At 44.7% G+C, this 144,179-nt stretch overlaps 1 protein-coding gene and 1 pseudogene across 4 annotated transcripts; one reads left to right on the top strand and one right to left on the bottom strand.

The window, feature by feature from the left end:
• Window positions 1-24,535: 24,535 nt before the first annotated feature.
• On the bottom strand, window positions 24,536-134,244 carry LOC147462535 (PH, RCC1 and FYVE domains-containing protein 1-like). 4 transcript variants are annotated; one of them, XM_086484266.1, is made up of 9 exons: window positions 133,310-134,243; window positions 98,165-98,251; window positions 73,903-73,992; window positions 73,700-73,786; window positions 72,804-72,992; window positions 70,601-72,712; window positions 51,080-51,226; window positions 25,319-25,749; window positions 24,536-25,210 (listed from the first exon to the last, which is right to left on the bottom strand). In XM_086484266.1, exons 1-9 carry the CDS (start codon window positions 133,355-133,357, stop codon window positions 25,081-25,083), a joined length of 3,321 nt encoding a protein of 1,106 aa, XP_086340392.1. In that variant the 5' UTR covers window positions 133,358-134,243; the 3' UTR covers window positions 24,536-25,080. The 4 variants fall into 4 exon arrangements, with proteins under 4 accessions (XP_086340392.1, XP_086340396.1, XP_086340409.1 ...); XM_086484270.1 differs by lacking the exon at window positions 98,165-98,251; XM_086484283.1 differs by lacking the exons at window positions 73,700-73,786; window positions 73,903-73,992 and having other exon boundaries at window positions 133,310-134,244.
• On the top strand, window positions 26,006-29,808 carry LOC147462536 (uncharacterized; annotated as a pseudogene).
• Window positions 134,245-144,179: the final 9,935 nt, after the last annotated feature.

Raw genomic sequence — 144,179 nt, 5'->3', positions numbered from 1 at the left:
GGGGTTGCGTAGTGGCATAGGCATCCTAGCGGCCTCAACCTTGGCTTGCGTGGCTTGGAATTCTTCCTCAGCCACGTGCAACTACTCTGTTGCCAGGACCTCCGCACATACAACTGCAATAGTGTCAGCAACAGAGTCCCCAAGTGGCAAGAGCTTGCTTTCTAGGGCATCTGGCATATTGTCTAAGGGACAGTTGGTGCTGTTGCATAGCACGCTCAAGCATTCATCCATGTGCATGCCAAATTCTTTCTCCAAATCATGCATAAACACATACTCCTCCCCATCCACTACCACTGAGGAGAAGCGGATGATTTCTACCTTTGCGATAGCCACATCCATCAATGGTAGGGGCACTGGAGTGTCACTAGGGCCAGCCACAATGATGTATTTCTCAACCACATCCTCGAGCCCCCTGGGGTACTCAAGCCGAAGTGTCTTTCCTTCCGCTGTAAGGTTCATGGGGATACCCTCTTGCTCCTTGGTGTCCTTGATAAAGGACCCAACCTAAAGGTGTGGTAAGCAGAGCTCCTCCAAATCAGATTCCTCGCTCACCAAGAAGACAAATGTTGCTAGCCGAGAAAGGTACTCCACCCCCAACTTGCACTTCTTCAGCACTGACACCCTTGGGGCTTGCTCGTCCAAGAAATGGCCTGCATCGGCGGCAATTTCTTGGAATCGTCGCAACCGCTTGGAGAATGGGCGATTACCTTTGTGTATGTAGCACAAAAGATCGCAAGGCACCTAGATTCCTGCCTATGGGGAGATAGATACATAATATTTTATGATGTGCTCCATGAACACAAAAATCTCGGCAAATGCATCGATGGGAAGGGAAATTCTGGCGTCAAGGTTAGGGAGACGAGTAAAAAAGGTGTGGAGGTCCAACTTCCCTTTGTATTTGGTGTCCTTGAGGAAGAGGATGAAGCGTGACAAAGGGGTGGATGTGGGTGCATATGCAGAGGCTGTGGAAGCGTCCATGTCTACCCTAGGGTGTAGATAGAGAGTGGAGGAGCTCAAGAGTTGTGAAAGTGAAAAAAGTGAATGAGTTATGCCCCCCCCCCTTTATAATGGTCTCTTTTTTTAAAGACATTAAAAAAAAAGAGGCACTTTCACCAAAAAATGATCTCTCATCTCAATGCGAAAAATTATATTCAAAGACATGATTTGCAGAAGCAAATCATGTTGATTACATCGAGGGTCGTTTTCAAAATTGCAAGAGTTACAAAGTTATAAGAGCGGTAGCATAGTTCCATCCATCCCCCAGTCCTCCTCGACCTTCAATTTGTCTTCCATTCTCTTCCCAATCTGCGGACATTCATTACAATAAGCATCCAATGATCGACAAACTATGATGTATTGAAAATGTGGTGGAAGGATTCTCACCTTGTGACCTTGTAGACGAAATTGTGCTTGTTGAAGGTCCTCAAAACCCATAATAACCAAATGTTCTTGCACATTACTGAGAGTCCAATGCTTGTTCACTTGGACTGCCTCCAAAGCATCGTTGGCATCTTCACTGCAATGTCAAAGCTTGCAATAGTGTCGTCTACACTCTGTAAGGAAGTCCACACTCCAAGCTTGCACATCCAACGATCATAGTGGAATCGTATGTACAAGGAGATGCGGGATTTCAAATAGCGCATTCCAATACCTAAAGCTCCAACCTTACAACAGTACCGGTCCCCATTGTGCATGCCCTCCACAAAACCCCAGTCCTCTTCTAAAAGCCTTCCTAATTCCTCATAATGCACATCTTTACATACAAGCATTGTAATAGTCTCCACAAATCCAAACTCTTTAGAAATGTGCACAAAACAGTGAATAGGCAAACACCAACTCAAGCCCACATACCTAGAAGCTTTAGAGTATTTCAAAGAGTTTTGGACATCTATTATCATCTTTTTCTTGAAAGATGCTACCGACCACAAATCTGGCACCGGCCACTCTACACTTAATAAGGAAGTTACTTTGATCGGTTCAAGCGTTCCAAACTCTTGTGTAGAAGTAGGCACAATATAGGAGTGAGAATAGAAGATAATCCTTCTTTGAACCAGTTTGGTTGGGCAAAGATGTGCAAACATTATTGCTCCAATATCCGCATGTATAGCATTGAATGTGCCGGAGAGACTATGTGCTCCTTCACCAACGTGGACGAAAATATGACTATAAATGCATGACAAATCTTAAGTATGAATCCATAATAACATTACACTATGATTTCACACCTAGCTTTGTATTCTTAAAACATGTACTTACAATGTGTTGGAAATCGAGGTGGTTGTTGCAATTGCATGCTTGACATTGAGAAAACATGTTGCACAATGGCTATGGTCCCCTTGTCTTTGCGGTTCTGGAAGCCAAGGAGCTTTCCTTTCCAATGATGATCCAAGTTTGCGCGATTCCGCACATGATGAGGGCCAATAGCAGATGGTTGCATATATACCCAACACCTTTGGTGAACTCTTGTGGCACCCACTCATCATCTATACCTCTAGTGTTGTGGAATGCAAGTGCTATGACCTCATCCTTTGGCCGCCTTTGTGAAGTAGAGCTGGCCATGGTTGAACAAAGAAAATTAGGAGGAGGAGCAAGACCTTGCTTGTTGCTACAATGTAGGTGGGATAAAGTGAGATATGTCTTCTTAAGAACACTAATGTTTTCCTAAGTGGGACCTTCTTCAAGTCTATCTTTCCACTTAACCAATGCTTGTTGATGTACATGATAACGAGTATGTAAATCATGATAGTCAATAATGTGTGCGGCTAGGTGGGAAATTCAATGAAATCGACCAAAGCTTGTTGATCACCTAAATTGTCATCCCTATGCAAGCATTTACATAAATGATGACGAGCAAGTTAATCATGATAGCCAATAATGTGTTCAAGTTCATGCGGCTAGGTGGGAGGTTTAATGAAATTGACCAAAGCCTGTCGATCGCCTACATTGAAGCCTGTTGATCACCTACATTGTCATCCCTATGCAAGCATTTATGTAAATGATTGACATGAAAAACTTAATGAATTCAAAAGTCCACGGGTAGAGAAAGTTTGTAGGGCATATCTCCAACTTGCTTGAGTATTTTGAATGGGCCACAATATCTAAAAGATAAATTAGGCATTTGCTTGTTGTGAGATGAATGAGGAGTAGTAAGACAAGGGGAAGAGACAAGAGAAGCATTCAATGTTCAGACATAACAAAATCATTATCAATGTTTGATAGCAAATGACACAAAGAGTAAGACAAAAAGAGTTTTTCTATTTTATAATTGAAAGAGAGATTCATAACTCCATTGTACAAATAAGTGGTGACGCAAGGTATATTTTTTTCCCCAACAGCAACACATGCATATCACCATACCTTCTCTATCCATGTTCATCACCTAAAAATCTAAGGTTGTATGGTACTCTTGGATCCCAAGCAGTACACCTTTTACTAGAGTATCACACACTTCAACATCATGGCCATTGATCATAGATACTTTGTAGCGGTGGGAACTAAGTGTCCAAGGTAGATTGAGACATTTTACTAATAAATAATGAAATTATGAGAAGTTTTATCATCTTTAAGGATTTTCACTTTGTGCCTTTGAATGTAGCCATACATTCCTCACAAGTTCATGTGGGCCAAATGTCAATTACCCACTGCGTAGGTGAAGATTTTTGCTTGCAGGCACAATGTAGACTCAATATAAAGGGTAGCATAGCCATAGAATAGCCCACAAAGAGTGGTTTAAAATATCATAGCAGGAGCGAGTTCCACGAATCCAAGCTGTAGCTGCTACGGAAGGCGATCTTAGTCTCCCAACTTTAAATATCCTAAGATGGGCTTCCACTTTCCTGCTCCTATGTTGTCTCAATACTTCAAGGTCTATCAGCTAGAAGCATGTACAATGATTGATGGTCAAAATTTTCAATCCCAAATGAAGAAACATCCAAAGAGCCAGTGTGCAACCTTCAATTTTTTTAAAAACTTGGTACCTAGTGGAAAATAATGTCCAAATAATCCAAAAATTGGCAAGTTATCTATGGGACAAGTGCTCTATCCTTGGCAACCAATTTTTTTTCCAAAATTCCCTTCCCTGGTTGGCAAGAGATAATAAGTGTAATTATTATCTACTAACTTAGAAAATTACGTTTGTGCACTTTTGATGATATCCAATGATCAAGGATGTGGTCAAAGAGCTCTAAATCAATTTAAAAAAATTGGATAAGTTATGTACAAATTTTCACCAGTTTCAACAGTTTGTAGATTTTGATGCAAAATAAGTATCAATCTCACTTAAAACTATTCCAAATCACTTGAAATTTACACATGCACTCTATTCTATCATGGCAGGTGAGGGGAATTACCTTGGCTCGCTTGGTCAAGGCCCTAAACCGATGCCCTGGGTTGATAGGCATGCTTATAGTCGACCACTACTTGCATACCCGTAGGTTTTATACTTACAATTTTTGAAGATGGTTGGCACATTCCTTCCAAAAAGTTCAAAAATCTCTTGTTTTGGCTCAAAAGATAATAAACTCAATTATTGTCTTCTCGCCTCAAATAAATCTAATTTGCAAGTTTTTTGACATACACTAGTGGCACATACTATGAATATGTCAATTGACAAGTTTCATGAAGTTTAAATGAATTTTGAAGTTTCTAGCCCACTTTTTGTAGCTAATGTTGATGTCCAAACAAAATTTGAAACATAAGCTCAATATACACTGGTCTAACATGTGCCACTCTCAACATGTGCCATGAGAGTGGCACATACTTAATTGATGAAAATTGTGCAATTTTGAAGTTGGAGATAATAAGCTCCATTATTACCTATGTGCCCAAATTTGCAAAATTTTCAAATTTCAATGGTTCCCACATTTATACAAGGTCTATAAAGAAGTTTCAAAAAATTTGGATCAATTTTAATCTACTTATCTTCACTTACCAGTTGATCACATATAAAAGAATGAGATCAAAATTTCTTGAGCCTTCACAAAACTTCTTGTACTTCACCTTGGAAAGCCTAAGCCTTGATCAAAATCTCAATTTTAATCTTAGACAAAAAAAAGTGATTATTATCTTTTGGCTTGAAATTGCACTTTTTTGAACGTTTGATGCTGGACAAGTTAGTGTCTTTCAAGCACTTTTAGTAAAAAAACAGAGCATAGTTTTATGAAGATATAACACTAGAGATAATAATCTCAATTTTTACAAGCCTTTGAAATTTTTCTTCAATGCTAGTTTTGGCTTACCACAACGATCCTACAACTCCTTTACAATCAAATTTTGACTTGAAACATTGTTTAATGGTCTTTCAAACTTACCTTAGGAGTCCAAAAAGTTTACAAACCTTCAAAAATTTTCTCTGATGCTAATTTTAGCTTTGCCACAATGCTCTTACAGCTCCTTTAGGATCAATTTTTGGCCTGAAACACTATTTAGTGGCCTGTCAAACTTACCTTGGGAGTTCAAAACTTGAAACTATGAGAATTCACAAAGCAAGTCACTGATGATCTTTAAGAGAGTGAGATAGGTCGGAAATCCACCTTGATGATTACTTAACCTCCTCCTAATCAAAACATAACATGGGTAGTGGAAAGTGTCCAACACAAACACTAATTTTATCTTGTTTTTGATGAAATGACTATCAACTTTCGGACATATTCTAACTCATCAATCACTCAAAGACACCCTAATATATGCCTAAAATATCCTTGGTAAGTGAAGATGACACTCCTTAACTATGCATTTTCTAAAAGATGACTCTTTCTCCAAGTTAACCTAGAGGAAGTGATGAACAATGACATCCAAGCTTCCCTAGTTTAGGTCACTTTGTCCTTGGCTAGTTTAGGTCACTTTGTCCTTGGAAATGGCACCAAATGTCTAGTGGGCTATCAAGACTTAGTCTATCTTATTGCAGGTATAGCCACAACCACGTACATAATTGTCAATTGGTGGGACATAGTTGGCACAACTAGTGCATGGAGGCTACAAGAGGTCATCAATATCTTAAAAAACACACTCAATCCCATTCTACTCAAATGAAACACTCAGATGTATGTAAGAGAACAAAAGCTAATTATCACATTGGTAGTCAAATCATGACAGTTCACTAAGCTACCAAGCTCCAATTGGTACCAAAAACTATACGATAAGTAGACAAAGTCTAGACATACATGTTTAAGGCCTAGAATGGACCTAGAAGCTTAGCTTTGATGTCCTAATACCCCTTCTAGAGTTAAAATGTAATTTTTATGCTTAAATCTTGAGTTATGAGCTGATTTGCGACAGGATTAGTGACAAAAAAAATGTGAAAATCATTGCAAGAGACTTGCGTTGTTTTTGTGTAGAGATTCACTTGTGGACATGTAGAAGAAGAGGGCACTCCAAACACATAATCCATGGGAGAGATACAATCATCATAATGTTGAGGGAGAGTACACAATGCTCATAGATAGAAACGTACAATTCATCATCTAGAACTTGAAGAGATGTTAAAAAAAAGGGCTTTTACACCTTAGCTAAGGTTTAGAAATGATGGTTTTGACTCAATTTTTTGATGGTGGGATAGGAGATTACATCTAAGTAATACACACTTACAAGATGGGAAGCTCCTGGCCTTACATTCATAAATAAAAATGGTATTACAATTTTTGGCTCGATATCATTAGAAGTAGTAGCTTTGTTAGCTTGGGTGTTAAAAGTTTTTCACATGCTTCCTAGCTCCTCATGAATGGAAAGGTCCAAAGGGACCTTAAAAAACATGTATTTAGTAGTAGTAATGGGCATGGCTCTATAAACTTTGATGATGGCACAACATAGTGGAAAAAACATGACCTTTTTGTAGCTAATTCTAATGTCAAAAAAAAAAGTGACTCTAAATCAACTATATGTTTTGATCAATGGACCGTAAGAAATGGCTATTTTGAGAAAAATGCATTGGCTCATCAACTTTGGTGGCTTGTTGCTTACCAAAAAAGGTGAGAACATTTACAAGTTTCTCATTTTTCCTATATATAGCGATTCTTGAACTATAAGCTCAAGGAAGGATTCTTCAAAAAGAGTGGATCTCCTATGGCATTGGATTTTTTTTCAAAACCTTGAAAAGACTCTTTTATATCGTGTTACATTACCACCCTAGTGTTAAGTTCAAGTCTTTTGAGATAAAGCTTTGAGATCTCTTGATGTGTTCCTATGACATTAAAACCTTTCTGTGTCTCTCTCTCTCTCTCTCTCTCTCTCTCTCTCTCTCTCTCTCTCTCACACACACACACACACACACACTCTCTGTCTCCCTCAATCAATATTTCTCTCCTATAGGAAAATGTAGGCCCGTAAAGTGCTATAGCCTTTCATAAGAAGAGGATACTCGTATAGCCTTTCTAATTGGTTGTCGCAGTCCCCTCTTGAACATTAGGTCTTGAGTTCAAGACTTTGCTTGAAATTTTTTCTCTGGCAGTAAAACGTTTCTCTCTCTCTCTCTCTCTCTCTCTCTCTCTCTCTCTCTCTCTCTCTCTCTCACACACACACACACACACACACACACACACACACACACAAATGAAATCTCATATTTGATAACTCTTTTGGGTATATCTTTGATGCCACTTTGGATTGCTTCTAAAGATATAAAAAATTCTCTTAGTTGTCTCTCTCTTGATTACCTCTCTTTCCCCCCTCTTAGGTCTTGAAGGCTCGTTGTCTCTCTCTCTCTGTCTCTCTCTCTCTCTCTCTCTCTCTCTCTCTCTCTCTCTCTCTACAACGACATCACCTACAAGCTGGATCTCCCATCACACATCAACCTCCAGAACGCCTTCCATGTAAGTCTCCTCAAAAGGTTCGTGCCGGATAACACCTATGGTAGAAGCCTCCCCGAATATGTAAAGGATGGCCCGCCACATGAGCCGGAGGCCATCCTAAAGTCGCGTTTTGGACGCCGGGGACAACTTTTCTATGTCAAATGGCGCAATCGCCACATGACAGAATGCACTTGGGTACCTGAAGAAATCATGCTTCGACTTGGAAGACCCCTTGTGCTGCGCTTCTACGACATGCCAACGGAAGAGGAGGACAACACACTACATGACAACAACATAGAGTAGTCCTCCCCCCCACTTGTAACTAGCATCACCCTAGGTAGCTAGACATTTTTGGCAACACTTTACTCCCCCCCTTGTAAATATCCGCCCCAAAACCTCGGCATCAAATTTTGTATCGGCACCTCTCAAAACCTCGGCTTGACGTGGGCGTCAAGCTCTCTCAACCCGGGGGTGTATATAAGGGAAGTATGTGCCACTTTCCCCAACTTGCCAGCCCCGTTTTCAAGTGATTACTTGCGTCCCTTGTATTCGGCACTTTCTTATGATATTGATCATTCGTTCGCGTCCCTCACTCTCGTGTCCCTCTTGCGTCCAGTTTTCAAGTTGCGTTCTTGTACATGCGTTTGCTTGCCTGCAGGTCCCGTTTGCATCGCAGGTGAGCTGGCACGGCCCCTTTTCCGCGACGCCCTGAACGAGGACATCACAATTGAGGAAGTCAAGACCTCCGCGTGGAGTACTTGAACGTCCAAAATGGATCACCTGTCCGCATGATGCACCTTGCCGACGCTCGCCGAAGAGACTCGCCGGCTACGAGCCGACGGCCCCGAAACTGGGTCATGGAGTCCCCGTACGTGGCGGACTCCCTCGATTACCTCCACGTGATGAAGTGGAGGGGGACACTCCCGTTACCGGGCGCTCTCAAACCCCCATACGCGTCCGTAGTACCTAGACGGTGTGGTGAGGAGAAAATATAGGTCAGGACTATGTCCCATCGTCCGTCGTCCCCAACCGGGTCCATCGCGCGTCCCCGCGGCCCGTGCCACGGCTAGCCGAGATCGGGTGGTCACCGTCCCACCGTCACCCCGGGAGCTCCGAATCAACCGGAGCCCAACATACACCCCCCCCTTAGAGAACTCTCGTCCCGAGAGTAGCATTGTTAGGGCTGGAATTTCCCTGGTTAATGCTTTGGAGGGTGTAGAGCTACGTGACCTACGAAATCCAAAATGGGCTGCATGAGCGGTCTTACCGATGAGGCAGTGTCTATCTCAAACAGCTGTGCTTGCTGAATGCAGAAAAAGCTATGGGTACCAAGTCCGCTTGGCACTTTTGCTGGGGCTTGAATGATAGATGTATGTACATTGGGGGCATAGATCAAGTGGCTGCGTGATCCATGTCGAGGAACCTGTCTGTTCCGGATGTTTTACCTGTAGCTGCAGTGACGATGCAGCTCTCGTCTTTTTGTGTGAGAACCAAGTCGCATTGATCCCCCACTGCTTCTTGGAAGCTGATTTGTCTGACTTCGTGCTGATTCCTTCCTGGATGGCGATGAAGGTGAGCTTACCTGCTCGATGAAGTAAGGTACGTTGCAGAAGGTACCTTTTAGGCTTATTGAGCACCGGTCCGTCCCTTGACCAAAAAGATGAAGCCTAGCTGATAACTTCCTTGGCATACAAACCAAGGTTTTCCTGAGACTGCCGGAGGGACAATCCCATTGATACCTTGAAGCTTTGGCGTACTTCAGGACTCGTTTGAACCTGAAAGTTCGGATGTGACTCTTGCAAACTTGAGGGCAAGACTTGAAGTAGGTAACTCGTAGAGAAGAAGATTGGCCGATCCGCTTCTGTTCCTTGTTATCTGCTTGAAGCTTGTCGCTTGATTGAGCCTGAGTGCTCACATATATCTGTGTAGTTCTGGAAGAACTTGGACTTGTTCTTAACAAACCTGCCTTCGTTGGCCGACAAAAACAAACCTGAGAATCACTCATCTTGGGTCTTCGTGTTTTCCCTTGTTTAGATCCGCTGCGATTTGGATAAAGGGTTGAAGCTCGGTTGAAAGAAAGAGGGTTGATGGTGTGGCTCTTCCTCTTGAGCCCGATGTGGTCGCACCACGTTCCTTTCTGTGTGTGCCCTTTAAGGCTCCATCCTGAGCCGAATGTTGGGCTTGGTTGCTTGTTTACCTGTTGAGGCTCCTGTCTGAGCCGAATGTAGGTGTACCTCTTCATGTTACCTCTATGGCTCCTTGTGAGCCTGATGTAGGCGTATTCGCTGTCTTTACCTTGGATGGGCTCCTGTCTGGGCCCGGATGTAGGTGTCTTTGCTTAAGGGTCTATGCCACCGTCGGGGTGGACATAGCCTTGATTGCATTCTTCTGCTGAAGATGTGCCCACTCTGATTGGGCTGATGTTGGCTTGTGTGTATGAGCAGTGCTATCTCGTAGACCGTCACAGCGGGAGGCATCACTCAACCTCCGGCCTTCTTGAGAGGGGGCGTTCCTCATGTGGCTCTTGCGTTGAGCCGTCTTTGTGGGGGGCTATCCCCGAATCTGTGTGCTAAGGAAAAAGATGCGTGGCCCGCCTGAATGCAGGCCTCCAGCTTCGTTGTGGTGCTCGGTCCACCACTTCAAGGTCATCCGGCTTCAAAGGTTTGGTTGTGCTCGGTCCACCCAAGTTGAGTTGGGTCCCCGGCTTTGCTGTTTGGGTTGGTGCTCGGTCTGCCCACTGCGGGTACCCGGCTTTGCTGATGCTAATGGGCTCTTACATAGCCTGATGGTCTGCAGGCACATGTCCTGCTTGTGAAGATCTTGTCTTTGTGTGTTGTTTGGGGCTCTTATGGTAGCCTGATAGTCCGCAGGCACTTGTCCCGCTTTTGAAGTTCACTTTGCTGCTTTGAGGCTCTAGATGTAGCCTGATAGTCCACAGGCACTCGGTCCTGCTTTGATGGTCTGTTTGTTGGTTGCTGTTTGCGTCTGATTGAGTTTGGGGTTGTTGCCTTGCTTGGCTCACCTGCTGATGATTGGGGCTAGGATCCGGTCTTCTTGCCTTCACCTGCCGATTGAATTCTCCTCAAGAGGTACTCTCGACCTCACGCTGATTTAGCGCGGCCTTTCCTTGCCGGCTTGTCTTTGCCTTTGATGAGGAGGGCCTTCCTTGGCTCCTACCTCGCTGCTGCTGTTGCTGCCGGTTGGAGGGGGCTGTCTAGCCTGACCTCGAGAGAGTCCCACTCGACTACATGCTAGGGGTGACATCTCGTTGTCCCCTCACGGTGAAGAAGCCTTGGCCTACGACTGCAGGTGCTGAGAATATCGGCACTCCCAGAGTGTTGATTTGTGGCTGTCTACACATCGAAGGACGGCTCACAGTTCTTGGAGGCGTGTCACATACGACACGGGCGCATCTACACACAGACTGTAGGAGACATCCACTAGTTCATCAGGTTGATATTGGTTCAGAGGTCAGTTTACAGGGGAAACTCTGCCGAATTTTTCCCAGGAAAGTAAACTACTGTGAAGCGTAGCTATGGCTGGATCACAGGACACTGCTCTTTACAATATCAAGAAGCTGGATGGAACCAATTTCCCATTGTGGAAGAAGCAAATTTGGCACGTGTTGGTACAAAAGAAGCAGATAAAACCTATAAAGCTCAAGGGGATAAAACCAGAAGATATGGACGAAGATGAATGGAGCGAAATGGATGAATTGGCACTTTCTACCATTATGCTGACTTTGGCAGAAAGCGTTTACTTCAATGTAGCAGACGAGATGTCGGCTTATCAAGCATGGTTAAAGCTGAGTGATCTTTATGAGAAGCAGAGTGCAGCTTCACAGGTATACTGGCTTAAGAAGCTTGTTGATTTGAAGATGAAAGAAGGGACACCTATGTCCAATCATCTGAATGAATTCAACACAATCTACAGTCAGTTGTCAGCTCAAGGTGTCAAGTTTGATGAACCTGTTAGAGCTATGTTCGTGTTGATCACATTGCCGGAAAGTTGGGACACTTTTCGCACAGCTTTGAGTAATTCTGCACCTCCAGATGGTTTGAACATAGCAGGTGTAGAAGGAAGTCTGCTTACTGAAGAAACCAATAGAAAGACAATGGACAAAGGCAAAGGAACAACCTTAGTTGTCAGGGGAAGGACCAAAGAAAAGTACAAAGGTGGAAAGAGGAATCAGTCTCGTAGCAAGTCCCGCAGTGCTAAAGGCAAGAGTGACATAGAATGCTACCATTGTGGCAAGAAGGGTCACATGAAAAGAGACTGCAGAGAATGGAAAGCAGAAAAAGGCAAAGAGAAAGCTGAAGACCATGGTCAGAAGAACAAGTCCTCAGTGAAGATTCAAGAAATAAATGTGACAAACACTGTTGCAGAGGATGATAGTCTAGTGTCAGGAGACATCTACTTCTTGAAGAATACAATGGACTCAGCTCTTCTTACAGCATCTGATGGAAATGCACTGAGTGACTGGATTATAGACTCAGGGGCATCACTTCATGTGTCTCCAAACAAGGAGTGGTTTACCTCTTATGTGACCACTAAAGATCATGTTCGGCTAGGCAATGGGCAGACATGTGAGATCTTAGGTGTTGGAGATGTACAATTGAAGTTTCAGAATGGCTCTTCTTTCACGCTGAAGAATGTGAGACATGTTCCCGCAATTACAAAGAGCTTTATCAGCACAGGTTTACTTGATGATGCTGGCTACGTCACCACTTTTGGACAGAACATGTGGAAGATATCCAAGGGTTCTTTGATAGTAGCACATGGAGTAAAGTCTGGAGGACTTTACATGATTTATGTATCAAATGTCTCTAAAACTGTAATCAATGTAACCGAGCACCGAACGTTTCTTTGTGGCATAGCCGGTTAGGACATATGTCCAAGAAGGGAATGGAAATCTTGTCTCGTTTTGGTTATTTGCCTGGCTTTTCATTTAATGATTTTGAATTCTGTGAACATTGTCTGTATGGTAAGCAAACACAGCAGCCACATAAGCATAGAAGCAGTAGAAGAGATACACAGTTGGCACTTGTTCATAGTGATTTGTGTGGACCTATGCCTAACCTATCTCTAGGGGGAGCTTCTTACTTTATGACATTTATAGATGATTACTCGAGAAAAGTATGGGTTTACTTTCTCAAGCACAAGGATGAAGCGTTTAGTGTTTTCAAAACGTTTGTGACACTTGTGGAGAATCAGAGTGGCAAGAAGCTTAAATGCTTACGCACTGACAATGGTGGAGAGTATGTTTCAAAGGCCTTTCAGGACTTTTGTGAGTCAAAAGGTATAAAACGTGAACTTACTGCTCCTTACAATCCTCCTCAAAATGGTGTTGCTGAGAGGATGAATAGGACCATACAAGAGAAGGTCAGAAGTATGCTGTCTAATGCACAGCTGCCAAATGGGTTTTGGGTTGAAGCTGTATCAACAGCTGTTCATCTTGTAAATAGATCTCCTAGCAAGGTTTTGCAGAAGGATTCAGTGCCAGAGATGGTATGGTCAAGCAAAATGCCCTCATACAAGCATCTCAGAGTCTTTGGCTGTGAGGCATATACTCACGTTCCAAAGGAATTTAGGAACAAACTTGAGCCAAAGAGTAGAAAGTGCATCTTTCTAGGCTATGGTAATTCTGGTGAGATGGGGTACAGACTTTGGGATCCCGAATCCAGAAAGGTTGTTCGCAGCAATGATGTTCACTTTAATGAATCCAAATATCATTCAAAACCAGAGAGGGTTGAGGAGATTAGAAGAGTTGTCTTCCAAGAAGATGGACCTGCACGTGCAAGACAAAATGTCAGGGCTCAAGAGGAGCAAGGACAGGATAGAGTGGAACTACAGGTTGTGGCTGAGACTGAGCCACCTATTGTGCGTAGATCTGGACGTGTCACGCGACCTCCTGATAGGTTTGTTCCATCTATGAACTATGTCATGTTGACTGATTGCAATGAGCCTTCATGTCACAAGGAAGCAGTGCAAATGAAGGACTCCGGGAATTGGCAATTGGCCATGCAGTCAGAGATGACAGCTCTGCATAAAAACAAGACATGGAAGCTAGTTAAATTACCACAGGGCAAAAAGGCTCTACCTTGTAAATGGGTTTACAGGTATAAGATCACCGCTCATGATAGTCAGCCAAAGTACAAAGCAAGGCTTGTAGCCAAGGGCTTTAAGCAAGAACAAGGCATTGACTTTGATGAAGTCTTCTCTCCGGTGGTCAAGATGACTACATTGAGATGCTTTCTTGCATTGGTTGCCATATTAGATTTGGTGTTGCACCAAATGGATGTCAAGACAACGTTCTTGCATGGTGATTTAGATGTGGAAATTTACATGCAGCAGCCAGAAGGGTTTGTTGAGAAAGGCAAGGAAGATTGGGTATGCCAGTTGTTAAAGAGTCTTTATGGCTTAAAACAATCACCGAGGGCATGGTACCATAAATTCCACAAGTTTATGCTTTCTCAAGGCTACAAACGTAGTGAGTTCGATCACTGTCTATATACAAAGAAGGCTAAGGATGGTAGTTGGCTGATCCTTATTTTGTATGTGGATGACATGTTGATTGCTGGCAAGCACTTGGAAGAAATTTCAGCTTTGAAGTCAAAGATGGCAAAATCGTTTGACATGAAAGACACGGGTGAGGCAAGTCATATACTTGGTATGCGCATTGAGAGAGATAGATCAAAGAAGTTGATTTGGTTATCTCAAACAGAGTATATTGACAAGGTTTTGCAACGTTTCAATATGGAGAAGGGAAAGGCACTGAGTGTTCCATTGCCACCATATGTGAAACTTAGCAAACAAGATTGTCCTGTGTCTGAGGAAGAACAGGCTGAAATGGATAAGATTCCATATGCGTCTGCAGTGGGTAGTTTGATGTATGCAATGATTGCTACTCGCCCAGACATTGCATTTGCAGTGGGAGTAGTAAGTGGATACATGTCAAACCCAGGCAAGAAACATTGGGAGGCAGTGAAAGGAATATTGAAATACCTGAAAGCTACAAAGAGTATGCGTATATGCTATGGGAGTCAGGAGCTAAGTGTAAAGGGTTTTACAGACTCAGATTATGCAGGTGACTTAGACAACCGAAGGTCTACGTCAGGGTATGTCTTTACATTGGCTGGTGGAGCAGTATCATGGCGTTCTAGATTACAAGATTGTGTTACTCAGTCTACTACAGAGGCTGAATATGTTGCAGCATCAGAGGCATGCAAAGAATCAATTTGGCTTAATCGACTAGTAACAGATTTGGGAATCAAAGAAGAGATGCCTGTGTTATATTGTGATAGTCAAAGTGCTATACAATTGGCTCGCAATCCAGTTTATCACTCAAAGACAAAGCATGTGGATGTGAAGTATCATTTCATCAGGGAAATGCTTGAGGATAAGCAACTTCAGCTTGTCAAAGTTCACACCACAGAAAATCTTGCTGATCTACTTACAAAAGGACTTCCCTCAGAGAGCTTTGCGCATTTTCGCAAGCAGTTAGGTGTAGGGTAGTACATCACTTCTCTACATCTCTTGTATATTAGCTTGTATAGTAGCTTCTCTCACACTTAAAGTACCACATTGGACTTTAAGTGGGAGGTTGTTGGGGTATAAAGCCCAATGTGGTCGCCCAGGTAAGTGGGCGGGCCGCCAGGTATGTACACATATTCTTTTGTAAAAACCTAATAAGAACTCACTATGCTCGACACATTACAGTAGAGCGAGTTCACCATATCGTCGTGCTCTTCTTCTCGCACTCTCTCTCGCGTCGCACTTCCGCTCGTACTCCTTCAGGGTGGTCCCTGCTCTCTCCCTCAACCAAACAAAGGGTACATACCTCCTCGCTCTTGTGGTGGGTGTGGCTAATCAAGAGGATAGTGCCCCTTTTCCCTACAATTGTAACACCGACCAGGCAAAGGTCTAACCCTACCTCTTCCCCCTTTGGGTTTTCCTCTATCCATAACATTCAGCCCACAATTTTTACATTTGCTCAAAAAAATCATTCACAGTATGTACCCATTGTTGTGGAATAATGGCCATACCTCTATTAACTTGATTCTCAGTTTATGCTTCGTCGTGTAGATTATGTGTTTGTATAGAGGTCACTGCTTCCTAGCCTTATGCACCCTGCTCCATCTTCTTCTTTATCTTGGAACTCTTTGCTCGAGAAATCACCACATCACTATTGTAATTCTCTTTACTCTCAAAATCCACCCTCTCTCAAACTTTGAGATGCAAGCATGTCATGAGCTTGTCCAATTTGAAATATTCACCATTAGCCAATTTCATAGTTGCCAATTCTATCCAAAACTCTTTAAATCTATCAAGAGAGGTATTGAAATTTTCACTTACATCTTGCTTGAGGGCCTTCAACTTTGTATCCATGTCGACTTCAGAGACCTCTTTTCAAAAATCTTGCAAAAATAGCATTCGGGACTACTTAGGTTCTCTTTCTAGTGCATCAAATTATACTTCTTCTTCACCTCTCATTACTAGAGGCATCATCTGTAATTTTTTCTTATCATTTTGCATGCGTAGAGACAACATGTAGATCTCAAATCTGCTATCCACTCATCCGAATTCTCCGCACCTATGAAGATGGGCCCACAACTTTGTGTTTCCATCTTTGCAAGCCCTCAAAAATGGCTTTGGCTTCTATAAAGGCGCAATTAGATAATTCTTCCTTGTGGAGGCACCAGAATATGAAAAGGGTGAATGGGAAACACAAGCAAATACACATTGTGCTCTCTGTAGCCCAGCTTGGTTTGCGTCTTACTGATATACGCTTGTAGCACATCCTCTATCACTTGTTGATATATGTTTGCTATACATTCTCCAACACTTGGTTTACCCTTTCTATCTTGCCATCCGTCTCTAGATAGTTAGACGTGCTTAGATTGAATTGCTTGGCCAATAATTTAAAACTGACCCTCTAAATGTGAGTGTTAATTTTTGAATCATGATTACCTAATGTTACTAGGAAAACCATAAAGCTTGTAAACATCATCCACAAATAGTCATGCTAATTTAAGAATCTTTATTGTGAACTTAGCTGGAAATCTTAGTCAACCTGTCGAGACACTAACCCAAATTGAGTCCCCAGAGGTCACCTTTCAAAAATACCTATAACCCGTACATTCAAGAGGTATTTATGCCCCTCTACACCTAAGTTGCATGCTACGTTATTTGCAAAATGTTTTAAACATGAATAATTACCAAATAATACGTTCAATCATATTATTCTAACGTATAATACAATGACACATCATTGTTTTTAAATATTTTGTATATGTTCTTATATATCAATCAGCATATTTATCAATTGATATCGCATTGATTGATGAAGATATCTATCAAGCGATACAAGAAAGTATAAAAAGCCCTAGTGTTTTGTTGATTAAACTTCTCTTACCTTCTCTAAATTGCAAGGTTAACCCAAGAAGTGAAAGGTATAGAGATTAGCTTAAAAACCATTTTAACAAAATTAACCCTATTATAAGGCTACATAAATATTGCTTGAATATTAGAAACACTAGTTTTGGTCTTTGAGCTTAAACTATATTGAAAATACTCTATACCTATATCTCTTTTCAATACTAGAAATTACTTGTTACCATTGGATAACCAATAGCTCTTCTAAGATTAAGTTCTATGAGTGGCATAGGCAATCCCTTGCCTTTTTGTAATAATTAAAGCATTACGATCATGTGTTACGGTTAGAGGTTAATACTTCATATAGATTCAGGGTGTCATGGACTGAGATAGTAAATTTTAGGATTAAAGGTTAATACATCATATAGGTTTAGAGTGTCATGGACTAAGATAGTAAGTTTTAAGTGATGGTGGGTTATGGTGAGCACTAGATAGCGTAGTGTGGCATTCATTATGTAATCGTAATGAAGAGAGAGAGAGAGAGAGAGAGAGAGAGAGAGATAGATTTTATTATCATCCTCGGAGGTCAAATATGACCTATGGGACCAAAGTTACATGTGATGTAGTATGTGTATGGCTGATGAGTGACTCTCGATGCTCCAAAATTGTAGTGATGAGAGTCGCAATGGAGAGCCCACACTTTGGCTGGGAGAGGAAAGTGTGTAGGTCAAAGTTATGGCTGAAAATGTGAGAGAAGCAAGTTCGGATGTGACCAAAAGCTGAGCACTCTAGTAGTGTGTGGTACTCAGACTCTCGAACTTGCAGTGAGCATAATGTGCACAATCGATTTGACTCTTCTCCATTTCCCCAACGTCCTATCTCGCATCGAAGGAAATGGGAGCTAAGCCGAATCGCTGCAATAGTGCGTATCGCGGACAAGGGAATAGGCTCAAGCATGTAAGTGTGAGTACTGTTTCCTCTCTCAGCGAAGAACATGGTTTTGTAGTTGGGGGCAATATAGGTGGTGTAATGTATGAATCGTGACCCACCGGATTTCTCCCAAGCCGTAATACATTGGCGTTGTAGAAAAGCTTCATTCACTTGAGAGTCAATTGAAGCATCATGTAGCAAGTGTAATGCATTCCATCTCCCAAACCACTTCTTTATATCTTGCATCCATCCCGTGCTCAAGATCTTGCTTTTATGCGTCTTTTGAACTTTTTTGCTTGCTTCCCATGCAATTGTAGGAAGTCGATGTGAGGGGTTTTGACGCATCTTTATCATGTACTCCACAACCCTTTCCATGTCCATAACCTCAATTGGAAGATATCCCCACTCAAGAAGTAGGAGCATATATGGTGTTTGTGTCTTAACTTGGAGAAAGTTTGTAAGAAAACGCTTTTGGACATTCTCAAACTCTTTCCAAGTAGACTTTGAGATGCTCCCGCCCCACAGTTCAACTCCATAAAGAAGAACCGGTGTCACCAATGCATCAAAAAGATACTTCTTGAGAACCCAACACTTGATGTTTCCCGCATTACACATGTTCTCAAATGCATAATATGCTCTCTTTCCCGCTTCCAAACGACGCATAGCACATTCATGCCACTTGTGATTGGATGGAACCTCAAGGCCAAGGTACTTAAAGCTCTCAACAACTTCATGTGTCTCATTTTTGTACACAATGCATGGCTTCTCCTTATGGTTGGTTTTCACAAGCATAACCTTTGTTTTGGATTCATTTACAATCAGCCCACTATGCAAGCAAAAGTTCTCAAGGACAACCATAAGCTTTTGTGCATCTTCTAAAGTGTGTGCTAGAAGCACTACATCATCCGCATACAACAAAAGCATGATTATCGCATTGCAAATAGTGACCTCTTCAATGCCTTCTTCTTGTATAAAGTCCAGTACCATTTGTTCCAATTGATCGATGCATAGACCAAAGAGAGTTGGTGACAATGGACATCCTTGTTTAACCCCAATAGTGCTTACAAAAATTTCTGAAATTTCTCTTCCCATGCGCAATTGACAAATCACCTTTTCATAGATTCGAGAAACCACAAGCATAAACTCACTTGGCACTTGGAGTTCTTCCATCCTTCTCCACAAATTGTTACGTGGAATCATATCAAAGGCTTTCTTAAAGTCCACAAAACAACAATACAATCGCTTGCCTTTCAACTGACTTTCCTTCATGAGAACACGAAGAGTGACAAGATGATCAATGGTGCTATGGCATCGACGAAAACCCGCTTGTCCCTTTGCACGCTTGTCATTCTCTTCAGCCCAATCACTCAGTTTCATCTCCATTATGCACCCAAACAACTTTGCCATAAGGGACCTAATCATTATAATCTGGTAGTTGCTTACATTCTTTACATCCCCTCCTTTATGCAAAGGCTTAACCCAATTAGTACTCCAATCATAAGGCATACCATGTTGAAGTGCAAGGTTGAACATATCACACATCCACTCATGGGTAAAATCTCCCGTCCATTTGATCATCTCCGGCTTGATACCTTGAAGATCTCCCGCTTTGCGAGTGGCCAACTTTTCAAGCCCATCGCATACATCCTCAATAGTAAAAAAAGAGGACATACATGGGAGAACCATAAAATGACATTTTTTCAGCATTTGCTTGCTCATATAATTGCCTGCAATGTGTGTACATATCCACTAGACTCAAGTTACCAAAATTATCAACACGCTTGCCCCTCAAGTTTCTCCAAAATCTTCCACATGCATGTGCTTTTTCTTGGACTTGAAATTCTTGTTGCTTTACTTCTTATCTTCTTCTCTTCTTTTGAATCAATGCCTTGTATGTATGCAAATGACTTTGATAGTTGTCTTTGTCCATAGTTGCATCAAGCTTTATCAAGGACTTTCGAGCATCTTGACATTCTTTATCAAACCACCTTTTGTGTGATCTATCTTTGTTGATACCATGGAGATGCTTTATGGCAAAGCATTCTTCCACACAAGAACAAATAGCTTTCTTGAAAGCTTCCCATTTAGTTTCCAATGGTGCATCACATTGAAGCTTTGTCATCCATAGTTTTTGCTCAACCATTTCAATGTACATTGGTGCCCGTTTGAAATCCATACATAGTGATAACTTCTCTTTCCTTTGGCTGAGATTATCATGCTTAGTTGCTTCTCCACATGAAAGGTCAATACATAAGGTGCGATGGTCGGATTCCGGGGTCCATTGACCAAACATAAAACTCTTTATGCGATACATGATGGCTTCAGAGAGTAGCATATAGTCAATCACACTATCCCCATTATGTTTCCTACATGTAAATCCATTGGTTCCACTCCACAAAGATACACCATTGTCAATGAGCATACCCATGCTATTACACATGTGTAAAAGTAACTTTCCATAGTGATCCGGCTCTTTCTCATCCATTGAAGTACGATCATACAAGTGAACTTCCTCCAACTCCCTTGAAATGTATGGCATATCAAATTGTTGAGTATCATGTTGCAATGTTTTTGTGCGAGCATTCATATCCCCAAATACAATAACATCACCTTCACCTTTGAAATAAGCAATGTCCTCTTCCAAATCAGAAAATGGTTGATCTCTATCCATGCAAGCATAAAAGGGAGAATCATGATGAGGAATGTAGCAACCGGCTACAAAAATGGGTGCTCTTTTTGGTGTCATAATTTTCAGCCATACATAACGTTTGTACTTGTCATCTTTCACAATTGATACAAAATCTTCCAATCCTTTCTTAACCATACATGCTACCCCTCCTTGTCCTCTTCGTTGCTTGAGATTCTTTGACCACATCAATGAATGTACATTGTAATCCTCCAAGCCGTTAATCCTTTGTGTATCATGCTCTCAAGTTTCAACAAGAAGTACAACATCGGCTTTGCTTGTTAGTTCATCAATGCCAACCCCCGCATTCCATGGGTATCCATTACAATTCCAAAAGCATATTTTCAATTGTAACTCGGTCTCATAGGTCACGCATCCCTATTTGCTTGAGAGACTTGCCTCCTCCTTGGGCACATTTTCTTCATGAGAGATCTCCTTGTTTTTATTATTCTTTTCCTCATATGCCTTGTGACGCATATTTTGTTGCTTAATAGTGCGATTTTCACATACAAAATATTTTGTATCCCTCAAATAGATCCAACTATTATCAAGGATAATCTTTCGCTTGGTCTCATCCGGCATGGTGCATACAATTGGCAGTTCTCCCGAGCGAGGAGCTCCTTGCTTCCCCACTCTATGTGCTCCATAGACCATAACTCCGGACATGCCAAAGTGGGTTTTGAAGAAATCTTCAATAACAATGGGAAGAGAAGGAGGTGTCTCTAACTTCTCTTCGGGAATTCCACGAATAACAATGTTCTTGGAACGTCGCTCTCGTTCCTTCAACTCATCCACATCCACATTCTCAACATTCTTTGTTTGAACCATAGCTTGCATGAGTGGGGAATTAGAAACCACGTTGCTACCACATACATCAGCCCAAGACTTGTTTGTGCATACATTTTTCATGTCACATACATCCCGGCTCATAGTGTCAAATTTCTCCTCTTTCAATACATGGTCATGCTCTACTTTGCTCATCCGCTCCTTCAAAGCATTTAAGTCCACAAGAGAGCGTTTACATTCCTTGACTTCCTCTTCAAGTTGCATCAAACGTGTTGTTTGCATCTCAAGTGTCCTCTTGAGATTCTCATTCTCAACCACAAGTATCCTTAGTGTGCCATTCTCCATTGCAAGTACTCGTAAGTCTTCGCCTTGTTTGTTTACGGTCTCTTGCAATGATACCAAGTACGCCATGATCATGGTTTCCGATGTCGTTGGTTGGGTGGTTGTGTTGCTATCTCCACACTTAAGAGATTTTGGATCATTTTCCACAATGGTTGTGGACCTTGTTGAAGAAGAAGAACCCTTGCGAGTGCCGGAAGACATTGTATGTAAAATAGGAGATGAGAATCAATTTTGTTGAACCTGTTCACTTCGGAAATGCTGCTATAGAAACGCCTTCCATAACTCTGAAAATTTCTGTCTTTACATCAATGCGTAGAGGACTTCGTGCTCTTCGATTGAAGCTATAGATCACCCAAATCGGAGTTCGGATGAAGAAGTTATGATCAAAAGAGTCTAGGTCAAAAAACGGCTGAGAGAGAGAGAGAGAGAGAGAGAGAGAGAGAGAGAGAGAAATGAAATGAAATGAAATGTTATATTAACGTCTTCAAAAGGCCAAAATGACCTATGAGACCAATCAGTTACAAAATAGTGAATCTAATACCATGTCTGGGTACAAAAGAACTAGAAGTGGAACAAAATACTACTACTACTACAATCTAAAACTACGTGGGTGTAGCAGCTGATACAATAGGTACCCGGTAAACTGGATGTAACAGTGTGTGAAACAAAGATGGAAGAAATGGTGAGGATCCATCCTCATCTGCACTCTGGATGTCGAGAGAGTATGGCTCGAATCTTCTGTTGTAGTCTCCGTCGATGCTGTGTAGCTCCTCTCCTCAGTCGCGGTCGTCTGTATCTCTGTAGCTCCAGTGCTCGGTCGATGAGAGTGCCAGTAGTGGTCGAATGAGTGTGGGACGAGCTCTGCAGTGGTGGCTGCTCCTCTGGCTGTCCCATATCTAGTGAAAAGAAATCTGTAATGTGTCTCTGGGACTGCCTCTCTCTAGCTCTCCCCAGTAAAGTGTCTCTATACCTGTGTAACTCAAGTAGATATAGTCCAAGACATCTCTGATCCTCATAACTCATGACCCTAGATAGAGGACCAAAACCCTCTCTGAATAAGCAGTGGAAACGCCCCCGTATCTCATAGAACACTGTGCAATGACATATGTAGTGCAACTCTGTCTCTGGCTCTCTCTGGCATAATCGGCATATCCTGCTGTCTGCTGGTATCCCTCTGAATCTACCGGTCTCAATCTCGAGCTGATGTGAGGATGTGCGTATCTGACCAATGGCACAACGCAAACCATGAGACATATGTGTGTCCATGTAGCTGGGTCGAATCACAAACCCATCTCCTGTGAGGTGGAGAAGATGCTCTCTATAGAAAGCCATCTTCGTGCTTAAGAGAGAGAGAGAGAGAGAGAGAGAGATTAGTTTAAGGGTTAAACCAATGCACAAGAGATTAGAATGTATACACACACACACACACACACACACACTTGATTATTCAACTAGAGAAAATGATTACAAAGCTTATTTTATCGGTATAGCACCTAGTGCTTACACCTATCCAAAGGTCACTTGACTCTTTATGAAAGGGCAATATACCTCTTGATCCTTGACCCTTCTATTTGGATCTAGGCATGACTCTTGGGACTCTTGGGACATCACATGGACACACATGGTCTATCACATGATGTTACGCACATGGTATCTACATGGCATTCTACAAGGATAGGGTGAGCTCTTGCGGTACAACAAGAGCTGCACAACAAACCCTGCACCTCAACAAGTCTCCCCTTGTGAATTCTATTGCACTGATCACACACACTCCTCCCCGCGAAACACACTAGGATAGGTACACATTTTACCTCCCCTTGACACATAGGGTGTAGGCAGGCAACTGTTCGACTAAAACTAGACGATGCCGGTAGGCACACAAATGATGACCGGACAGGGCACGGTCATCGGGAGATGACCGGAGCGTGCAAGGGTGTAGCAAACATTTGATTCGATGGTCAACCAGTCCATCCAGACCCGAATCTTGATTTCAATTTAATTCACCGTCATGCTCAAGTCCGCCCATGGCCTTCTTCACTTTCTTGTTCTAGAATCACTCTCTGCAAATTATGATCTCGTTGCAACAGAGAAATCCACACTTGAATGCTCAATTGGACTTCAAGCAAGCTTGGGCTCATTGGGGAGCTATGAAGAAGGGCTATAAACGGCACATAAAATTTGGAGAGAATTTTGAGGTTATGTTGAGCTCAAGAAATTGAAGCAATCCAAGAGTGTATGTAACAAGGTATGCTAGGTCTATTGCTAATTAAGCGCAAATGCTAGTGTAACTACTCATGTAAGGGTAGTGGCTCTAGGCGTCGACACGAACATGCCATAGACGAGTAATTAGCCACTATATTAGTGTTAATACAACATACAAATGCAAAGAAATTGAATCAATCAAGATGAGCAAGGAGATAATCCACTCGGTCTAATATAGGAAATTATGCTTAGGATCTAATTAGAGTGATTAAAAAGTGCTAATCACAGTATTTGCTTGGATACCACTTGATGGGTTAAGATGGGTAGCGTAGTGTGGCATTCATTATGTAATCATAATGAGAGAGAGAGAGAGAGAGAGAGAGAGAGAGAGAAGAGAGAGAGTAGTTAAAGGTTAAACCAATGCACGAGATCAGAATGTAGATTATTCAACTAAAGAAAATGATTATACACATGCATGCCCGCACGCAGTGTACCAGCTCAATTAGCCTGTGGAAGTAGCACATAGAGATTTCCAAAATTGGGGCAGTCTGACTTGATGAGGTGTAGTCCCACCTTATCGTCCCATGGCATCAGAATAAATGCAGTACAAAAACAGGTACCCCGGAACAAATCTTCACATGGCATGGAGATGTTTTGAGCCATGCCTTCCAGTACCACCTCCAGGACTCAACTAGCACATAGAAGCTTTTACAATGGGGGTGGATTAACCACCTCTGACGCCAAAAAAGGTCCATAGCTACTAGGCACATTGCCTACTCACAACTCAACCTTCTTTGGCTGGTTTTTCCATCTTTGTTGAAACCACCGACACACAAATAGCGTTCGCTGCTATTCTGATGTGATGGCTGGTCTCAAAGTTCTTCAGAAACTCGACTGCGTATTTCAAGTGCCAGGTTGAAATCTTGCCAAATATGGTGATCCACAAAAACTGCTTACTCAGAAAAGCACAGCAACTCAAGGGCTTTTGAACTCGTGAGGGACTCGCAAAGACGAGCTATTCCACAGCATATTGTGCTGCTGATACACACGCAATTTGTTCTCTGTCCACCATAGCTCTGCTTGTGATTCAGTAAATTTCTTCCTACTGCACCCATTGAAACATCAATATGTAAATGATTTAGATAAAATCTACAGTGCAAATACATGAGATAATACACAGGTTAAAAGCCTTGAACACTACGGCTTCACACACCTGAACCGGACGCGCCGTAAATCTTTGCTTCCACCAGGTGAACTGACAAATGTTATGTACACTCCTGGTTCGTCTTGTTCTACCCATTCTCTTTCAGCATGTGTGTCGGCAGGTGTGGATACACTTGTTGTCACTCTAAAATGGCATCCAGACTGCTTGCGAGAAGGAAAATATGGACGGGCAGTATGCTGAGATCTGCTAGGCGTAGGCGGGATGCTTCTTTCACCTTCCATATCACAGTTATTGCTAAAGATGTCACGCCAGTCTTTGTATGGTTTGGAAACCTCCAGACCAATTTCTGACATGCTGCCACCACTAGAGGCAGGTAATGCCCTGCAAGCACCCTGGTCTTCAGGCTGGCATACAGTAAGTGTATTGCTTCCATTTTGAATGTGCAACTTGTCAGCAACCTTTGGTGCCAATGCTTTCAACTGCACAAGATAGTAAAACACACCCCAAACTATCAACTCTTTAAGATCCAGCGATTTTGACATCCAGAGCACAGACTATTGATTTACCTTGGTCGTGTCAAACCTTGTGGAAATTTTCGAAAATCCCTATTATATTATGATATAATACTACATAAATTCTCTCTGCCCACAGGTACCCTCATTCTCTATCTGCCCATAGGTACCCTCAGCTTGCATCCACCCTTTGTGCAGGTACCCTCAGCCCACGGGTACCCTCATGCAGGTTTATGAGGTATGATTGCATAGACCCTCAGGAGGGAGAGGGGACCTACAGCAAGCTTCCATTTCATCTCTCCTAGCAACAGATTGCAAGAGAAAAACATTTGCCTCGGTGCAAACCTCATCCTCATTACCGACGCCCCCACCGCCCACCAGCAATCGTTTAGCATGGGAATCATACCTCATGCAAGAGATGAAAAAAGTGCAAATAGAGGTGCAACCATGAAGCAGGACTTAGCCAAGAAAGACACACAAATTGCAGATTTCCAAACACAGTTGCAGGCCATGAAGATAGAGCAACAATAAGCACACCAGAGCCATGCCAGAGACATTCCAACAAGCAGTTAAAGAAGGAGTATTAAAGGTAATATACCTAGATGAATCCAGGATAAGCCCAGATTCACCCTTAAAGGAAAGTGCAAGGTATAGGGTATAGACCAATGGTAGTCACCCACAAGACAATATAACCATCAGCTCCATCATGCACAGTATTGACTAAATACCACAACGTCCCAACTAACGTCGTCAATGCCCAATAGTGAGTGTAGAACTCTGTACCAACACATGCTCCCAAACACAAAACACAAAACACAACACTTTTTTTTTTACAGTAAGTGCATTTGATTAATTTACAAGTGGGAAACCTCCAAAGAGGGAAAACCCACAACAAGAAGTCGATACATCAGGGTGAACACCAATGTGTTCAAGTATAAAAAGGCTCTAAAGCAAACATAAGAAAGCTGATAAAGGTCAAGCGATATATCCCCAACAGCGAGGGCAAAGCGCAAGAATTGCCGAAGAGACATCTTGAAGTAGGGGAAAGGGTCTAGATCAATGCAGTCAAACATACAGGAGTTGCGTTGGCGCCAAATACTCCAAAAGGTCCAAATATCTGACCCATGTGAAGAAAGTAGCAAAAGGCTTTAACGCCGGCACATGAATCCAAAAAGCCAGAATTTCTTCTGAAAGACCGCTGCGGGAAAACGGAGACGCATGAGTGAAGAAACCCGAGCAATAAAGACTCTAGTACAGCGACAATCCCACAGCAAGAGTTGAACAGATTCTTCGGAAGCAGAGCAACGAACGCAGCGAGGAGCTGATCTGACGCTTTTGCAAAAAAGAACCAACTGGCAACACACCCATCAAGCAAAGCCACAAAAATAGACGTTCCTTAAGAGGCAAGTGGCTCTTCCATAGGGCAGTAAGGGGTTTCTGCCACCACCGGGTGGAACGCTGTAGTGACCATGGGCATTGCACTGGTCCGCAAGCCACGGATCGGGCAACAAAATGTTATAAACCTGGCGAGCAGAAACTGTAGTGAAGTTGAATTGATGTAGTTGCCAATCCATGATACAGCCTCCATCAACCAAAGGTGGAATGGGGAGTAGGTCAGCCAGCATGAGGTGCAATTGCAGCCAGAGAGGTCGATAATGCATGCCCAAACCAAAATTGTGTGCCATCTCGTCAAAATGAAGCACATTCCCTTCCGAATTCACGACATCAGCATCCATACGCAGCCCACGACGAGAAAGAAAGTAAGCCTGGCGTGGGAAGCTGTCCACCAAAGTCAGCGGGAATGCCTTGCTCCAATGAATGATTTCCAACCTCAAAGAGTACCTTCATGCTCGGTGCGACCAGCCCATGTCAAATGTAAGGTGACCTTTTTCCAATCCGGTATCAAAGCAGAGATGAGAGGACAACCAGGAATATGTCCATCAAGTTTCCCAAACACAAACTCTCCAAAGAGATGAATGCCAGTGGCCAAATGTGGAGGTAACCACATGCTCACATAAGAAAGCAACCATCACTGTCCATGGTTGTCGCTGCTCAACAAGCGTGGGCAAAAGCGATGCTTTTCGAGCAAGAGCATGTTTGCGCAAATCCAAGATGTTAAGGCCACCACAGCGCTTTGGACTGCAAATCTTGCCCATGGACATCAAGCGCAGACCGCATTTGTTAGCCTTTGTATGCCATAAATGCGACAATATAGACGACTGAAGAGAGGTAAGACGGTGTTGCGGCCAAGGCAACAAGGGCAAATAGAACTAAACATATGCCATCATGATGCACTGTACAATGTGGAGCCTGACATGTAGTGGCCAAGTAGACAATTTCCAATATTGGAGTTTGATATTGAGACGATGCATAACCCAATCAATCTGCTGAGTGCCAGTAACATGCCAGCCAATAGGATATCCCAAATGTCAGGTAATTTCATGCGGAGGCACAATCTTTCCAGGCCACAAAAGCTGATGCCAAGCTTGTACGTGAAGAGGCAAGAGATTTGACTTGTAGAAGTGGACTTTAAGACCAGCAGCAAGACCAAACAAGTCCAACGCATGCATAATTTCGCGCATGTCCTCTAGAGTATCCTTGGGCATGAACAAGGAGTCATCCGCATAGGCCTACCCAATGAGGCCTGAAGGCAAATGTAATCCGTGAAGGCGGCCTTGGGAGATCAAGTGATCCAAGTGTAAAAGCAGGGGGTGGGTAGCCTTGTCGAACCGAGCATCTAAGAGACCAAGAATCTGTCACTTCGCCTCCAAGGATCCCTGAGGTTGTACTGCAAGCGTATAAAAAATACACAATATGCGCTAACTTTGGGCCAAATCCAAGACACTGCATGACATCCGTAATATAATCCCAGTGGACAGTGTCAAAAGCCTTATCTATGTCAACTTGCATCACAAGCACATCCTGTGTATACTAAGCAAATTCCATACCCACCAGGATATTGGCCAAATTGTCCATTATTTGGCAACGAGGGATAAATCCGTACTGTGCCTGATGAAGACCTGTAAAAAGATAATCTTTGATGCGAAGTATTATCATTTTGGCCAAAATCTTATAAATGACGGGCGTAAGGGTAATAGGCCACCAGTGGAAAAATGCTGGCAGAGTTTGCATTTAGGTAGCAATACAAGAAGACCCTCTTTCCAAGATTCTGGCAGATGCTGAGTGTCCCATGCACCATTCATCATGAGAAGCAGAGGCTCCTTGAGAGAATCCCAAAACGAGATGAAGAATTCAACTGTGAGACCATCCCAGCCAGGTAAACGCCATCTACCAAGAGCAAGCAAGGCCAAGTGTAACTCTAGCGTAAATGCTGCCTCAAGACAATTAGCACGGCACACACGCGCACACACATGAGCATACATCAACACGAAGTTCAGCGTATTAAAAGGGTAAATTCATCTAGCTCTGAACACTTTGTTAATGAAGTCCTATTTGTGATGTAATAAAGGAAAGGGTTGAGATTATCAAGAACGAAGTAAGGATTGGCAGGCTTCCACTTGGCTCGGATAACGACATCCCCACTAACATCGTCAGTGCCCAACTAACATATGCTCCCAAACATAACACACAACACACAACACACGCACACACATGAGCATATATCAAGACAAAGTTCAGCGTATCAAAGGTAAATTCATCTAGCTCTGAACACTTTGTTAATGGAGTCCTATTTGTGATGAAATAAAGGAAGGGGTTGAGATTATCAAGAACGAAGTAAGGATTGGTAGGCTTCCACTTGGCTTGGATAGGGAAGACATTGCTGAGTTGAAAGATGACTGCATTTTAGAGATAGATGTCCTCAAAGCACAATTAAGCAAACTAGTGGCCTTCGTGGACCTAGGAGAACCCGTTGGCATTCTAGCCAAGGGCATGCAAGCAAGAGTCATGTACATAGATGAATTTGACAAGATAGCTCTAATGAAGCGGACAGTAGGAAGAGAATGGGGTTTGGGTCTCTTAATTTGGCACTTTAAGGGAGTCAAACCTCTACTATTAAGAAACTAAGTGAAGGACAACTTTTGCATTCAAACAAGCAAAAACAGCTAGTAGTTTGAATCCAAATTCCAAAATGAAATTTAAAATCTAGCGATGTAATGTGCAGTGGAAGTGATTGATGGTGAAACGCTCAGGATGAGTGCTTAGTGCGTACTCAAGGTTCCTTTACTGTTTCTTCTACTTTATAAGAGAGATGTGCAATAGACTAGAGGGAGAAGAGAGAATGATACTATGAGTGACGGTTCAGAGAGAGAGAGGAGACAAACACCAGATTGGGTCCCAAACCCCCCTTCAAGGGCCCCCCTCTCTATCGCTAGAAAGGTATGTGCTTTAGATTGCACAAATGCTAATACAATGGTTCTAGATGTTGAGATGTTGATGGGGTCTTGCTATTGATGCTTGGATCTGTGAGGCTAAGGGCTTAAAACTGAAAACGCTAGTATTGCGGAGGTACTGGAGGCTGATCTAATGTTGTAAGTTGATCTGGCACAAAAACGCGAATGGGTTGGTTGATGTTGATGCGAAATGCTGATCTGCAGGTGTGATGTTGAGGGTCAAACCCAAGGTAAACCGTGAATGCTGAAAAATATTAGACTGAATGCTAAAAAACGGTACGGGATGGTATTGTTGTAATATCTGCAATTGGGTTAGCTTTACTAGGAACATAATCAATCAAACCACCAAATTGTTCACAAGACTTGAACCATCTAGCTGACGGTCACTCCAAGGTATACTCGGTACACACTAGAGCCACTTGAAGGCTTGATGATCCTTACGAACAATTATATCTCTATCATGCAAAAAATCCTTCTCATTCTTGAGAGAATGAATGACAGAGAGAGGTTCCTTATCATGCAATGACTCACTCTTTTCTGAACTATTTGACTGTGTACTGAGAGATGCTATTGCACTGTGTTTTATCCCCTTTCAAAACATGAGTGAGATATGAGATATTAATGACAAAGAAGGAATACTCTGCTCAAAGTAAATGACCTCGAGAAAGGCACCTAGGAGAGAGAGAGAGAGAGAGAGAGAGAGAGAGAGAGAGAGAGAGAGAGAGAGAGAGAGAGAAGAAGAAGAAGAAGAGGAAGATTGTTTTAACGTCGTAGAAAACTATCCCAAGAGACCTTAATCCGACGAGGAGAGTTGAACTCACCTGTTGAGAGAGAGAGAGAGAGAGAGAGAGAGAGAGAGAGAGAGAGAGAGAATTTTCTTTCTAGTTAACTTGCGGATCAAACTCACGAAACCACATCTTATTATCATACTTGCTAAAAGTCAACTTCTCAGTGACTAGGTGGTTAGAATCGTCGTCTCTATCCGACTACCCGATGACTCGCCAGCCTCTTTGGCAGGATCGACCTTGGAGGAGAGGAATTGATAGACCAATTCTTGCATGCATTGGTCTCTCTCACCCTCACATTCTTGCTCCATAGCTACCCTCTTTTCTTCAACAACTATACGTAGAGCTTCGCATTCCCTCTCTAGAGACATTCTTTTCCTTTCGACTACCGGTCCATTGAGCCTTCTGTTGTAACATCATCTCCACCATGGACTTCATCAAAACCTCCAATGAACTTGGCGCAATTGGTGGCGAGAATGGGGATAGAGGATGTCACGCGCGCATTGCACTTGGGCCACGTCGATAAGCTTCTGCTACAATCTAGCGTAGGACCTAGCCTAGCACTTTGTGAGCCTCTAGCAGGATTTGCATGTCTAGGAAGGTCATAGTTGCATACCTTCACTTGCACAGTTAAGTCACTTAAGCATATAGGCATATGAACAATCACTTAAGTCATTTAGTAATAAGTCACTTTGACATGATATTTATTAAAAGTAAGTAGGGCAAGTTGGGTCACCAGAGTTAAACAGAGGAGCAGTGAAGGTGCCTCTCGATACCAGTAGCACCAAGCACAACGTTTTTCTCAGCCTATGCATCAACGTTTTTCAGCTAGCAACCTCAACGTTTTTGCATAAAATTAGCCCTACCCTCGCCGTCGATCTTAGCCCCATCGTCATCACATTCCTAGCGTTTTTGCATTCAGCTTGATGGCGCCTTTGCATTCAGCCATAGCCTCGCCACACAAGCACCTCTTGTAGCGCGGATAATGTGTCGTGCTCTCTACAGTGTGTGTGCCCCTCAGTGCAATGTGCGTGACAATCTCACTCAAACAAATGGAAACTCTCTCAAACAGAATGAAACACAGAAACAATGGATAACAACAGAGACACAACAATGGACTAGAACATGTGGACTCGACTAGCTCAAAGAACCATGTACAGACTCTGGCGTGGCAACACACTCAGCTCTAGCCCGGGACTCACAGGTACAAATGGGGTGTCGAGGCTCAGATGTGCAGGGATGGTGGAGCAGTGCTCTGTGTAAGACCCACTACCTCAACGATGACCCGACTATCTATAAAAGATAATGATAATGACCCCACGGCTACTACTCATAGATACAATCATAAAGAGCCACCAAAGGCTCATAAATATCAGCCAGCTAAGTGTGACCTGGACACATGTCCACTAGGCCACCATCCGTATCCCTGCCACGTGTCACTGCCCAGAGTGTCCGTCCAGTGTGAACAGGCCAGACCAACTGTACTAACTGTAACTGTGTCCTGTGAAAGTGACACTGTAGCTTGCTATAGGTTGCCCGCCACAAGACTGGTCACCGTCTCGGTGAGCCAAAACTGAATGAAACTGCAAAAGTAACTATATGTACAATGAAAGGTGAGGTAAGAGCACAGTCCTGTCACCCAAGGGAAAGTGTCGTCGCCATTGCTGCTCCAGAAGTATCCGGATCGGGAGGAGCCATCAGATCGATTGTGTAACGATGCGGTTGCTGGACTGTGCTCTGCATAACCTAGCTTCCTGTGGTTGTAGCAGCCATCTGCAGCACCTGCCCTGAAGTGAACTCCGGACGCCTAGTAACATAACCATGGCGGTGTGCACCAGCAACACCGTTACAACAAGGAACACTGTGGCTCTGCATGTGTGGCATCTGGACCTGAGACCCCTGCTGAGTAAAGTACTGGAACTGGGGCTGTTGGTAGTGTCCCATGAACTACTGAGAGGGTTGAGAGGGACCTGCTGGGTAGTGTCCCATGAACTGCTGAGTGGGCTGAGAGGGACCTGCTGGGTAGTGTCCCATGAACTGCTGAGTGGGCTGAGAGGGACCTGCTGGTGCTGCAAAGCCTGCTGGATTCTGGACCTGTATCCCTAGCCCAGTCCATCCATATCCCACAGGAGCCTGGGTAGGCCTGTTACCATACATGAGCATTTCTTGAAATCCCTACACCTGTGCTTTTAGGTCATCAATAATCCTTGACTTTATCTTCAATGCTTGCTGTAGTGCAAAAATCGTTGCATCTCGATCTGCGATGGCACTCTCGGCAACTCGCAGAGATCCCTCCATAGCTGCGTATGTGGCGGAGTGATGCTGGTGCGTTGCAACTAGCTGCTCTGCACCTAGCTCGTAGGTGGCAATAGCAACTCTGGAGTCTTGTAGTAACTTCTCTGAAAGCTGAAACAAAGAAGTGGAGTCGGTCCTACCTGAAGATCCCTCAGATGCATGTGATGCTAGAGGGCGCACCTGTGGCACAGCCGACGAGCTAGAAGGAGGTATAGTTGGTGTAGTAGGTGCCTCTGAGATTGTTGTTGTAGGTGGAGAGATAGATATGTTGACCGGTGTATGAGTGAAAATGGGAGAAGAAGGAAGAGGATCCTGTATGGGTGAAGCAACCATCCTCTCCTGAGGAGCAACAGTATACACTGGCGCCGACACAGTAGAACCAGGGGTAGAAGTAGACGTGTGACGCTGAAGATGTACCCTAGTCTGCTGGCTCTCAAAAACTAGCAAGGAGAGTAGAGACTTCACTGTATCCTTCACCACTTTCGCCTTGATCTTCTTTTTCTTGGTGACTGTGGGGTCAACCTGCATGCTCACGGTTTTCCTTTTCTCTTTCGAGGTTCCCTGCTCCTCATCCACTTCATTTGGGTTAATAGGTATGTTTATGACCCATGCCAAGAGAGGTGCCGCAAAACATTTAAAACTTAACTGCACAGACTGCACTTGGGCCCGAAATCTTTTAGCCCTAGTTTGCAAAGAGCTGAAGAGAATCAGGTGGAATCCACAAGGGATAGTGTGGATTAAACAATATAGCCCGTCGCAGTGGGAGAAGGTAGTGAGAAGATCAGTTTTTTCCTTGTCTTCTTTGGCATCTCGAGCCAGAAAGTAATACCTGAAGATTGCGAGAAGCCGTCTGTTTCGCTCATAATCCGGGTGATCCGAACTCAATAGCTCTTGACATGCTTGAATTGTCGCATCCTTGGACAGCAAAGAGAAAGTGCGAGTAGTAGGCTTCACACCTGGAAAGTTGGTCATACCCATGGCATGGCCAAGCCTTGTAGCTGTTAGCTTGTAGCCCCGGACCTTTGGAAAGTCTTTCAACAGTTGATGTATCATCTCTGCTGGAACCGTATCAAGTAAATCTGCATCAGCCAATGTTGTGAGACCCAGAGTCCGTAGTTGAGCAGTCGAAAGCACCTCACTGAGAGATGGTCCAGGTTGCCGCATATAAAAATTTAATGAGAATGTTGTGCGATTTTTCGAAGAAGCAGGCCTCTTGATTTCATGAGTGATGATTTGCTGCTTTCCTTTCTTCTGAGCCACTTTTGAATGTTCCTCCTGATCACTGGAAGCACCTGACTCGGAATTTACATCTGAATCATCAGATGCTGCTGAGTCTGCTCTGTAGCTCTCATCACTTAGGTCACTTGAGGTAAAGTCATCTATGCCATGGCTGCTGCTTGCAGATGCTTCCTCTGCTTCGCTCTCTGATTCTGCAACCAGAGCTTTCCTTTTCTTCAACTCTACCTTTCTCTTGCTACTTCTTTCTGGCTGTTTCTCCTGTTGCTTGCTACCTCCTGTCATGGTGAGGTCGGGTAGATGCCAAAACAGTGAGCAGTTGAGTAGACCAAGTGATGGAAAAGCGTCAGATACAGGCCAAGGTGAGTATAGAAACGATTTGGGATTGGGCTAGGCAGAGGCTGGACAGAAGGGGAGCTGGGGCAATTTTGTGGGGCAGGGCGAGAGGATTCGACTGAGGATTGGGTATAGGACGATTGGGTAGGTAGGGGCGAATCAAGAGCTAATAGGCGAATGAGGTTAGGGCTGGGGCGAGTAAGTTAGGGTAGGGGCGAATGAAGTTAGGGTAGGGGCGAAATTAATAAGGCTTGGGCGAGTTTGGGCGAGAAAGTTATCTGAGTAAGTTAGGGTAGGGGCGAACGAAGTTAGGGCTCGGGCGAATAAGTTAGGGTAGGGGCGAATCTAATAGGCAGAGGAGGGTAACTGGGTAGGGGCGAATCCAAAGCTGGGCAAATTTTGAGAGGGAACTGGGTAGGGACGAATCCAAAATAGGAAGGGGCGAATCCAATTGGGCTGAGAGAAACTGGGTAGGGGTGAATCCAAAATAGGGCAGGGGCGAATTTGAGTAAGGATGGGGCGAATTTTACAAGGGTAGGCTGGGGCGAATTCTGTTGTGCTGGGGCGAATTTTACATGGGGCTGAGGCGGGGGTCGATAGGGGGTGGGGCGAGGGCGAGGGCGAGGACTGGAGAGGGGTCGACAGGGGAAGGTCGAGGGCGAGGGCTTTTAGTGGTGAATGGTGAGGGGCAGCCACATTCGACAAAAAGCAGTGCAGTTAAGAGATGAGGCTTATTGAAAATGAAGGAAATTGGTGGGCAGCAAACGGTATGAAGATGCCTTTTTGCTGTAAGAAGTGCCAATTCATCGAAAGAAGAGCTCCATGTGGATGTCTACGAGGCATTGTTAGGTGATATAAAACTTGAGACATGGCAAAAAGATGCATTCAAGCATGTTCAGGATGGGAACTCTGTAGGAGGAGAGAATGTGGGTCAGGTTAAGAGATGACAAGGGGCTCAGTAAGCAAGAACAGTGCGGGGGAAAAGAAAGAACAAGGCCTAGATAGAGAGCCAGAGATATAAATGTTGTCAGAGATAGAGAATAACGATTTAGGCCTTATCTTTTTGGCTATGGGGTTTATTAACCAGAAGGGCGTCAATTCACAGGAGGAAAACATCAGTACTGAATCAATTTGAGGAGTCTTTTACAAGAGATAGTCCCAGAAGGCAAAGAGAGAGATTTGATGGTGAGAGAGTGCTTGTAAAAATTAGAGACTGAAAAGAGAGATGCAGTTGAGCTGGTTTAATCGTCGAACAATATCCAATAATCAAACTATCTATTCGATGAGACTTGAACCTCGGAAATTACAGATGGGGAGCAGAGACAGAGACAGAACAACAGTAACTGATGTATGGATTGAAACAAGGGAAGTTTTGAAAGATAAGAGCTGTCATGAGGAAGATTTGAGAAGAGGGGAAAATGGTAAGCCAGGGAGAAATACCGAATTGAGGAGGGAATAATCATATGGTGTTGGGATAGCTATCATCAGTAGATGTGTATATAATTAAGGCGAGTGATAGCACTTAATCCTTGATCCGTTTACCAGTGGCAAGGGAACGCCTTCTAGAGTGACTAACTGGACTTCCCCCTGTGGTAAAATCTCTTCCACCACGAAGGGCCCTTGCCAAGCTAGAACCAGCTTCTTTGCTTTTTTCAAATATTTTGCCTGATAGAGTAGCACCAGTGTGCCTTGCTTTATTTTCGGTTTTCTGAGGTGGTGATCATGCCACGCTTTGCAACGAAGTTGCTCCGCTTGCAGAGCATGTGAAGCTAAACGGCGGCTTTCATCCAATAAGGTGAGACGGGATATAGAGGCAGATTCCATGCCCCAACTTGCACGCAGACTGCCTACCCTAGGGGATCCTGAGTTGAACTATGGCTTCCAAACCGAAAGCGAGTTGAAAAGGCGTGTGATTTGTTGTTGCTTTGAAAGATGTGCGGTATGCCCAAAGAGTGCCGTGCACAGCTTGAGCCCACGATGCTGGATGGAGATGACATGCTTTCCGCAGAAGGGCGATGAGAACCTTGTTGGTGCTCTCGGCCTATCCATTGGCTCTAGGGTAATAAGAGCACGACTTGCGGTGAAAAATCTTGTAATTGGCCAGCAAAGTTGAGATCATGTCATTGACAAAATGACTGCCCCTATCACTGGTGATCTCTAAGGGACATCCAAATCTGCATAAAATATTTTCATATAAAAATTTGGCTACTGTATTGCCAGTGCAATCTACTGTCGCTAGTACCTCCGTCCACTTTGTTGCATAGTCTGTAGCGACTAGCAAATATTTGCGATTACATGGTTGAGCCGGGGGATATATTGGACCCACGAAGTCCAAGCCCCATCTCTCAAAAGGTAACCACGCCATCGAGACCTGCAGAGGATGGTTGGATTGCTTACTTGGCTTCAGCCCACAGCGCTGGAACACATCACAAACCTTAGAATATGCCATTGCATCCTTAAAAACGTAGGGCCACCATAGACCACTCTGTAGAATCTTCTGGGCGGTGATGTGACCAGGATAATGGCCACCAGTGGGACCATTGTGGGCATCCTTCAGAATATGCTCCACCTCATGAGGCGAGACACAACGCTTCAGAACACCATCTGGTCCCGATTTGTAGAGCTGGCCCCCAATCAGAGTGAAAGGCCTGGACTTCAACAACAATCTTCTCTTCTGCAGTGGAGATGCCTTCTCTGGGTACAGCCCAGTAGATAGAAAATGTAAGACCTCGCCATACCATTCCGGTGTTGTATCTATCTTAAAAAGACTGCTATCTGGAAAGTCATCCGCAATCCCAGTAGCTTCTTCACCAGTGTGAATGCGAGAGAGGTGGTCAGCCATTACATGATGCTTACCAGGACAGAGTACCACTTCAAAATCAAACTCTTGGAATAGGAGGAGCCATCGCCATACTCGACCTGCGACCTGTGGCTTATTAAGCAGATAGCGCAAGGCATGGTGATCGGTAATAATTGTGAAGTGGACCCCTAGCAAATAGTGACGAAATTTTTGTAGAGCATACAATATAGCCAAACCTTCCCTCTTTGTGGTGCTATAGTTGCGCTCTGCTTTGGTGAGCAGGCGACTTGCATAATGTGCAGGGCGATCCAAGTTGAACTCTTTGCTAGGCTGAGTCAGCACAGCACCCACAGCCAGCAGACTGGCATCTGTATGCACATGAAAGGGTAGGGCCCAATCCGGGGCAACTAGAATAGGCGCTTCAGTGAGGCGTTTTTTGAGGTATGCAAATGCTTCGACCTCAGGTGTTGACCACTGGAAGGGAACAGCAGCACTGGTGAGCTGGGTCAATGGTTGAGCCACCTGTGCATACATACGTATAAACCTGCGATGATAGCCTATGTGGCCCACAAAGCTCTGAACACCTTTGGGATTTATGGGAGGAGGTAACTTCAAGATGGCCACTATCTTCTCTGGGTCAGGTGCTAAACCTTGAGCAGACACCACATGGCCCAACAGCGTGCCCTCCATGACCAAAAAATGACACTTGTTCGGATTGAGCTTCAAACGTGCCTCTCGGCACCTGAGGAAGACTGCAGAGAGCTGAGCAAGATGCTCCTTTAGATTTTCTACCGGGGTCGAACATTGAGCACCCGAGAAGGTGGAAAAGTCGTCCATGAATATGCGAAGGTGATCAGTAAGTAGAGGACAAAAGATGAGATATACTATGCGATTGAAAGAAGGCGGTGCATTTTTAAGCCCAAAAGACATTCTAGTGTAGATGAAAATACCCCAGGGAGTCACAAAAGCTGTTTTGATTTGGTCGTCAAGATGTATTCCTAACTGATTGTAGCTGCTGAACCCGTCCATAAAACTATACAATACATGGCCAGCGACATCTTCGAGGACTCTCTCAGTGAAAGGTGTCGGAAATCCATCCGGGATTGTGACCTTATTCAGAGCCCGGTAGTCGACGCAAACTCGAATTTTGTTGGACTGCTTCTTTGGGGCAATAACCATAGGGGACAACCATTCTGAGTGCTCTACTGGTACAATAATACCTGCTTCTTGCATTTTTTCCAACTCGATTTTGACTGCTTCTGCATACTTGGGATTCAGTTTGTAAGCCCGTCCTCTGACCGGCTTAGCCCCCTCAACCAGAGGAATTGTGTGGACTCCTAGCTCTGCTGGGATTCCTTCCAAATCGTGGTAAGACCAAGCAAACACGTCCTTGAAAGAGCGCACGAAAGAGATTACCAGGTCGAGTAGAGTGGGGTGATCCCATAACCAAGCGGCTAACAAGATGGGTTGATGGTTGTCAGGGCCGCCTAGGTTGACCTCTCTGACTGGGTCTGGCGGTGCAGTGGGTGAGGCTGCGTCAGGGAGAGAAGATCGTGCCGCCTCTGTGAGCTTCTGGACATTATGAGCTGGCATCTGATCAATGTTGAAATCAGCATACTCTTCCTGCAACCATCCTGATGGAAGCTCTGTGAATGGTAAATCCTCAGATACCTCAAAGTGCTCCGGCATGGGTGGAGAGTCAGATGGAGTAGAGGCTAAGGAAGGAGCTGGGGTGTAGGCCAACTCTTGCAAGGGAGACTTTTTTCCCCTTCTATGGTGGGTTATAGGCTCACCCAGGACGACGGTTTCCATCAAGGGACCCTCTGAAGGATGGTCACCAGAGACCGGTCCACTTGGTTCTGGCGCACTTGGCTGACTAGGATTACTGGCTTTAGGTGTAGGATCAGGGGAAGAGGGTGAATCTGTTGGCAAAGGTTGGAGAGAGACTACATAGCATGGCATCGAAGAGGTAGCTTCTAACCACTGCAGTAAGTCTTCATCGGACCCATCAGAAGGGACCGGCTGCTCCAAGTCAGGGTTGGACTCTACTGACAAAGAGCTATGCTGAATGACGGGATCCATACCTCCTCTTTCGTATGTCGCAACCATGGCCTACCAATCAGCAAGGGATAACCTCCCTCTACCTGGGGAAGATTAACTACCACAAAATCCAAGTTAAAAGTGAAATCTTGTACCTTCAGAGGCACCTTGTCGACTATGCCCACTGGGTAGACTGTTCTCTGATCGGCCAATGTAACAGTGAAAGGAGCAGATTGCGTAGGCTTTAGACCTAAGGCCATCATAGTGAATTCGGGCATCAAATTGATTCTAGATCCACCATCAACGATGACGCCGGATAGCTGGTGCCCAAGAATAGATACAGTGAGATGAGGACTTTTATAATCGGTGAGGGGAGCAGTTGGATAGGAAATCAAATAAGACTCTGAGGGCTGTACAGGGAGGTGCCCGCCACTAGGCCCAGCCCCCGGGTACAGAGACTGAATGACTGACAGGGTGTCACTTCTGAGCGTTGCATCGAGCCTTAGCATGTCGTATAGTGACACCTGCTGAAAAGTATTTTTCAAGATGGCTTCTGCTGTGGGCTTGTCGCCTTTGAACTGGGTTCCATTTGGGACCTTAATCTGTTCCAAGTCAGCCACTGCTTCCAAGAAGGCTCCATCAATGTAAGATAACAAGGAAGTTGGTTTGCTCTGAGCAACTTTGAAGGACTCGTCCTTTGGTTCAGGTAGACCAGATTGAGGAATTGGGAACTGGCGAGGTGGACCTGTGGGCAGAGACTGAGACCAAGAGCTGCTCTTTGTGCCCGAGTAAGGACACCAGCAGGCTCCTCCACTTGCAGTGGCTTAACCACATGAGTAGCAGGTGATGGTTGAGGCACGGTGTTCACAGTAATCAAGTTTATCTTCGGGAAGGTGAAATCTTGCTGGTTCTGAGTCGAGCCTGAAGACGTGGATGCCCTTTGCGTGGGACAATCCTTACCGTAGTGATCCTTTGAATCAAGGCAATGACGACAAGGAGGGGGCCCCTCATGTAGAGGACACTTGCTTTGATAATGCCCATATTCTCCGCATCTATAGCAGAGTATGCGCCGGTTGGAAGGACGAAACGGGGGACGAGGTGGTTGCTGCATGGAGTTGGATGCTGAAGTGTAGAAGCTCTGAGGGGTTGAGGTGGCATTAGCATTATAAAAACTTTGAGTCGGGAAAGTACTTGACATACCTTGGATAGCAGGGGTATTGAGCAAAGGTGGCATGTAGTTGGGATGGCCGTAGTGGGAAACCATGTTGGATGCTGGTGCTAACCCCTGTTGGAGTGTAGGACCAAGACTTTGCTGTATTTTGTGCAATCCCTTTATATAGTAGCAATCCTTATCTTCATGACCCGATTTTTCGCAGAAGTGGCAATAAGAGCGAAGGGGATAGTGCTGTGGAGGGTGTCCTGGAGAGCGGCATGAACTACACCATACCATAGCCTTAGTCTCCTGCTGAGACCTGAGCTCTTCTAACTCTCTTTTAAGTTGATCATAAGCCTCTTGATGTGGAGGCTTCTCCTGTCTGAGAGAGAAGGATCTCTCTTCTTGAAGGGCCCGCTGTAACTTTAGGGCTTCCAGTTCCCTTCGTAAAGAAGTCAAGGGGTCTGTTGGACTGTCCACGAGTACAGGGGCAGTATCTAACCTAGGAGAGTCAGTGAACTGCATTCTTGTTCCCTCTATTCTAGTAGCAGTAGCAACAAAGTCTTCCAGACTGGCTTCAAGACGGAGGCTTTCTCTGAGCTTTTGTTGAGAAGTCTTAGGCAGAGCCTTCTCTACCCACTTCTTCACCATGAATTCCCCTGGTTGCTGAGGTAGCTTGGCGACCAGGGCCTTTGTTCTGGTCATGAGCTCTGCACATGTCTCCTTGGGCTGGAGCAACAGGTTGGCCAACTCATCTAGAATCTTCTCTTGATAATCCCCTGGTCGGAAAGCTTCACAGAACTGCTGTCTTAACATGGTCCAAGTAGTAAAGTGGTTTTCAGCAAACGGACTGTACCATTTATCTGCAAGACCATCCAAGGTGGACGGAAAGAGCACCAGGTATGCATCTTCTCTGTTGAGGCCACGACCTCTGCAAAGAGAGACAAACCTCCGAGCATGGTCATCTGCATCTTCTGTGGAGAGACCTTTAAAGGTAGGGAACTTGATGTTCACCTTTGCCAGAACACTTGTGAGCTCCTCCATGGCCTCTTGCTCCTGAGTCTGTTGCTCACTAGCTTGCTGTAACAAAATGGGGGAGAGCCTTACCGGAGAAGGTGACCTGGAGGATGTAGAACCGGACGAAGGAATGGAGGTAGCCGTATGAGTAGGTATGGGTGATGGGGTTAATGTGCTTCTACTGGGCACCAATGGTTGACGCCGTCTGTGGTAGTACTTCAGAGGACTCAGTAGTGCACTTTGACGCTCCAATGACCTCCTTGTATGTGTCATGCAGTAACCACCAACCCCACCAAGCTTTGGGCAAGAAGACCTTCACTTGGGCAAGACAACCTTCACTTGGCTGAACATTGGTCTAGACTCTACTAGACCAGGGCGAGTGACTAGACCACCTGGCCTGGACCAGGACGAGGAAGGACTAGACCAGGGACGAGACAGACTAGACCAGGACGAGGACTGGGTGGACCAGGGCGAGAGAGGACCAGACCAACAAGGCGAGAGACTAGACCAGCTAGATTAAGCTGTCAAGGGTGAAACTGGACTAGACCAACAGGCTGCACAGGCGAAGCAAAGAAACCAGCTACTCAACAGAGTGAGACTTCAATTGAGGTCCCACCGTGATCGCCAAAATGAGAGCACCTGTAGCGCGGATAATGTGTCGTGCTCTCTACAGTGTGGGTGCCCCTCAGTGCAATGTGCGTGACAATCTCACTCAAACAAATGGAAACTCTCTCAAACAGAATGAAACACAAAAACAATGGATAACAACAAAGACACAACAGTGGACCAGAACATGTGGACTCGACTAGCTCAAAGAACCATGTACAGACTCTGGCGTGGCAGCACACTCAGCTCCAGCCCAGGACTCACAGGTACAAATGGGGTGTCAAGGCTCAGATGTGCAGGGATGGTGGAGCAGTGCTCTGTGTAAGACCCGCTACCTCGACGATGACCCGACTATCTATAAAAGATAATGATAATGACCCCACGGCTACTACTCATAGATACAATCATAAAGAGCCACCAACGGCTCATAAATGTCAGCCAGCTAAGTGTGACCTGGCCACATGTCCACTAGGCCACCATCCGTATCCCTGCCACGTGTCACTGCCCAAAGTGTCCGTCCAGTGTGAACAGACCAGACCAATTGTACTAACTGTAACTCTGTCTTGTGAAAGTGGCACTGTAGCCTGCTACACCTCTACCAAGCATCGTCGTCGTCGTCGTCACAGCAAGTTCAGATTTCAGCCCATTAGCCTCATCGTCATCATAGTACCAAGTACCCACAGTACCCATCAGTGTAGGAATCATTTGGATCTTCGTGTCCTTAGCACCCAAGTATCTTAGATACCCAAAGTACCCACAGTACCAAGCACCAAGTACCCGCAGTATCCAGCACTTAGCCTCACAGTATCAAGCATCTAAGCAGTATCCCTTAGCACCTCAACAGTACCCAACATCAGTAGCATCAAGTATCCATTAGCATTTCAACATCTCAACATTTAGTCATTGTATCAACATTTGTGCAAGTAATAAAGCAAGTACTTGCTCTGGTAACAGAGCAAGGGGACGCTTGAGGGTGGTTAGGACCCGACATGCCGTGTCCTCTCTTTCTTTCTCTCTCTGCATCTCTCTTTCATTCAATTCTGTCCAGTTCTTTCAAGTGAAGTAAAGTAACCTTGTGCTTGTGTGCAGATTAGATCCGAGCTAAATCTATAAACCCTTCCGCTGCACCTGAAAGAGGAGGATTCGGAAATGGTCCTCCTGGTGAATGGATTTTTTCTTTTCCAATTCCACTCCATCACCTTCATGTAAAGTATCCATCCCGCTTCTAGTGATGACCATGCACTGAGTATTGAGGTACTTGGTTACTGGGGTACTTGAGGTTCTTGGTACTTGGGTAACTTGGGGTACTTGTGCTTCTTGGGGTACTTGGGGTTCTTGGTACTTAGTATTGCTTGCAATCTACCTTTAAAAAGGCTTTTCTCTTCCCAAGCTCAACTCCTTGCAGGTGCGACCCTTGGCGGCCTTGTGCTTACACCAAGGTTGCTTTTTTCCACCTCACGTCGATGGGCCTCCCGCAATGTGCAAGGTCTAGCCTCAATGAGTAGAAAAGAGGAACGAGGGGGAGGCTAGACAAGCCCTCCTTTTTTGGGTTACCTACCACTCGTCAAAAACACACACTAGAGAGATCGACACGCCCAAGTGGTCTTGGCTTGAATATATTTTGCATTTTGTCCTTCACTTTACCAGACTACTTCGACTACTATGCTCACCGGTACTAGTATGAGCACCACAACTTAAACATGCTAAACTCTGCTAGGTCGAGATATACCTAGAATAGCTAAGACTCTTAGCCATAGAGAATATTACGTGCAATCTCAAACAAACAAAAAATTTCTACAGTTCTTTATGGCTTAATGGCCCTGAAGATAGAACGATGAAGACGGGAGAACCCGATGCGTGACGAACTAAGGGTGGGAGTGCCTACAAAATCGAGGGCAAGGACATGAAGATTCTTTGAGAAAATAAATATGAGAGAGGTTCTTTAAGTTCTTTTTCTCGAGTGATAATACCAAACACTGTCAAGGATCTCTGATAAGGTTACTTTAACTGTTGCTTTTACGGCTCCTTTTACTTTATGAGAGAGACATGCAATAGACTAGAGGGAGAAGAGAGTGAAACTATGATTGAAGGTTCTATGAGTGATAGAGAGAGAAAGGAGACTAGCACAAGATGGGTCCCAAACCCCCCTCCAAGGGCCCCTCTATCTATCACTAAAGAGGTATTTTCTTTAGATTGCACAAATGCTGATACAATGATTCTTGATGTTGAGATGCTGATGGGATCTTGCTACTAATGCTTAGGCCTGCGAGGGTAAGGGCTGAAAACTGAAAGCGCTAGTGCTGAGGAGGCACTGGAGGCTGATTTGATATTGTAGGATGATCTGATACAAAAACGCTAATGGGCTAGCTGATACTGATGAAAAACGTTGATCTGCAGGTGTGAGGCTGAGGGTCAAACGCCAAGCTGATTGCTGAAAAATGTCAGGCATGGGATGGTACTATTGGCAAAACGCAAGAGGTACTGAGATGCTGCTGCAAGCCATTCCCTGCATCAATCGGATTCCCGAGCTGAGATGCTGTTGGGAGCCATTCCCTGCATCAATCGGATTCCCGGGTGGGCATATGTGCGACCGTTTCACCCGAACTTACACCCCCTAGCCTAACTTATCAATAAATCCATTTATTGATTTATTTGTTGAGTCTGGTGGACAGTTTGCCCTACCCAAGCGTTACTAAATTTATAAGGCCTATTCCTCACCTACATAGGGAGCATGAGACCAGCGTTCGGAGCAGATTTGCAGAGCGCTAGATCAAGAAGCAGATCAGCCAGCCTTTTGCTCACATCAGCCCTGGCGTTTTGAGATCTAGCAACCTAGCATTTTCAGCCTGAAGCCCTGGTGCTACCCCTTAGTAGTGCAAATCAGCCAGCATTTTTATTTCCAACCCATTCCATCACCGGATTGTGTTGCATTTGCTAACGCTAGCCATCCTGTTGCCGTCCGGCACTTTGGTAGCCCATCAAGCCTTCCCTTGGCCATTCCCTCGCTAGCATCGAGTGCTCACATTGCTGTCCATCATCGGCATCGTCAAGATCTGCATTTTTAGCCTTGCTTTACGTGAGAGATCTACTCTGTTTTACGCTTCAGATCTTCGTTTTTGCAGCCAGCTTTCAGCCCTTCATTCCTCTCACATTGAGAGCACAAAGCAACCCTAGATCTACCCCTTGGTAGCCATCCGCAATCCCACATCGAGGAGGATCCAAGGTGTATCAAATCAGCCCTGGAGGTGCCTTGTCTTGAGGTGTTACCACGGCGACAGTCGTCATTCGAGTCAGTAGAGTCTACACTTGAGGTATTGCATGTGTACATTCCATTTATGCAATCTAAAGAAAATACCACATCGGCAAGGGTGTGGGAGGCCCTTGAGAGGGTTGGTTGGGATGCCATTGGGTGTCATTCTCCTCCTCTCTCTTTCTCTATCCCTCTACACATCTCTACCGCACTCTCTCATTCCCTCTCTTCAGGGAAAGGTAAAGGAACCATCATTCAAGATAAAAGGAATCACTAATGCAAGGAAAGAAAGAAAAGGATTTGTGGAAGTGTAAAACCTAGATCTTGACCATTTCAGTTCCGCTACACCTGACAGGGAGCACTCGATGTATAGCCGAGAAGAGGCTCAATGGGCTATCGAAGTACCGGGCGAGCACTCAATGTATAGCCGAGAAGAGGCTCAATGGGCTACCGAAGTACCGGGCTGCAGCTGAGGAGGTAGCGTTATTAGATCCACCACGATCTCAGCGAGAAGATGGGCTGAAAGCTGGAAACACTGGGCTGAATGGCTGCTCCGGGCTGATGACTCGCAAATGGAAGCAAAAACGCTAGGCTGATCTTATGGCGCTCACTCTTCTGTTCCAAAACACTGGCTCTAGTGCTCCCTTTATAGGGCAAGATACTAGTTATAAACTTTTTAAGGCTTAGGAAGGGCAAAAGTTGAAGACGAAGTTATAAAAATAAATCATTAAAACGATTTATTAATAAACTTGACTTCGGGTAAGTTTCAAGGTGAGATTGTCGCACATCTATCCACCCGGGAATCCAACTAACGCGTGGAATGGTTCATTGGATTTCTCTAACCTAAAACTACATGCACGTCATGTCAGATGCCCACCATGGTGTAATAAAATGTGTCAAAACGGGTTGTACAATCCATTTATGCAAGAGGGTTCAAAAATTGGAAAACCTAATTTAATGAACATGCAAGTCGTGGAACAGGCTCACAGAATTGTCAGTACTAATCCTCCTAGGATTCTAGACACTCCTATCTAGGGATAGGTGCAAAATTGGCTTTGAAAGTCAATGAAGCATGTCCATGTGGCACACAACCATGTGCATCTGTGTGTGTGTGTGTGCGCGCGCGTGCATATGCAGCATCATTTTACATAGTTCCAATGCAGCAGTTTCCTCCAGACCCTCCAAAGCCATGCCCACAAACATGCACTTTCTTTACCATTGAGATGGTAAAGAAAGCCATTGAAGGACCAAGAGAGCAAACGATCATGATGGATTGATGGTGGAGCACTTTATACATGCTTCAGATATACTTGCAGAGCTTCTTGCAGTAATGTTCAACCGAGCCATGTGTGAGGGTTTTCCGGATACTTGGAGCATGCCTACTATTGTGCCTAACTTCAAGGCACGAGACCCCATGATAACGGGGAATTACCGTACTATCATGATTGGCACACGCTAGCTATGTTGTAAGCAATAGCTAAGCAGATGGGCAGAGAGAGCAAGCATTCGAGCATCAAGCCAGGCAAGTTTTAAGAGAGGTTTTTCTACTCTTGATCATATATTGACACTCAGAGCTGTTATTGAGGAAAACAGATAACATGGTAGGAGGATTTGTTGTACCTTTGAGGATTTTCGCAAAGCATTTGATACGGTTACTTGAGCTCGATTGATGCAAAGACTACAGGAGATGGGATTACCTGCAGAGCTGATCTCGGAGTCATGGCTTTATACAAGACAGTCGTGGGGCAGGTTCGTACTCCCAAGGGGTTATCTTAGCATATTCACTCCACTATTGGAGTGAAACAGGGATGCCCACTCTCCCCTACATTGTTTGGTTTGTATGTAGATGAGGTTTCACATTGCATTGAGAGGGCAGGCGATGGAGGAGCATAGTAGCACGAACCTGGATCTCATTACTACTGTATGCAGATGATATTGTGTTGATCTCAAATTCGCTAGAGGGGATGCAGCGACACTTGGATGCATTGCACACTTTTGCTAGTGATAGCGGCTTGTCAGTCAACCTTGGCAAGACCAAAGTTATATTGTTCAACACCACAGCATAATGGGTCAAGCCATCTGCACCGACCTTCACATATGATCAGCAAACGCTTGAGTATACAAACGCATACATTTACCTGGAGTGGTCTTCAGCCGTTCAAAGTTCTCCTTGAGGAGAGCAGTAGAGACCAGACTCACAAGAACATATGGAGCATGGAGAGAATGTGTTTGCAGATTCAATTTTACGAACCTCGAACAAAGCTCTGGCTATTTGACACATTGTTTACTTAGCTATGCTTTATGGGGAGACCATCAGTAGACCATCATAGCCAAGTTTGCAGTATTGATGGATGGATATGTATTGAGAGGCAGATGATTAGGGCCAAGGCCTCTGTACCGTACAAGATTATTCGTACAGAGCTTGATGCTCCCCCGTTGGTCATAGAGGCACTTACCAGATCCGTCTCTTTTATAACAATATCCGAGATCTCCCCAAAGATGGATATGCTCTCCTACTTCTTGACAGCTTGCCTCACAGGGAGACACATCTTGTTGGTATGCACAAATAACATCATGGTTTTAGCTACATGGATTTAGTATGGAGAGACTACCCCCTTTCCAGTACTCGTTGTGGATGCACCCTCCTTGTCCCTCACACGACCCAGATTACCCGCTTCATCAGACAGGATTTGATTCCGTTAAACACCAGGAGGGCATGGATAGAGCCGACATGAAGATGGCTTTCTACAAAGAGCATCTTCTCCAGCTCACAAAGGATGGATATGTGATCAGACCTGCCTATATGGACACTCATTTATCCCATGGGATACGATGTGCTATTGGTCAGATGCACACATAATCGCATCAACTAGAGATTGAGACTGACAGATTTAGGAGAGTACAAACAGAGTCCAAGATTTGCTAGTTGTGTCATATGGAGCCAGAGACAAAGTTACATCGCATATGTCATTGTCTGGTATACTATTGAGATACGAGGTCGCTTTCATTATCTATTCAAAGAGGGCTTTGGACCACTGGCTAGAGTCAGGAGATATAAGGATCAGAGATGCCTCAGGTTGTTTTTGCTAAAGCTGCACAGAAACAGGGAGAGTCTCTTGAGGAGATTAGACAATGGGAGACATTCACAAAGGGAGATCACTGACTTCTTTAGAGTAGAGACTTGGCAGTCAGTTGAGCAAGCTTCACAGCAGACTTCAGAGTCCACCTATACCAAAGGTTTATTGACTGACAGAGCCATTGACCTTGGGAGAGCTAGACACCCACATCTATGTGGGCCACCACGACATCGACAGAGGCTCCATTAGAGGATCAAGACTATTCTAGCACGACATAGGAGACGTCCAATACGGCTATTTACAGAGGCGGACATTGACGATGCTCTTCAGTGATCAATGCAATACATGCTCGGACAGCACCCGATGTCGGGCATTCTCGGACACAATTGTTCATTTTAGCTTGTATTTTACTTCATTGTACCGACATTGTATTAGATCCACCAAGATAGTATTAGTTTGGTCTCATAGGTCATTTTGACCTTTTGAAGACATTCATTATAACATTTCATTTCTCCAATTATACCATCAATGAACGATAGTATAGAAATGTGGACCAATGGAAATTATAAACGGTAGGACATGGACTAGACTCTAGGCACATGTGCCAGATTCAAAAGAAGGTAAGTGGAAAGGGCTACTTTGTACTAGCTTAGAGTTAGTAGAGAGAGAAGAAGAAGAAGAAGAGAATTTTAATGTCGTAGGAAACTATCCCGAGAGACCTTAGAGATCTATCCGACGAGGAGAGTTGAACTCAAGACCTGTTATTTAAAAGGGAAATGGGATAACCAATCTACCAAAGGTTATACCATTTTCCTCTTCTTATCAGAGCGCACACACACACACCCGAGAAGAAGAGAATTTTTACGTCATAGGAAACTATCCCAAGAGACCTTAAAGATCTATCTGACGAGGAGAGTTAAGAGAGAGAGAGAGAAATGAAATGAAATGTTATATTAACGTCTTCAAAAGGCCAAAGTGACCTATGAGACCAGAAAGTTACAATGTGGTGGATCTGATACAAAGTCAGAGTCAGAGTAACAAGATGACAGAGTTGCACTACACATGCCACTGCCCCGTCTACTACGAGATACGAGGCCACTTCCATTGCTTGTTCAGAGAGGGCTTTGGACCATTCTCCAGAGTCATGCAGTACGAGGATCAGAGATGCTTGGGTTTGTTTTTGCTCGAGCTATGCAAACATAGAGAGAGCTTGATGAGAGGACAGGCTAGCCAGTCTCAGAGACAGATCATAGATTTCTTTAGAGCTGCCACTGGACACTCGGAGGAGTTACTACCACAGCACAGCTCGTCGTCTCACACCAGAGGCACACTGATCGACCGAGCAACTGAGGAGATCCAGACGCCCACGACTGCGGAGGACTACACAGCATCGGCGGAGGCTGCATCAGAGGATTCGGATTACTTTGGCTCGACATGCACGACGCCCGGTCAGACTACTGACCATGGAGGAGATTGATGAGATCTGCAAGCGATCAATGTTGGATCTCTTGTGATCTAGCTATCCCAGCTAGCTGCTTAGTTCACACCTAGTAGTTTAGGATTCCATAGTATTTTATTGTGACATTTGTCATTAGAGAGAGAGAGAGAGAGAGAGAGAGAGAGAGAGAGAGAGAGAGAGAGAGAGAGAAGAATAGAAAGCAATGATGACTTAAGGTATTGGACGGAAGTGGGCAGGTGAAGAGGCTCGAGGGTAGAGAGACTTCACGTAGAGAGGCCACTTTGGGAAGGGCATGGGACCTCTCAAAAACTCCAAGTCTAAAACAGGATCTAAAATAGCTATAGAACAATTAGAAGAAATTGGTGAGAGGCTGTCTAAACTGAACGGTACACTTTGCCATAGACCTTACTGTGCAGACCCTTTCACTAGTCATGTGTCATCATCGTCTAGTCTGCCATCCATACATCCATAAGTCAAGGTCACGAGTCCTGCTTGCCACCCAGAATTTGGCATCTCCCTATGTAATCTCAAAGACGAGTGCAACTACCTCCTTGAGTCAAGGTCATGGCATCTATAATTTAAGCACTCACCTCTATAAGGGAGCTATTGTACCTGGATTTCATATTAATCAAACAAAATGTTTTAGGGTTTCCGTTTCATTGTGTCTACTCTCTCATTGCTCCATAACACCACGACTGCAACCCTCATCACAGCTATATCTCCTCTATTGTCAAAAGTTCGAAACACTGCTTTCCAAAAAACAGGTTTCAATCATATTGTACCTCTCAATGTCCATTTTGATACTTTCAGACATAAGAACTATCCTTTCTTCATGTGATACAAAACATTCCTCAGATGCAAACTTTAAAATTCAACAGACAATTTCCAGACCTGTAATGTAAGTGATTTTATGACTTCCTTTGCAACTCTGGATTTTGCAGTTTCCTTTTCTGCTACCATCTTTCCCACTTCCATCTCTTTGGTTGCAAGCTGCAATTTTTCTTCTTGAAGAAGAAATTGTTGCTTAAGTTTTTCTAACTGTCCACGAGAAACGAGCACGTTAACAAAAAAGAATATATGCAGAACCAACAAACTTGCAAACAACTACTTATCTACTACCAATTGGGTAAGCTAATTGCAAGTATGAACAGCAAGGTGTAGAGTAGATACCAACTCCCAACAAAGCTTGAGATAAACTCCTACCTAAAACCCCAGGTCATTATATAACAAAAATGAGCAACTAAGTCGCAAAGAGACTCGCAATCAAGGCCCTCCCCATTTACCAACTAAAAGTAGGAAACATACCACCCTTTATGCATGCGAGGTTTGAATATAAGTTTAAAACACATCGTAGCAGGGCTACAGTGACACTGGCACAAGACAGATAGTTAGTTGTAGTAGGTCTGGAGTTCACACTGGACAGACTTTTGACTAGGCAATGAGACGTGGCAGTCATATGGGTGGAGGTCTAGTGGACACCGTGGCCAGATCACCACCACCAAGTTTGGAGATAGACTTAGCTGGACTGGGATATTTTGCTAGCCATTGGTGGCTCTTTATGATGTATATATGTGAGTGGTTCTAGTGGTCGATATGACATCATCGTCTACTTTCTATGGTCTAGCGTATGGAGTCTTGAGTCTGGAGTCCAGCACCACACACCTACACCCTCACTGCACATTGGAGCTCTGACATCCCCATTGTATCTGTGAGTCCTCGGCTTGGAGCTGAGTGTGCTTCCAGCTAGAGTCTGTATGGTTCTAAGAGTTGTCGAGTTCCAGTGGGTTCTGAGTCTACTATTGTGCGTTGAGTTGTTGTTCCATTGTTGTGTGATGTTTTCTTCCTGTTGCAGTGAGGTTTCATGCATACTGCACTGAGGAGCACCCACTATAGAGAGCAGACACACTTCCCCTGCTACAAGTGCTCTCATTTTCGGCATGCTCGGTGGGACCTCAACTGAAGTCTCACTCCACTCCACTCAGTTTACATGTTGAGGAGCTAGCTGGTTCAGCTCCTCGCCTGGTCTAGTCTGCTTGTGTGGTCCAGCTTGGTCTAGACCAGCTTCGCCCTAGTCCATCTTCGCCTTGTCCAGCTTGGTCTAGCTGGTCTACTCTCTCTCACCCCTATCTAGCAAGAGTAGTCTAGCCAAGTCTAGCCTGGTCTAGTCGAGTCTGGTCCAGTGGGTCTAGACCTGCAAGTTCAAGGATCTTGGCAACCAGAGCTTGGGTGGGTTTGTTGTTACTACATGACACATGTGAGGAAGTCCAAAGATCGACAAAGCCCACTACTCAGCCCATTAAAGTACTACCATCGAAAGCACCAATCTTTCGTGCCGAGTAAAAGTCCACCAGCCCTGCTACCCCTACCCTTCCACGCATCTACCTCCTGTGTCATATAGAGCCAGAGACACAGTTACATCACATATGCCATTGTCCGGTATACTATGAGATACGAGGCCGCTGTCTTATCAGAGAGGGCTTTGGACCACTGGGTAGAGTCATGAGATATCAAGATCACACATGCCGTAGGCTGTTTTTGCTAGAGCTACACAGACACAAGGAGAGTCTCTTAAGGAGATTAGACAGTGGGAGACATTCAGAGAGGGAGATCATTGGCTCCTTTAGAGCAAAGACTCGGTAATTAGATGAGCAAGCTTCACAACAGACTTCAGAGTCCACATATACTAGAGGTATATTGACTGAGACAGCCATTGAGCTTGAGAGAGCTAGACACCCACGCCTATGAGGGCCACCACGACATCGACGGAGGCTCCATCAGAGGATCATGACTATTCTAGCATTACATAGGAAACGTCCAATACATCTATTTATAGAGGTGGACATTGACGATGCTCTCCAGCAACCAATGCAGTATATCCTCAGGCAGCGCCCAATGCCGACATCCTCGAACACTGATGTTCGGCTCTCATCTCTCTGCACTCCTCATCATACCAACTATTCTGGGGCATGCTCCCAGAATGTCGCCTCCGATCCGGTTGAGTGTGTGGGTATGCCTCTGATGTTGCATCATGTAGTGTCTCAGTCAGTAAAGTAGTGCACTCCTCTACTGAGAGGCCTGGAGCAACTGTGCATAGACGATCCCAGATCGCCTCTGTATAAACCGAGTCAGTCTCTGGTGTAAATGTATAACGGGTGTGTGACCTGCCTCCTGATTTCTGGGCTGTACTAAACTGAAAAGATACGGACAGTGTCAAGAGAGCATGATCCACTGCTACGCCCACTGGTCTGGCTCCCACTGTGAAATCCTGAATACAAGGAATAAAGCTCGGCTGTGTCATAACATAGTCCACTGTACTGGCCCCATGTCTGTGTGGAAAGCATGTGAAGCTTGCTGCTCTAGGAAACCGCTGTAAGCCATTAAGTATGGCTAGCCCATGTGTAGTCGTCATCTCCGTGAGGTATCTCCCATACTCAGTCTGCTCTCTGTCATGTGAACATCTGTCAAACCCCAGCTCACCCACATCCAACTCTCTAAGCATCTCATCTGAAGTGTCGTAGAAGACTGTCTAACAGTTGCCCGTTCGAGCATTGAAGTCTCCTAGGAGGATGATATCACCATCCCTAGAAAACGTCTGTCATTGTAGACGTTAATATATCATTTCATTTCATTTCTATAAGGACATAAAAGGAACCACCTCTTGTGTTGAATAGCACCCGCACAATTGAGCCTCTATACCTCCTTGTAACTCGACGGTCCTTGTTTTGAGCTCAGTGTGCTGCCAGCCAGTCATTGTAGATGGTACATTGGGGGACAGGAGTTCAGCTGATGAACATTGGGTTTGTTGTGTTCATTCATTTTCAATCTTTCAATTGTTATCTCATTCATTGTTTTCATTCTGCAACTATCTATTGTCATTCTAGCTCTTTCCTAAGAGAGATTTCTTGTGCACATTGCATTAAGACACACCCACACTAGAGAGCACAAGCATGACATTTTTTTTTGTACATAGTGTCGTACTAGCCTTAAAGAAATGGGCACTCGCCTTGTATGTGTGTTAGAAAACAAAGCATGTTGTCATTTTGTTAACCCATGACGGACGGATGCAAACCTTATGAACTACATTTTGACTCATAAGCCGGGCTTGTCGGTTCCGCATTTAGATAGTACGTGATTGGCTGATCACCAATTGAATATGAAAGGTATAGTAGAACTCCAACAGATAAGGTTCAATGTTGGCCCATCCAAGTGTGGACACCTGTGTGTGAAATGGTTGGCCCATATATAAGCCATTGTAAACCTAAAACTCTCTCATTCTCTAAAGTGCTAATGCAAGTGCTCCTGCTCCCCTTCTGCTTCTCCATGTGCATGTATGCGTTCGAATGTGTGTGAGTGAGTACATGGTGCTATTGCGGGGTGTGTGTGTGTGTGTGTGTGTGTGTGTGTGTGTGTGTGTAGTGAGAGAGAAGACCTGCACGTTCAACAGCCCTATGTGAACTGCAGCATTGCGCGACCTTCTGCCCTGCGCGAACCTCTGCACTGCGTTTCTGATGTTCTGCTCGTCAGCAGTTTTGGGGCAACCTGCAGCCTTCGGCAGTTCTGAGTGTGTGTGTATGTGGGTCCCCTCCATGCTAGGGTTTCACAATCGGACATCAACATGATAGGGTCTTCATGCCCCAAGGTCTCTGCGTCTAGGGTTTTCTGCAGCGAGTTCCAGTCTACGCTGTGGGTTTCTTGCCGTTGTGAACCCTAACTGCGAAGACCCATCTGCTGCTTTGATGCAAAGTGACGAGCTGCACCTGCGCAATCTGGTGGGCTGTCCCCTCTGCAGTCCTCGTCAGACCTTCATTTTCGACGCCCTTCAGCACCTTGTGCAGACTCTCAGAAGTCCTCAAGTCCAACACTTTCAACAGCCTACATAGCTTATCCGTGTGTATGTGTGTGTGTGTGTGTGTACAGCCAGTCTCTGTGTGTGTGTGTGTGTAGCAGTCAAAATTCAAATACAAAAAAGAGTGTGTGTGTGTGTGTGTGTGTGTGTGTGTGTGAGCTTCGCATGGATTCGACTGAGCAGTGTATATACAAGCGCCGGAAAGCCATGGAAACTTCGGATATGGATGCTATAAGCCTTATCAAAGAATGTTTGCATGAGGACTTCGAGGATGCACGTCAAGCCTGGGAAGGATCCGCTCCCGTCATGGAAGTGCACATTCCTATACAGGAGCTTATGGATCCTGTTGCTCAATATGCACTTAACGCGGTGATTCTTTTTTTCTCAGGCAGAATGCCTACGGCTCAGGATGTAGGCCAATGGGTTGATTTCCTACTCAAACGGCAAGCAGTCCGACGGGTTTACTTTGGCGCGCGAGGTTTCTATGAAGTCTTGCTGGCCGACATGGATGCTCGGGATGCTTTGCTTGAAATGTCTCCTCTTTTCTTCAATACACAGATGACTCATGTACTGCTCTCTGCTCTCACCAAGGCCTATCAGAGCCTCATTCGTCACAAGTGTCCCGTCTAGGTTGAGGTGGTCGACTTTCCTCGCACTTGGCTTCACTTTCTTCCCTTGTTGGCCGCTCAGTTCGGCAAAGTCATTTGCCCCCCTAAGCTGGAAGCAAACACAAATCCTTTTTGCATTCTGTGGGACACGGATATCCCCACACCAGTAGGTATTTCGATCGATTATGGGGATGCAGTGGTTGGAAAGCGTCCAATTAAACTTAAATGGGGCTTCAACCTCCTCCCCGACAGCTGGGATGTATTAAGGTAAAGAGAAACAATTATAATTGTTTGCACTTTCTACTTCTCCAAATATTAAAGACAAAGGAAAAGAACAAGTTTCAACCTCTCAAACTTGGATAGTGCCCAAGAAACCCGCTAAAGCCGCTACAGCCCGTATTCCGGCATGTTCTCGTAATTATGTGCCCCCTTTGAAGAATGTTGCTCAGAAAAAACTCCCTTGTAATGACAACACTTCTTTGGCTGAAGCTTGGGACAAGGTTGTTCGCTCTTACAAGGAAGTTGTTACAGGAGAAGCCTCTTCATCGCGTGCAAGGTGCCTTTATCTTCAATCATCTTGGTCTAGGTCTTGACCCACCTCCTCAGGTACCTACAGTTGGGGAGGATGTGTTGATGGGTCGTAGTACTTTAGTTTTCCCCTCTTTTTCCAGTTTCCTCGCCCACTGTATATACCATATAGAATGCATAGTTCTTTGAATTGCATCTCCTATAATGTGCGTAGGTTATGCAATCACGACAAGTGGCAGATTCACTGGCACTATGCAAAGCGGACATTGTGGTTCTTCAAGAGCATAACCAGCATCAATTTGCAGAACAAACTTCTTACTTTGCGGGCTATTGGATAGCCTATGCAGGATCAGCTCGCTATCCTGGAGTGCTTATACTTGTTCAACATGAACTCTTCCCGACCTTGGTTTTCAATGACCCCGACTGGGAGATGGATGGTCATCCATGTATTGTTAATGGTGAAGTTTTTGAATTTGGAGGATTATATGCATATACAACTTCTGCAAATAGGGCACCGTTGTGGAGTGCTATCTCCTCTTATTGTTCGCGTTCCAATGCGTTTCTCTGTGGGGATTTCAATAATGCACCAAACCTTGCGGATAACCTATTGGGCATTCTCACATGCTTCATATAGAACGGCACTCATGGGATCAGTTTATGTTGACATGTAATGGGCTTGATTTGTGGCCCTTTTTGCATGTGGCTGATTCGAGATTCACTTTTCAACATAATGCTCAATCTATGTATCGCACTCGGCTGGATCACTGGTATCTTTTTCACATGCAATAGTATGATGACTTTGTATGTGAGATGAGGATTGATTATGCTATGTGTCTCTTGGATCATTTTCCCGTATGCTTGAAACTTCGTTAAAGCTCTTTTGATGTCAATGACTGCCTACCCAAGAAGAGACTTTTGCATGTTAATAATGCTTATCTCAAGCATGAGCCTTTTCACGCTATGATTGTGGATATCATCCTGCCTTTGATCTCTCAGATGTATGTTGATATGGACATAGCCTGGTTCCGCTTTGTTATGCGTATTCAATGTGTTATTCAGGATTATGGCAGGGATTATTTGTCACAATTAAGGAAACAGGTTAATCAGGCAAAGGATGCTTATAGCATATTAATGCACTTGGCTAATCATTCTTCTCTTACTGACATGCACTATGTTACGGCACAATGATGAGAGGAAATTGGCCAAATGGCAAACTCGAGCTCGTCAACAGGCTTTTGCAGATAAAGGATGTTCTTCTAATTAATTCTTCCAGCATTTGCATCACTCCAGGCAGTCTCAAGCTATATGGAGAGTTAAATTACTATCAGGGGAGTGGACTTCCACTTTACGGGAGCTAGCACTAGCCCTACACTCTCATTATGGCAAGATTTTTGAGGCCCCTTCTTCTCCCATGAGAGAAGCTCGCCAAGTGCGTCACATGTTTCTATCGCATGTTACTCCCATTCTTTCGATGCAACAGGCTCAAGACTTGGAAGTTGTTTTCACCAAGTCTGAATTGTATGCCAGCTTGCTTGATTTGGGCCGGTGGAGAGCTCCTGGTTGGGATGGTCTCTCTATGGAACTTTTCTTGTCTTTCTGGGATTATTTGAAGTTGCCTCTGTTGTTCATGATGAATACAGCTTGGGAACAACAGGAATTGCCCTCCTCTTGGAAAGAAGGTTTTCTCAAGCTGACACCTAAACATGCATTGTGTGAAGAATTCTCTCATTGGCGGCCTATTACACTCATGCTTGTGGTATATAAATTAATGGCAAAAATGCTTGTTAACCGACTGAAGTGCTTTCTGCATGAAGGCTTGCATCAATCTCAATACGGCTTCATTCCACGATGTCAAATCACTGATAACCTAGCGAATGTCATCATTGGTATGGAATATGCAAAATATACTCGACAGGATGTCTTGGCGATGCAGGTTGACATTGAAAAGGCATTTGATATTGTTCTTTGGGATTATATGCGTATACCATGCAACACTTGGCATTTGGGCCTAGGCTATCCCGTGTCGTGCTTTTCTTGTAGCACTTTTGCAAGGCTTGTTGGATGGATCTCTCACAGAATCTTGGCCTTTGGGATGATCGATCAGGCAGGGATGCCCTCTTAGTGCTTTGCTTTATGCGATCGCTACTCACCCCTTATTTATGTATTTGGATTCCTTGACTTCCACTGGTAGATTACATGGCCTGACATTACCTTCTGGACGGCAGTTTGCTGGTTAGGCCTATGCGGATGACTCTTTGTTTATGCCTCGCAATCACTATGATGATGTACAGGAAATTATGCATACTCTTCAATTGTTTGGATTGACAGCAGGTCTCAAAGTTAACTTTTGTAAATCCAAGCTATTGCCTCTGAAAGAGTGTGACTGGCATAAGATATTGTGGCCTGGGGAGATTGTTCCTTTGCACGTTCTGGTTCGCCATTTGGGTTATCCACTGGGTTGGAATGTATCAGCTATGCGGAAACTGGATTGGGTGCTCCACCGTCTGCATTCCAAGTTAAACTAATGGAAACTATCCACGTGGCCACTTCATGTGCATCTCAGGATTGTCCAATGCATGCTTGTGGCTTATGTGCAGTTTTACTTGCCTTTGCTATCCTGGCCTCGGTTGCGCTTGCAATCCCTCATGTCCAGTATTTTAGAGCATTTTTGGCGAACCTCGTCTAGCACGAAGGGTCTTCGGCTTCTATCTATGGACAAGCTGTGTTCTCCAAATCAGCTTGCAGGGTTAAATATTTTGGACTTGTGACGTCATGTTTTGGCTCGGAAAGCTATGCTGTTGCCAGTTTTGGTCGAGCAACAGCAACCCTACGCTCTCATGGTCACACATTTATGTACGCACATTGTCACCCCATCATTTGGTCGTTGGAAACCGACTTATTGGGATGTTGTTTTTGGGAAGCTTGAAGGACACATTCCTGGCTGTCCCTTTACTTCTTCTCTCATTGTGGATTGGAAGATTGTCACTTCGCATTTGGCTTGGCTTGGTGGACAATCCTTTGTGGGTAACTCCCTTTCGTTTGGAGAGTCTGCATTGGAGCAGGGCCTTTGCTTCGACTTTTGGTTCAACGGTCTCCTCGCCAAGCGTATTTACTTTTCCGAAAAGGAGTCTGTCAGGTGCATCAAGTGGTTAATGACTCGGGTTATGTTCTTTCGTTCGCTGATGATGCGGTGTCCCACTTTCCGTTGGGTCCTCACTATTCTCCTCTCTAGCAGGAAATTCAAAGGATGCTTCTTGATCACTGACCCATTCCTCCTTTGGTTGCGGACTCCCGCTTCTCCGATTGGAATCTGGCTACTAGCAGATTGGACTACAATTCAGCTGGCAATGTCTATGCCATCCTTTAGTCTGATGTATGGATTGTGCATCATGGTAATCAGTTGTGGTCGCTTTCCTTGTGGTGGCAACACACATTGTCTCACATTTGGCAGAGTCATCTCCTTTTGAAGGAACGTGTTTTCTTGTCGCACTGCTTGGTAGGAGCTCTATGTGTTGGTAGTGTGTTACATGCACGGCATATTGCGCCTTCCCGCTGCCTAAGATGCCTTGAAGCTGAGGAGACCGTGCCACACTTACTCTAGCGTTGTCGCCACTCCAGTGCCTTCATTGGAAATTTGAGATCTGAGGGTTGCCATTTGATGTACATCAATAGTCTTTTTGACAGGCATAGAGTGTGTTTTCTTGTTAAGCTTGTCGACTGAAACAATCCAAGTTGCTTCCCTCGATCAAATTTCAACTTTTGGTATACCACCCATTTTGAAACATACTCTTGTATGTTTACTTTTCATGGTGGACCAACAGAAATACATTTCTACTCCTCAAAGAGTAGATTATGGAATCCCTCTTTGCCCCGCATAAGGAGAAGTATGGGATTCATACATGACTTTTGTATTGTATGGGTGATTCACACATAGCTTATTGCCGTTTGGAAGATAACCATCCTTCAAGGTGAATGGTTCTTTTTTTCTTCCCTATTGCAAAGGCGATAATTATGTACTTAAAGTTTCGGTTAGTAGCATACTCATCTATCATAAAAGATAGATCATTGTGAGTTGCTATAGACACCACATTTATCCTTCGTCGTTGTGAAAGTGCATTGACCACTTGATTGTGCTAGTTAGCAATGTGAGCAATATGAAATTTAAATTGAAAAAGAAAATTTGCCTACCTCATTTGTTTGTCGGAGGGCTTGGTTTGCGTCATGAAGTTCTTGAGGCTTTGTGATCCATTCGTAGGATGAATGGAGTCCCCAAGAGATAGTGTTTCCACGTGTTTAGGGCATATAGAATAGCTAGTAGCTTTTTGTATTTGCCCAATACTCACTTATCGAAGTTGAGTCTTTGGCTCTCATATGCTATGGCATGTCCTTCTTGAAGCAAAATAGCTCCAAGGCAATTACCACAACAATCACATTGGACCTTAGATGGCTTTGAGAGATCTAGTAGTGTGAGCACACATTGAGAGATAAGATTCTCCTTAAGCTTCTCAAAAGCTTCTTGCACTTTTGCAATCCATGAGTACTTCAGGTTTCTTTTTATTAAGTCATGTAATGGGCCTGCTATTAGCGAGAATTTTTTCTATGAAGCTTCGTACCTCATGTAGATTCCTTGGATTAGGCCATCCTCTTATTATCTCTAACGTTGTTGGATCCATACGGGTACCATCCTTAGAGATACTGTGACCTAACTATTGAATCTCTTGTAGGAAAAATTCACTTTTCTTTTGATTAATGAAAAGCTTATTCTCTCTCACAACTTGAAAGATTACCTGGAGGTGTCGCTTGTACTCCTTAAGAGATTTTGAGTGGCCTGAGATTTTTGTCCATCATGAGTTTGAATGCGTCTGGAGCATTTGTCAGGCCAAAACTTATAAATTATCAAATAGATCTTCCATGTGCGGCACGGGAAATCTATTTTTCATAGTAATCTTATTTAGTGCTCTATAGTCGACACACATGTGATATGTGTCGTCTTTCTTTTGCATTAAAAGCAATGGTCAACAAAATGGAGAGGAGCTAGACCTCACCACTTTTCTTTTTTTTTTCACCAATACATGCACTTGCCTCATGATCTCCTCTTCTTGAGCTTGTGAAACTCCATAAGGAGGCTTGTTAGGCGGTGAGCTTCTTGGTAGGAGCTCAATTGCATGGTCATCATCCCTCATTTTAGAGGTAGCTCACTAGGGAAGTCATCAATGAAAACATCTTGGAATCCATTTAGGAAATTAGACAACTCTAATTCCTCTTGATTCCCTTTATTGTTGGGATATGGTGTTCCCCAACTCATTAGCATCTATGTACATGCTCGTTTCCCTGTAGGTGAAGTAGATTCTCCTTTCAGGGAACTTCATGTTGGAAGCCATGCGGTTAAACCATGGTGCCCTAACGATAACATTCTCGTGTTTGAGAGGGAAGATGAAGAAATTCTTTTTGTCCACATAGCTTTGGACATGAAGCATTAATTTTCGAATTAAGGAAGTAACTGAGACGTTTTGTCCCTTCATCTAGCTCCATTGGCTTTCAATGCATCTCCCATCTTGTGGGCTTGTATGCCTAGCTTAGTGGTCAACTCCGCGGATATGAAGTTGTGAGTTGAACTAGGGTCAAACAAAATAAAGGAATCATGCTCTTGCATCTTTCCCCAAGCATAGGAAAGGAGAAATCCTTGGCAATGAGAATCCTCTTTTGGAGCTTCAAACATAGAGACTCTAGGAGTCTCATTGCAAGCAATTCTCTTAGGGCAAGGACGATAACCATGGCCTTGCTCCCCTAAAACATTTGTGGTCCTTACTAAAAGCTTTTAGCTCTTTAGGAGAGAGTTTATATTTACCTTTGTAAACTCCTTTCTCCTTGGACCAATTGTTGTTGTTGTTGGAATAGCCTTGTAAGAATTTTGGGCATTGGTTTTCCCCTTGGCATCATTTTTGTCTTTATTTTCCATGGGCTTGACATTCCATCTAGCCCCTTGTTGGAAATTGATGCGCAAAGCAACCATGGTGTGGTGGATTACTTTGGTGATAGAACCAGGCCGTTGAGAGTTGACATACTTGGCTATCTCTTTGGGTAATCCCGCACAGAATTGTTGCTTTTGCTCGACAAAGTCTATCTTTTGAAAGATAGTAGTCTTGAGATGTAAATCCCAAAACTTGTCCACATATTTGTGGATAGACTCATGAGAGAGAAGCTTTAAACTTCACCATTTAGTAAGCACTTTTTCCTTTGCATCACTTGCAAGGAATTGCTTCGTGATGGAAACTCGTAGAGTTTTCCATGTCTTTGGGGCTTCGTCGTTGCCACGAAGGCTAGCCCACCATTGACGAGCCAATTTTTGGAAGTGCATAGCTACATGGTGTAGCTTGGAGGACTCTGTGAAGCCCTCGTCTCCAAAGGCCCATCAAATTGTTGGATGAAGGTCAATACTTTGTCGGTAGCACTAAAGGTGCCATCATAGGTGAGAAAAGAGATACTCTTTCCTCCCTCTTTGAACTTCTTTAGCTTTTGTGACCTTCACCATGCAGGGTAAGATTTGGGATGTCCTCCCCTCTTGTATTCTTTAGGAGAATAGCCATAGCTTTCATCGGTAGAGGAGGAAGGTAAAGAAGAAAGAGAAGAGGGTGATCTCTTTCTTGCCCTTTTCTTCCTTTGTTTTCTCTCTTCCCTTTTGGAGTGACGAGGAGGACTATGGGTTAACCGTTTCCTCTTGGGAGGAGTTGGCGATCATTTAGACGGCCATCTTCATGGAGCCACATCTTTTGAGAAACCTAGGGAGTCATTACTTTCTCGTTCTTTGGATTCCTCCTCTCATATGGGAGAGAGTCTTCTTTTGGGGGTCTCACCAAGAGACCTCCTAAGCTCTCTCTCCTCTTTAAGAGGAAAGAAAATCCCATAAGCACGAAGTTGTTAAGTAACTTCGGCTTGCAAAGAGGGGTTGCCCATAGCTTGTTGCAACCTAGTAACAAGATAATTAACAAACATGGGGGGCATCATCATTAGCACCTTCATGTGCAAAATCAAGGTTATCAATGTTCATTCTACTCTCTTGGTTATTGTCAGCCATGTTAATTGAACTTATGTGTTTACTTAGTGTATGCTTTGGCAATTCAAAACCTTAGTTGCTACTCCTCTTAGCCGTTGAAAATAAGCACTTAAGTATCTACACCCACGGCTCGAATTGGTTAATTATAGAGAGTAGTGGAGTGAGTCTAGCATTGCCGAGGGATAGCTCCTTTCGGACTTCTTATGGCTCAATAATGGTAAAGCCGTAGGCAAGTCTAAAAAAACTCCATTATTAAGACCAAAGCTCCCGAGGTGTGCACCATATCCCTCATAGTGGGCTCAACAAAACTGATAATAGATCCGAGTCCCACTTACCCTAATATAATTAACAAAATCAACCATTAATAGGCTACTTAAGGACCTCTCTTCTTAAGCAAGAAAAGAGAAACCTAATGCTCTGATACCAATGTAATGGAAATGGCCTATGAACTTTGAGAGTAGCGGAATTAGGAAATTAGGTGAAGCACTTTTGAGAGATTACTTTGTGAGCATAACGGGTGAACTTAATTGATGGTAGCAACATAAACATGGTACTTAGTTAACTTGGCATGAACAATACTTTTGCAAGAGAGAAAGTTTAGAGAACATGACAATAGTTGAGGACCGGATTCATATGGAGCCGGTCCCCCCTCCAATAAGCATTTGTATTACAATTTCTCCCATTAAGAGAGACTTGGTACAATACAATCTTTGTGTTCCTTGTGACCTACGTGATGCAATGAAGATGGAAAGCTTCATGTATCACAAGCATAACATAAACTTGTAGGCATTTGTATTATAGTTTCTCCCATCAAGAGAGACTTGGTACAATACAATCTTTGTGTTCCTTGTGACCTACGTGATGCAATGAAGATGGAAATCTTCATGCATCACAAGCATAACATAAACTTGTAGAAATCATTAACTATCCCGAGCCTCAGTCCCAAGGCCTCAAACACCTTCGAAGGTGGAGAGAGCTAGCGGGGAATGAGGATAGGGAAGAGGAAGAAGAAACATTTCATAGGAGAAAGAAATAGTTTCTCACTTATCATTACTCTTCTTGCTAGCATACATAATAGCATAGTAATGGAGATGGAGAAGATGGCAAGCTTAAGCATTGAAGCATGGCTCTTGGTTGGATTTGCATTCCATAGCCAAGAGTGTTGGTGTAGGCTTTCACTCTCACAAGCTTGGAGTCTTTTGACAAGTGTCCTCCTTACCCCTTAGAGAGAGAGAGCTTGAAAATATCTAGATATTTGTTAGATGGAAGTAGAAGCTCATTGGACCCCTCTTTAACACAACCAATAGCATTCAAGCACACCATGTGGTTAAGCTTAGTGAGAGTCTGACATGTGTCTCATAGAATTCCCCTAACTTTGAGATTTTTATGCATAGAAACTTTCTCAAGCAACTTCCTCATTAAGTGAGTAGGTTCTCTTTTTGACTCAAGCATCTTACCCCCCATGCATAGAAAGCTTCTCAAGCAACTTCCTCATTAAATGTGACAAGTACCTCAAGTACCTTAGTCATCAAGCATGACAAGTACATTAGGTGGAGTTCCCACCTCAAGCACAGTCCTAGCTTGCTTAAGTTTAGGTCGGACTCCACCTCAAGCACAGCCCTAGCTTGCCTAAGTTTAGGTCGGGTTCCCACCTCAAGCATAGCCCTAGCTTGCTTAAGGTTCCCACCTCAAGCATAGTCCTAACTTGCCTAAGTTTAGGTCGGGTTCCCACCTCAAGCACAACCCTAGCTTGCTTAAGGTCAAAAGGACTTTTAACACTAACCATTGGAGGTCTTTAATAAACCTAACCCTAAGGTCTTTTAAGCTTCATTAGTTAACCTTGCTCTTTGACAGACCGTCTCTCATTTGGGCCCCTTTACCATTGGCCCCGTGTTGAGATAGATCCGTAAGCACATGTCTATATTCTAACCCTTGTTCCCGTTTATTATCCCATATTAAATGATCAGTTTAATATAAGAAAAGCATTTAGGTTGGTTAGATATTAGATATTTAATGACAGAGATTGTCTTGAAAGTCGACTCAGCTAAAAGACAGTGGCTTGCTATCCGCGGCAAGCCCAAGATGCATGGCCATCTGTGCCTCTTGCCAGTCCTGATACCAATTAATGGCATCACCCGCCCCATAAATACATGGTAGCAGTCAAAACTTTATTATTATTGTTTTTAATAGGAAAATAAGCATTAAATAGATGCAACCAAGAATAAATCATAGATGCATCCATCCTCCCATCATACTTACTGAAAGTCACCTTTGCAGTGACTGGATTGTTAGTCATCATGTCTACCTTGTCTACTTGATGACTCGCCGGCCTCCTTGAGTAGATCGCTCTTCAAAGAGAGCACATGCAGGACCAAGTCTCTTGCATGTGTTGGTCTCACAACGCCTCACGCTCTAGCTAGAGCTGCCCTCTTTTCTTCAGTTGCTATACGTTGAGCTTCGTATTACTTGTCGGCTTCGGCACGTAGAGCCTCTTGCTGTAGCATCATCTCCATCATAGGATTTACCAAAGCCTCCATAGAATTTGGTGCAATCTATGGCATAGATAGGGACGGAGGAGAATCTAGAAATGGTCCTCTTAGTGTAGGGACTTCTTCTTCTCCAATTCCACTCTCATCACCTCCATGCAAAGTATCCATCTCGCTTTTGGTGATGACCATGCACTGAGTACAAAGCGTACTACTTGGGTTCTTAGGTTCTTGGGTACTTGGGTACTTGGGTATTTGGGGTGCTTGCCACTTGGGGTTCTTGGGTACTTGGGATACTTGGGTAACTTGGGTGCTTGTCTTCAGTACTTGGGGTTCTTGGTACTTGATATTGCGTGCAATCTCCGTTGAAGAAGGCTTTTCTCTTACCCAAGCTCAACTTCTTGGGGGTGCACCCCTTGGCGACCTTGCCTTTACACCAAGGTTGCTTTTTTCCACCTCACATCCATTGGCCTACCACAATGTGCAAGGTTAGCTCTCAATAAGCGAAAAAGAGAAACGAGGAGAGGCTAGACAAGCCCTTCTTTTCTAGGTTACCTGTCACTCTTCAAAAACACAGATTAGAGAGATCGACAACACCTAGGTCATCTTGGGTTACATGCAATCTCAAACAAGCTTAAGACAGAGCGATGAAGACAAGAGCGCGCCTGATGCACAATGGACTACGGGTGGGAGTGGCTAGTTGTAGCAGGGCTACAGTGTCACTTCACAGGACAGGCAGACAGTTGGACAGTTGGTTACAGTTGGTCTGGTTCACATTGGACAGACCCTCTGGGCTGGGGAGTGACATGTGGCAGGGTACCGATGATGGTCTAGTGGACATCGGCCAGGTCACCACCACCACTCAGTTTGGAAATAGACTTAGCTAACTGGATATTTATGAGCCGTTGGTGGTGGCTCTTTATGGTTGTACATATGAGTAGTCGTTTTGGGCCATTAGTATTATCTTTAGGTAGTCGTTTAGAGTGAGTCTATACACAGAGCACGTCCTCTTCACCACCCCCGCACATCTGAGCCTCAACACCCCCATTGTACCTGAGAGTCCTGGGCTGGAGCTGAGTGTGCTGCCACGCCAGAGTCTGTATCAGTTCTTTGAGATAGTTGAGTCATTTGTTGTGGTCTACTGTTGCTGTTGCTGTTGCTGTTGTGTCTGTGAGCGTTGTGTCTATTGTTTCCTGTTTTCAGTCTGTTTTGAGTGAGATTGTCACGCACATTGCACTGAGGAGCACCCACTGTAGAGAGCACGACACACTATCTGCACTACACTAGTAAGTCCGGGCCAGGGACACGAAACTTCTTTAAAAAAACAAATCTGAGAGAGGTTCTTTTCGTGAGTGATGATACCGCACACTGCCAAAGAGCTTAGTACCAACGTAACGTGCAGCGGAAGTGATTGATGGTGAATGCTCAGGATGAGTACTCAATGTGTACTCGAGGTTCTTCTTACTGCATGAGAGGGTTCCTTTTACTTCATGTAAGAGATGTGTGACAGACTAGAGAGGGGAGAGAGAATGGCGTTGTGAGTGAAGGTTCCATGAGTGAAACAGAGAGAGAAAGGAGACTAACACCAGAGGTACTAATGATAAGAGATACTTCGTTAGGTGATGAACTCATAGTCACAGGGAACGCCCATTTTTGGGCTTCCCGTCCCCAATTGCCGTCCCACCCTCTTTTTTACACTAAAAATCCATTTGAGCCCCGTCCCCCGTTCCCTGTCCCCTGACGCATCCCTTGTGACTATGGGTGAACTACCTGGGCTAGGTACTAATGATCTCTATGGGAACACTTCCCAGTGCCTACATGTCACGTGCGCATTGCACTAGAGCCACATGGACAAGCTACTGCTACAGTTTACCATCGGTCTTAGTTAGTTTAGGATCTAGCCTGTCATTTTGGGAGCCTTACCAAGAATGTGCATGATTAGGCAGTCATAGTTGCATACCCTCACTTGTACAATTAAGTCACTTAAGCATATAGAGATATGAACAAGCACTTATGTCATTTATTAAAAAGCAACTTTGACATGACATTTATTAAAAGTAGATAGGCAAAATGTCTAAAAGACCTAAAAAAGAGTCACTTGGCATTTATTTTAAGAGAGCAGAACATGTACCCACATAACCAGTATCCGCAATACAAGTACCTGCAACACAAGCACCCACCAGGGTTTCCATCGCTAGCACCTTCATCATCATCAGTACCCTTAGCACCAGCATTTTCAGCCTACAGCATCCAATCAGCCCTAGCGTTTTGCTTTAGATTCAGCCCCAACGTTTTTGCAGCAGATTCAGCCCCACCAATTTTGCACCAGATCAGTGTTTTCAGCCTATAGCATCAGATCAGCCCTAGCGTTTTGCGGATCCTCAATGTGAACGTCAGGTCCAGCCTAGCGTTTTTGCATGAAGCATCAGCATGAAGTATTCAACATCAGCATTCAGCATTTAGCCATTGTATCAGCATTTGTAATTTAAAGCAAGTACTTGCTTTGGCAACAGAGCAAGGGGCCCTTGAGGGTGGTTGGGACCCGACATGTGGCAACCAATGATGGAATTCCTGTGATCCTGATGAGGATTGTATATCATGGTCACTCTTGTATCTGCCCTTGTATCACTTCAGTCTTAGTCCTGTATCAGCCTTTGTATCAGATATTGTATGAGCCTCCCCCCACTTACCATCTAGTAGGTAGGGATTTTTGATATTTTTTTCAGTACCCCACTTTTTATCTTTTGTACCCAGACATTGTACTAGATTCCACCATGTTGTAACTCTGTGGTCTCATAGGTCATTTTGGCCTTCTGAAGACATTAATATAGCATTTCATTTCATTTCATTTTCTCTCTCTTATTGTGTTCAGTTCTCTCCATTGAAGTAAAGTAACCTTGTGTTTGTACGAAGTACTAGATCCAAGTTAAAATCTCTAAACCCTTAAGATGCACCTGATACTACACCTAGCAGACACTCGTGTTGTTGAGGTGCAATCAGAGGGCATACAACTACTGCAATTAAAGGGTATATAACTACTCTAAAGTGCCTAGTCATGTATGTTTTGCATACAGGCCATAGTCACACATTTTTGGGCTTCCCGTCCCCACTTGCTGTCCCGCCCTCTTTTTTACACTAAAAATCCATTTGAGCCTCGTCCCCACTCCTCGGGACGCGTTCCTTGTGACTATGGTACAGGCTCACATAGGTGCCAAAACACTTCTAAGGCTATCCTAAACCCTAGAAGGAGTAGTTACAGCTTGTTCACATGCACATAGGGTTAGATGTGGACATGAAAACATCGTATCACACACTATGAAACAAAATTTTAATTGTCTTTTACGAGCCTACTAATGATAAGTCTGTGTTCAAAGATATGGTACACCATTGTAAACCTAAAACTCTCTCATTCACTGAAGTGTTAATGCAAGTGCTCTTGCTCCTACTCTCCTTCTCCACCTGCGTCAGTGCGTTCGAGTGTGTGAGAGTGTGAGAGTGTGTGTGTGAGAAATGAAATGTTATATTAAAAATCTTCAAAAGGACACAATGACCTATGAGACCAAACTGATACAATCCTTGTGGATCTAATCCAGTGTCTAGTAATTGAAGTAAAGTGAAAGACTAAAACTAAAAGACTCAAATCGTCAACCTGAAAATCATCATCATCATCATCCATGCCAGAGGATGCCCGACATTGGGCATTGTCCGAGAAAATAATGCATCAATCCCTGAAGAGCTTCGTCAATGTCCGCCTCTGTAAATAATCGTATTGGGTGTCTCCCATTCGTGCTAGAATAGTCATGATTCTCTAGTGGAGCCTCCGTCGATGTCGTCGTCGTCGTCGCCCCTGTAGACGTGGGCGTCTAGCTCTCCCGAGCTCAGTGGCTGTCAACTAATATACCTCTGGTAGATGTGGGCTCCGAAGTCTGCTGTGAAGCATGCTCATCCGCGTGCTCCGTCCCTGCTCGAGAGAGGGACTGTGTGTATACGATCGAGAATTGGAAGTGGCACCACCAATGGCGAGGTGGTCGAGCAGTAGCAGCAAGCTTCTTCTTCTCTACGGCCCAAGGATGCCTCATCCATGGCGGTACACGGAGGTGAGTGACACCCTTTGCACTTTATTGATCTTGTCAACACTATGGTTGTGTGCTTGCAACCTATGTGGCTCACACACAACGCAAAACAAGTTCCCTAGCTCCGACAAGTACAACCAGAGCGTACACATTTGCAGTTCTTAAAAATCACGTTTCATTTTGATGTTTAACACAAAACCAAAAGAGATTTTTAGCTCTAAGTGGCGGGGTCACCTTGTTTTGTATTTGTTTAGAAACATTCCATGTGCTTGGAGTTTCATTTCAAGATGGGATAACAAGTTTTCATCCGACTAGAGCTGATTGTAACCAAAAGGTTGGATGTGTAAATGAGCACTTTTTGTGCAGGAAGGATATGTTATTTTGATAAATTATTAGTCATTATGCATCAAAAGCAGACATGTTACCACTAGTTCTGTCTTTAATATAATGTAAGTAAGAATTCTTGCAAGGAAGTCACGACTTCACCCACCTTGGCAACCCCTCAATGACTCGTTCATATCTGAAAATGCTCTTCCATAGTGGTGTAGATGCTAGTTGTCATAGATTTCTATATAAGACTGCATATTAATCAACTACACAAATTATTGGCTGCAACTTTAATTGCCACTAGGACATATGATTCATATGAATCACAAACTAAGAAACACACTTTGATGGTTAAATGCCGCTTTTTCATGATATCCGAGAGCAAAAGTATAACTAATGTAATCTACAAAGACTCGAGAGGTGGATTATAGTTGTAGTCAGGTAGAGGCAGGCATAATGACACAATTTGTTACCAAGAGAGAGCATATACCTGATCCCCAAGTCTGGATAGATCTTCCCTTAGAGCCTTATTGGTCTCCCGGAGATCGTTCACTGTGACATCCTTGCAACCTGACGCATCATATCTCGGCTCGAAGATGGTAGACTGAGAAAGACTAGGGGACTCAGAGTTTAAGCTTTTAATACTTCGAGAAGTCGGTTGGGTTGAAGCTTTGACAAGTGCCCTGCTGAAATCCCCCTCGTTATGTGTACCATAGTGGCCCCAAGAAACGAAATCACTGGGAGTCGGTGAGACCCGCCTGAGGGATTCATGCTTTTTATTTTGTCTTCCAAAGGGAACTCCCTCGAGACTTTGTTGTTGTTCAAAAAGTGGAAGCCTTGGGGTAAATAGCTGTTTGATGTTGCTCCTAACTTCTGGCTTGTTTTTCTTGTCTTTATTCATTAGTGAATGAGCCATCGAAACACCGGTGGCTGTTTTTGTTTGACTTAATGTACCACATTCTGTAGTTCTTATCTTTACATAGCAGGCATCACAAACACGGTAAGCCTTTTTAGGATTCGGGGCAAGTTTAGCTCTTAGTATTTTCTTGTTGCTGCATGTATGACAAAAAGCATGCCCACAGTTGTAACAATTGTGCCTCTTCCTTGTAAACATAAAAGGCGTCCGACATGCTGAGCATATCGACTGGTCAGCACCTGTAAACATTTTGTGTAAACAAATTGCTGCAGTGCAGTTTGAGCCACAAGCAATGCTCTTCACTTGTTTGCCTTTAAAAGCCTCTACTTTTGTTGGGGTGTTACGGTTTTGAACATCTCCATGACCAAGCTGTCCATTTGAGCCCTTTCCCCAAGTGTATACATCTGTCTTGGAGGTGAGAACGACTACATGGTGAGCTCCACATGCAATTTCTTCAACAAATGCCTCCCAAAGCTTTCCTTCTACCAATCCAGGAGTTTGTCCTTTTGCAAGAGGATCTCCAAGCTGTCCAAAAACAGAGCTTCCCATCGTATAAACTTGTCCTGATGTTGTTAAAGCAACTGTAAGATTGTGGCCACAAGCAACCTGACGGAAGTCATAGTCCACAAGGGATGAGACACAAGTTGGCAGAAGCCTGGTTTCTTTCGCACCTTGCCCCAAACACCCTTTATCACCATCCCCCCATGTGAAGAGCTTCCCAGAAGCACAAGTACTGCCAGCAGAAGCACCCATGATAACCTCAACAACAGCAGCAGAGTGCCATATTCCGCATGCCACCTTGATTGTTTTCAAGCCCTTCAAAGACTCTACTTCTTTTGGATAAGCTTGGTTTGCCTTATCACCATGACCAAGAACTCCAAAAGTCCCATCACCAAATGTGAATAATTGACCTGCCAACGTTATGAAAGCTGTATGCCAAGGTCCACAGGCAACTGTGGCAACCTGAACCCCTTCAGGTAATGTAACTCTTCTTGGCACCCAGTGACTCACATCATTTCCATGCCCTAGAAGACCAATACTTTGGCTTCCATTCCCCCATGTGTAAAGATCACCTGTCACTGTTATAACACAAGTGTGATTGTGACCACAAGCTACAAACTCGGCATTTGAGTGTGCCAAAGTGTCTACTAGCCGTGGCTGAGGTACATCAGCATTTATTCCATGTCCAAGCCTCCCTCCGGACTCCTCTCCCCAGCAGAACAGATCTCCTTGCCTATTAACCAGAGCAGCGTGTCTATTTCCACATGCAATATTTTGTGCATCCAACATGACAGCTGATTCTAGGTGTTTGGGCAGCAAGGCATCCACATTGAAGCCCCCTGTAGCTCCAACTCGCATACCCCCACCAAGCAGTCCATCTCCAGCTCCTTCTCCCCATATGTAAACATCACCTAATGTCTCGCTTTCATCCTGAGCAGAGCCCTGGCTCGACGAACTAATGACACTAGATAGGCTTACCCTAAATCCCTCTGAAACACTATCTTTACAGTTTTCTGAACCTACTTCTAAGTCATTAGAGTGCAGCGAGCTCCCCAACAAGGAATTTAGTTGATAGTTTTTCTGAAGTTCTGTTGTGCTTGTGGTGATGCTTGAAATATTTTTGTATAGATCAGAGTTTGGAGAGCTACCAGAGATATTGTGACGCCACTGAGTACCCGAGTTATCCTGTCAAAGGCGCGGAAATTAACCAAGCTTCTTGAATGCAAATGAAGGAAAACATAAAAATGCCAGTTAATGCACATCAAATTCACCTTACCTGCTGTTGTATCAAATCAGATCCTATGGTGTGGGTTCTACGAAGGTAGCCTACGGGGCTACTTGTGTCTAAAAGAAAAGAAGGCCCATTTTTCCTGTCTAGCCTTGTACGATGAGGCTGTCCATCACCACTAATCAAGGCCTTTAAACCAATAAACCACAACTCAGCTTGTTCTTTATCTTTACAGACCTGTCAGAGCAAACATCACAAACAAGCATTAGCTCAATTTTCTGGTCAAGTCAACCTCGGGCTAGAAAGATAAATAATCTCAAATCAAATAATCAGCACAAGTGAGAACAAACTAAACAAAAGAGAAGAACATTTGGCATGCATTCGTATGCTACAATCTTACAGGTTCTAGCGCAAGCAATTCAGTATTGACCTGATAATCTATGCCCTATATTTTTTTACTGCATTTCTAGACTAGACAGAGAAGGTTTGTAAGTCTGTTGAGTTTACACGTTGAATGAATTTTTCCTTGCAACATTCTGTCCCACGAACATCAACTGGACATATCCAGCAACAAAAGATTATATTTATACAATCTGAATCCTCTCCAGCTGGCCACAGAAAGACATAGGCCTCCTGTTAGCACTACTTCACTCAGGTCTTCTCTAAGCTTTTGACTGAATGGGCTTAAATCATGTCCACACGTCATAACATGGATTGTTTATGATGGCATTTCTCTGCCGTCGTAACAAGCTACAGTTTACAAACCATCAGCTAAAGTTATTAAGCTATCTTTTAGATATGCACCAATTGCAGTTGATTACATTGAAATAAATTTGGAGTTACCAAGCCCATTCAATCCTTCAGTAACTAATTATCACACGAGAAAAAAGTGGAAAAACGAAGATATTCCTGCATTTCTTCAGCGGCATGAAAACCCTCCTCACCAGGTCAAGTGATTGTTCTTCATTCCCAAAAATAAGTGAGAAAGACTGATATTCTTTATCAGGCTGTGGGTGTCGCTGGAAGTTAGCCTGCCAAGGAAACAGAATGAGACATTTATAAGAGAGGAGGAATTGCTTTCTGATAGACGTTGTTGGACAAATAATGGCCCACCAGCGAACAAAATTTGAGATCAGAAAAATCTTACAGTGCGTTGCCCAGGAACAATCCTGGTCACAGAACTAAGACTCAGCTGAAACTCTTCCCGGCCACAGTACCAAATAAGGGTCTTTTCATCCTGCATAAAGCATTAACAACTTGTATCTCCGGACTTCCTCTGCTACACTGACTTCACAACTCTAGGAATGACGTGAATGGTTACGCCTTTTCTTAAAACCCCATAACTTTATCTTATTGCCCAATGCTTCCCCCCACAATACTAACTTCTCGTACGCTTACAACCCACAAGATCTCTTTGCCATAGGGAGCAAGCAAGCTGCAGAAGTGAGAAGTCAATAAGCCTGTTTGATGTTGTACCACCAACAAGACACATTTGCAAACATAGAACCTTGGAAGGTTACATATGAAAGTTCCAAAAAGGGATACACAAAGAACTGTGCTCAACATTTGCAATTAATATGGGTCATGATATTATTTAGCTAATTGCTTACTGCTTCACTAGTTTGCCTATGAGATTATTTAGCTAACTGCTCACTGGTTCACTAGTTTGCCTAACCTGCATAAACACTAAATGCATCCAAGAAAAGACATGGACTTACAGGACTCCTACACCCATATGTACCAGCTACATTGTTCTATGAAAATTTCAGACAGTAGCTATTTCACTCAGTCAGATGGTTTGGACTAAGCCTCTCCATACCAACTAATAGTCTTTTGAGTCTCTTAACTCTTACCTTATCAGCCTCTCTTACTCATCAGCAACAGGAATCCATCCACATCCAGAGTCTAGTATAAGGTAAGTATTATGGAGTAAATCGTGAGGGATTCATAATAAAAATGACTTCTATTAATCTCATTCAATTGGTTTACACTGCATGGGGCCTTTATATAGGCACTAGACTAGGAGGACTGATGACATCATACTTGACATGGATTGACTCCTTCGATTTAAGCAACTAGCTCAATCGACACCTAGACATATGGATCGACCCCCTCTTTATGGAATATTTCTGACTTTTAAGACCACACGATCTGAATGACCACAAATAATTTAACACAGAGGTGGTGGAGCTCATAGCATAAGGCTTACAAACCACCAATCGCCCTCTTAAGCCATACATCACAATGGTTCTCACTGGATACAACATGGCAGGTTCAAATCATAGAATGTTCAAATGCTCCCATGGTAGGTCCTAAGATCATAAGGATTTTATGTGGTGGTCTTACCTCTCCCGCTCTACCTAGTCTCTAAACATCATACATGAAATTTGGTTTGATGGTCCTTTCTTTGCTGGTCCTTTGATTTTCTTTCCTGGTTGCATCTTCTTCTATCTTTGCTTTGATGGTTGTATCTGTAGCTTTGGGTCTGTGGATGTCTTTAATTATCCATGGTTCTGTGCTTAGAAGCTTCTTCTTTCTTTGAAGGTGGTTTTCAGCTTTAAGCAGCTTCCGGCTCTAGGAAATACCCATTTCTGGCAGCTTTGCTCAATATGGTAGCAACCATGCTCTTATTCTTGTGCACTAGGGAAAATGTGAGTGAGGTGTGATATTAGTAATTGTTGCAGATGGGCTGTCCTATACACTAACCTTTGTACGAACCTCCACTTGGTGCCATGATATGAGCATGAGAATGAATATGAGTGCACATATACACCATGATTCCTATTAGTATCTTTCATGAGTCGTTACTCATTTGCCTTGCATATCTTTATAGGGGATTGATGTTGTCACTCTATAATTGACCTTGCCGATCATCAAATCGTCACTTCAATGCAACCATGTGCATCGCTAAAAGAAAGATGCACCCTTTGTGCAATCATAGAAACACACATTTGCTATGGCTTCGGAGACGGAATCATGCTTGTATGTATGTACAAGTGAAGGACCTTTGCGTTGTCTTGAAAATAATCCAAAATTATATATATTTACCTATCGTAGATCGAAAAGCGTGTGCCATAACAGGGATTTTTCTCAATACGTGTGCACTATCATATTAAAAAGGAACCCTTGCTTGATAGCTGAAGTGGCACTTTGCCATGAAAAAAATGAATAGGCATCCTCCTGTAGACCTTCATGAACTTTACACGTTACATCAAAGCATCTGTAATCATCGACGTTGACCTTCGTACACTTTGCATGGTACATTGAAGCATCTATAATCATCGATCTTGATCTTCATGCACTTTGCATGGTACATTAATGCACACCATGTATATGCATGCATGGTACCTTGAAGCATGTTGAATCGCCGCATCTTGAGTCCAATGTTGCAAAAACACCGTGTCGAATCTTTACTCTTATTTAAATTCTTGAAATTGGAGCAAAAAAATTTCTTTCAATCGAGCTCGCAATGGATGTGTGAGATCCTCTAAAACCCTTGCTTGAGAGTAGCCTTGTGTGCACTCTTTACTATAGAGAAGCTTTGGATTCCTTTGTAACCTTTTAGACCTAGCTCAAGCCGTGCCAGCCCATGTTCGTAGTCCAACCTTCAACTGAGTAAGTTCCCAAAAGCTTGAGCCCCTCCATTCCAGTTTGAGAAGCACCTTTATGTCTTGCTTTGTGCGTTGAAGCTCAAGATCTTGAGCTCTGCTCGTCTAGTATCGAGAAGCCAAACTCGATATGGATGCGCGAAATTTTTCGCCCTCTTCTTGCTTTGAAACCTTATGAGCACCTTGTCTTGCGCAGGGGTCAGAATGACCCGTTGGTTGGTGCCACGCTTGTGTCATATAATGTTCCCCACGATGAGGCGACCCCGTCACTTGCTCACGGCCAATTTCCTGCAGGTTGAAGGTTGAAGACTTACTTCCCGCGGTTTTCACCCTGACAATCCTCAGCAGTTTCTCAACCACCTCTTGGTTGGTCTAGTTGCATGGCCTTCTTGCATGCCTTGCATGGCGCCCTCATGGCCCTCACGCCGTCATGCGGCAACCTTCTCCCCTCCCCACCATTGCTTGCTTACAAGCCACACACACACACACACAGAGAGAGAGCTCATACGAATGTGAGACAAAGGGTACTGGCATACAATTCTCCACTCATCCAACACTTATATAGCCCTTTGCTAGCATAAATCCCTTTGCCATGCCATGTGGGCTCACACTGTGTGCCTCAAATGTCCCCCATTAGCACAACACACATACATTTATGTGCCTCCAGAGCTGCGCGAAACATACTCCAGCCCCACGACATGAAAATACTGGGGAAAACAGCCAAGAAATGTCCTGGCTGAGAATAGGCCATCTAGGAGCACCTCCAGGGCTGAGGGAAAATAGGCAAAGGCTGTGATAAAATATCCCAAGCCAGCAAGAGACCAAATCGCCATGGAAATAGCCAAAACCCTGAGCTACACAAGGCTAGACGTATCCCGACATGAGAAAACTACCTCACTTTAGCTGCCAGCTGAGCGGCTATCTTAAGTTGTCATGCCTCGTCCAGAATCAAGAATAGATGAAAGGGATGGAAAGATTAAGCTTCAATAAGGGACCATCCAATGTCACGTGCGCACTTCACTTGGGCAACATGGACATGGCACTACCATAGTCTAGCGCTAGTCTTAGCGTAGGACCTAGCCTGGCACCGTTGTGAGCCTCTAGCAGGACGTGCATGTCCACGTCGGTCATAGTTGCATACTCTCTCTTGCACAATATAGCATTTTCAGCATATAGGTTTCGCCGCATGTGAACTTCCTCTTAATTGACTTAATTTATTAAGTCAATTTTAGCCAATTAAATACCAAGTCGTGGGGCTGCCTTGAGTTTGATCGACCCATCTCTAGGCACTTAACAAAGGGCAGCCTTGAGCGCCAGTTCTCAGCAGAAGAAGGGGAGCGCCAACAGAATCACAGATGCCCTGGAAAGCCAGCGTTTGCAGGCCAGGAGACCAGCGTTTTAGCATCAACAGTTAGAACCAGCATTTTCAGCCAATAGCTTCAACGATTCCAGAATTCAGCAGTTAGTCCAGCGTTTGCAGAGCTCAGTCACCCAGCGTTTTTGGCCTCTCCCTCGTCAGCCTTTTCAGCCAGCTAGACATCCCCGTCGATGACATCATCGTCTTCGACATAGCCACCAACAAAACCGTCATCGACTTCACCATCTTCGACACAAAACCGTCATCAACTTCACCCTCTTCGACACAGAACCATCATCGACTTCACCGTCGTCGACAAAGACCCTTAGTACCTCGTCGTCGGCTTCATCGTCTTTGACATAGACCTCGTCGTCGACCTCCCCGTCTTTGACATAGAACCCGCAGTACCCGTCATCGACATCATCGTCATCGACACAGACCCATTAGTACCTCGTCGTCGGCATAGAACCTCTCAAGTTCCTCATTACCCATCAGTACCCAGTAGTTCCCAGCACCAGTAGCATCAGTTCAGTACCCAGCATCAGTAGCATCAATACCCATTAGCATCAGCATCTCAATACTTGGTCATTGTAGTAGCATTTTGTGCAAGAATAAACAAAGTACTTGCTCTAGCAACAGAGCACGGGGGCCCTTGAGGGTTGGGACCAACATCCATGTGGTCTCTTTCTCTCTCTTGTCTCTCTCTTTCTTTCAGTTCGATTCAGTTCTTTCAAGTGAAGTAAAGTGTCCCTTGTGTTTGCATGCGGAGTACTAGATCCGAGCAAAATCCTTATTCTCTTCCGTTGCACCTGACATCCAAGGCTGCCAATGGCCGCTAATGAGCAGCACCAAATTGACACAACATGGGTAGACTAGGAAGGCATGGTTGTTCCCGCTAACCACCAAGGCATAGGCACCAATGTTGTCATTCTGATAGCACGCCTCAACACAAAAAGGCAGCGATAGTCAAAAGCGGGTATAAAATGTTGTTGGAACTGAGGCCAGCAATATGAAAGATGTGCAATATATTTGAAATAAGAATGTACTTTTGCACTAAGAGCTCATTTCAACCTTTAACTTAGGCTTACTTTCTATTTCTTTCATATAAAAGATTTCCTTCTTTGTATGTACTGGTTTGGTCTCATAGGTTGTCAGGTGCAAAGGAATGGAAATGGTGAAGATCTAGTTTTACACTTCCACAAAATTCTTTCTTTCTTTCCTCGTCATCTGAGATGTCCACCGTTTGGTAATAACATCTATCAAAACGCATATACAAACCATTTATGCAAGAGGGTTCCAAAATTGAAAAACCTCGGACATACAAGTCCTACAAACAGGCTCACAAAATTGCCGGTACTAATCCTCCTAGATTTCTAGACAGTCTAGACAATCCTACCCAGGAAGAAGGGAAAAACTGGCTCTAGAAGTTGATGAAGCATGTCCACGTGGCACATAGAGCCATGTGCACGCGACATCTCTGCTGCTTAAGGTGAGGTACCGGTACCAATCTACATGGCCTCCTTGTTTGAGGCTAGCAAATTTGGATAGTCGGGGAAGAACTCCTCGTCCACCCAGGCAGCCTCATGAGTTCCTTGATCCTTGAACTTCAAGAAATATTGTCTTGCTTGCTTCTTTGTTCCAGGCTTGAATTGATGCAAGAAGATCAGCTCTGGCTCCATAACTTTAGCTTCATCAATTATCTCCGTTTGCTCCTCGTCTGGAATGCTCCTTGGAGGTTCTCCCTGAAACAATTCAAGCCAAGAAACATAGGAAACATTATGCATTATCCAAAGTGGCAAACGTAATTGCATGGAAACATCATTTACCTTTTTGACGATCGAAAACGGACCATACATGCAAAAAGAGAGTTTAGAACACCTCTTACCAACTTGCTTGAGACGTTGCTTCACGATCCTAAAAAACACCCAGTCACCCTCCTTGAATGAGACATCTTACCAATGCTTATTAGCATCCCTAGGATAGGACTCTTGAACCTTGTTAAGCCGAAGCTTAACACTCACGAGTACCTCCGCATAGGGTTGACTAACATAATTAGTATCATTGATTTTGAAATGTACCTAGTTAACAAAGATTAAAAAGATCGGGCAAACGCCACCTCATAAGGAGTACGACCAATCGCACTAGAGAACGAATCATTGAGGACAACCTAAACTCATGATAAATATTGCTCCCACTTAGATTGCTTACATGCACATACGATTTGAGAACATCAAATGCCAACTGGTTGTATATTTCAGTTTTCCATTCGACTGTGGATAAAATGCAGACGAAAAGTTTAGCTTAGTGCCAAAATTTTCAAATAAAGCACGCCAAAAATGGGATGTGAACTTGGTATCACAATCCGACACAATAGACTTGGGTAGCCCACGCAATGGATATCAATGCTTGATGAACAATCGTGTAACATCTTGTATAGTAACATTGACCTTGCAAGGGATTAACATGCAAAGTTTACTAAATCTATCAACGATAGTTAGCTATTGTGTGTTCCGTGCAGATGTGGAAGGAGGTAAATTAGTTACAAAATCTATACTTATGTCTTGAAATGGTCCGTCACGGATAGGCAACAGTATGAGTAGCCCTTGTTGCTTACCATGAGAGAGTTTAACTTTTTGACACATAGAACACTTAGTAACGTAATTGTATACATCCTTACGCATCTTTGGCCAATAGAAAAACCGTTCAACTTTTTCCAATAGAGCATTAATATTCCTATGACCACTCGTTAATGCATCATGTCTGTCATGCAAAATTGGAGCTCTGTGAGAAAATAGCACACACAAACGGTTCTTAAAGAAAAGCAAATCATCACAAATGACATAATTGCACGGACCTTGCGTATTTAGTGCTTGTAACCAGTGCTTTTCAAATCGTGAATCCATGTAATTGTCTTTGAGATCATCAAAACTAACATCTTGAATAGAGAGAAAAGAGAATTTGACCTTTCCTACTCAATGCATCTGCAACAGGGTTAGCTTTGCCAGGGACATACTCAATCATACACCCAAATTGTTCAAAAAATTCAGACCAACGTGCTTGCCTATCACTCCAATGTACGCTAGGTATAGATTGAAGCCATTTAAGCATTTGGTGATTTGTACGAATGACAAACCCACGTCCACAAATGAAATGTTTCTAATGTTTTAATGCATAAATGATAGAGAGAAGTTCCTTATCATAGACAAAATGATTTTTCTCAGCACTATTTAGTTTACAAGAGAGAAATGTCACTGCATGGTTGCTTTATTGTAACACAGCGTCAGTGGCAATGTTACTAGCATTAGTCCAAACCTCAAAAGACTCATCCCAAGAAGCAAGGATGAGGCACGGCGCCTTAGTGCGTGCTACTTTGAGCGCTTCAAAAGCACTCTTAGTGGCACCGGTCATAACAACGCGCTGACGGCGAGTCTCGACACCCTTTAACAAAATCAAACAATGGTGCGGGAATATGTGCAAAGTGCTTGATGTGAGGACTGTATGCTTGACACAAACCCAAAAATGAGTGAATATGATACACGGTCTCAATCATAGGCCACTCTCTTACCTCACTTACATTTGCGGGATCAAGTCAAATGCCCGAGAGAGAGATGATGTAGCCCAAACAGCACACAGTAGTCAAAAAAAATTCCAACTTCTTTGTTGCAATATAAAGACCGTTAGTATCCTATCGGGCCAAAACTTTCTCCACATCAATAGCATGTTGCTCCCAAGAAGAGAAAATGAGAATGTCATCCAGAAAAATAAACACCCACTTACCGACCAAGTCAATGAAGATACGCATCATCATACGATTAAACATACCGGGTGCACCCGTTAGACCAAACGGCATAACAATGAACTCGTAAAGCCCACATTCGGTCCTAAAGGTGGTCTTGTAGGTGTCTCGTTTTGCGATTCTTATCTCGCGGTAGCCACTCTTCAAATCGGCCTTCGAAACACTATGGCCTCATGGAGACGCTCAAAAAATGTACTCGATACGAGCCATAGGAAACTTGTTCTTGACCGTCATCTTGATGAGGGCCCTGTAATATGTGAGCGCGCGTGTGCGGAAGCGTGAGAGAGGAGCGAAAGAGAGAGACAATAGACCACAAACGCAAGATATGGTGAAGAGTGGGCTTGTAATTGATGTAGTCAAGTTTTGTAGATTTTTGAGATGTTATCAAAACTATTGATGAGTTTAGCCAAAAACCATTTTGGATTGAAGCACAAAATTGCCTACTTACAATTCCCTTTTGAAATGCTAAAAAGTTGCTAACCTTGGTAGCAACTGACCTAGGATAGCTTTTTTAGCCAGCCCGGAGACATACTAGCCGTATAAGTATGCCCTAGATCTATGTGAAGCAGCAAAGTGGTGTAAGTCTAACACCCCCTCTCAGCACTGGATGCTGAACAAACTGCATGAAGCCGAAGATGTGAGGCAAATGATGAAGATGTCAACTGCGATGTCCACTGAAGGAAATACTCCGGCGAACTCCGCAAGTGTAGCAACAGTTTGGGGTGTCATGATACCCAAGAAATCTCCATGGAAAGATGCCGTCACGACCAGTGTAGCAAACTATTGTACTTTGCCGATACAGGAAGAAGATACTACGTAAAGGTCCCGAACTGAGTGTGAAAACAACTCCTTGTCGTAAAAGAAGTGTCTTGCTCAATAGGATTTGTGGTGTTTGTAGTCAAACTGTCTGGAGAAAATGGGGAAACCCAGGAACTGTCATGAGAATGATCGAAAGCCTGGCAATGCATGAACCTGTGACCCAGTGTGGACAAGTGGCTAAGCTGAGAAAAACTCCAGAAAGGCCAAATGTAGCAATCTACCCCGTAAACGTCCTCCGAAACAAGGAAAGCCCGACTAAGCGGTCTGCACTATAGAAGCTACCGTAAGCTGTAGCAGTCACCGGGAGACCTCATGGACCACCACTGGATAGTGTCTTATTAGTAGGTAGAGTAATCCAAGATAAGAGGAAAGCCAGACTCAACAATCTACGTTGTGAAGAGACTCTGAGAAGAGGTGTGATAAGACCAAGCTGTCTGCACCGTGATCATCATGTAGAGGTAGGGAAGCCAAATTGAGCTGTTTGCGCTGTGAATAACCTTTGAGAAGAGGAAAGGCCAGACCAATCTGTGTGCACCATCTTGCCTGTATCTCTAGCCTCCAATCCTACGGTGTCAATCAAAACAAAATCCACGCCAACAACGCTACCAAACCGCATCTCGGTGTGGCTCTCAATGTGAATGAGCTGGGAGTGGCCTACTACCCAGGTCGAGGAATAAGTCTGTTGTAAGATTACCGACGGTGAGTGTAAGCAACTCTGAAGGTAGCAATCCAAATGATCATGAGTGTAGAAGAGTAAATGCACTATCATCCAAGCCAAGCTCTGGGTGACTCCAGATGTAGTCACATAATGATGCCTGATCTCCCGTAGAGAGTCCAAAGCACTGAAGTCCCACTCCAGTCTCTAGATCCAAACAATGAACCTGTCCAAGAAGAGATCTGTTACGTGCACATCTAACCTTATGTGTACGTGGACAAGCTACTTCATGACATGGATTTAGTTCAGTTAGCTTAGGAAGTGTTCTAGCACTCTTGTGAGTCTGTTTGTAGACCGTGCATGTCCAGGCACTTAAGTAGATGCATATCCTCTGGTTGCACACAGCATGACCATCAGATTTCAGTCAGAACCCATCAGGAGCATTTTTACAGTGCATAGACCTATTTTCCCTATTTTAGCCATTTTTCACTTATTATTAATAAGTGACTTTTGTTGGGAAACTGGGTAGGGCAATTTAGCCAAGCAAGTATATAAGAAACCCTAGCGCTAGCACTTTCTGGCAGAAGAGGTAGCAGGGACCTAACATCCAATAGAGCACCTTCTCAACAAGAAACCCCCACCCCCCCCCCCCCCCTGCCCGTGGGCAATCAACCTAGCATTTTCAGCCATAAACAAGAATCAGCCAGCGTTTTTCATCCATTGCAGATCAGCCTCGGTGTTTTGCATTTGCACACCAACCTCGGGACAATAGACTCAGTGGATCCCCTAGCGTTTTTGAAGCAGGTCAGATTTTGGATCAGCAGAACAACATAGCGTTTTGCAGATTCTCCACGACGGAACAAGCATAGGCATTAGCGTTTTCAATTTTCAGCAGTCAACATCCGCACAATAGCCCCCAAACTTCGCAGATCTCACCTTCCCGCAGCAGATCCTCGCTGCACGGTCCGATCAGCCAAAGTTTGCAGATTCAGCCCAAAAAACGCAGATTTCAGCATCTGCGTTTTCAGTGCGTCGTCGTCGCATCGTCGTCATCACCGTCGTCATTGACACAGTGTCAGAATTCAGCAGATATCAGATTTGCAGATTTCAGTCCTTAGCGTTTTCAGTTTTCAGCCCGTCTCATCGTCGTCGACATCATCGGCAAGTCCATAGCATTGTAGAGATTTGTGCAATCAATAGTAGACCGCTCTCGCCATAGAGAGTGGGGCCTTTGGAGGAGGGTTTGACAACTTTTCTGGTGTCGTATTCTTCTCTCTCTATCTCTCGGTCTCAACACCTTCATTCACAAGTATTTATACACTTTGTTTGTGATCACTTGCACTCTCTCACTAAAGGAACGGAAGGCTCTCCCTTCCGTAAGTAAAAGGAACCTTGAGCACAGTTCGGAGCACTCATCTTGAGCAAAGTTCAACATTCACTTCCGCTGCACCTTACATTGGTATCAGAGCTTTGGCAGTGTTCTATATCACTCAAGGAAAGAACCACAAGATTATTTTTTTTGCTTGTTGAGGTCGCACGTAACCCAAGTCCTCTTGGGAGTGTCGATTCCTAATCGTGTTTTTGAAGAGTGACAGGAAACCCAAGAAAGAAGAGCTTGTCCAACCTCGCCTTGTTTCTCTTTTTACTCATTGAGAGCGGACCGTGCACTTAGCGGCTGGCCAATCGACGTGAGGTGGGAAAAAGTAACCTTGGTGTGAGCGCAAGGCCCGCGGGAAAGAGAAGAGCTCGGGTAAGAGAAGATCCTTCTCTAACACAGATTGCAAGCTAAAGAAGAACCGCAAGAACTCAAGACCCTCAAGAACCTCAAGAACTCAAGGACTCAAGCACCCAAGACCACAAGAACCCAAGTTCCTCGTGAACGTAAGAACCCAAGACTTCAGTGTATGGTCATTACCCGAAGCGGAATGGATACTTCGCATGGAGGTGATGAGCATGAAAGTGGCAAAGAAGAATTTTCCCCACCAGGAGGTTTTTCCGACCCTCCTCCTTCCCCATTTACGCCAAGGATTGTACCAAATCCGATGGAAGCTTTGGTCAAGTCGATGATGGACATGATGTCACAACAAGAAGCGAATCGCGTTGCCTTGGGACGTGAGCGCGCAAAGAAAGAAAGGCGACCTTGGATCGCGAGCGTGACGAAAGAAGAGCGGCCTTGGAGTTAGAGCGTGACGCGCTGAGAGACCAACGTATCCAAGAGTTGTTCCAACAGGTACTCACCTCGAAACCCGAGCCGGCCAAAGATATTGGTAGTTCATCGAGTGGAGCAAGCTGAGATTCAAACTCCAACAACCCCGTCACCGAGAAGATCACGTTCAATAAGTATGACGATAAGATGGATGCTACGATTATTCATTCTTGGTTGCATCAATTTAGTTCTTACTTTGCGACAACTAAGAAGACAGGAAATAGCAAGGTTTTGACGGCAGCTATGTACCTTGCCGGTGATGCCATTAATTAGTACCACACATGGTAAGAGGCACAGTTGACCGCGCACCTAGAGGAAGTCGAGGAAGGCGTATCCCTTTCTTTCAATTGGGCCGACTTCCAAGACAAGCTCAAGGCGCGGTTTATGCCACCACAATACATAGCACGGTTGAAAGACGATTGGCGCAGTCTCAAGCAAAATGGTATGCCCGTTATGATTTACTCTAATCGTGTTTTGCAGCTCGGTACCCAATTACGCAAATCGGATGATGAGCGCAAGGAGGCATTCCTTTATGGATTGGACGAGTATATCAAGTATAATGTTGAAATACTTGAACCAATCGATCTCAACAAGGCGGTAGCGATTGCGCTCGCACAGGAGATGAAGCACAATAAGGGAAAGCCGAAGGAGAAGAAGACTTCTCAAGGTAGCACTCAGACTTCTCAGAACCCTCAGAATGGTAAGAACGGTAAGAATGGTAACTCTTCTAACCAATCTTCATCTAGTCTCTCCGAAAAGAACTCTCCAAATGAACCTAAGGGTAAAGCTAACACAATTGCTACACCCTAAGCTCACTCCAGATGAAAAGGCAGAAAAAAGAATTTTAGGAGGATACATCACGTCGAAAGAGCAAAGCATTTAATCTAAAGGAAGGTCGATGTTATCATTGTCACATCAGGGTCACATAAAAAGAACATGTCCTAAGCTTGACTCTAATGAATCTAAAGAACCCACAGAACCCACTTCCTCTGTCAATGCAATAAATGAGAACACGAGTGTGACCCAACTTTCTCATGATCCTCCCATTGATGAGTCTCTCATTAAGTGTTATGGTCATGTGAAGGGTAAGCGTTTTGTCATATTGTTTGATCCAGGCAGTATGCATGATGTGATTAGTGACTCTCTTGTCGAAAGAGCCCGCTTGGAGGTTAGCAAGACATCTCCTTTCGAGGTGTCGGGCTTCGCTCCCGGTATGGACTCTCTCGTCACGTAAGAGTGCCTTGATGTTTTGTTCACTGTTCAACAAGAGTCCTTCCGCAAAAAATTTGTAGACTCTCCTCTCTCACGATGTGATATGCTTTTAGGCATTTGATGGTTTCGAGAGCATAACCCTCTCATTGATTGGGTAGCTAATACGTCACTTTCAATGCTAAAAGTGACTCTCCCATTGTCATTCATGGGGAGCAAGTTGTTCATTCTTCATCTCTCATTTCTAATGTGCAGGCGAAGATTGAAAAGAATCAAGAAAAGGAGACTCTCTCAGTTTTGTCTTCTCCAAAGCACGACACACATGATTTGCATGATAATGATAAGAGTGATGAATTGCATGATAAGGATAAGCATGATGATTTGCATGATCAAGATGTGATTATTCACGAGCATGATGATTTGCATGATCAAGATGTGATTATTCACGAGCATGATGATTTGCAGGACAATGATGTGATTGTTCACAAGGATGATGATTTAGTTGATACTTTTTCTAGTAAAGCTAACCTCATTGCAGATTCGATCAATCACGAAGAGCCGATCTTGGCTCTCAAGTCAAGGTCCAAAGAACCTCCACAGGAAATATTATGTGTTCGAATGATTAGTCAGCACGCATTTTTCGAGTGTTTCATTCGTGATGCTTTCCTGTATTTTAGTCACCATCATTATGTGATCCCTTTTCACAAGTGTGTCATATTGTACGATGAACACGATTCACTCGTGAATGAGCACGCATGTATGCGGATTACTCATGAAAAGATGATTTGTTTGCATTCAAGGAATTCACATTCCATGTCTCTTCCTTGGCATGACAGAGTATCCGAAAGAGCACAAGAAGGATTGAGCATCAAGCATTAGCATTTCCATCGTGATTTGCCACAGTTGATAAATTTAGATCAGAAAGTCAAGATTCAACCCCATTGTTTGCGTATGTTTGATGAACGGTTTGGCACTCCGTCTATATGTTCATCTACATTGCATGCATAGTCTTTAAAGAAGACTAGAATTTTTCCAGTCACTTTACATGGAATGGGCATGTTCATGTTTTTGTGTTGGAAGTAGTTTCAGGAATTTTCATTCTCGGAGATTCTTGAAGAAGGTAGACGCATGACTATAGACGAAGCATTGAAGGAGCCACAAATGTCGCTTTTGGTGCGGCCCAAAGAAGCAAGCGTTGTAGACCTTTATGAAGTTCAAGTATCGCACGACCCACACATCAAAGTGGGCCGACGAAGAGTCCTTCCCAGGATTCATCCAGACGCTATTGGCGATCTCTCTCGACGCCATACGGTTTGGTACTAGTACCTCACTTTGAAAAGGAGGGGATGTCATGTGCACATCTAATCCTATGTGTACGTGGATAAGCTACTTCATGACATGGGTTCGGTTCATTTAGCTTAGGAAGTGTTCTAGCACTTTTGTGAGTCAGTTCGCAGACCGTGCATGGCCAGGCACTTAGAGTAGATGCATATCCTCTAGTTGCACACCGCATGACCATCAGATTTCAATCAGAACCCATCAGGAGCATTTTTACAGTACATAAACCTATTTTAGCCATTTTTCACTTATTATTAATAAGTGACTTTTGTTGGGAAATTGGGTTGGGCAATTGAGGAGCACAGTCATGCTGACGAGGCGCAGGACTCACAGCATTCTAGTCAGTCCAGACGCAGAAGGGCAGAAAGGAAAGCACGCAAGGCTAAAAGTTCTCGGTCCAGGTAGGGGGACGAGGGCGCCAAAGGCAGTAAAGGAAGTCGCCCTACTTCCAGTAGACAAGCCAGGGAGGACATAGAAACTGAGACGGAGGCAAATATTAATTGGGATGCAGATACAGACAATTGTAAGAAAGCTCCAAAGAGGTGTCCAGACTCCAAGATGAGAAGAGGACAGACCAACGGTGATCGGCATGATTACACATCCTCGTTGAAAATCTCTTTTCCCGTGTTCAAAGGGAGCAAGAAGGATGATCCGGATGTTCACATCCAAGCCTTTGAGCAGTCTGCCGAGCTGAAAAATATTGATGAGGATGATTGGGGTGAATACTTTCTGCAAACGCTGAAGGAGGCAGAGATTCTAGAAAAACCAGTCACTGTTGAAAGCAGCAAATGGGCTCAACAGAGAGAGGTATGGAATGCCAAGGGTAAAGAAAAGGTGGTTGATGAATGGCAGGAGCAGAGAGAATTAGCGGCAAAAATCACAGAGGATTTAGCCAAGAAGCTGCCAGAGCAGCCAAAGAGTTTTGAAGCACGGGTCATTCAAAAGATACCAACCCAATCTACTAAGACAGATCAATCAAAGCTCGGCATGCCTGAGACCATGTTGGCTACAATACAAGGGTTGATTGAAGAGTTGAGAGCTGATAGAGGAACTGAAAGCACTAAAATGAAGGAATGGCATTGTGAAGATATTACCAGTTCTTCAAGCTCCGACAACAACTTTGATCATGAGAAAGAGGAAATTCATGTCAAAATCTGTGACAGAATCCAGAAACTCACTGTGGAGTTGGAAGACATTAGAAGAACTTTGCCTGAAGCAGCGAAATTCATCTGAGGGCTGAGACGGAGGCCAGGACCGTTGACTTGACGGCTGTCAGAGATGATGAAGTGCCGCTAATTCAAGTAGATTACAAAGTTCGGAAACAATGGGAACCACTTTCGAGTGTCATTCTAGATGGAGGAGCAAGAGTAAACATCATGGGAGGACATCTTCAGCAGAGGATGGGCATCACAAACCTGAAGCCAGCACCTTTCAAAGTGCGGATGGCAGATCATCGAGTAGTGCAAGCTACTGGTATGATGGAGAATATGCAGATACGAGTGGGCAAGGAGAAGTTCAAGGCCAGTTTTCTAGTTCTCGATGTGCAAGTAGCATATGGAATGCTACTAGGGTACCCATGGTTGCGAACGGCACAAGTTGTTCACGACTATGCTAATCAAACTCTGACTGTACAAGGGGCCAGTGGGGCAGGATCTAGATTCAGACAAACAACACTAGAAGCTGGAGAAAGGAGCTCAGACCTAAAGAACTATGGCAGAAGTATAAGGTCAAGAAGATTAAAAGGATGTTAGCAGCTCTAAATATTTTTTCCTTAGCACAAATTGATCTCACTGCAGTTCTACTGAACAAGGTGCAGGCTGACAAACAGAAGAAGCAGTTTCCAGGCCAGTTTACTGAACTCAATTCAGGAGAACGTTCAGTTCAGTTAACTGGAAGGCCGGAAGAATCAATTGGATCCAGCACGCCAAATGAGCCAGCACAATTTGGGAAGGACACGGTAAATCAGAATAGTGATTTGGAACTCAAAGGGCCGTCTTGGGATTACACCGAAAAGCCAGCCAAGAGAAAAGGCGGCGGGCCTAACTGGTTACTCCCAGATGACCAAGAGATCGAGAAATGGAATCTAGGCTCTGAAGACAACCCTAGAATGATCAAAGTTAACAAGCATCTTAACCCTACAATGAAGGAAAAAGCACGCAGAATGTTCCAGCATTACAAAGATGTCTTTGCCTGGGAACACACTGATCTGAAAGGGGTGGATCCAGAGGTCTGCAAGCACAGGATACCACTGAAGCCAGATGCCAGGCTAGTGAGACTGTAGCGGTACCCAATGAATCCCAATTATGCTAAGAAGCTGAAGGAAGAGATTGACAACCTTCTCAAAGCTGGGTTCATCACTGAAGTGGCCAATAGTGATTGGTTGTTTCCTTTTGTAGTTGTTCCCAAGAAGAATGGGAAGTTGAGAGTATGTGTAGATTATAGGCAACTCGACGCTCAAACCATCAAGGATCCATTCTCATTACCCTTCACTGATATGTTGCTTGATGAGATTGCAGGGTATGAGATGTACAGTTTTATGGATGGATATAGTGGCTACAACCAATTACAAATTGCTCCTGAGGATCGGGGAAAGACCACTTTCATTACAGAGTGGGGAGCGTTTATGTATCTGATAATGCCATTTGGCCTATGCAATACACCAGCCACTTTCCAGCGATGCATGATGGAGATATTCAATGAGTTTCTTCATCGGTTCCTCGCATTATTCATGGACGATTTCACTGTATATTCAGCCGAGAAACAACATTTACTATTTCTGGAAATGGTTTTTAAGCGCTGTCAGGAGAAGCGGATTTGTCTGAATCCATTCAAATCTGTTTTCTTAGTCTGGAAAGGACAGCTAATGGGACATGTGGTATCCCGCAATGGAATAGAATTGGCCAACGACAAGATCCAGTGCGTTAAGCAGGCCAAAGCGCCCAGGAATGCATCTGAGTTAAGTTCTTTCTTGGGATATATTAACTTTTACAGAAGATTTGTGCATAAATTTGCCTCCCAAGCTTTACCACTGTATGAGCTCACAAAGAAAACCAGCAAGCTCAATTGGACTACTGAGTGTGAGGAAAGTTTCCACAACTTAAAAAGTGTCATTATCAGTAAACCAGTCCTTCGCCAACCAAATTGGGATGTTATCTTCCATGTACATGTGGATGCTTCGGGGTTGGCGATGGGGGCGATACTAGCCCAGCCAGATGGAAGGACTGACTATCCTGTCTACTTTGCCAGTCGCAGATTCACCCAGGCTAAACAGGGTTATACAACCACTGAACAAGAAGCTCTAGGGATGGTTTTCAATGCTACGAAATTCAGGCATTATTTGCTAGGCAAATTGTTTCGTTTCTATGTGGATCATCAGGCCCAATTATTCTTGATTAATAAAGTCATTATTCAAGGCAGGCTAATACGGTGGATGATGTTCCTTATGGAATTTGAATTCCGAATTTTCCATAAACCTGGCAAGAACCACTGTGGCGCTGATTTCCTCTCTAGGAGTACGGAGGACTGTTCTGAAGCGTCTTTAAGAGACGAACCAGTGGATCCTGAATTATTTCAGCTGGAAGCGGTAGAATCAATCGATCCTGAATTATATGAAGTATATCAGTTTCTTTCTCAGGGTGCTTTCCCAGATGACTGGAAGCAATACCAGAAGAAGGCTCTAGTTATCAAAAGCTTAAAGTTTACCATCATTGGGGGCTCACTCTATAGATTAGGTGTCGATGGGATTCTTCGCCGATGTGTGTCTATGGAGGGGAGAATGCAAGTTATCTCAGAGGCGCATAATGAAGAATCTGGTGGACACTTTTCTACTGATATTACTTACAAGAAGATTCTACGGGCTGGTTTATGATGGCAAACCTTGATATCCGATGTCAAAAGTTTTTGCAAAACCTGTGACATATGTCGAAGAATGGGTAGAGCCACAGCTGCAGACATGACTCCCTTAACACCAGTTTAGCCACTGGGTGTTTTTATGAAATGGGGTCTGGATTTCATGGGACCATTCAAGAAGGTTACCCCCAGGAAAAATAGGTATATAGTGATGGCTACCTGCTATGTAACCAACTGGGTAGAAGATAAGGCTCTTTCGGACAACACAGCCAAATCCACTGCAAGATTTTTATTTGAGAATATTGTCTGCCGCTATGACTGTCCTGTGGAGATTGTGTCGGACCAAGGGACACACTTCATCAATGACACTATGGAGATCCTTATGGATATGCTTTCAGTAAAGCATCGAAAATCCACACCTTATTATCCTAGATGCAATGGACAGGCTGAAAGCAATAACAAGACCATTAAGACTATTCTCACTAAGATTGTGCAAAAAAAGCCAGACCAGTGGGATTTGAAGCTTCAGACTTCTTTATGGGCATCCTCAGGACAACTTATAAGGTCACTACAGGATTAACATCATTCAGAATGGTATATGGCACTGAAGCTATTATCCCTATGAAATTTGTTATTCCAAGTCTCAGAATGGTTGTAGAATATGGTTAGATTTTAGTCACAATCTTAAGAAGCGACTGGAGAAGCTTACCCATTTAGATGAACTGAGACAACGGGCTATGCTGGAACAAGAGATTGTTCAACAAAGAAGGAAACACTGGCATGACCGAAGGATTAAGGTCCGGGAGTTTCAGAAAGGGGATCCGGTACTCCTATATCAGTCCAAATTGGGTCCTAAGAAGCCGAATCTAAAGATAGCCTGGGCAGAACCGTTCGAAGTGGATTGGGCTTTCTCCAACGGCACGGTAAGATTGAAAGACCTATCTGGATTACTACTGCCAGGGGTGTATAATGGAGCTAAAATCAAGCTCTACTATTCAGAAGCCAGAGAGCCTTGCCAGGAACAGGATACTGAGGATCTAGGTGCTGAAGACCAAGAAATTCCAGAATCGGCTATCTTGGGACTTTTTTATGTGCAGCCAGTTCTAGAACCAGTTCCAGAGCCAGTTTCAGACCAGTACCAACACGACCAAGCCAGGCTTATACCAGGACCAGAAAAGCGGGGACAAAGTTATCAGTTTTTAGGGGACCAACGGCCAAATGGAATATCAATGATAATCATTTCAAAGACGGGCGAAATTCTTGTCCAATGCATGTCTTCCATGTCATTTGCGATGCACAGAAGTCTAGGAACGATAAGTGGTGGAGCTTTTATGGCACGAACGCGTATAACAGTAAGACGAGTAGGCGTTTTTCCTCGCAAATCTCCTGCGCGACACTTATCTTTTGTTGTCCACTCACCATCACTGAGCTCTGAAGTTTCTTCACTGCAACCGCAAACCTCGTCCTCTAAGGACACCGTGGATTGTCATCTGTCTTTGCCAGCCACACCTGGATACGGTTTCGAAGAATCAAGTCATCTTCTTCTCCTGCTTCATCATCTTCACGGTTCATCATCTTCACGTTGCATGGGTAGGAAGAAACTGTCAGAGAAGATGCAGGAGACTATCGACGAAACCCAAGCCCTTATTACTGCTACAAAGGCAACTCTTCCACTCATCCCGCACAACAAAATTCAACGCTATGTGTTTATTGAGCAAGCTAAGGCTCTACTCCAACTGTGGGATTTGCATGCGGTTTTGCAAGCCACGAGGATTGAGTTTGACATAGCCATTGTAAGGTAAGTCCTGGACTCTTTTAATGCTAAAGATGACAGTGCTGTGGTTTATGGCAAGAAGGTGTCTGTCACACCAGAAAGTATTGCTTTTGCATTCCGCATGCCAAACGGGCCCAAGCCATCTGTGGCAACTACAGAGCAAATTAGTGCAGCTCTGAAGGAAGATATGCTGCCAAGAGAAAAAGGAAAGCCAATGCGCAAGGGATTCCAGTAGTAGCAGGACTGGAAGCTCCCGCTACCTACCGATTTGTGGTTGAAGCTATGAGCCTGAAGAATAATCCGACATATGTGTCAAGAGACTTTTTGCTATGCTTTTAGCAAAAAGACTTGATTCCAAAGTCTCTATTAACCTCTGCCAGATATTGTCGCATAATATGCTTCAGCAAACTGCCAAGCTGAAATCTCAAAGTGTATTCAAAGCTTGGTATGTTTGGCAGTTTCTGTACTCGGCAACCTCTCCAAACGCCCATGATCAAGTGAGAATGGCTTGGAGCCACAAGCTGTTCCCAGTATCCAGGAATATAAACTTGTCATCGCATGAAGAGCCATAAAGCCAGTCAACCTCCACTCGACAGAAAAGAAAGGCTATACCAGATGAAGCTGGCAGTTCAAAGAAGCCAAGGACGACACTGACTAAAAGCACTGCTCTCCTGAAGCAGTTGGAAAGTCAAATCAAAACAGTGTCTACTGAAAGGATTCCAGTTAGCCAGACTGAACAACATACTGACCAAACCACTGGTGGAATCAACGGGTCAGCAGGCCAGATTTCAGTAACCACCAGTACTGGACAAGATCGGTCAAAAAGGGCCAATCCTGCGCACTCAGCAGACCAGATTGATAAGGGCAAAGGCCCAGCTTCTCCAAATCCACTTGGCAGAGTTTCCATTCCATACAATGAAGAAGCCCTGCACTTGAGAAAGAAAGACAGGTTACAACAGCTGCAGACTCATCCGCTCAAGGGACGTCTCCTATTGCAAAAATCTGATTATACTGCATTACCTTATCTGACTCCTGTCACAGTCTATGAGCCGACTGACTCTGACCCAGCAACAGTTAATGATGGCTATTCAGTACTCATTCAGTCATCATGGAATACTATTGTCAATTGCATGGGACAAATGCTGGATGCTGCAGGGTCAGAAGATGAGTTGAATAAAGTAAAACTGAACTAAAGAAAGCTGAGGAGCAGATTGAAAAGCTAGAGCAAGGGAGAGCAGCCCAGAACCTGCACCACAGTATCCTTGAGGCTCAGACAGATAGGACTATTCAGCACTTACAAAGTAAGTTAGCCAAGGTAGAGTCTAAGATGCAGACCATGCGGGAAGAAAAGGCAGAAGCTGAACGAGCTGCTGATCGGTTCGAAACCATGCTAAGAATGAAACGAGTTGAGTTCAACTCTTTACTGATCCGCCACAATGCTCTAAAGGCCACATTAAAAGAAAGATATATCTATAATAATCTGGCCGAGATCTTGAATCCAGCAGGCAATGCTGTTTTCAACATAGATAACTTGAAGTCTCTTATGGAGACGATGCAGAGTGATTTGCAGGATAAAATTTCTGAATATAACAGTGCTCTGACAAATCAAGCTATCCTTGATTACATTGAACAGCAGAACACCATTGAAGAAGACGAGGATAAGGAGGAAGAAGAAGAGAAGGAGGATGAACCAGATGAAGGACATAATGATGATGATGATGATGCCTCTCCTCCATCTCTACCTTCAGAACCTGGTACTGGTGGTACAAGGCCAACTGGAGGAAATCAGTCTCACAGGCGGACCAGCCAGACCAGCATGAAGGGCAGCGGTCGAGTAATCAACAACTAGGAGAGCAACAACCCAGCAACGCTGGGAATCCACCGGCACACCAGTCACAACACAATCGAGATGTTAAAGGGAAAGGCAAAGCCGTGACTGAGGGACCAGCAGGTGATGAGCAACATTCATTACAACTCATCACACTGAACAAGAGATTGAGACATCAGCAGGCTCCTATAACCAGGCGGTATCTGGAGGATGATGATCTTATCTCTGATCTGAAGCGCTTTCAGCGACTGTATGTCGGCGCCAGGGAAATGGTTAAGCATTGGAAATCAGCTGCTTTCCATGATCAAGAGGCCTGCCAATTGCCTGCGCATCCCAGTACAATACAACTATTAGAAAGGGTGCCTGAACGGATACTAACTGGTGAAGAGAGAATAACCAATCCACAACGGCAACGGCAGTCTACTGCAAATTGTCGCTCTCTGGCCATGGAATTAGAGCTTTTGTTGGGGAACAAGCCAACATATAAATGCATGAAGGATGTCAAGAATCAATTAAAAGAGGTCTTAGTGCAAATGCAGATTGCTAGGGGAGTTCTGGATCAAAGGGTGCGAACTATTCTTGAAGACCAGACTGCCACTAGCAAGGGACCTCAAACTCGAATATCAATGGGAGAACAGACAACTGCTCTCCGACGACTGTTTCAACTGGTTAAAGTAACCAAAAAATGATGCAGCAAGAGAACCAGGCTGTCCTTAACTTCTTGGAATTTGTGTATGATTCCCCAGTTCTCTCGTATGCTTTACCAGCAAGAGAGGCAGAGTTGCCAAGATTTTTTCCAGCACTCTACCCTCAACATCTAGAACCAGTCGATCGGCTCACATATTTCAAGATTACTGATGATCTTCAGGATTGGTTTGAGCGATCGATCGTGGAATGGAAAACCTGGCAAACACTATTCAACGACGCTCTCTAAGTGAATGATCTCCACGAGCTGAGAGATGAGGTGCAGAGGATAAAACTGTGTATGGGCCAATGGAAAATTCAGCTCAGAGGCCTCACTAAGATCACCGACCAACAATTGCAACTCACTGTTGAGTCCTCTAAAGTGCCTGAAAAGGACATTACGGCTAGACCAGGCCTAGGACCACAATACAGAGAGATGGCTGACATTCTTTTTGAAGCTCGGATCAAAGCCAATTAGCCTCTTCCAGAAGGATGGATCCATACAGCCTCGCATTGTCACAAACTGGCCAAAACTTGGCTCACCAAAGGCAAACGCACGCTCTATAATCCCGACACCAAAACTTATCATTCTCTCACGCCTTATGAAATCGAAATGTCCACAGAAAGGCGGGATCAGCTTGAGCAGGAGGCCATTTACAGGCTCATTCAGAAGGAGAATGCTGGCATTGGGACTTCTCAAGCGCCATCCAGGCCAAAGCGTAAACGGAAGCGGGTTCAGTGGAAGGATATTGGGTAGTTCCATCTCAGAATTCGATCAAATATTTTTTTTCAGTCCGACTTGGTGTCTTTTGGCTGGATGCCCTTTGGAACTACAACTATAGGGGTGTCAAGCACTCAACGAGCAAAATTCCAGAAGAATCAGACGGTCGATTTTTTTTCTTAGAAATTTTGGAATCTTGCCAAAATTCAAGAAAGGAGAGAAGGATGTAGATGGTGGAGACAGTGTCACTAGGTGGGAACCGGCTCTTGTGAGACGAACAGAGGATCAGTCAGTAATTACCACGGCAGTACCACACTAACTCCCAAGGCATATAAATAAGACCCATTACATTGTAATCGGGTTGGCATTTGTCGATTGTACTTCTATTTAGCTTTTGATTCATAATCCTTAGTTCCCGAGCTGTTCTTCAGATACATCATCTTTATCTGTAATCTTTGATCTGTAATCCTAAATACAGCACTGCAGTGTACTTCAGCCATACATACTTTGTTCTCATTCTCTCTGAAGCTGAACATCATTCTCAGTACTTCAGTCTGTTTCTCATTTCAGTAGATGTATTCCAGTTCAGTTTCTATCTCCTTTTCCAGTTCTACTGCTTGAACTAACACATCACCAGTAGCTATAAACTTCTAACACTGGAATCAGCTATCTAAAGAGATCAGCTCCAATTCCACTACACATGGTTGGAAAATCCCGACATGAGAAAACTACCTCACTCTGGCGAAGTACAACCACACAACAACCCTCACTCCCTATCACCTGTCCTGGATATACTCGGACCGACTAGACAAGTCTAAAGAGACGCCATAACTCTAACAGGATGCTTCTTCTACACAAGTGAGAATTGAGTAGGGAGACACCTTAGTATTAAGATTTTGCAATCATTGGGTCTCCCTATTCTTCTTGGATGACATTTTGGGCTCTTGCCTTGCCCTCTCTATGCGGTGTGGTGCCAGAATAGCTTCCTCTTTGTGGGAATTCATGCTCAGTTGTATATGGGCTTTGATTTTGACCATGTTCACAAACTTTTCTGAAGAGACTTTTTGAGGCTTTAAAGTGCCCAATTTGGAGTTGTGATTTTAGAGATATGGTCATTTCCCACAATGCGCGATATGGCAACCTATAGACAGTTCTATGTAGAGAGAGTTGCGGAAGCTTGTATGTATTGGGGAAGATGCATGCTTGGAAGAAGCTGAACTTTCAAGGGAAAGCTTTTGTTTACAAGTGCATTGGTTGGCAAGAGCCATAAAATCGTGCCTAAACACGTTTCTTTCCCCTTCATATGTGGTCCCTTGGGATGAGCTAGTGAACTCCCAGCGGGTTATTCTTATTTGAGTTGTGGATTTTGTAAGGAGATTTGTGGAGCTTTGGGTGTTTTGGATTTGACAATTTGACGCTTTTTAGGTAACATTTGCTATTGACATGCACCAATTGTTTGTTTGTCCAACAACGTTAATAAAGCTTTTTTTCTTTCTTTCTCTCACACACACACAAAATCACATACATTGTGAATCAAAATGACAATGTTTGGATTATTTACTTACGCTAGAAAGCCTAAATGGACAAAACCTTGGCTTGCCTTTGCGTCCGTACTTCAACAGATGTGCACCCTTTTTCAAAGCAACTATTGCCTACAAAAACAAGACAATTCAGCAAAGTAAGTCTCTTGCTGACAATTTACAGATCATCCCAATGTGCCTCCCAAAACTACAACCTACTACAAATATGTTCAAAGAAAATGTCGAGCACATTCAACCAATTACCACAAGCAAAATCACTAAGCGATCCACATGCATTATAAGTACAACATAAGGAAACAATAATTTTTCTAACAAGCTATCTAAAGTTGGTCACTTTGATTTACTTACAATTTTACAACTAGGAACAAAGGCAATTTAACCTTGCCAAAAACTTGCAAACTTTCTTGACTCTTAAAGACTTTTCACTTTATGAGCTTTGTTAGCAACGTTTGCTCTCCTTGAGATGTTTCAAGGATAGCAACATTATTTCTAGGATTACAATCAGGCAAAAATTATGGGACAACAACTTACAAGTACCAACAAGAACTTTGGCAGAAAGATTGTAATAGAATTGGACACTCCAAGCCGAAGATCTAGTGCAGCACACACGAGAAAATTGAAAGAACTAAACAAAATTGAGAGAGGGATGACACTGCATGGAGAAGTTTTGCACCCAAAGGTGTTGGCCCGAAGACTGGTGCCCCTTCTCGATATTTCTTTATTATTATGCTTCAAAAGATACAATGTCTGAGGGTCCTGTTCTCTCCGCAGTGCTCCCAAGATAATCTGCAGAAGAGAGGCCCAAGCAATTCTTTTATAGGCCCTTGGCCAAAAGCAGTACATGAAAAGCATCAAGTCTAAAAGCATCTTGCCCCAAAAGCTGACGCACAAGGCTGCCAACGCATTTTATGGAAATCCATACAACTGGCACATCATCAATGTAAAACGCACACGTCCGTACAACCTACCACATCATCAACGTAAAATACGGACGTTCGTAAAGCTGCCACATCAACACCTTTTTACGTAAGATTTGAGTGTATAGGTGGTCCTGCTTTATTTTAAAGCCTTGTGTCACTAAGGCCCCATCCACGTCATCACTTTATGACATAACCCCCCTCTTGAAAGAATTGTAATCACCCTCGATTACGCTTACAAAACAAACATAGGACAAAAACTAGTTTAGCAAACACTTACTCTTACCGATGTACTAGACCACACATCCAGCACTTGCACAAAGACAACAGTCACGTGACATTCATATCACATTCACATCACATCACTATCCCCGTCAAGATCTTAGATGAGAATCATGATCATCGTAACTTAACTAGCAATCACACCCAAACTGCAAGAAAATAATTCTAAATGAATTGTTGGATTTATAAGTGACAGGGTTTTCTCGCTCGGAACAACAAGGAAAAATAATTCTAAATGAATTATTGGAATTAAGTGAGCGTTTTTCTCACTGGAGACATCCGAGTACAGAGTATTCCTAGTGCGTCATTCAAAGTAATGACAGGAGCACTGAGAACGGGAATATTTGTAAGGCCACCAGGAACGGCTACTTCTGATGCGTCACATCGGATGGGTGACAGGGAGCATCGGGAAGAAGTATCCGACCATCCGGAAACGGACATCTTTGATGCGTCATAGGATGGGTGACATAGAGCATCGTGAAGGAGATTGTACCGTAAGTTCGGTAGGAAGTGACGAGGTGATGGGTATTCCTGATGCGTCACAAGGTGGTGACGAGTGCATCGGAAAGGGGATATCCATAGTCAGGAGGAAATTTTGAACTGTGTTAGAATTGTGCACAAGGAAAAGCAAGCAGTTGAATGAAGATGGGTTCAGAAAAAAAAAGATGATTTCTGAGAAAATTGGATTGCTTTTCGGGAAAGCAGATGCTTTCCCACGAGGAAGTCTATGTCTGCATTGCAACTGTGTACGTGATTGCATCCAGGGACGCCTGGGAAGTGCTGTGAAAGCATTGTTTTTAACTTATAAGGTTTTATTGAGTTTTTGGGCAGATTCAGAATAATTTAAAATACGCGGGCCGCCCACTTAATAAGTGGGCAGCCATCTGATAAATAAGGCAACAGATCAGCCAACGTTTTCTCTCTCTTTTTCTGGCAGAACAGTGCAACAAAAAAAAACGGCCGCGAGCTCTACGCGAGCAGCTTGCGCTCAGCTATTCGTGCCCGTGGCCAGGAGCTATAAAAGCATCACATGCCCTCACTCAGAGCGAAGACCAATCTTTGCAAGGAGGACATGCTGCTGCAGATTTCAGTCGTAAAGAAGACGTTGCCGGTGATGCCCATGGCTGCCCCAAGTGTACCCGATGTCGCCAAGACGCTGGCCAACGTGCTAGTTCTCTCGCGAAGAAGTGACTACAGAGCGTGTTTCGATCGCGACAAGTTGCTGTTTTTCTCTGTTTTCAGCCCATAAACGTCGAGGCTGATTTTCGAGAAGGAACCCGAGAACACACCTCTTTTGTGTGTAGGATTCGAAGAGAGGATTTTCTATGTAGAGATCTCTTCCGGGGAATTGCTTTTCGAGAACCGAGTTGCGTTTCGAGCGTCGAGACTTTGAAGGTAACGATTTTCATGTTATGATCTCTAAGTATTTGTTTGCAGGTGTACTTCCTCTTAGGGAGGGAGTAGGAGCAAAGGAAGGCATGAGCCTCTGCAGGAGAAAGCGCTCTGAGGAACTAGAGCCAGATCAGCCCAAGGGTTTCGTACCCAAGTTTGGGAAGTAGAACCACGGATCGGAGAGAGGTAGTCTCTCGAGTTGTGATCCGGAAGTTGGGATTCCCAAGTAAGGACTTCGTGTTCGGAAAACCAGAGTTGTTCTACGGGAAGAGGACTCTGGAAACAGAGTGGGAAAAGAGAGTTGCAAGGATGCCATGCCTTGAGTATGGAAGGTGAGAGCCAGAGGTGAGAACCTTAGTTCTCAAGGATTTGGAATAAGGAACGGAGGTTCCTTGGAATAGGGTTTTGCCCTAGGAATCAGAAGCTGAGGCTTCCACGAACCATCAAGTCTTATTCTGGAACGAACGTGGTAATACGTTCGGTTCAAGTGCTTGTATAGACTTCTCCTCATTAATAAAGATACTATTAGGGGGGGGGGGGGGGGGGGGGGAGCGGGGGCAGCCCATCTTTTGGTCCCCAGTACTGTGTCGATCTTCTCACTCTCTATCTATCTCTCTCTCTCTATCTATTTCTCTCTATATCCTCTGTCTTCAATAATAAGTGATAAATTCTATTTATCCAAGTCTATTCTATACTGCGATGCGCTCCCGTTTGTGACAGTGGTATCAGAGCATGGTCTTCTCTTTTTCTCTGTAAAGGAGGACAACTCTGGGAAGATACGGAAAGAAGCCTTGACAAGCCAAGAGAGAAGTAAGCAGGCAGAACCCTAAGTCTTGCAAGGAAAAAGCTTGCAAAGTTGGTAAAATTTTTCTCTCTGCAAGAAGTCGACACAAGACTTGGGATTCTCTAAGAAGGCAACAAGAGCATGATGCTCAAGAACCTAGAGAATCCGAGGAGCGGAATGCTCAAGATACTTCAGAACTCAGAAAATATCCATGAACATCAATCCAGAACCATAGCCAAGAAATACTCCGGGAAGGATATGAGAGAGGTCTTTAGACCTAAGAACGCTCCGGTCAAGTTTGATACTTTTGACGGAAGGGAAGATGTCCCGAAAGCTGCCGCTTTCATTCGACAGTTTGAAGTTGCCTTTGCAAACGGCAATTTCTGAGAAGCGTCGAAGATGAGGCATGTGACCAAACACCTCAAGGGGATTGCAAGTACTTGGTGGTATACCAAAGCTCTGCAAGGAACTTACAACAAGACTTGGATTCAATTCAAGGCTGAATTTTCCGACAAATTTTTTTTTTCTCTACACTTTGAGGAAGGCATCCAAGAAGATTGGGATCGGTTTGCCCAATAGGAACACGAGCGAGTCAAAGCAAGTAGTGGTTCACTCTTGCCAAGGTAGCTCCACTTTAGATCCTCTCTGAGGAAAGAAAGATGAAGAAATTCAACGAAGGACTTTTGTCCGAATTTTGTAGATGCGTCGGCAAAATACTTTGCAGCAGATGGTGGAGTCAGCAATAAAATCTGAAAGTGTACACCTTAGTGTACATAGAATCTAATCCCCGCAATGGGATGGGAACCATTGAGCACAGAAACAACAAATTTTTGTTATTTCTCCTCCAAGGATACATTGCTATCCGGAGAAAGTTTGGAGTAAGGGAATTCAATCCAACTCTTGAGTTTTTGAAACGAAGACCCTCAAACTTTAAGTAAGAGGGCAGGTCTTTGATCAAAGTTAAATCTTTGAGGAACCCATAAACTGCGTATTGCTTTTATGCACGAGATATGCATGTGTCTAACCAAGACAATCACTCTCGAGTGTTTATGAGAGTGGAATTGAGTTGAAACATTGCTTTATGCGATGAATTGGTTTGCTCAACCATCTGGAAGGTCAACTATTGATCTCGTATCCGGTAGTTCACCAACAAATTACCTATTGCGGGTAGGATGGCAGAAAGGAAGGAACCATTCCGAGATTCCAACCAAGAAAAGCTTTCACTAAGCTTGAGTACCTTATGAACCAACACCCCCTACCCGGTAAGGGAAGATATGGTAGTGCTTTTCGCACAAGTGAATGAACACTCTCTTTATGAGGGAAGGAGCAAGAGCCGGCTACAGCATGTGCCCGTGGAATTCGAGATTTAAAATCCCAGTTTCTCTGATGAGCGGGTTTTGCTCTAAGATCGAGCCAAGGGATCGTCAAGTTGAGCGTCTTTGCTCTAAGGATCTTACGAAGGGAAGGTAATTTCCTAAGTTCACCGAAATTCTAACAAAGCTTAAGAATTATGTACACTCTTGGGCACATGGATAACACACGAAGATGCAGACCTATGCAGAGTTTGTTATACTGTCTTGAGCGCCTTTTTGCGCGCAAGGATATTCCGACACGAGAATCTCTATTTGAGATGTGTTCGGTAGAAGGAATTTGAGTTTCTCTACGGAGAAGAGGTTTTTTGATGGTCGTAGATCATTGAGTACGCTATTTGCTTTTATCATTACAGTAGCAACCTTTGGTTGTAGTATATGTTTCTCCATGAGCAGGTCAAGTAGCATTTACACGCTACTGGAATAAATTCGAACAATTATGTTTGTAAGAGTATAATTTTCCAGCCGTTCAAAATGGTAAGAATTACCTTAACCACATATGGGAGAACATCCCTGAGATCCAAAGTAAGCTCACTCTATTGTGAACCGGGTTTGAACGCACGTTCAGAAAATGCTATGGCTAGAATCCTATTTGCCTGAGATTTTGCAAGTCGTCATTGATGCTCGCAAGGTGAATCATTTTTTATGATTCTGTAAGGAAGAGAGACTAATGGGCGTCAAGAAAACACTGCTGGTGGTAATAACTCGCAGGAGGAAAAGATTGGAAGGAAATGCCACCGTGCACAAGGAATCTTCGGATTGGAACCGTCCGCCTACGTTGAGCAACGGCCCGAAACAAGAACCTTCTTTAAGGTGATCGCAAATTGTGGAAGAAAGACATCGAGCTTAATACTCTATGACTTGGGCATTCCCTATGTGGGAGGACACAAGAGGTTTAATACCCTCTGGACTAACAACGCAGGATTATACGCAAGGACAGATACCTAGATTGATTGCTAAGAAGATTATTCTTCTCGAATTTGAGAAGACGGAATCAAGTTAACAGAGTCTCGGATAAGGAAACTTTGGATCAAAACAATTGGCCTACCCAAAGCAAAGGCCCAGAATAAGAACTTACTTTGGTAAGATGACACACTTTGTCTGTCACACAGGAAGATTCACAAGAGCTTAATGCTCTCGACATGCCCTATGCGGGAGGACACGAGAGGTTTAATATCCTCGGGACCAATAGCGCAGGATTATGCACAAGGACCTAGACCTAGATTGAGTTCTAGAAGGATTATTCTTCTCGAGATTAAGAAGGTGGAATTGAGTTAACAAATTCTCGGATGAGGAAACTTCCAATCTGTTGGAAAGACGTAAATGACGAGTTCTTGCATGGCTCGTAAGTTTGATGATTGGTGAAGGATATCCTTGAGGTACTAGAGGAAGAACATGAACCGGTAAGGTAAGTATTGAAATTGTCGAATTTTTGTTTAATTTAATCTTTAAGTTCTCTTTTGAGAAAGGACTAGCTCAACTCACCATTGAGCAAGATTTGGAATTTTTCCGGTTTCTCCCCGGGCAGTTCAGTTGGGCCTCTACAGTTGAGGACAACTGTTTATAAGTGAGAGGGATGTTGCTAAATTGGCTTTATCTGACAAGAAAATAATTCTAAATGAATTGTTGGATTTATAATCGAGAGGGTTTTCTCGCTTGGAACAACAAGGAAAAATCATTTAAATGAATTATTGGAATTTTAAGTGAGGGTTTTTCTCACTGGAGATATCCGAGTACAGAGTATTCCTAGTGCGTCATTCAAAGTAATGACAGGAGCACTCAGAACGGGAATATCTGTAAGGCCACCAGGAACGGGTACTTCTGATGCGTCACATCGGATGGGTGACACGGAGCATCGGGAAGAAGTATCCGACCATCAGGGAACGGACATCTTTGATGCGTCATAGGATGGGTGACATAGTGCATCGCAAAGGAGATTGTACTGTAAGTTCAGTAGGAAGTGACTAGGTGATGGGTATTCTTGATGCGTCACAAGGTTGGTGACGAGTGCATCGGAAAGGGGATATCCATAGTCACGAGGAAATTCCGAACTGTGTTAGAATTGTGCACAAGGAAAAGCAAGCACTTGAATGAAGATGGGTTCAAAAGAAACTTTGAGGAAAAACAGATGCTTTCTGAGAAAGTGAGATTGCTTTTCGGGAAAGCAAATGTTTTCCCGCGAGGAAGTCTATGTCGGCATTGCAACTGTGTAAGTGACTGCATCCAGGGACGCCTGGGAAGTGCTGTGAAATTATTGTTTTTAACTTATAAGGTTTTATTGAGTTTTGGGCAGATTCAGACTATTTTAAAATACGTCGGCCGCCCACTTAATAAGTGGGCAGCCATCTGATAAATAAGGCAACAGATCAGTCAGCCTTTTCTCTCTCACTTTTTCAAGCAGAACAACGCGACCAAAAGAAAAAAAAAAAACGACCGTGAGCTCTACGCGAGCAGCTTGCGCCCCAGCTATTCGTGCCCGTGGCCAGGAGCTCTAAAAACATCACATACCCTCACTCAGAGGGAAGACCAATCTTTCCAAGGAGGAGATGTTGCTGCAGATTTTAGTCATAAAGAAGACGTTGCCGGTGATGTCCATGGCTGCCCCAAGTGTACCCGATGTCGCCAAGACCCAATGCGCGAGTTCCCTCGCGAAGAAGTGCCTACGGAGCGTGTTTCCATCGCGACAAGTTGCTGTTTTTCTATGTTCTCAGCCCATATACGTCGTAAACGGGGCTGATTTACGAGAAGGAACCCGAGAACACACCTCTTTTGTGTGTAGGATTCGAAGAGAGGATTTTCTATGTAGAGATCTCTTCCAGGGAATTGCTTTTTGAGAACCGAGTTCGAGCGTCGAGACTTTGAAGGTAACGATTTTCATCTTATGATCTCTAAGTATTTGTTTGCAGGTGTACTTCCTCTTAGTGAGGGAGTAGGAGCAGAGGAAGGCACGAGCCTCTGCAAGGGAAAGCGCTCTGAGGAACTAGAGCCAAATCAGCCCAAGGGTTTCGTACCCAAGTTTGGGAAGTAGATCCACGGATCGGAGAGAGGTAGTCTCTCGAGTTGTGATCCGGAAGTTGGGATTCCCAAGTAAGGACTTCGTGTTCGGGAAAGCAGAGTTGTTCTGCGGGAAGAGGACTCTGGAAACAGAGTGAGAAAAGAGAGTTGCAGGGATGCCATGCCCCGAGTCTGGAAGGTGAGATCCAAAGGCGAGAACCTTAGTTCTCAACACGTGACATCCCCTCCTTTTCAAACTAAGGTACTGGTACCGAACTGTATGGCGTCAAGGGAGATCGCCAATAGCATCCGGAATCCTGGAAGGGACTCTTCGCCGGCCCACTCTGATGTGTGGGTCGTGCGGTACTTGAACTTCATAAAGATCTGCAACGCTTGCTTCTTTGGGCCGCGCCGAAAGCGACAAAGTCCTCTGTGGCTCCTTAATGCTTCAAGTTTGTCGAGAGTCATGCTTCTTTCTTCTTCAAGAATCTCCATGGCTAAAAATTCCTGCAACCATTTCCAACACAAAACCATGAACATACCTATTCCATGTAAAGTGAGTGGAAAAAATCTTGTCTTCTCTAAAGACTGTGCATGCAATGTAAATGAACCAATAGACGGAATGCCAAACCGTTCACCACATAGACGCAAACAATAAGATCGAATCTTTCTCTTATGATCTAGAGCAATCAAGTGTGGCAAAACACAATGGAAATGCCCATGCTTGGTGCTCATACTTTCATGTGCTCGTTCGGAAACTGTGGCATGCCAAGGAAGAGACATGGAATGTGACTTCCTAACATACATACTTTTCAGCTTCTCATGAACAATCCGCATACATTCGTGCTCATCCATGAGAGAAACGTGCTCAACATACAATATGTCATGCCTAGGAAAAGGGATCACATAACGATGCTGACTAAAATACAGGAAACGATCACGAATGAAACATTCGAACAATGCGTGCGTATCAATCATGCGAACACATAATACTTCATGTGAGGGTTCTTTGGACCTAGGCTCGAGAGCCAAGATCGCTTCTTCCTGAATGATCGAAGCGTCCTGTGGGGGTTCTTTGGACCTCGACTCGAAAGTCAAGATCGGTTCCTCGTGATTGATCGAATCTACAACGAGGTTAGCTTCTCTAGAAAAAGCATCCACTAACACATCATCCTTGTGAACAATCACATCATCTTCATGCAACTCATCATGCTTGTGAGAAATCACATCTTGATCATGCAAATCATCATGCTCATCATTAACATCCAAATCATCATGCTTATCATTGACATTCAAATCATTATCATGCAAATCATGTGTGTCTTGCTTTGGAGAAGAAGAGACTGAGAGAGTCTCCTTTTCCTGATTCCCTTGCATCTGTGCCTGAACTTGAGAAAAGAGTCGCAAGAACTCTTTTATGCGTTGGTCGCTCTGTTCTTGTCTTGCTTTGCTCTCGCGAAGTATGGCTGCCACTCTTTCCCTATATTGACGCTCTATGGCTGCCATCTTTTCTTCGTGTTCACGCTCTATTTCTGCTTTTCGGTCTAACTTCTTGTCCATAAACAACTGCGGCAACTCCTTCATAGGAGTTAGTGCAATCCTTGACGTAGATGGGAAAGGGAGAGGGTTGGAAAAACCTCCTGGTGGGGAAAATTCTTCTTCGCCTCTCCCACGCTCATCACCTGTATGCAAAGTATCCATTCCGCTTCGAGTGATGACCATTCTGAAGTCGTGGGTTCTTGTGGGTTCTTGGGGTCTTGAGCCTCTTAAGTTCACGAGGAACTCGGGTTCTTGGGGTTCTTGAGTTCTTGAGGGTCTTGAGGTTCTTGAGGTTCTTCTTTCGCTTGCAGACCGTGTTTGAGAAGGATCTTCTCTTCACCCGAGTTCTACTCCTTTCTGCGGGCGCACCCCTTGGCGGCCTTGTGCTCACACCCAAGGTTGCTTTTTCCCACCTCACGTCGATTGGCCGGCCACTAAGTGCACGGTCCGCTCTCAATGAGTGAAAAGAGACACAAGGGGAGGCTGGACAAGCCCTTCTTTCTTGGGATTCCTGTCACTCTTCAAAAACACGATCAGGAATCGACACGCCCAAGCGAACTTGGGTTCATGCGACCTCGACAAGCAAAAAAAAAATTATGTGGTTCTTGTGGTTCTTTCCTTGAGTGATACAGAACACTGCCAAAGCTTTGATACCAATGTAAGGTGCAGCGGAATGATTGCTTGCGCTTTGCTCAAGATGAGTGCTCCAAACTGTGCTCAAGGTTCCTTTTGTTCTTGTGGAAGGGAGAGCCTTCCGTTCTTAATGAGAGAATGCTATGATCACAAACAAAGTGAATGGACACTGTGCGTGCAAGTGTATGAGACTGAAAGATAGAGAGAGAAGAGAGATACGACACGAGAGACGTTGTAAAACCCTCCTCCGAAGGCCCCACTCTCGACGGTGAGAGTGGTCTACTTACGATTGCACAATCTGGTACAAACTGAATGCATGGGACTGATGCAAGTCTAGGCTATGTCGATGACAACGACGGTGATGACGAGGTCGACCTAAGGGCTGAAATCTGCAATCTTTCTACTGCTGTCCAAAAACGCTATGGGCTGAAATCTGCGAATTAGCCAAAAACGCTGATTTTGGGGCTGTTTTCTGTGGGTCTTTGACGCTGAAAATCTGCAGGTTTAGGCTGAAAACTGAGGTCTTTCTGGGGCTGAATCTGCTACTTCTTCATGGCTGAAAACGCTAAGCTGCTGTGGCTGAAAACGCTGCAGAATACTACTAAAAACGCTAGGTCCTGAGGATCAAAAACGCTAGCTTCTGTGGTTTGCTGTTGGCGATTCTTGTTGATGCAAACGCTAGGTGTCTCGACTTGCTGGCGATGAAGGCTGATGCAAAAACGCCAATGCTGATGATTGGAAACGCTAGGCAGTGGGTGGGAGAGGGAAAATCGCCAAGGCTAGGGGGTTCTTGATGGTTCTTGCTGAGAAGGTGCCTATTTAGCGTGGAGCTCCTGCTGCCTCTTTTGCCATTTTGTGCTAACTTTGGTTTGCTTATATATTTTCTTACCGAAATTGCCATATCTACTTTTGTTGGAAAGTCACTTAAAATAATAAGTGAAAAATGTCAAAAATAGGTAAAATAGGCTAAATGCACTGGAAAATTCCCCTGATGGATTCTGGTGGGAATACTTATGATCATGCTCTGTACAACCAAAGGATATGCATCTACACTAAGTGACTGGGCATGCATGGTCTACAAATAGACTCACAAAAGTGCCAGATCACTTCTAATCTAGACTGACTGGACTGATTGAACCCTGATCATGCTGTAGCTTGTCCACGGACACATATGGTTGGATGTGTCACGTGACATCTATCTATTTCTCTCTATATCATCTCGCTTCAGTAATAAGTGATAAATTATATTTATGCAAGTCTATTCTATACTGCGATGCGCTCCCGTTTGTGACAGCATGACAGCTTACCTTTCACTTTCCTTTACTTGTGACCTATTCTGAAATGAGAATCTCCCCGGTCTTCCACTTCCGGCTACTCCTATAGCTCCCTGCCACTCGCACTTTACCTTTGAAAGGTCTCAATAGAGTCACATGAAAAGCATTGTGAATATTCCAAGTATCTGGTAACTTCAGTCTAAAGGATACATCATTGATCTTCTCTTGAATCTAGAAAGGGCCGCAGAATCGCATACTCAGCTTTGGAAAAAGCCGCCCCTTACCCTTCCGTTTCCGTAAAGGCGTGCCTTGTCAAACCGTAAAAGCACCCAATCATCCTCCTTCAACTGAAAGTCACGTCGATGATTATCTGCCGACTTCTTATATCCTACTTAAGACTTCTCAAGACCCTCGTGTACCTTAGCAAAAGCAGTGTCCAGATCTTGTACTGATCTGCTTAAAAATCCTTATCTTTGGTGCTTAGAATAGGTGGAACCTTCTTAACACCCTCGATAATCTCAAATGATGCCTTCCCCGTTGATATATGAACCGTGTTGTTATAGGCAAACTCCACCAAGGGCAAATACTGCTCCCATGGAGTCTTCTGATCACAGATATATGACTTCAACAAGTCCAAAACCACTGAATTTGCTATCTCTGATTGCCCCCTGTCTGTGGGTGAAAAGAGGACGAGAATTGTAGCCATGTACCAATATTTTCCTAGATTGCCCTCCAAAACAAACTTGTGAAGTGGAGATCTCTTTCTGAAACTACAACTCAGGCATACGGTGTAGTCGAAAAATCTGCGAGATGTCTGCAACTACCTCCCCACTCTTAACGGGTCAAAGATGTTTGCAAAATTTGGATATGTGGCATACTGATCTACGATATCCTCGAAGCTCTGATGTGGTGAATCACCGAAATAGCCGAAATCAATGGCATGCAAGACAATGCGTCTGCCACCAAGTCTTTCTATCCTTGAGCATGGACGATCTGAAAGTGAATTTGCGACAAAATGTTTGCCCACCACATTTGCTTGTCAAAAAATTGTTTCTGAGACAAGAAGTATCGCAAACTCTAGTGGTCAGTGAACACTGTAAATTCCGCTCCGAGTAGAAAATGACACCACTGAGTAAGAGCATGAATAACTACCAAAAGATCTTTCTCGTAAATCTATGCAATCTATTCTCGGTGTGAAAACATTTTGCTGTCATAAGCTATAACGTGGCCCTCTTGCATTAAGACCACTCCCAGACTGCGACCACAGGCATCACAGTAAACTTCAAATGGTTTTTGCAAGTCTGGTAACACCAACACTCGACCAGTTGTAACTTTTCTTTGAGAGTCTTTAAGGCGGCAATCTCAGATGGTCCCCAAGAGAAAGGAACCCCTTTTTGTGTCAAAATGTGCAAAGGAAAAGCAATCTCCACAAATTTTCAAATTAACCGCCGATGTAAGAGCACAAACCCAAAAAGCTTCGAACTTCGTGTCCATCTTTCTATCTGGCCAATCTCAAATGGTATCAACCATAGTTTTTTCTCACCCGTGAGGAAAGTCAACCGGGCTTTCGGGCTCGTCCGCATGAGGATGACGTGAGAAACGTTTTTTCTCACTTGGCAGGGATTTTTACACGTCGGCATTTTTTTGCCCCAAATGTGAGCTTGGGTCATTATGAATAAGAGCGCCTGTGAGAATCTGAACCTGCGCACCCGATTGTAGCCATGTGCTTCCTCACGCTTCACATTGAGTGCCTCACCTCCTCTCTTCACCCATGAGCCGCTTTGATCCGGCCTCCCTTTGTGATGCTCTAGACTCTAGTCATTTGGAGTCATTTGAGTCTACACTCTTGTTGGTTTTAGAGGCTCTATATTTTGCTATCTCTTGCTTTGCTCTAGTATCTATTGACCTTTTTCCCGACTCCCGACTCCTTGATTCAACTAGATTCTACATTTTCTATGGTGCTTTAATGCATTCTGTGGTTTTGTGTTGTACTCTAGTGTTTTATGTTATATATAGACTATTTTTTAGGGTGTCGTATGGTATTCCACGTATGGAATCTTCGAGGGGTCTAAATCGGGCTTATTTCGGGCTTCAATACCCGCCCGAGTGAGACGCATGGTTGACGTATGGAAAACTATGGTATCAACCTTGGCCGGGTCCATTTTTACACCTGCGCAGAGACAATGTGTCCCAAAAAGTGTATCTTTGGCAAGAAAAAATCGCTCTTTTTTCCATTAACAACCAGTTAATATTCCCGCCGTGCCTCGAAAACTTGTAACAAATGGTGTCTGTGCCTAGAAAACTTGTAACAGATGGTGTCTATGCTTTACCTCACTCTTGGAGAATACGATGATGTCGTCAAAAAAGTGCCCACAAATGACCTATACTCTCTAAAAATCTTGTCTATCATCCTCTTGAATGTTGTAGGAGCATTTGGGAGACCAAAGGCATCACCAAATACTTATACATTCCAACAGACATCCTGAACGCGGTCTTGTTTACATCCCCAACAACGATCCTGATCTGATGATAGCCACTTTTCAGGTCGATTCTGCTAAAACATGTAGAAGCCTGTAGCTTGTCTTGTATATCATCAATCCTCGCAAAAGGTCTTGGAAGTACTTTGACAGTTCGGATGAGGACCCTTCCTCCTTCTAGAGTTCGGATTCTGACGAGCCGATGTTTGCAACAAAGAGGAAGTATCTATATAGAGCAGTTTGACATCACTTACTCTAGAGGATGCTACTCAGAACATTCCAAGGTACGGAGAGCGGTGTTACGGATGCGGGGAACAAGGGCATGTGCCTTCCAGGTGCCCCAACAAAGCATCTAAAGCATAGTTAGAGGACAAGCCAGAGAGTTCCAAAGCAGTAGAGGAGGGAACAAAGAAAGGAAAGGCAAAAGTAGGACTGGTAGCAGATTTTGTGGGGACCGACCCTAAACAAATGGATGAAAGTACGGAGCTCTGCAGAGCATGGGGCAAAGTATGAGATCAAAAAGCCCTCATCTTCTTCGACGGAGGAGCCAAAGCCAACTTCACCTCGACTGAATTGGCGGTTCGACTTGGAATTACAAGAGAGGAAATGGGTCCACCGGCTGAGGGAGTTCTAGCGGCACCATGATGGGATGTTGCCATTACACCTGTCATAGGCAAACTTCGGTTGCACCGTCAAGGATATTTAGGGCACGAGGACTTTTATATCATGCCTTTGGAGGGGTGTGACATCCTTTCGAGAATCCCCTGGTTCCACAAGAACAACGCAATGCTCGACTACAGGGCGAGGAAAGCGACTTTGAAGAATGAGAAGTGTAACAAACTGCTGACGTGTCAAAGCTAGAAAATGGAGCCAACTTACAGATGCCAGCCGAGGGGCCTAAACCCTAAGAAGAACAAGCAACAGAAGAAGTGTCACAGAGTGATGGCGTGGTTGCCCGAGTGCAAAAAACCCTAACCCTAATTTCTGCCAGAAACCCTAATTGCTGAAACCCTAATTCTGAAAACCCTAACCCTAAAACCTGCAAACCCTAATTCTGAAAACCCTAACCCTAAAACCTGCAAACCCTAATTCTGGAAACCCTAACCCTAAAACTACAACAACATGGTTGATTTTCGAAAATTGCGCTGGCATGATGACGTGACAGGTTGTACGGATTTCCGTGATTTACACTGGCAGCTTTTGGGATTGCTTTTTGGACCAGCAGCTTTTGAGTTTGAAAGCTTTTTTTAAACTGCTTTTTGGATCATAAGCTTTTGATTTGAAAGCTTTTCATGTAAACTACTTTTTAGGCCACGGGCCTTCAAATATGAGACTAGGGCTCATTCTCTGGCATGCTTCAGTACGAAGGTGCAGAGTCTGGAGTACCGGCTTGTACTTTGATGATGCAATATAAAGAAATACCGAAAGGGGCGCCAAGGTTTGGGGCCAATACTCTCTGGGGTGGAATTCCGCCACTCCGTGTCGCGTGTCGTCTCTCTCTCCATTTCAGTTCAGTTGTTATATGAAGTGCTTAAAGTTGTTCAGTCTATTCTTTTCTATTGGCACGTGGTGCCCGCCTTGTGACAAGAAGGGTGGAGATGTAGTACTTGATGTAAAATTAAAGGAGAGTCCGCCCGCTTGTATCGACTTCAGCCATTTCCAAATCAATGAAACCCAGACTATTTGTTTACTCGATCTACTTACATGAGTTGGATGACAATAAAACGTAAAATTTGTCCGACCTTGAGAAAGAACGACAAGACTTTCTGTAAGCTCAAGCTGATTGTTTCTCTTAAGGCTTACCAGGAGAGTTACCTCCTTACTGTCCTAAAGATCATACCATTGATTTGATTCCCGACACAATGCCACCGAACCGGCCACCTTACTGAGTTAGCAAAGCCCAAAACGAAGAAATTATAAACCAAGTGAAAGAGCTTCTAAGAAGGGTCTCATTCAGCTTAGTACATCACCTTACTATTCGCTAGCGTTGTTAGTCTTAAAGAAAGATGGATCTTGGAAAATGTGCATTGACTATAGAGCTTTCAACAAAATCACTATCAAGAACAAGTTTCCAATACCCAATCAAAAGAAGAACTCTCCGAACTGTCAGAAGAGGACGAGGATGAATGGGGAAAACCCTCGAATCGCACACATTTCTTTGTCTTTCGGGCATTCTCAAAAGTAGATTTCCGACCCAAGTAGCCGGGATAGTCTGCTGCTCGGCTATTTCCACGGCTGCCTCTTGGTCTTCATGAGTTTGGTGCTGCCGATGTAGTCGTCTTCTTCAAGGCTAACGTCAGGGATGAACAGATGGCGGTACGCCATCGAGAATGCATCTCGTCAAGTGAGTGCTTGATCAAAAACTTCGCAAACTAGGAATCCTTGGAGCATTGGAGCATCTGTCGAGCACAAATGTCGATTAGATGTTGACACTACATCGTATTCGGTAGGTGGAGATGGACCATACTCTTGTTTCAAATCTTCAAAAGGTGGTCTATGTCCGTTTGAATCTCCATTGTTCTCTCCCGAACCTAAGTGATCGGATGCCACAATTTCCTCCTGCCGAGATTCGTCAACGGAATCCATGTATGCTGCAAGTGAAGGGATCGGATCCTTGGTGGAAGAAGAATCATCTAAGCTCCAATACCACTGTAATAGACTTGGACACTTCAAGCCGAAGATATAGTACAATACACGAGAGAAAACTGAAAGAACTGAACAAAACTGAGAGAGAGACGACACGGCATGGTGAAGTTCCGTGCCCAGAGGTATTGGCCCCAAAGACGGGCGCCCTTCTCGGTATTTCTTTATTATGCTTCAAAAGATACAATGTCTGAGGGTCCTCTTCTCTCCGCAATGTTCCCAAGCATCAAGACTAAAAGCATCTTGCCCCAAAAGCTAAGGCACAAGACTACCACCGCGTTTTATAAAAGTCCATACAGTTGCCACATCATCAAAGTAAAATGTGGACATCTATACAACCTGCCACATCATCAGCATAAATTGCGAGCGTCCGTACAACTGCCACATCAACACCTTTTTACATAAGGTTTGAGTGTGTGGGTGGTCCTGCTTTATTTTAAAGCCTTGTGTCACTAACCCCATCAAACAGGGTCCCATAAGTTTTTTTTTTTCCCCCCCAAGAAAAGATCCTTCTATTAGTTAATGAAGCTGACCGTAGGGCTACAACGACCTCTACAAGAGAGGGCTACAACAAACATGACGGGGAGACCCTCCCAATGAAAAAACAACATATGTACAATGAGGCTAAATCAAGAGGTGGGAGGAGGGAAAAGCCACACAGGTGGACGGTAATGCCATCTGAGCACACCCTGGACCATGGTGAAGAAAGGCCTAGGGTGCCAGAGTCGAAGAAAAGCCTCTTTGCGCTCCCTCATGCAATCGGAGCTGCCCTGGAGTCTCTCGAACTGTCCTCTGAGAGTATGGATCAGCTCTAGCCAAAAATCCCAAACAGTCTCTGCTGGAGGTATAGGGCAAGCCTCAAAGATGCGGAAGCAGCGGGCCCGCCAGATGAACCAATGTGTCAAGCCGCAGATGAGCTCCCAACACTCCTCTCTCTCACTGCACCACTCCTGTGGCGTAAGCTCTGTAGCAGGCTGGAGTGTAGGTCGACCCCCCTACATCACTATCATCCTGCTGGTGGAGGATAGCTCAAACTGAAGTGCCGCGCCCGTGAGAGTGGACCAAGCAGCTGCCCCCCACGTGTATTGTCGAGCAGTGGAAAGAGCTGGCATCAGCCGAAGAACACGAAGCCAAACCTGTTGTGCCAGAGGACAATCCCAAAGACAGTGCCGCTGACTCTTCACAAGATGGTCACAAGCTGCACATGCTGCCGAGAGACCACTATGTACCAGCCAACTCCCAACTACTGTAATTCGATGTGCAACCAGCCACTGGAACAACGTGACTCGCCTCGGCTGTCTGGAGTCCCACAACCTCTCCCAAAAAGCTGCCAAGAACTCAATTGTGAGACCCTACTCCTGCCAATGAGGTGCTGCCTCTCTCTGTGCTGCCAATATGTGACGTCCCCATCGAACAGTGTACTGAAAGCACGGGACACCTGGATAATCTGCTGAGGAGAAGGGGTCCCTCCAAAACCACTCTCCAGGGTCCCACTGCACCCGTGCCAGTGGACAGCTCTCCCAAGCCCGCAATCTCCAATGGCCAGTCGCAAGATTGTTGGGTCAGGATCAATGACACGTCCTACCACAAATGCCCACCACTCGGATCCTCTAAAAACAGCACTCTGCCACCTGTGGGGCCTCTACTGCAACTCGGTGTAAGCGTCCCCCACCCTGTAGCTCGAAGAACAGGGAGGGTACAGCCTCTGAGCAAGCCCAAACTGAGATGAGAACCTCCACTCGCGTGAAGGCCCCCATCCATCTAGGAGCTGCGGACTCGAGAGGTGTGAGCCACTCAGCAGTTAGTGCCTCTGAGATGTCCTGACACATGCTCTGCATCCCTCTCATGCCCTGTAGTAGCTCGATACCCTAAAAGATCCTCTGACAAGCCTGAAAACTGAAGCCAGTCACCTAAAGTGTGTGCTTGATCCTCTGCCATGGGACCCCAGGAAACATGAGGCCTACTACCAACCAAGTGGCCTCTCTAAGTGCTAACCATGGGGTTCCACACAAGGGGCGTGTCTCAGGCGCTCCTCCATGCAAGTAGGTTGCCGCTGCTCCAAGCCTCTCCGTAGCTGCTCCCAAGATCGGAGCGGACTCACAACGAAGCGATCCTCCAGTCTCCTGCTCAAGCCAACTCTGCGCATCTCTGTGAAAATCCATCTGGTCGAAGGTCGCCATGGGCTTCCAGCCTGAGGCACCCTAGCACTAAGCTGCTGAAGCAAGAACTCCTTCCAGGGCTCCTCTCCTGGAAGGAGTCCTCTGACGATGAACTTCCCTAAAAGGGCTCTGCTCTGTTGTGCTGGGTCTATGATCCCCAACCCTCCCTGAGAACAAGGAAGGATGATGACCTGCCATGCCACTCTGGCTAGGGATATCTGAGTGTCACGCCCTGACCAAAGGAAGTTCCTAATCAGCCTCTCTACCTAGCTGATGCAAGAACTCGAAAAGATCCAACAAGAAGTGATGTACCACATAGTAGCCAACAACACCTGGTTGGCCACTACAACTCTGCCTGCCAGAGAAAGTCGTGCAGAGCTCCAGTGTAACCACTTCCTCCTGATGGACAGGAGGAGGGAAGCGATCTGCTGCTCGGGAGACAAGTCCAAGCCAACCTGACAGCCCAAGTACCGAACTGCAGTCCCTGGGGGTATCCACCTAAAACCCTCACCTGGCATCCAATCAAGCGTAGAAGCACAGTTTTTCTCCAGTTGATCAGTGCGCCTGATCCACAACAAAAGGTCCCAAGAGCCTGCTCACACCAATACGTCGTACGACCAATATCTTGTTAGTTACAAACTATGGCTTCTAAAAAGAGCAAGAGATTCGACAAACTAAAAAGCGCAAGAGATTCGACTCTCGAGAATGATAGAGTACTTGTACGACATTATCCTTCCTGACCTCCTTGATGGCTTGCCGAATGTGCCCAAAATAAAATCTGCCGAGATACGCTCACCAGCCTTGCCCGCGTCCACAGCACGTAGGAAGTATGTACCAAGGCAAGAGGAAACAAGGATGTTGATAATGTGGCCTCTCCGAATATCACTACCCATCAGAGATGATAGTACAACCAAACTGCTGCCACCCAGCTTTCACTGGGACCAATGCTCTGTCAATGATCTCTCGCTGCTCATCTAACATTTTTGTGCGCATCCTCTCATAATCCAAGCCACTCCAGGAATCTGTGGCGCCGACTTGTGCAATGGCTCAGACCATTCGCTTCCATTGCTCTGTCCGCAAGACATTAAATGCAATGTTGCACTCTATGAGAGTGCGAGAAATCTCTGTTTCTGCAATTTTTTGCCTCTCTTTTGCCCAGGATTGTGCATGGACACGTGAAGGCAAAGTAGATTGCGTATACATGCGTGTCCCTTGATCTGTATCCTCATCTACATCCTGAGAACAACGAGCCCTTTTCCTGCTAACGTCCTTTTCCTGTTGAGTAGGTGCATCTGGAAAATCTGCAAACAATGCATCCTGCAAGGCATCATGTGTTGCCTCATCTGCTTTCTTACCCTTGGATGAGGGAAGACCCCCTCCCGGGAAGTGCTCTAGAATCAAAGCATCCTTGATCTCTCGCGAAACAAGCTTGCATCCTCCGCATTGGCCAGTAGTGCCGATGCCAGTAAGGTGCCTTAACACATGCGTCATCGTACTTGTCTTTTGCTTTCCACAATATTTGCAAGACCAAGTGCGTGTTCTTGATGTTGCTTGCCCTCCTGTATTTACCACCGCAATGACATTGGTGTGTGCGCTCCAAACTGGGTTGGGTTTGCGAGGCATGGTCGACTTACACATGCAGTAGGAACACGACATTGTGACTAAAAGGCATGTGCTATCGCGAGAGAATCACAAAGAAATGTGTGAGGGAGAGAGGGAGAGACAGAAGGTTTGCTTTCTTACCGGTAAATACGCACGAAAAGGCTTTGCAGATGGAATTTGCAGAGACTTTGCACGTTGCAGGTCAATGTTGCAGACAATCCCTAGTAAAATAAGGCGCCCAGACTAAACCCAGCCAGAGGCGAAAATAAAAGGCCTCATGCGTAGGGTTTTCTTTTTAAGTCAAAAAAATCCGTACACTACCCATCCGTACGGTACGGACGTACGGAGCCGTACGTACGTCCGGATCCTTCCTTGCATGGCACCTCTCCTCTGTTCTGACGAGCTCCTGGCGAGCCTGCTGCAACTGCTCCTCCAACTAAGGATTGTCTGGATGCTGCTCCTGCATCCTCTGCAGGGAAGCAACGCCCCGTCGGAGATGCTGCTCCACCTCTCTCGCTGTAGCCAAGCGAGCCGAAGACTCCTGAAGAAAGAGACAACTAAGCTGAGCAAGTCCAGAGGCCACTCTGTCAGCAGGAGAATCCTGTAAGTCTAAGCTCTCTATCCAAAGAGCCTCCACTCGCTCTCTGAGCACAGAGTCTAGCAAGACCCTCTCAGGGATGCATAGCATCGTGCTCCCCCTCCTTTGCCTATCAGTCACTGTGAGGATCACTCGTCATGGTCCGAAAAGGAAGTCCCAGCCAAAATGCCAACAATCCCACCCAAGTCACAGAAGTGATCACTAGTGTAGAAGCGATCTATCCGAGATAGATTCACTCCTCTCGCTCAACGGTCCGAACAAGAGAAGGCCAGGCTGTCAGGTGGCCTCACAAAGCTAGAATGTTGCCACACATTCCGAACGAGAGAAGGCCAGGCTGTCAGGTGGCCTCACAAAGCTAGAATGTTGCCACACATCTGAGACCCGCAAAGTCATACATAACCTCTCCTAAGCTTCCAACTCATTTCCATGCACAGTAGTATGGTAATCCTATCAGCTGGGTCCTCCAACATGTTGAAGTCTCCCCCAATGCACCATTGCTCTGCCTGCGACAGAGATTCTGCAATGTGAGCCCAAAACTCTGCACGTGCGCTCGCCACATTGGGCGCGTAGATGTTCAGGAAGCCCATGAGGCAACCCTGAACCTGCATAGTAATCCACTGAGCCCGGCCTGGCACAAGAATCCCCCTACCCACAATGGCCTACTGCAAAGAGTCCGCAATGGTCATACATACCCCACCCTGGATGCCTCCAGGTCCAAAAGCAGCTGACCAAAAAGTCTCATAGCGACCACGCAAAATCTGACCACATCGCCGAATGCGGCTCTCACAAAGATGATGCACCTGCAGCATAAGAATGTCAATCTCACCACCCACAAGGCATCTTTGCAACTCCTGACGCAACCGACCCCTCTGACGCTGAAACTGAGCCCCTCCTAATCCCTGCACATTCCATGAGATGATCCTCATGGAGTTAGTGAGAGAAAACAGATGTTGCCACAACAGCCAACCTCACTATCTTTGAGGCCGGTTTGGATGGGGAGTAATCCGCATCCGAACGACCTCTAGACAAGCGCGCAAAAAGTGACTGTCCCGCCCAGGCCCAAGCCAAGAGTGCAACCCGAAGGGCTACATCCATCCTCCGTCCAAGAATCCTCATGCACAAAAACATAACACGGAGGGCACTGAGTGTCAGCAAACAAATGCACCACAATGTGCCTGCAACACGCTGCATCTGGAGGTGTCAAGCTGAACTTGGCAAGAGGCCAAAGTGTCTGCACCAGATCTGTCACCGCTAAGTCCCCTGTGTGGTGTGAGAACTCAGTAGCCTGGATCTGGAGCTAGTCAAGGACTATGTGATGGGTCCACTCTGTGAGATCCCTACCACACAACGGAAAGGAGAAACCCACTGCTGTGTCCAAGGCCTCACTGCCTCTAGCTGCAAGAAAGAGGATGTGGACTCGAAAGCTGGCATCCTCCAAGTCGGGAGAGGAGTCACCCAGAAACCGAGTGAAGCTGTAGTCGAAGAAGTCCCAACGTCTGCGAATGTCGAAGCTGATCAGACCTCAAGGGACCGCTGCAAAGGGAGAAGTGTGCACCAAAAAAGACGGCCTCAGGTGGGGCTGTCCCTCTCGAGCCACACGGCTCGTAGCGAAAGCACTACCAAGAGAACGCCTCGCGGCAGAAGATTGTCCAATACCCTACGTCTGCAGAGGAGTGGCGGAAGGGTCGGGAGACGAGGCTGTGGGCCCCATCGGGGAGAGAGGAGGGCCGGGAGGCAAAGGTGGTGGTGGGGGGGAGGGGAGAGGAGGCTGGGGAGGCAACAGCTGAGAGAGGAGGAGGCGGTGGTGGAGAACTGAAGTGGACGGGGCCTCTGTCACAAAGTGATGACGTGGCTACGGACAGCAAAAACCCTAATTTCCGAAAATCGCGGAGGTGGAAAAAAAAAATGAGCGACGCAAATCCTAGCTTTTTGCTACACAAGGATTTTGGATGAGAGAAAGAGAGTTGAATTGCTTTATTTTAACTCTCATTGAGAGAGAGAGAGAGAGAGAGAGAGAGAGAGAGAGAGAGAGAGAGAGAGAGAGAGAGAGAGAATTTGCTTTTGCTTTCAAGCTTTTGGGGCTCTGCTTTTGGGCATCCCTTGTAACCTTTAAATTAGTGGTGAGGGCCTCACTTCTCAGAGCATCTGGACGTAGAGTCTAAGAGTGAAACCCGAGCCACTCTCTTGTACTTTGAACTGATTAATACAAAAAGAAATACCGAAAGGGACGCCAGTCCAATATCTCTAGGCACGGAACTCCACCGAGCCAGTGCAAATCTATTGTGATCTGTGAATTGTTTGAAGTGGTTATTTGGTGCTGTCGCGATTGATTCTTGACTTGGAGTGTCCAAGTCCGTTACAGCCTCCTCAGGCAGGTCCTGCTTCTGCAGGGGGTCAAAACGGTTCCCAGTCGAAACCGAGTGCTGCTGAGCTGCAGAAGGTCAGTCACCAAGGGGAGCAGTGGGGCGAGCCCTCCCCTGACGGCGGCGGCCAGGCACCTGCTACCAACCATCATCTGGTTGATCACTGGTCTTTGTCGATGTACCAGCCTGTGCATCCTGTGTATCTGACTGCTTGGCATGCTCAGCCTTGGGAGGCTGCGCATGCGCTGCGGGTCGAGGTCTCCTGCGAGGACAAGCCTTTGCCATATGGCCCATCTACTTGCAAATGAAACACTGGTTCGAGAGACCCGAATACTCCACACTCTGTCTGATCCATCACCCACTCACCCTAGGCAGTAGTACCACCTTGGGGAGGGAGTGCGTATCACGAACGAGAAACCGCACATAGGTAGACCTGCGGCCTTGGCCACAACTGAAGCTGTCGTGCGTGGAGACTCCAGAACTGTCCCGAATATGGAACCAATCCTAGATAGGAGGAGATGGTACTCTCGCCTCAGGCCTGGGAAACAGACCGTAATCGGCAAGTCTGCCTCCTCCTCAAGCACATCTGTAGTAGGGTCAAAATCGTGATGCCAACGTCGGAAGTAAGCTCGAGTTGCTCTGATGCAGAGTGGGCTCATCGAAATCACCTCGGTTGTCATATCTGCAGACTCGAACTCGACCTGGTAGTACCCTCTCCCGAGGATTTGGACATCGGTGATCTTGCCCACATCGAAGAGAAGACGGGCCTGTAGTAAATCCCGAACCTCGCCCCAACTGGGCTGAGTGCCAATGATCTTACAGATAACCGAAGTGGCTTGCAAGCGCTCCACTTCGGCCATCAAGCTCGCTTGCTCTTTTGGCGAAAGAGCAAGTCGAAGCGTCAGCTCCGCGGAGTCGAGCGAGGAGGCTTCAGTGGAGTCCCTCTGAGGTGGAGCACAAGCCGCCATTCTGTGTCTGCTCAGTCGAAGAAGGCAAATATGACGCGAAGCTCCCAAAAGGCTGCAAGGACAGACTCCTGCGAGCTTAATAAAGAGGTTTTTGGGGGGGGAGTATGTGGGAGCGCAAGGGACGGACGAACGCGCTGAGACGGGAGAGCTAGGGACAAGCGGGCAGGCTAAGGGCTAAGGCAGGCTGAATGCGGGCTGGGGTAGGCTGAAGGCGGCTCGGGCTGAGGGCAGAGGCGGGTTGAGGGCTGAGGCAGGCTACGCACTGGCTGGCAACGTAGAGTGCAGGGCAGGGCAATGCGAAAGCGGGAGAGGGGGAGGGGGGGGGAGGGGCTGCAAGAACGTGCGCAAAGGGAGGAGTGAAGGCAGCGCCAATGAGCTCAACCGTGGAGTATTCCTTATCTTGCATCCATCTGGTCCCATAAGTTGGTGGGAACTGATCTTTCAAAATAGACCACTCGGCAAGACTTATAAGTTGGTAAAACTTCTTTTGCTTCTATCACTAGGGCTGTGACCCCTCTGTCCAGAGTCCGTCCTTTAGGTCATGCCACGTCATCACTTTGTGACAAAGCATGCCGAATTTAATTTTTTCTAAGATCGATCACATTTGAAGACGTTGTCGATAGTGAAACTAATGTTGTATGGCTAGCCAATCATTCATGTCCTTTCCATTTGAGTGGTGTGTGGATATGCATGCCCTTAAAGCAGATTAGAACCCGTTTTGATCGTCTCAAAAACACTCCATCTTCTCACTTGCCACATTAAAATTTTACGTGCACATGGGCTAGATGTGCCACATGGACATGCTACAACCACCCATAGAGTGGGTAAGCGGCAAGCCTAGGGAATTTTATGTCGACATCTTTGCAAGTTGTAGGGTCTGCATGTCCAAACAGATCGAGTTTGGATCCATTAGATCGGTTACAACCCTTACATAACCACCTATGCATAAATAATTATACAGGGCGCAGTCCGCCAATCGATGGCATTAATCAATAGTCTAGGCTTGTAGTACATGTGTTCGCGGTCGTGAACCAAGCAAAGCATGCATTTACATTCTTACGTAGTGCGTCTTTGCAAGTGAAGCCGGTGCAAATCCCATTGCAGCCAATTTGCAGGGCACTTGCCACAAGTTTAAGAGAGATTCTTACCTCATGGAAAACGCTAGGTCAATTCATCCCTCGGAAAAAATCTTAAGGAGCTCTAAGGGGCTCATTTTCTAAATGTTACAAGAAGGGAGGTACTAGCAATTGGGATCCTATCCTTTCAAGACTTAGTTTCTTCCCACACCTTACTTCCTACAAGACTCAAGGGCAATCAATTTAGTCCATGGCATGAATCTTTGCTCAAAATTTTAGCAATCTAGGGCAGATCTGCCGTGTAGTTGCCAAGAAATCCGTTCCTTTACAAAGTGAAGTTGAAGGTGTGGCAACAAGGGAACACGCGGAAGAGGCCAGGGTTTGGTGTTGGGGGGAGGGGGGGGGGGGGGCTAATCAAGGGAGGAAGAGAGAAGGCATTGCTATGATGATGAGACAACTTGATGACCTGTACAAAATCGCAGATTTTTAGGGACCTGGAACTCTTAGCGGATTTTTAGGGACCTAGAAATCATGGCGGTTTTTTAGGGATACTGACGTGGCAAATTTTGTGACCTATTTTTTATCAGAAGCTTTTTGTATCAAATGCTTTTCGGCCAATGACCTTAAAATATAAGCTTTGGGGAGATCTTTAGCATTCTTGCAGTTGCACGTTTGCAGAGTCTCTCTCCTTGGCAGTTGTACCTTGTGCAAATCTGTCACGTGATACATCCCAACCCTATGTGTTCGTGGACAAGCTACACCACAGCAGGGTTCAGTCAGTCCAGTCAAGTTAGATTAGTAGTGATCTTGCACTTTTGTGAGTCTATTCATAGACCGTGCATGCCCAGTCACTTAGCATAGATGCATATCCTCCGGTTGCACACAGCATGATCATCGGAATTCCCATCAGAATCCATTAGCATAAGTTAGGGGAATTTTCCTGTGCATTTAGCCTATTTTCCTATTTATTGGGATTTTCACTTATTATTTTTAAGTGACTTTCCTACAAAAGTAGGTAGGGCAATTTTGCTAAGTTTCTATATAAGCAAACCCAAGTTAGCACTCAATGACAGAAGAGGCAGCAGGAGCTCCCCGCTCAACAGGCAACTTCTCAGTAGTACCCCCCCCCCCACAGTAGATCCTCGCCATCCTCCCATCTCCCTTGGTGTTTTCATCCACAGCAGAACCTCAGCATTGCTGGCGTTTTCCCAAGTCAGTCATCGCCCTCCATGCTCCCTCATGCCTGGCGTTTTTGCTCTTCAACAGCAGCAGCCCAGATTTACTAACGCCAGCATAGTGTTGCAGATTTGCATTGTGTTCAACACCTAATCACTGCAAGGGATTCAGCCCCTTAGATCTGCAATAAACCAGCGATTTCAGCCATAGTCTCATTGCTACTATCCAGCGTTTTCAGCAGGGAAATAGACCCCCAGATTCAGCAACGTTTTCCTTCTCCAAAACACCAGCAGATCTCTGTTTTGATAGCGTTTTTACAGCAGGACTTTCAGCCTTGAAGGAAAGCAGTTTTCAGCCATGAATCGATAGTAGAACCATCCCATTCAGTTGCAAAGGATCCCCCAAGTTTAGCCCGACAAAACGCAGCCAAAACAATCCATTTTCAGCCTTGAAACAGTCCAAGAAATTCAGCATCTAGAAGATCTCAGATTTCAGCCCAAGTCGTCGTCGTCATCGGCATAGTCCCATTGCATCAGTCCATTGCATATGCATTGTACACCTTTGTGCAATCAAAGTAGACCACTCTCGCCGACGAGAGTGGGGCCTTCGGAGGAGGGCTTTACAACCTCTCGGATGTCGTATCTCTTCTCTCTCCTTCTCTCAGTCTCATTCATTTGCACGCACAATCCATTCACTTTGTTCGTGACCATAGCACTCTCCATAAGACGGAAAGCTCTCTCTTTTTCCCTAAGAACTAAAAGGAACCTTGAGCAATAAAGATCACTAATCTTGAGAAAATACAACATTCATTCCGCTGCAACCAACATTGGTATCAGAGCTTTGGAAGTGTTCTGCATTACTCAAGGAAAGAACCACAAGAATTTTTTTTGCTTCTTGTGATCGCACGAACCCAAGTTTACTTGGGCGTGGCGATTCCTAATCGTGTTTTGTTGAAGAGTGACAGGAATCCCAAGAAAGAAGGGCTTGTCCAGCCTCCCCTTGTGTCTCTTTTCACTCATTGAGAGCGGACCATGCACTTAGCGGCCGGCCAGTCGACGTGAGGTGGGAAAAAGCAACCTTGGTGTGAGCGCAAGGCCGCCAAGGGGTGAGGTGGGAAAAAGCAACCTTGGTGTGAGCGCAAGGCCGCCAAGGGGTGCGTCCGCAGAAAAGGGTAGAACTCGGGTGAAGAGAAGATCCTTCTCCAACGCGATTTGCAAGCGAAAGAAAACCTCAAGAACCCTAAGAACCCAAGAACCCAAGAACCTCAAGAACCCTAGATTCTCACGAATCAAGGACCTCAAGATCCTCAAGACCCTCAAGAACCCAAGTTCCTCGTGAACTTAAGAACCCAAGACCCTCAAGAACCCAAGTCCCTCGTGGACTTAAGAACCCACAAGAACCCACGACTTCAGAATGGTCATCATTCGAAGCGGAATGGATACTTCGCTTGGAGGTGATGAGCATGAGAGAGGCGAAGAAGAATTTTCCCCACCAAGAGGTTTTTCCGACCCTCCCCCTTCCCCATCTACTTCAAGGATTGCACTAACTCCTATAAAGGCTTTGCACCATATGTTTATGGAAAGGAAGTTAGAACGCGAAGCAAGAAATGTAGAAAGAATGACAGAATTTGATCGTGAATGCAAAGAAAGAAAAGCAAAAATGGATCGCAGGCACGCAAAAGACAAAGCAGAAAGAAAAGCAATACAAGAACAAAGCGACCGACAAAACAAAGAGTTTTGGCGACTCTATTCTCAAGTTCAGGCACAGATGCAAGAGATTTGAGGAAAGGAGACTCTCTCAGTCTCTTCTTCTCCAAAGCATGACACACAGGATTTGCATGATTGTGGGAAGCATGATGATGATTTGATTGACAATGACTTGCATGATGATTTGAAGCACAATGATACGCATGATGATTTGGATACCAATGATTTGCATAATGATTTGGATACCAATGATTTGCATAATGATTTGGATGACAATGACAAGCATGATGATTTGCATGATCAAGATGTAATTTCTCACAAGCATGATGATTTGCATGATCAAGATGTGATTTCTCACAAGCATGATGAGTTGCATGAAGAAGATGTGATTGTTTACAAGGATGATGTGTTAGTTGATGCTTTTTCTAGCGAAGCTAACCTCGTTGCAGATTCGATCAATCACCAAGAATCGATCTTGGCTTTCGAGTCGAGGTCCACAGATCCCCCACAAGAAGATTTGCTAGATCCCGAAGAACCGATCTTGGCTCTCGAGCCTTGGTCCAAAGAACCATCACAGGAAGTATTGTGTGTTCGCATGATTGATACGGATGCATTGTTCGAGTGTTTCATTCGTGAAGGTTTCCTGTATTTTAGTCAGCATCGTTATGTGATCCCTTTTACTAGGCATGACATATTGTATGTTGAGCACGTTTCTCTCATGGATGAGCACGAATGTATGCGGAAAAGTTGAAATGTTTGTATGTAAGGAAGTCGCATTACATGTCTCTTCCTTGGCATGACACAGTTTCCGAAAGAGCACGTGATAGTATGAGCACCAAACATGGGCATTTCCATTGTGATTTGCCACAGTTGATTGATTTTGATCAAACACAAAAGATTCCACCTCATTGTTTGCATGTGTTTGATGAACGGGTTGTCAATCCGTCTCTATGTTCATCTACATTGCATACACAGTCTTTAGAGAAGCCAAGATTTTTTTCCTTCACTTTACATGAAATAGTTATGTTCATGGTTTTGTGTTGGAGATGGGTTCAGGAATTTTCAGCCATGAAGATTCTTGAAGACGAAAGAAGCAAGACTCTAGACGAAGTTGAAGCATCAAAGGAGCCACAGAAGACTTTGTGTCGCTTTCCGCACGGCCCAAAGAAGCAAGTGTTGCAGACCTTTATGAAGTTCAAGTACCGCTCGACCCACACAGCAGAGTGGGCTGGCGAAGAGTCCCTTCCAAGATTCTGGATGTTGTTGGCAATCTCCCTCGACGCCATACAGTTCGGTACCAGTACCTCACTTTGAAAAGGAGGGGATGTCACGTGACACATCCCAACCCTATGTGTCCGTGGACAAGCTACACCACAGCAGGGTTCAGTCAGTCCAACCAAGTTAGATTAGCAGTGATCTTGCACTTTTGTGAGTCTATTCGTAGACCGTGCATGCCCAGTCACTTAGCATAGATGCATATCCTCCGGTTGCACACAGCATGATCATCGGAATTCCCATCAGAATCCATTAGCATCAGTTAGGGGAATTTTCTTGTGCATTTAGCCTATTTTCCTATTTATTGGGATTTTCACTTATTATTTTTAAGTGACTTTCCTACAAAAGTAGGTAGGGCAATTTTGTTAAGTTTCTATATAAGCAAACCCAAGTTAGCACTATATGGCAGAAGAGGCAGCAGGAGCTCCCCGCTCAACAGGCAACTTCTCAGCAGTACCCCCCCCGCAGTAGATCCTCGCCATCCTCCCATCTCCCTTGGTGTTTTCATCCACAGCAGAACCTCAGCATTGCTGGCGTTTTCCCAAGTCAGTCATCCCCCTCCATGCTCCCTCATGCCTGGCGTTTTTGCTCTTCAACAGCAGCAGCCCAGATTTACTAACGCCAACATAGTGTTGCAGATTTGCATCGTGTTCAGCACCTAATCACTGCAAGGGATTCAGCCCCTTAGATCTGCAATAAACCAGCGATTTTAGCCATAGTCTCATTGCTACTATCCAGCGTTTTCAGCAGGGAAATAGACCCCCAGATTCAGCAGCGTTTTCCTTCTCCAAAACGCCAGCAGATCTCTGTTTTGAAAGCGTTTTTACAGCAAGACTTTTAGCCTTGAAGGAAAGCAGTTTTCAGCCATGAATCGATAGCAGAACTATCCCATTCAGTTGCAGAGGATCCCCCAAGTTTAGCCCAACAAAACGCAGCCAAAACAGTCCATTTTCAGCCTTGAAACAGTCCAAGAAATTCAGCATCTAGAAGATCTCAGATTTCAGCCCAAGTCGTCGTCGTCATCGGCATAGTCCCATTGCATCAGTCCATTGCATACGCATTGTACACCTTTGTGCAATCAAAGTAGACCACTCTCGCCGACGAGAGTGGGGCCTTCGGAGGAGGGCTTTACAACCTCTCGGGTGTCGTATCTCTTCTCTCTCCTTCTCACAGTCTCATTCATTTGCACGCACAATCCATTCACTTTGTTCGTGACCATAGCACTCTCCATAAGACGGAAAGCTCTCTTTTTCCCTAAGAACTAAAAGGAACCTTGAGCAATAAAGATCACTAATCTTGAGAAAAAACATTAATTCCGCTGCACCTAACAAAATCAATATAAAAGACGTAGCGAAAGGAGAGCCAAGGTTTTGGGGCCAATGCATCTAGGAGTGGAATTCCTAGGAATGCATCTAGGAGTGGAACTCCGCCACTCCGTGTCTATTGTGTGAATTCTCTCTCTATTTCAAGTTGTGTTGCAGTGCTCAAGTCTAATCCGGTTTTGTTCTTTCACTTGGCACGTGGTTGGGAGATGCTCAATGGCCTATCACCCAAAGGAAGTACAAAAGAGGACAATGTGTAGGCTATGTAAACATCAAAGTGGGTTGTACGATGAATGTAAAATGATCCACTGCAGGGGTCCATAATGTGATATGGCCCTGATCATGACGGAAAGAACTGACGACCGCGCCCAAATGTGAAGAAAAGAAGCATCGACCCTACCCCGCTGCCTTGGGGGAGCAGCTGAAGAATCCCACTGACTGCGAAGAGTATGCAACAGCTCTGTCCAGATGGCTATCAAAATGGTGGACATAGGAGAGGACTCTGAGCCCAGTGTCTCTCTCTCTCTCTCTCTCTCTCTCTCTCTCTCTCTCTATAGATATATATATATATATATATACACACACACACGTGTGTGTGTGTCACAAGCCTACTTCAATTTTTAGATCTTACATTATTCCGTTTCTTATTTAAGCTTTGCTCTATTTCATAGATTATTTGTTAACAAATTGACATGTGTTTGGTACCATCCATATTGAGAGTTACGAAATGATAAATTGGTGCCCTGATAATAAACAAATCCGTTTCTAGTCCTAATGTCACGCACACATCTAACCCTATGTGCATGTGGACAAGCTGTAACTCCTACTTCTAGGGTTTAGAACAGTCTAGTGGTATGGCACCCTTGTGAGCCTGTAAGCAGGACGTTCATGCCCAGGCACTCTAGTGTAGTTACATACCCTCTGGTTGTACATGGGCACCGCCAATGTTTGCTAGGTGTAGGCACTGGGAAGTGTTCCCATACAGTAGCACTAGTACCTGGCCTAGGTCGATTAGCATGAGAAGCACCCCCTTATTAGTAGGTTCAGTAACTTATTAATAAGTGACATATTAGCAACTATTTATGAAGTGGTGGGGTTTTACTTGGCGCTCTGCTCGACCCACCACTTCTGCAATATATAAGTGACCCTAGGGGTCACCCTTTCATCATCGGATATCAGTACAAGCACCTCATGGGCACTTAGTGCCGTAATACCCTCAAGCACTGTAGCATTTCCAAGATCCATCAAGCACCTCTAGCATTCAGCCCATCAGCATTTTTACATCAACGTTTTTGTATCAGCATCCCTAGCGCTTGCAGATTCACACCGTAGGAGAGGATCAAACCAACATTTTGCAGTTTTCAGCCCTATTCCATTGCAGATTTCAGCCATAGCCTCGTCATCAATTTGCAGATCCAAGCTAGATCAACCCTAGCTTTCGAGTTTTCAGCCCTTAGCTTCGCTACTCCAAGCATCTACCCCAAGATCCATGTCACAAAATGATGACGTGGCATGCCCAACTAGAAGAGAAAAGGTCGAGTGGACAAGAGAAGCCAAAACAACCAACTTAAAGCACTCCTAAGCACCACCAAAGGGACCTAATCCTAAAACTCCCAAAGATTTAACTTTGAGGATGATTTTTGTGGCATGCTGTACGGATTTTCGCATTTTGCTATACGGAATTTTCGCATTTTGTGTTGTTGATGCTACGTGGCAAGCTATACGGATGTTGACGTCGCAGCTACTGTACAAAATTTCCACATACAGCATGCCACTTACAGATGCTGACATGGCAGTTGCTGTACAGAATTTCCACGTTTTTGCGTTGCTGATGCCACTTGGCAAGCTGTACGGATTTCCGCATATTACGCTGGCTGAATCAAGTACTTCAAAGACCCAAAATTTGCAAAAAACGCAAAGAATTACCCGATTGATGAGATTCACTCGAAATGACGTGAGGCCATTGATTCTCCTCTCACGTTGGGACGAAAGCTGATAGGTTAAACGAGTGCAGAAAAGCAAAAATTGTACTCGCAAGAAGAGCTGGACAAAGCTCTTGGAAAGAAGACGAACCAGATAATGAAAGGCTTGAAACGCTCTCAGAAGAAGAGGAAATCAACTGATTTCCTCGTTATTTGGGCCGGAAGTCGACTTTTGAGGTGGCAAGATCCAAGAAGCGTGTTTATTTCAACGATGACTCAGATTTTTCTTCGTCTTCACAAAGCTCCAACAGTTTGTCGTCCTCTAGTTCCAGTGTGAGAAAAGGTGGAAGCAGCAAAGAAAAAGCAAGAAAAGCACATTTTTTAAAGAATTTAGAAGGCATGGGAAGCCATCTAGCAGTTCAGAGGAGGACTAGCAGTGAAAACATAAGCAAGAACACCAAGGAGTTCAAGGAAGGGGGTGAGGCCGTCAGGTTTAAGATGTTCTCACGCTATCAGGACACCCATCGAGTCCTTGAGTTTATACAACAGTTTGACGTCATCTTCTCAAAAGGTCGGTTCACGGAACGCTCCAAGGTGCAAAGACCTGCATCTTAGAGGAAATGCACAAACATGGTGGTCTACTCTTTTGTTACACAGAGAAGCACCTGCGACATGGGTAAAATTCAAGAAAATTTTCACATCAACTTGAATATCAAACAAATATGAAAGAGATGTCATCACGGCTTGGCATCATTTGCGGATGACTAAGAAAGACACGTTGGATGACTATCTCCAGAGGTTTTGGGATACTTACTTGCCAGTGTCTTCGTTTTAGAAAATTACTTTGGGGGACCAGATTGAGCGGTCTTGTTGTGGTTTGCCAAAAGAGATTTGAGCGTATTGTTTAGAATAGAAGTTTGACTCTATTCAGAGACTTATGGGACATACTAAGCAAAGATTTGGGATGCATGTCGGCTCATTGACTTATCCTATAGACAGGACAGTATCCACCTCAACAGGGTAAGAGTCTTCCAATGAAAATGAATAAGGGGAACCAGCTACAAGTTCATCAAAGGATTCCAGAGAAGAACAGGGATTAGATGATAGTGCGTCTCAAGGTGGGTTCTGACGAGTGAGACTGACAAGCCAGTAAACAGGGGAGGCTAGTGAGGCTACCCATAGGTCCCAAGACACAAGGAAAGAAAGTCAAGGGACTCCAACTACTAGATCAAAGAATTCCATAGATCCAAATTGAGGTGCCAAGGACAAGGAGGCTAGCAAGGCTACCAACAGGTCACAAGGCACAAGAAAACAGAAAGGTAAGCTAGGTTCACCGGATACTTTGGTCTAGGGTACTTTTTAGCCCTCGATGCAAAGTGAATGGAGGAGGAGAACATCGCAAATTCTCTTCAAAGAGAGTTGTACCTTGAAGCTTTTGGACTATTAGCAGTGTCTATGCCAAAGTTACTAATAAATCAGTAGGTTGAATCTGGTATGATGCAGACTGCACAAGAAGGGAGCCACTCCACTCCTTTGTCACATATTGCCTAGATTGAATAAAGTCACTAACTTCTCGTTGAGATTTTAGGGTAGATAGTATTTTGCGGAATGACTTTCTGAACAAATGTGCACTAAGTTGTAAATTTCTTGAATTGATTTGAAACCATGTGCTCTTTCATGTGTGTATTGTTACAGACGAGTAGAGAAAGATGAAATACTTAAAGCATTTTGTCTGTTGAATGATTTGAACTAATTGCATCTAGACATCTCTTAGAGATCAACAAGATCTGGATGTGATGGCTAAGTGAATGTGAATTGAATGAAATTCTAGTGCATCAAGATGTCTATCTAGATGAGATGATTGGATATTGTTGTGAGTGCATCAAGAGTTCTGGAAGGATGAGATGACTACATAGTGATCTAGGTGCATCAAGCGTTCTGGACAGAATGAGGTGGCTAGATTAAATGATTAAAACATAGTCTTCAATGTGGACTAAGTGTCTGATTTTGTGAATTGCATGCTATGTGGATAAATTGTCTTGTGGGGATGGTGATGGGCATGGTTTGCTCTTACCTCCTTCACTCAAAGTTAAGATTGTCTCGTATGTATGATATAAATTGGCAAGTTGTAATGTCTGGTCTTTTGGTGCCGGTGTTTTAACTGTCTCATTGTGTTATTACTTGTAAGTCGAAGTAAGCAATTGTTTGAGCATCTCTAATCTGTGTAATCAGTAAACTGAATTTGTTTGACATTGTGTACCCAAGTAATTAACCCCTTTATCCGTCCTGGCTGAAAGAGTGTGATTTGCTTCCTTACTCGACCGCACCCTCTCACTCTCTCTCTATGATACCAGTATGAATAAAAATATCTGACTGTTACATGCAGATTTTTGTTGATGTATCCCCCCCCCCCCCCCCCCCCCCGCAAAAAAAAATTACAGGCGTCCCCCAGCCTCAGTTTATGACAAACTCCAGCTCCATGCTGACATGTTTAATCTGTATTAATTCGAATAGTAACCTGAGTAATGTCTGCATGTGCATTACAGCCCCACAGAATGTTTTTTGGTCCTTCATTTTAATCACTTGACAATTGTCAAGTCTGGGGAAATTTAGAAATATGTGTGTGCCTATCAATCCACAATTCTACACACAAAAAGCTGTGTGGGGGAGAACCAATCTCATAGCAGAAATGTATACCTGCTCAATGTCTCGCTCTAAGCTTGTTCCTCGCAGGGAGTCGGCCATGAAGTTTGCATGTGAGCAGCTGCTACACTGCCAATAAGGAGAAATTTACTTGCTTGTGGTTGGCTGGCGTATATAGTTAAAAGAAAGCCATGAATTCTGAGCACTGTGTATTCGGTATTGAAGCAGCAAGCTTCATGAATCTCGTTGTCAAGTAGACAATGTGCGTAGTACTTGCACTCACGATTGTAGCTGTCTCCTTTGTGCGTGGTGCAATGATGGTGCTCCTATGCCGTTCCATGGCTAAGACTTTCTGTTTTGCATGAGCAATTCCATGGCAGCTTGCTGGCTTAAGATTTGAACAATCTAAGTAGGAAAGTTTTAATGTGCTTCCACCTTCCCTGCTAAACTGGAGTGGTACATGCATTGCTGCATAGTTTATTGAGGAGGAGGAAGGCCTACAGAAAATGGCTCGGGGTTGACAAGCGCGGCCTCAGCAAGGACGCCGAGCCATAATGACGAGAATCGTAGGCACACGATTAACTTTGAAGCTTGAGGTCCCAGTCGAATCAGACGCTACCAGAAGAGAACATCGAAGGAGATCTTTGATAGGAGGTGGGAATGATGATGGCTTGCTTGCAAGCAGACAAAAGCAGTCATAGAGAACTGGAGCTCACAAAAAATGCAGGTAGTCCCAGTAATAGTGTGTGTGTGTGTGTTGTTGGGGGGGGGGGGGGGGGGGGGGGGGGTGTACCGATTCAGTACACAATGCAGATACTTTAGCAGCGTCAAAGGGGCAAAAGCTCCAAACGAGGTAACGTGAGAGGATTGTGGCTATGGCGGAAGAAAGCAGAAAAGCACGCATAAAAAAAGCGTGGAGTGCATATGTATCTTTGGGCCCCTGTTCCATCCCATGTCACAAGACATTCCTGTCAATCTTGAATTCCCTTTCTACACTCCTACACACTCCTGCCAAGTGCCAATTGTAACTCTCGCTCCTTGTGACTTGTGCCACCTTCAAAATTTTGACAGCTTCTGAGCCTTCTGGACATACCACCATTAATTTCCAAATGTGGTGTTTTTGGTGTGGGGGCCTTACGCGCCGGAGTCACGACTAAATAACACATCGCAGATGGTCAGGGGATCCACGATTCATCATTCCACGGTCCACAAGCCCACGCACAAAAACCAAGGCAATTGCGGCCGTAAACGTCACGTTAAACCCGAGCACCAATTAAACCCCCTAAACTCGAGTAGCGCATGTTGATTTACAATAAAAGATCATAAAAACAGAGACGGATACACAATGTAGGTGAGGTCCTGGGCCATGAGGTGGTGGCTTCAAATCTGAACGAGGTCTTCGATCAGTGCGTCACCTGTCTTTCCTTTGCCTCGATTTTCATGATGCCCAAGTTAAGTCCGCCTCGAGATGTCGCCTTGGACTTCCGGGCCGTCAATCCCCTCCCCTTTCTTCATTGAATGCATTGTGTTACTTAGTCTCGTGGGCGTCCGGGTGCAACAATTCTGGATTTGGTGGACAATTGTGTCCTGCACTTGCTTTAAAAGAATTCCCAACTAAGGGCCCTGTTACACAAGGGCTGTCGAACAAAGCAAAAGGGCTTTCTTTTGGGTGCCCTATGTGTCACATGAGCGGCTAATAATGAACAGTGTATTATATTTTCGAGAATTCAGCATCGAATCAGGCTAGCACAGTTGTAAAGTCCTGCACCTCCAGACACGTTGGCAGTTCAGATCCCGTTTGCAGTGTAAATGCGCGTGTGCGTGGATGCGTGCGTGCATGGTGCGGTGTGGTGCGTGTGGGAAAGGGGAGGAGCACGAGATGGTGTGGATGGAGCAGCCTCTGGAACTATGAGTGAGGAGCTCCTTATTCTTCATATAGAAAGAATAAGGGTATGTACACACGGTGGGTGGGAGCCCGAACACCGGATGTCCGGTCGCGGGAAAAGGTGTAGCGCCTTTACCCCAACAAACTCCCAGCAATGTGCGGATAAGTGAGACCTACTAGCTAAACTACTAGTATGTACAAGAAACTAGGTGAGAGACTCTCTCAACCTATGCCCACTGGCTCACTCTGTCGGTCTACATGCAGTTGTATCGGCTCTGGTGTCGGCGAGCTTGCGTACCCATGTTAGAGCCTGCATGTAAATCATGTAGCCTACTATGTATGGTCCACAAAACTCCATTATGCATCATGCTAGTGTCAGTCATCGCATGACTGACAACCCCTGCTGCCACTGTAGCTTCTAGGTCGAGCCTCGACACTAGTAAGCCAGACATGAGATGCCTGAAAAGCTAATGAAATCTGCATAAACCTGGTTGTACTCACCTCCCTTATGCTATCTGCAATCACTGCATCATCATGACTACGTCCCTATCACCCATATAAAAAAAAATGTGCATCCTGGCACCAACTCATCATCCTCTAACATGAGCATATCAAAGAACAGTTCCATGTATGTCATCTTTGTCTGTGTCTCTAGGGAGCAGAACTGCTCTACCTCTGCTTGCACAAACTCTGACAACACCTGTTGTGTCTCACTAGAGCACTGCCGCTCTACCTCTGTCTCTAAAGAGTCTATTAGCACATCCCACAGCTAAATGCTATGTCTCATAAGCATGGTGGAGCTCACCCGTGAAGGAGACATGTCTCGTCTCTCGCTCAAAGCATGCCAGCAACAAAATCAAGACTATGCCATCTCGAATCTGAAACACATGCATAGGATATACCAAGCCAATGCGGGCTCCTCTGACAATCATTAATGAACCGCAATGCATCTGGAAAGACTACTCTCTATGCAGTATCTGACAACCAAAGTCTGCTGATTGTCTCACTGAGATCAAGCTCTATCTCAGCTGAGGAACGTAGCGCACATGCCGTAGCGTATATGATGCACCATTGGCCAAAGACAAACAAACATCTCCTACACCCTCTATGTCAAACGCCGAACCATTGGCCAAGTGTACACAACCAAACCTCCAACTAGAAAATGTGTTGAACCACTCACGACATGGTGTGACGTGGAAAAGAGCATCACTATCTAGCAACCACTATGGAGAAAGTGTGCTAACCATAGACATATCTGCAAGAGGTACACTCGAAGCAAGCATGACATCACCATCACTGGCATAGACTGCCACTGTAATTGCACCTCTAGCATGTGTCAAAGCCGCATCTGCATCTCGGATATATCTTCGTTGTTGTCTCATACGTCTGAAACAACGGCGCCTAATGTGTCATGTGTGACCACAATGCCAACATGGTACGTGTCGGCAAGAATGAGATCGTCGTCTCTCACTGTCACACATATCTGCTGCCATAAGTGAATGCCAAAATGACAACAAAGTGGGAGGTAACTCGACCACTACCCAATCCTAAAACCATGATCAAACTACATCAAAATCGATGCTCACATATGCACAAAACAAACGCCACAATTTGCTATCTGCAAGCATAAACTGGGACAAACGGCTCAACCAAGCATAAAGTTCATAATCAGATACGCAAGTAGAGAGCAAACTAGCTCAAAACGCATCCCACAAGAGAAACTGCTTGCAAAATCTGCAAAAACCTGTGAAACATGTGACTGACTATCTATAGCCACACAAGCATATGCAATCCTCACTCCTACGAAAGTGGGTACACGAACACCAAGCTGTGTCCAAGCTAACAAAACCTGTCAAAGTGAGAATGAACACATTATCAAGGTAGAAATATATCAACCACTGTACAAGATGGCATAACACTGCAAACTTTTATGGCAAGAAAACGGGGAAAAACGAACAAAACTTCCTTTGCAAAATGAGTCAAAACTCAACACAAACAGCAAGTCAAAAAATTGCAGATAATTGCTAGAGTGGGAGTCAACTCGACCACTAAACCATCAAAGAGTAAACTGCGAATACACATAAACCATGGCAAGAATCTAGGAAAAATCTGATAGAGTTTCCCCTGAAAATTGAACAAAAACTCAAAAAAAAAAAAAACCAAATAACTGCACCAAAATAGACATTCGGTATCTCAGTAAACAGATCCACAAATGGCATACATAGCACTGCCAAAACCCTGGCAAACTGGCTCACTCCTGATCGAGTGGCTCTATGGACATACATACCTATCCAAAAACACCTATAAACCTGCAAACTTGCTACCTACAAGCTATAGCTAGCTCAAACTATATCCGCATAATGCATACATAGCATGAAACTGCAACAAAGTGTGCAAAAAATCTCTTTGGAATGCTCCACACATTTGTACATGAGCACTACATGTGCCACATAAATTGTACTGCAAAGATTCTGCAAAATGTGAGCAAAATAATTGGAAAGCTGGCACAAACTACCTCATCGATCGGTAAACTCGTCGATGAAAAAACACCTGCCAAGAGCTGAGCAACTCAAGGGAAAATCCACTCTAGAATTGTCCGTCAAAGCCGTATCTGTCGGTATGTGCCTTCGAAGCCGAAAACTGGAGAAAACATTGAAACCGAAATGCTGTGGAGAGTGCGTCGAAGCCAGGATGCTTCGGATGGGGGCTAGAGGAGATGTTGATCTCGCTCTATTGTCTCTTGTTGTGTCAAGGTCAGGAAAATCGAGAAAAGTTTCATCGGTGCTGTCTTCCGCCGCTGGGCAGGAGCACACTAGTCAAATGTTGTGGCCGCCTCATCGTTGTCAAAACTGATGCCGATGCCAATCGCCATTGCTCAAGGCCAATGTTGAGTTGTTAAATCAGTGTCAAAAACTGATGTCGAGGCTGCCTCCCGCCATCGAACGAGAATCTCCGATGCCGAGGAGAACGTTGAAGTTATCTAGGAGAACTCTCTCAACCGGTATCTCCTAGCTCTCTAATATGCCGAGAGCTACTGTGAATCGCCAATGTCGAGCCAAAGCAAATCGTCGAGAAGAAGGTGTCGCCAAATCCATAGTTGTCGGAGTTGTGCCGCGATTGTCGAAGAAGAAAATAAAGTGCTCTCTCTCTCTCTCTCTCTCTCTCTCTCTCTCTCTCTCTCTCTCTCTCTCTCGTTGCTCTCGTGGGGGTGCCGATGATGAGCTTCCAAAGCTTTGCAATCATTGAAGCCAGTGCCTTCTCTCTATGCTCTCTTTCTCTGTCATTCTCGGGCATGTGTGTGAGTCGGGGCGTGAGAGTTGATGGGTCGGGGTGTTGAAGGTTTAGCGGGTTTAGTAGGAGCGGAGGGCTGGGTTTGTCGAGGGTCCCATGGGAGGGGTCTCTTGCACACAAAAGTGTGTAAGATTGAAAAAAAAAATCAAATTCAATTCATTGCCACAGAAATGGCGAAAATGTTGTAGAGTCTGACAAGATGCACGCTTTGCTAGATCTGACGAGCGGGGATTGGATGTGGGAGTGTGTGTGTGACTCCAGCATTGCAGGGAGAGAGACCCGATCACCTTAGGCCTGTGTCACACTGGGGCAGGCAGCCACACCACTTTTCGGAAGGTGGCCAGGCAAACACAATCACACTGGGTTATCACCTGTACAATGACCAAGGTCTCCAACAAATAGGGTGTAGCCAAGTGGTAGAGCGTCCGTGTATCAGGCTGACGAGCAGAGCTCAACACCTCTAAGCTTCGTTCGCGCGCGCACTTTTTGCAGCTAGCCGCTTCCCTCACAAGTTGGCCGGGCTCTCTTGCCCGCCCCTCTGGCAAAAGCTCCAGGCCATCCTTTCCTTTTTCCTTCGCAAATGAGAGTCGGCCACCTAGGCATGGCCAACATTTGCCTGCCCAGTGTGACACAGGCCTTAGGCCCCCTTTGGCCTCTACTCTCGATTCCCTGGTCTAGCCCTCTCCAATGCTCGGCACTCCCCGACTTTTTGGTCCCGCTTGCTTTTGGTTCTGTTGGCCGAGACTTGCTAACGGGCTCAATGCCTTGCCTTCAAAGCCTTCAAGGATTGCTTCGAGCTGCTCCTTTGCCCAACTGCACCTGCTTAAGCTCTTGCTCGATTTCTCAAGCTTTCTTGCTCCAAGCTCTCCAAGCTCGAGAGACCACAAGCTGCCTTGTTCTGCACCTCGACCTGCTGTTGATTGCTGACCAGATGTGATGCTGTCCGATTCTTGCATTCAATTTGGCAATGTTGCTCGCGACCTGCTACCTGACTCCCTGAGCTTTGATTTCCTCCTTCTCAAGCTCCAAGCTCGACTATTCGACTTGCTTTTTTACATCTCGATTGTAGAGCTCTCAAGCCTTTCAAGGCTTTCCCTCTCCTTGCTCGGTGTCAAGCTGCTGCCCTCGATTCTGTGCTCGTGAACACCTTGCTCGATTGAACTGGTCCCAATGCTTAGCCTTGAATCTACTGCTCTGCTCTCAAGAAATTCCCTTGTTTCTTCAAAGATGACAAGCTTGCTCAAAGCTTCCAAAAGCTTCCTCAAGAGGGGATGCACGCATGGGTGCCAAGATCGCACCAATCTGCTTCGATCTCTATCTGATCCATTGTCACCACCAAGCTCAAGCTTGAGCTCCGAGCTTCGTCATAATCGGCGAGCTCCGTCGCTTTTGAATCGGTCGTTCGAAAGCGATCGTGCGTGCGGTTTACTACCGTAGCTTTGATACCTCTTGTGAGTGTGTGTGTGTGTGTGTGCGCGCACGCGCGCGCGGTGCGATGCGGTGCGTTCAAGGAAGGGGAGGAGCACGAGATGGTATGGGTGGAGCAGCCTCTAGAACTATGAGTGAGGAGCTCCTTATTCTTAGGGTACGTACACACAGTGGGCGGGCGGCCAGACATCGGATGTCCGGCCCCGGGCAAAGGTGCAGTGCCTTTACCCCAACACTCAAGAAGGCGCTAAAGATTGTGCAGACATGTGTTGTGGCTTCAGGGTTGAAATGTAGTATTGAGAAGTCTAGACTGATCTCTCTGACGAAAAACGACTGATTTGACCCATCAGTCTGGTCAAGGGAGATTGTGTCTAAAGGAAGGATATTTTGACATCTGGGCCCCCCTTGGGGGTGGGTGTTACACACAAGCAAAGTTTCCAATGGGTCATGGAGAAGATCCGAAGAAAAATGAGAAGGCGGGAGTATGTGTTGCTTCCCTTCCCGAGTCGGATCAAAGTGATCAAATGATTTATGCTTCCTTATATTCCGTTCACCAACGCGCTCCTCAAAATAGCCAAATGTAACTAGAAGGAGTTTTTGAAACCTGTTAAAATATTCTTATGGAGGAACAACATTAAAGCCTCGTCGACATGGAAATGGGCCAGGTGGGAAGTTATTGCTTGATCGGTGATCCAAGGTGGCCTTGGAATTCTCAACCCTGATGTTCATATTGAGGCCCTCCGTGCCAAGTTTGTGGTCTCAATTGCAAAACAAGACCAGTCTTGGGATATCATGACCAAGGACATGATAGATAGGGCAAAACTTTGCTCTGAAGGTGGTCAGTTGAAAGGGATCAAGGTACACAACAAACTATTGACCCCGAGGTGGTCTAGCTTGAGACTAGGTGGCATCACGGGAGAACTGGTGCGAAAGTGCAATAGAGCAACATGGGTATTGGAATGGGGGGAATTAACCAGATACTTTCATAACTCCATCTTGCATTGGTCCCCTTGGTTGTCTAAAGCTGCTAGTGTGATTCTGAACCCTTATTTGGGGGGAATTGCAAGAAGGATAAATAATAAAGGACTCTAGTGGTTGATCCACTTCTGGGATGGTAACAACAAGTACTGGAAAACCCTTGACCAGTTGGCTACCTAGTTTCAACTCAAGGGCACTGAGAAGCTACTTGTCAACAGAGTTGTAGAAGGCCTAGATAATTTTTTGATGCTGATCTAGGAATCTACTTTTGAGTGGAGAGCTTGGAAATGGCCTATGAGTAGCCAATTTTTTAAACCTCATACCAAGGGCATCTACGAAGTGCTAATGGACAAGGGTGATTGGTTCGCCCCTTTGAACAAGCAATGGAAGAAAAAATGGTCAGAATCTCAATGGGTTGAGGTTACAAAGAACATTTGGAATCCACCTTGGCCTCATTTTGAAGGTGTTTCTATGGAAGGTGTTGTGGGGGGCTTTTCTGACAAGCGTCAAAATGCAGGTGCGTGGTATCGGGTCTGATAGATGTTCAAGGTGCAGAATGGCAAGCGAAGACCTCCCACACCTTTGCATGGAATGCCGGCCTATTCACGGCCTGCTGTTGTCAGGGAAGATGTGCAAATGGATACAAAGAACATGGAAGATTGGGTTTTTCAAGAAGGATTTGTGCCTTTGGTGGGAAACAGTTTTGAAGTCGTGCACTTCTAATATGTACTTAAATTGTCAGATACGGTTTCTTCAGTAACATTTGGAAGGCCAAGAATTGTCTTGTGTTTGATAGCGACCTCTCTGTGGCTAGCTTCTTAGAGATTGTACAAGAAAGTAAGGAGATAATTTATGTAATAAGTAAAAGAAAAAACTCAGATGATTGGCTTAGGGCGACCCTCGCCATCCAGTAAAGCCTTGTTGTGCAAAAGACTGGGATGTTGGTAATAGTATGTTACTTGGTACTTTTGTTTTAACCATCTGCCCCTCAAGGCTCGGATGAGCTTGAGGCCTGAGCTTGAGGCCGATCTGTATATTTCTTGGTGGCATTCTAATACAATCATTCACAATTGCGAGTTTTGCAAAAAAAGAAAAAAAAAATGACACTAAGAAATATACAAATCAGTCTTAAGCTCATGGAGAGCCTTGACTCGAGGAAACTTTTTAACTAATACATTGGCTAGAGATATTTGATTTGTAATCCATCAGACATATCACCTGTAATGGGTCTAAATTCACTTTCATTAATTAATTTGAACCCAAGATTCCTTCTGGAATCAAGAGCTCAAAAGGAAAACTCTCCTGCTTCGTCAGCAACACCCCTACCGTCATCCCAACAACCTTCAGCACTTGCACGCGACAAAGACCGTTAGCTACCCGGCTCCTGCCTTGATCGCAATAACCTGCAACACGTCCACTCCAGCTTGAGCCTCCTCTGCAGGAGAGAGAGAGAGAGAGAGAGAGAGAGAGAGAGAGAGAGAGAGAGAGAGAGAGAGAGAGAGAGAGAGAGAGAGAGAGAGAGAGAGAGAGAGAGAGAGAGAGAGAGAGAGAGAGAGAGAGAGAGAGAGAGAGAGAGGCTGCTACTACAGCTTGGCTCTGCATGGCTAACACACTCCACCTGCACGACTCATCCAACTGCACCTGCCAACGACGTCGCACTCACAAGAGTAGTCAAACATGTTGTCGTGCTTCTCTCTTGCGTTCCCCAACTAATCCTATGCAATGCAACCCTTCCTCCACACCTGTCCTTGTCTTTGCCTAATGACTGTCAGCTCCTGTAGTCCGCACACTGTACAAACGAAACACACACACACACACACACACAATGTTTGCTTGCTCCCAAGGCTTTGCAAAACCCCCGCACCATCACCATCACCGTCGCGCTCCTAGTGTCCTCCTACCCCCAACATGCTGCTTGTCATAATAATCAATATCTAATTTTCCTAAATGATTTTCTCATGTTAAACTGATCATTTATATGCGGAAGTGCAAGGGGAGAAAAAGCTAGAATATTGGTTAAGCTAGCAGACCGGCCACAATAGGGATCCAAAGCGGGGGGGCCATTTCCAAAAGAGCCATGTGCAACAATGGGCTAAAAAGACCCTAAGGTTCAGCCCATTAAGACTTCCAAAATGCTAAGGTTCCAAAAATCAAAGGTTGTGTCCAAAGGTCAACCTTAAGGGAATTGGATGCTTTGTGTGTGTACAAAAAAAGTCTTTGCAATCCCTACTTGGGAGGGGGCGAGCCTTGCATGTAGGGGATGAGAGAGAAAGCCACATACACACACACACAAGCTCCCTTTACACAAAGGGAATGAGGGACACATCTCAGCTCCCTAGGCCAGATGCCCACAAGGTGTACCCAATTCCTATTGGATGGCCTTGGAGGTGGACCAATGAGAATTAGGCTAGAGTAAATCTAGTTTAATTAATTTAAAAACACTTAATAAAAAGAACCAATGAAAATTAAGTCTCCTGGATGACTATTGGACAGTCTCCCAAGGGGTCCAATGAGCATTCAACAGCCCAATGGCTTGCCTGATTCCTATTGGCCAGGAGGCAAAGGGGTCCAATGAGAGTTTAGTTGCCTAAAGCTCTCACAAAAGGGGAAAGGGGGACACATGTCAGAAGGCTATCACTTATGCTGCTTAATTGTCATTGGCTAGCCCTAGGGAGGTCCAATGGGAGGACAACAAGAGCAAATAGCAAGAGGCGTCGCCCAAAGGAGAGAGGGGGCTGATTTTTGCAAGGCATTATCACACACACTCTCACACAATCTCATGTGTGAAGAAAAGAAGACTATATCTTCCCAAGCTTTAATGGAGAGCTCATCACCTACTCCAAGCTTGTGAGATAGAAGCCTACATCGACACACTCCTGGCATGTGGATGCAAATCCAACCAAGAGCCAAGCTTCAATGCATGCTCATCTCCTCTACCATGCTAATTACTAAGCTAAGCTATGCTAATATGAGTGATTATGTGAGGAGATGTACATCTTTCTCTTAAGATACTCCTTCTTCCTCTCAATCTAATCTCATACCTTGCTAGCTCTCACTATCTTCAAAGGTGTGTGATGTTGGGGTATAAAGCCCAATGTGGTCGCCCAGGTAAGTGGGCGGGCCGCCAGGTATGTACACATATTCTTTTGTAAAAACCTAATAAGAACTCACTATGCTCTACACATTACAGTAGAGCGAGTTCACCATATCGTCGTGCTCTTCTTCTCGCACTCTCTCTCGCGTCGCACTTCCGCTCGTACTCCTTCAACTGGTATCAGAGCTCAGATCGAGGCTCGGGGCAGCACTGCAGGAGGCTAGAGTCACCAGCTCGGATTGGAGTGA

The sequence above is a fragment of the Adiantum capillus-veneris genome, chromosome 2, assembly GCF_014529385.1.
Source record: "Adiantum capillus-veneris isolate H3 chromosome 2, ASM1452938v2, whole genome shotgun sequence".
Taxonomy (NCBI): Eukaryota; Viridiplantae; Streptophyta; class Polypodiopsida; order Polypodiales; family Pteridaceae; genus Adiantum; species Adiantum capillus-veneris.
The sequence above is the reverse complement of the archived record's forward strand: the minus strand, read 5'-3'. Positions and strand labels throughout refer to the sequence as shown.

Coding starts and splice junctions, on each gene's coding strand:
- LOC147462535 (XM_086484266.1), bottom strand. CDS start 133,357: ATGGCCGACTCCCTGCGAGGAACAAGCTTAGAGCGAGACATTGAGCAG. Junction 98,252..133,309: donor TAGAGCGAGACATTGAGCAG/GTATACATTTCT, acceptor TTGTTTTTGTAG/GCAATAGTTGCTTTGAAAAA. Junction 25,750..51,079: donor TAAAATCACTTACATTACAG/GTCTGGAAATTG, acceptor TATCTTGTGCAG/TTGAAAGCATTGGCACCAAA.